Source organism: Parasteatoda tepidariorum, chromosome 9 (genome assembly GCF_982258835.1).
Source record: "Parasteatoda tepidariorum strain Cologne lab strain chromosome 9, Ptep-v5.0, whole genome shotgun sequence".
Lineage (NCBI taxonomy): Eukaryota > Metazoa > Arthropoda > Arachnida > Araneae > Theridiidae > Parasteatoda > Parasteatoda tepidariorum.
The window spans coordinates 91,416,467-91,560,645 of record NC_141763.1 but is presented as its reverse complement, the minus strand read 5'-3'; the positions used below and the strand labels follow the sequence as shown (position 1 = coordinate 91,560,645).

The 144,179-nt window shown below is 29.9% G+C and overlaps 1 protein-coding gene and 1 long non-coding RNA gene across 2 annotated transcripts; one reads left to right on the top strand and one right to left on the bottom strand.

The window, feature by feature from the left end:
* The first annotated feature begins 52,723 nt into the window (after window positions 1-52,723).
* Window positions 52,724-143,475, top strand: LOC107453597 (fibroblast growth factor 8). Its single transcript, XM_016070474.4, has 5 exons — window positions 52,724-53,155; window positions 106,236-106,284; window positions 122,726-122,894; window positions 131,382-131,497; window positions 140,782-143,475. The coding sequence occupies exons 1-5, from the start codon at window positions 53,142-53,144 to the stop codon at window positions 141,115-141,117; spliced, it is 684 nt and encodes a 227-aa protein (XP_015925960.1). The 5' UTR covers window positions 52,724-53,141; the 3' UTR covers window positions 141,118-143,475.
* LOC147804328 (uncharacterized) lies at window positions 73,701-77,987 on the bottom strand. Its single transcript, XR_015429408.1, has 2 exons — window positions 75,368-77,987; window positions 73,701-75,137 (listed from the first exon to the last, which is right to left on the bottom strand). It is a non-coding gene; the product is annotated as an uncharacterized LOC147804328 (long non-coding RNA).
* Window positions 143,476-144,179: the final 704 nt, after the last annotated feature.

Here is a 144,179-nt window from a genome sequence, read left to right as displayed (position 1 = left end):
ATTATTAATAATAGTTGAATTGAAAAAACCCATATTTCATCAACCAGTATCATAATACAAACACGAAATTACTAATTGTAGTATAAAAGAGTGCTGTGGAGTCAAAATCAAAGAAAACTTTGTAGGAGTCAGAGTCAAAGAAAATTTTGTACGAATGGGAGTCGAAGAAAATTTTGCAAGTGTTGGAGTCTGAGAAATTATTACAGGAATCGCACTCTGGTTTGTTAAACGTTAGGTGTTAAAGCTTAAAAGAAGAAGAATGTTAAAGAAAGATGTTATTAAAATTATATGGACATAAGTAAACAAAAATATTACTAATAAGAATATTATAGCAATAATCTTATAGAAATTATTTAAATTATAACCTGACACAAACTTAACTTCGTTTGATCGAATTAGAGCCTATATATAACAGAGCTATTGGAAAAGAAGGACAAAAAATTGAAATTTTTGAAAAATTTGTATTAATAAAGAAGCTATAAATAATAGTCGAATTTGAAAACCTTATTCAAAATTAAAGCAACATATACTCCTTTTTGAGAAAAATGCATAGTCTCAAAATTGGTGAGGAATGTGTGAGAAAGATGTACATTTGCTTTTGGCGGGATTCGAACCAAGGATTTCCGGGTTCGTAGTAGAATGCTCTGACCATTATAGTTGTACACCCCAGTCCAGTCCGCACAATTCCGTTTGCAATTTAGAGAACATGGTCCCAATAGTTTACTCAAAAGATCGGTGGTGTTCGTTTCAGGAATCTTCTTGCAACTGTGACAGGGTACATTGAAAATCAATATTGCTACCGTTCAAGTTGAATTGCCCCATGGTAAAAATATGCTGCAACCATGACTGAGTACATTAAAGATGAATATTGTTACTATTCTGGTTATTGTTACCTCTGCCTTAATGGATGACGGCAACAGCAACCTTTTGAGAAGAGCCATATTATATATGATTCCCTAATTAAACAATATTGTTTTTATAAACATTGAAAAACAGTACACATATTTTGTATGTGCCCAGCTATACGTTTCACAACTGTCCAGGTTTTTAGGGGGAAAGAGAAATTAAATTGCACAGTTATCTCGAAATTTCACTCATAAAAAAAATCTAAATTTTTTTCCTTCACCTTGCAAAGAGCTATGATGGCTTAGGGAAAAGAACGCTCGCATTCCAATGCGGTGAACCGGGTTCGAATCCCAGCAAAGGCTTGCCGATGCAAATTCCGCATTCGGATCGCACCGACCACAGTACTGACATAAAATAACCTCAGTCGTAGACGAACCATGGGTTAGAGTTCCCTTGCCGTCAGACTAACCATGGGAGGTTTTCCTGGTTATCCTCTCCATGAAACTCAAACGAGGGTTAGTTCCATCAAAAAGTCCTTCACGAAAGCAAATTTCTGTCAGACTATGGATTTCAATGAACAAGGTTCGAGTAAGAGTCAGAGATCACGAGTTCGAAAAACCTCTGAAAGAGGGAGTTCGAACATTTAAAAATAGTTTAAAGACAGAATTTGCATAGTATTAATTTTGAGTGTGTAAGTACCCTCATTATGCAAGTGTTACTTTGTATATATCTATAACAAATCAAGATTGGATTTGGAGTTTTGTTTCTTTTGATTTTCATGACTGTATGTATTGAATTCGTTACCTCATGTTATGGAGAGGATTGTTTCTCCTTTATGATGCTTAAGTTAAGTTATGATTTTTCTTGCTTAATAAAATTTATGATTAGTTAAAAGATGACTTTTTCATTATGCTTGCTGGGCATTTTCCACAACGCACTAAACTCTGCCAGCAATTTCTCCTACTACATGATCAAGGAGTTCCCTTGTCTTCTGGAATGGGTTCAAAATTACAAGGCTACGGAATTGAACATGGGTAGTCTTAAACCCAAAATTGGGTCGTCTGTAGATCGACGGTAATAAAATATTAGCTAAAGAGAAGAGGTAGTTTAGGGAATAGAACGTTCGTCTCCTAACAAGGTGGCTCAATGTCGAATCCCAGCGGAAGCTGGTTGATGCGACCACAATGCTGACGTAAAATATCCTCAGTAGTAAGCACATCATGGGTTAGAATCCCACTGCCGTCGGGATAACCGTAGGAGATACAGTTTTATTGGTTTTTCTCTCTATGTAACGCAAGTGCGGGATAGTGCTCCATGAAGGATAGTCTGTCCCAATGCTTGATCCCGGAATTCACTTCCCTTCTGGGCTCGCTTCTAAATTACAAAGCTACAGAATTGAACAATGGTTGTGGCAAACTCAGAATCAGGTTGTCTGTTCAACGTCTGTTATAATATAAAATATTTGCTAAAAGATTATTAACTTTTCTTTTATTTTTTTTAAAACTTGTTTTAAGCTTAGCTAATTAATTTAACTTAATTTAAAAATTTGCAAAAATGTTGCCTGTTTGTCTCAAATATAAAAGAAGACTTATAAAGATTTCTACACTCTAAAAACTGTACCTCTTAAATAAAAGGCACAAGCTAAATGTACCCTTTATTTTCTCACGTTAGAGGCACATAACTAATGTGCCTTTAAAAATGAGAGGCACCACAAGAAATGAAAGGCACCAAAGCAAACGCGAGTCAATGCGCGGTACGAAAGGATTTTACCGGTTCCCTGTGCCTCTCAAATGGGCTTCCCTTTTTTTTCTTCGGTACGATGTAACGGAGAAGAAGCGCATGCGCACATCAATGAAATATTTTATGACGAAATACAAATAATAAAAGCAGACGATAAAATTAGAACACCAGAAAGTTGTTGATTTTTTAGAATTAGTTTTGTGTGGAATTTGAGTTTTCATATTACCCGTTACGGGTTTATCTAGTTTGTTTTATGATATTTTATCTATCCCGTTACGGGTGAGTTTTCATATATCCCGCTACGGGAACTTTTTCTAGTTCCTTTATAAGATATAACTATCCCGTTACGGGTAGTTTATATTTGTTATTATTTGTTGTGGTGTGAAATAAATGTTTTTATAAAAAAACTGAACAGTTCTTTAATATAGCTTGATACGCTACAGCTATGTATTAATTGGTGGCAGCGGTGGGATCCGTTCCAGAAATGTTTTATTAAGTTTTTGAAAGAATTGGTGACAAATATTATTGTTATTAAGGATTTCCTACTTTAGAAAAAATTAGTGAATGAGATGTTTAAAATTGATGCCAAGAAGTGTGGAATTCGACGGTACTTCGAACTCTTTGAACAGAAAGCGAAGAGATTTAGTGTGAATTTCGATCTTTGGTTTTCGTGTGCTTTACAGCTTATTCCTGCTGAGAGGTCAGAAATTTATGATGATAATTATTATTACTTTAAAGAAAATCTCACTGCCAATTTTCAATATGATCCACAAGCTATTCCGTGTAATAACGATCGCCAGAAAGAACATTTTAATGAGAAATGGAATTCGCCAAGTATTGTGAAGAAATTTAGATCTGAACGTGAATGTTTCTATTGTAGTGAAATAGGACATTTTAAGAAATACTGTTGACATCGAAATTCGGATTATAGAAAAGAGAATTATATCCGATTGTTGTAATCAAGTTTAAGCACGAAAGTAATTTTTATTTTAATAATATTTATAAAACAAATGCATGTTTTGATTGGGGCAAAAATGCAGAATGTCAAGTTTTTTAAAATACAATAAAAAAAAATTCTGAAACAAGCTTTCCAAAAAAATTGCAGAAGGCTTTTCATATATTCTGAGCTCAAATAAAATCATCGATTAAATAATATTAAGTACAGTTAGTTCTAAAAAAATTGAAAGCTAATGTTCCCAAAATGGGAATGATGGCGCTTAACGGGTTAATATGTTTCGCCAAAATCTGGATTTAAAAAAATTCATTTCAATGGAAAGAAATCTTTTATTTTACACTTGTTAAGTCATTTGTTAAAGCATATTTCATGTTATAATAAAATATCCAAGTTGTCAAAATCTGCATCTATCATTTTAAAATATTCTATGTTTTTCCAAATTTGTGCAACTGTATACATCATATTGCAACTGTTACTAAATTATGTAAAATTGTTCTTTATGTGTGAAAATAAAAGGTATTAGATTTCATGATATTTAGTGTTTAATTTTTGATCCTTATAAAACTATTTTATGAAATCTCTAAATATTTAAAAAATATCTAAATTTATAATACATTTCCATTTTGAGGATGCTTTTTGGAAAAGAAAAAAAATCCATGAATTATATTGACTTGGCTTAACAGAAATAAATATTATCTTTTTGTACCTATATCTGATTAGAAAAGCCTCATTGTAGTTGTCGAAGTATCATTAAGCGCTACATAATTCAAGAAATGGTATAAATTTACATATTTTATAATTGTCTATGAAAAAGCCTTAGATGGAATCCCTTGAAATGATCACTTTCAAGTGGCCAATATTCAAAGAATTGAGAAATATTTTTCATTAAAAATTATTATAATTAATATCTTGGTAATAGTGTAAACCAAACAGAAAGTCCCTTTTTATATAAAGTGCTAGCAAATTACAAATAGGTAAAAAAAAAATGTGTTCAAATCTGGTAAATAACAGGTTTTGGTACCACTAAATGCTTGTTTCAATGAGCGGTACATAAAAGCAAAATCTAAGGTACAATGTACCTTCCAAGATAAGAGGTACATCTGATTTTGCCTCTGAAATCAGAGGTGCATTGTGCCTTTCATTTTTAAAGGTACGTTGTGCCCTTAAAATTCAGAGGCACAAACGATCCAAATGTGCCTCTGAAATCAGAGGTACATTGTGCCTTTCATTTTTAAAGGTACGTTGTGCCCTTAAAATTCAGAGGCACAAATGATTCAAATGTGCCTCTGAAATCAGAGGTACAGTTTTTAGAGTGTAATTATTGAGGGTGAAACAACCGCTGCCTCCCACGCCAACGACGTCTATGGGTAGGCTTAAGTTTATTTAACAAAAGTTGTAAAAAATCTTTATTTGTATCTGAAAGTTCTAAATACTCTCAATATCTAGAACTTCGACATCTCGAAACCATTGTTATAAATATTATATTATATTAAAAATATATATTTTTTCCCCCTTGGCATTATATATCCACCTAATGTTTATTTGAATTCCTATGTGAAAGAGTTTTTTCTCAAAACCATGTTGTGTCGAATCTTTTTCGAAATAGAAATTGAATTTTTCGAAAAAATCACAATGTAAAATTATTGTACACTTATTTTTTTCTCCATTTAATGCATAATTATTTCCGTCTTACTTTTAAAAATAAAATTATCATTGTTGTATTTAGACTTATAGTCAACTATCATTGCATACATTTTTAACAGTAGTTTTTCTTATGTTTCATGACTCAACAAAGCGTAATATTTTAGAATAAATTTTTCTACTTTTTAGAACATATTTAGTTCCGAAATTGTTATCTCGAATTTTTTTTAGCATCCCTTTAACTTTGAGATATCAAGAGTATCCTGTATTATAAAAAGAACGAATGGAATGTTATGCTTAGAGTGGTTTATGGAGTTGCCAAAGAGAGAATGGAAATATTATTACTTTTTGCAAAAAATTCACACGGAAGCGGTAGAAATGGAGGGGGTGGGAGCATGAAATGAAATTTATTAAAGTGCAAACGAGGGTGAGGTGGGTTCGACAGCTCTGTAATTAAAGTGCTGCCACCCATTTAACGAAGCAGATGGACAGGGCAGGTGAGGGTTAAAGAGGTCAAATTAAGAGGGGTGAAAGCAATTAATGAATTACTTCACCCAACATAATTTAGGATGATTTCGTGTTCTCTTGCCCAATTTCATTTACTTTAAATGCTATTTCTTTCTCCTTCCCCCCTCCCCAACAACCTTTTTCAGAAACTCTGGAATGGAATGATGGTTAGAGGAAGGGAAATTCTGCAGTAACTTATAATGTTTTTAAAGGGTGTTGTCACCGATTTTTGGTGAAAATTTTCAACTTAAAAAATTTTTTAAAATGACAAATTCACATTTTACGTTGCGATTTAACAACTTATCGCAACAGAATAAATTTTTCATACACCAAAAGACGCCACAAAATCAAAATAAATATTTTTTATGGACGTAGACTATCTCTTTAAAATTGTGGCATGCGATTCAAGAGGCTATGCTCGATGTAAAACTGCGGTTCTTTGAGCTTGAGAATTTGGTAGATTTTGATGAATTCAGCGATAAAGAATGCAGCTTATTATTATTAATAATAATATTTTGCTAAAAATATCATTGAACTTTTATTCATTATTTAACTTCTTTTAACTAAATAGTATAGTTAATAATAATAATTTAAAAATAGCAAAAATATATTTAGTTTCTTATGGAACTAGTGCAATTATACAACCATAATACTAAACAAAAACCAATGAAATTACTTTTTTATTGAACGAATCAATTGTAAAATTACACTATTCATTTATAAATGTAATCAATACGTTTCTTCATATTCGCATTCCATGTTCGAAGGCAGGCTTAAACAAAAAAAAAACATTTAACAGCTATAAACAGCGTGCTTGTAGTTTTGTCTTTCGTAAATCACGCCAACATAACGTTAAGAGTCGTAGCATTTAAAAAAAAAAAAAAAAAGCATGCGCAATTGCTTCAATCTTGCGTGCGGGAGCGCACTGTGGAAAAAAAAATCATTTTTCGCCGTCAAAAATAAAAAAAATGAAGTTATAAGAAAAAAAAATCTCAATATGGTTTTTTGTAGTAAAATGTCCAAGGAATAAGACGGTGTATTTTCTTTTTGGTTTATTAATGGAAATAGCAATTAAATGGAAACAAAGTCGAAATAAAAAAAATTTAATTTTTCAGTTAAATTTTTATTAATATGATAAATCCTTATAGTAAATAAAAATATTAAAATTATGCATCATTTATACATAAATGTATTTCTAAGATATATATGAATTCATTATTTTATATAAATACTATTAAAACCAGAGCCATTTCCCTATTGCTGCCCTGTACAATGAAATTGTAACTTTAGGGTGCTCTATAAAAAAAGCCTTATGTTGCCGAGGTAAAAAAAAAATTTGTGCATTTGTTTGGTATACATACTTAAGAACTAAAAAAAAATTAGCTGCGAATATTTGCGAACATGGCTGATATATCGATTAGTTTGTTTACATTAAATATAAATAAAAGAACGTTGTTTAATAAAAATAATACTTCGTGAATAAAAAAAATAATGAAAATAAACTTGAGATTATTATTTTTGTTATAACATTTTCAAAATTTTTTATATCTAGCAAAATGGATTCATTATTTTTTTAAAATTTGATAATCGAATTTGTAATTAACGATCTTAAATATTTTGATTCAATTTATTTAGTTTAAATTTGTTTTGATCAATATTTGCGATTTTACATCCATTACTTTATTTATTAAAATTATTAACCACAAATTTGTAATCAAAGATCTCAAAAACTACTAGTAAATAATTTTTATTTATTTATTTCCAATTTTTTCAATAATCATCCGCCATTTTGTTTTTGTGAAATTTCGACTTCATATTTGAAATCAGCGACCCAAAAAACCTGAGGTGATCAATTTTTAGAACATTGAAGTTAATTTTCTAATTTTGGCCGCATTTTTCTGATTTTGTCCCAGAGTGGAGCGCACGGAAGCTGACGTAAAAGTGCTAAATCTCCCTATTCTATTAAAAATAACACTTAAGAATGGAATGTAAAAATACACATTGTAAGGAAAAACATTCTATGTTTGTTTGGTCTAAAAAAATATTACTTAAAATTTATGAGTAAAAAAAAAAAGAATCTATAAATAGCGACTTGAAAAGAAAGAAAAAATTTAATGCGAGAAAAAGTACGATTGCGTAAGAGAACATTGTCGATTATGTAAGAAAATATGTATGACAATACCAGAAATAGAAGATATTTTAAAATGAAAAAGTGGCTCAAATATTTGAGAAAAGCATTTTATATTTTTATATACGACAGTGTTAAAAAACAAGGCATCAAAGTAAGTATATTTTTTATATTACTGTCAATTAGGCTAATTACCCTGATAATTACAAAATACAGTAATAAAACTTCACTAGTTTTTCATTTATTTCAAAATTGAACTATAATCCAAAACTTTCGAACTCTTCCGTCTTTTTCTAACATTAAAAATAGTGCTTTCAACGATTTTTGAACAATAAATAAATAAATAAGAAAAAATAGTACTCCTGATACTATGCATCCAAAGTCACTGACAAAGATGAGTAAGCCGCTATATCAAATTTTCTCCTTTCTCTTTCCTATTTGATAAATTTTTATTTAAAAAAAATTTACACAGTCGCTTTTTATTCCAATCGAAAATGATCGATATAGATATTTGCCCTATCGTCTAATTGAGATATTTGCATGGAAGACAGATATATTTTAAGAGAGAAAATTGCGATTATTGTGATCTCTGGTTATATAGTTACCCATTCGCCAAATGTTCTGTTCTGGATCGAGTCATTTCAAGTTTCAGAAATTGCATGAATTGATGTTTGTCTTCTTGTCGTGGCCTGCACTGGTTTTCATTTTCAGCCAGCATACGTTTGAGATGTCACAAAATTCTTTTCATTCTTTAGTATTCGTATTTATATTAAAACGACAGCCAAGACAGTAATTATAAATAAGTTAAGTCATAAAAAGAACATAAATATACTAGCAAAACATTAAAAATGCATGCTAGTGAAAATAAAAAGAAGAAATTCTGTGTGGAAAACAATTTCCAATAAGTTCCAAATTTATCGTCTGCCTTTTTTTTTTTATTTGATCTTGTTATGCTGCTTTTTTATTAATGCTTATGTTAGCCTAAATTTTAAGGCTTACTCAAATCTTGGTTTGCGATTATGATATTTTAAGGAGATATCTGCTAGTGACGTAGTATGGGTATCTCGATCCTGATTGGTTGTTAAAACGTAGCATTTGTTTAAGTTAATAACTGTTCCTTCCGTTCTATTACGAGTATGCTAAGTCCATCAAGATTCAATTCTCTTAAGAATACGTAGTAAGTCTTAAGTACATTCTATATTCTTTCGCAAAGATTTCAATTCTTTCGGTGAAACATTTCTTACTTAACACAAAGACAGGCTCGAAACCATGCAGAACATAAACAAACTTATTATACATCGAAATTGCCAGGTATACGAAATAAAAAAATATCACGGTTACAATAAAATACATAAACAAATAATTAATCTAAGCTAAGTGAAAGACGTAGACAAGAAAGAATTATATTTCAACGTGCGATGCGTCGCTGTATGTAATTAATTTCACATTAATTAACATTCTAACTTATGTGGAGAAACTTAGTTCAACTTCAAAACGCCATTTTGCTAATAAACGATCAGCTGTCGTTGACGTCATAAGCCACATGTGTGGATATCTGTGATCTTCTTCTTGGAGTGCAAGTACCCAATTGATTAGTCAGTTGATAAAGTTGATCTAGTCAAAAAAGGTGTAAACTGATAAACCCGAAAGACACTCATTTTTCCAACAGTAAAAAAACATACAGTTTTAACATACAATAGTAATAACAGGAAAATCCGGAAATCGAAGAAGCCGACATGACAGTAAGGACCTCCAATCCAACAGGAAAAAAGCTGCAACATTACATCTTTTTTAATCGAATATAAAAAAAAGGCTTCTCTTTTTTTCTTACAAATCATATTCATCAAGCAACCATGACATAATTACACATTAGAGGTGTATAATATTACTTTATATCTAACACTTCTAATTTCCTTTCCTGTCAGCAAAGAAATTACAAGCAGAATAATAACGTTCTCTCTAACTTTAATGAGAGATTAATTTTTTTTCTTTTTTTCTGTTTGTTATAAACCGATATCTTAAGTCAACGTACCTGTTACGTGACCATCGCCACATCTTCCATCCTTCAAATTGAAATTTGAATGGAAAATCAATACAAAAGGTCATACCTGAGTTGCAAAAGGGGAAAAAAAAGTAAAACAAGAAGAAAAAAAAAATAATTTGAGAACAAAACACTTCGACAACAGAAAGTGCTACCAGTCTCAGATAATAACGGGGACATAAGGAACAGGTATTAAAAAAATAGCAATTCTAAATGTTGTGGTTATTTTTTTTTTTTTTTCGCAATGCATCTGGAAGTAACTTCTTGTTTATTTAAGTATTTGTGTCAATTCGGAAATTATAGTTGTCGAAACAAAAAAAAAAAATAAATAAATAAATAGAAAATAAACTCCTTGGATTATGACTATTCTTTTATGTTCATAGATAAGAGGAATATAATCTCAAAAACAGCATTTTATGTTGATTATTTTTATATTTACTATTTACTTTTAGGAACTTTGACAGTAAAAATAATTTTAAGTAAAAAAAATTTTTCTTGTTTAAATATTATTTTAAGGAACTCTAAGATATAAGGAGTTTTCATGCATTTTTCCTAAAATAAAACTTAATTTCGAAACCCCTTTACTTTTAGAGTTCAAAATTTTCTATCCTTTATCTATGCCAGTAACAATTTTGATCCGGATTTTACTTTTTGAAAATTGGCCTTATATTTGCGACAGGGGCTTCCGAAGATTAATTGATCATTCATCAATCAATCAAGGGTCTTTCATGATTGAATTACAATATAGTTTCCACGATATCGTCAATATAATCCTTTTTCACCAATCAATATTGGATCAGCTACCTTGAATTTCGTAAATCTAATTTTGCAATCGTAATTAAAAATAGCATTCTAAAGAATAGCATAATAACATAGCGAAAAGCTTGTATAAAATAATTAGGGAAAAACTGGAAATGCTTTTAAAAGTTTTGATTTAGGTTCAATATTAAACATCTGAAATTCGCCTCAACCTGCAAGGTAAGCTCTAACCGCGATTCTGACTTTACTGAAGATCAAAGGTGGAGAAAATTATGCATTGCTATCTAGACACGTGAGGTATTGTTTCCTGCTTATTTGATTATGCTAAATAAAGTGAGACCAAAATGAAATCGATAGTACTTAATAGTTAACTTATACGGATTTTAGTACGTATAATGCATAAATTTATACAGTGTTTAAACGTGTGCCGATTCAGAGCGTGATATTGTTATTAAAATACGTGTTCCTTTCTTTGAAATATATATTTTTATGCTGAAATAATATGACCATAACACTCAATAGAACTATTATCGACGTAATTGCGTGTTAGTAGAGAATAATATAGCCGTCAACTCTTTTATCCTTCAGACTTAAATTTGAGTGGAAAATCAAAACGAGAGATACATTTTTAAAAAAATACAGTATAATCCAAGCAAAAAGAGTATAAATTGAATGTTAAATGAATAGGATCTATCGGTATTGGTCACCGACACATTTTTTTTTAAACATATTATAACCGCCGTTGAACAGCCGATTTAATTTTGAGTTTACGACTGCCAATGTTCAACTCGGTAGCCTTGTAATTTTGAACCCAATCCAGAAGACAATAAAACTCCTGGATCAAGTATTTTGAGAAATTTGTCTTCGTGGAATACTTTTTTGATGGAACAAACCCGCATTCGCGTCGCATGGAGAGGAAAACCGCTAAAACTTGCCACGGTTATCCTGATGACAAAGGGAGGCTAACTCATGATCCGTCTACCATGTGAGAACATTTTATGACAACACTGTGGTCGGTGCGAGCCTACTGCGGAATTCATATCGACCAGTCATCGCTGGGATTCGAACCTAAGTCACCTTAGTGACCACCCTATTCCCTGAGTCACCACCCTATCCCTTGAACCACCACGGCTCGACTCATTAGGTTTAAGAAAAGTGGCTACAAATTTATTAGTCAACCGTCCACTGGCTATTAGCTGAAAGTTTGAATTTTCTGGTCTACCTCCCATATTTTGTGGGTCAAGAATCCAAATCCATCGATAAAGTTATGCATGTCTATTCAGAGATGCTTCAGTGTCCGATTTCGTTACTTAAAATATTGTCTTCTCAAATTGAATATGATTTTTAAAGTCCACGAACTATTAAGATAGCACTGGATCAAAGGTTATTATGGTTTTCTGTTTTTTATTTATAATTTTTTTTTTAATTTGCACTATTTACATTTAAAATAGAATGAAAAATATTTCCAAAAAATATTATTTGCACTCAAATTTAGAAGTGGCAAAAATTAGTATCTGTGTCACTGAGTCGCATACAATTTGCCATGGGACAGCTCGTCGCAGAGGCAATTCGTCATGAGCACCATTCATCACGGTGAAAATTCATCGTGAGCACCATTCATCGCGGTGACTCAAGGCACAATTCATTAAGGACAATAAATTTTCAAAAAACTATTATTTTCAAAAAAAATATTATTTGCACTCAAATTTAGTTGTGGCAAAAATTAGTATCTGTGTCACTGAGTCGCATACAATTTGCCATGGGACAGCTCATCGCGGAGGCAATTCGTCATGAGCACCACTCATCACGGTGAAAATTCATCGTGAGCACCATTCATCGCGGTGACTCAAGGCACAATTCATTGAGGACAATATTTTCAAAAAATTATTATTTGCACTCAAATTTAGTTGTGGCAAAAATTAGTATCTGTGTGACTGAGTCGCATACAATTTGCCATGGGACAGCTCATCGCAGAGGCAATTCGTCATGAGCACCATTCATCCCGGTGAAAATTCATCGTGAGCACCATTCATCGCTGTGACTCAAGGCACAATTCATTAAGGACAATATTTTCAAAAAATTATTATTTTCAAAAAAAATATTATTTGCACTCAAATTTAGCTGTGGCAAAAATTAGTATCTGTGTCACTGAGTCGCATACAATTTGCCATGGGACAGCTCGTCGCAGAGGCAATTCGTCATGAGCACCACTCATCACGGTGAAAATTCATCGTGAGCACCATTCATCGCTGTGACTCAAGGCACAATTCATTAAGGACAATATTTTCAAAAATTATTATTTTCAAAAAAAATATTATTTGCACTCAAATTTAGCTGTGGCAAAAATTAGTATCTGTGTCACTGAGTCGCATACAATTTGCCATGGGACAGCTCATCGCGGAGGCAATTCGTCATGAGCACCACTCATCACGGTGAAAATTCATCGTGAGCACCATTCATCGCGGTGACTCAAGGCACAATTCATTGAGGACAATATTTTCAAAAAATTATTATTTGCACTCAAATTTAGTTGTGGCAAAAATTAGTATCTGTGTGACTGAGTCGCATACAATTTGCCATGGGACAGCTCATCGCAGAGGCAATTCGTCATGAGCACCATTCATCCCGGTGAAAATTCATCGTGAGCACCATTCATCGCTGTGACTCAAGGCACAATTCATTAAGGACAATATTTTCAAAAAATTATTATTTTCAAAAAAAATATTATTTGCACTCAAATTTAGCTGTGGCAAAAATTAGTATCTGTGTCACTGAGTCGCATACAATTTGCCATGGGACAGCTCATCGCAGAGGCAATTCGTCATGAGCACCATTCATCCCGGTGAAAATTCATCGTGAGCACCATTCATCGCTGTGACTCAAGGCACAATTCATTAAGGACAATATTTTCAAAAAATTATTATTTTCAAAAAAAATATTATTTGCACTCAAATTTAGCTGTGGCAAAAATTAGTATCTGTGTCACTGAGTCGCATACAATTTGCCATGGGACAGCTCATCGCGGAGGCAATTCGTCATGAGCACCACTCATCACGGTGAAAATTCATCGTGAGCACCATTCATCGCGGTGACTCAAGGCACAATTCATTGAGGACAATATTTTCAAAAAATTATTATTTGCACTCAAATTTAGTTGTGGCAAAAATTAGTATCTGTGTGACTGAGTCGCATACAATTTGCCATGGGACAGCTCATCGCAGAGGCAATTCGTCATGAGCACCATTCATCCCGGTGAAAATTCATCGTGAGCACCATTCATCGCTGTGACTCAAGGCACAATTCATTAAGGACAATATTTTCAAAAAATTATTATTTTCAAAAAAAATATTATTTGCACTCAAATTTAGCTGTGGCAAAAATTAGTATCTGTGTCACTGAGTCGCATACAATTTGCCATGGGACAGCTCGTCGCAGAGGCAATTCGTCATGAGCACCATTCATCACGGTGAAAATTCATCGTGAGCACCATTCATCGCGGTGACACAAGGCACAATTCATTAAGGACAATATTTTCAAAAAATTATTATTTTCAAAAAAAATATTATTTGCACTCAAATTTAGCTGTGGCAAAAATTAGTATCTGTGTCACTGAGTCGCATACAATTTGCCATGGGACAGCTCGTCGCAGAGGCAATTCGTCATGAGCACCATTCATCACGGTGAAAATTCATCGTGAGCACCATTCATCGCGGTGACACAAGGCACAATTCATTAAGGACAATATTTTCAAAAAATTATTATTTTCAAAAAAAATATTATTTGCACTCAAATTTAGCTGTGGCAAAAATTAGTATCTGAGTCACTGAGTCGCATACAATTTGCCATGGGACAGCTCGTCGCAGAGGCAATTCGTCATGAGCACCATTCATCACGGTGAAAATTCATCGTGAGCACCATTCATCGCGGTGACACAAGGCACAATTCATTAAGGACAATATTTTCAAAAAATTATTATTTTCAAAAAAAATATTATTTGCACTCAAATTTAGCTGTGGCAAAAATTAGTATCTGTGTCACTGAGTCGCATACAATTTGCCATGGGACAGCTCGTCGCAGAGGCAATTCGTCATGAGCACCATTCATCACGGTGAAAATTCATCGTGAGCACCATTCATCGCGGTGACACAAGGCACAATTCATTAAGGACAATATTTTCAAAAAATTATTATTTTCAAAAAAAATATTATTTGCACTCAAATTTAGCTGTGGCAAAAATTAGTATCTGTGTCACTGAGTCGCATACAATTTGCCATGGGACAGCTCGTCGCAGAGGCAATTCGTCATGAGCACCATTCATCACGGTGAAAATTCATCGTGAGCACCATTCATCGCGGTGACACAAGGCACAATTCATTAAGGACAATAAATTTTCAAAAAACTATTATTTTCAAAAAAATATTATTTGCACTCAAATTTGAGTAGTTGCGAAAATTGGATTCTGTGTCAATGAGTGGCACACAATTTTTCATGGAACAACTCGTCACTCGTCATCATTCATCGCGTTGATAATTCGTCATGAGCACCATTCATCTCGGTGACAATTCGTCGTTGGCACAATTCATCGTAGACACAATTTAAAACGAAAACAAATTGTCATGGGCGTAATAAGTTGCGCAACGACGAACTGTCGCTCCGACAAATCGTGCGCGATTAATTTTCCATCAATGAATTGACGCCACATCCAAAAATCATTTATAGAAGATGATCAAACTGTGTGGAAACGGTCTGACATCTCGTTTTAAATATTTTAAAATACACGAGTTGTACATTTTTGTATGCTACCTTTTCAAATTCATCTCCCAATCTCAGTATGACTGAGTTCGGTGAAGGCAACTTCAAAATCTTAAATGGGAACACCCATGTCCTTAAAATAACGAGGTTAATCCTTTGCGATGAAAATGAGTTTGAAAAAAAAAAAATAACCTTTGACAAGCACAAATAGTAAATCGACATCAATTATCCAAAAAAGAAAGAAAAATATTATATATATATATGAACAATTTTTAATCAACAAAAACAATTTCATTCACTGAAAAAAGTATTATCCACACAAACAATTATTATTCCACAGTAATTATTTTATCAACTGAAATTTTATACACGTAAACAACTATTAATTATTAATAACAGTTTCAAAGCACGTAAAAAAATTATATTTTCGGGAAACAAAAAATGCTTTAAAAATATGAATGGCACTTTTAGCATTGTGCTAGTAAAATACCATCCTATTCCATTCATTCACATAAAAGTTTGCTTTTGTTTTAATGTTTCCCCCACAAATAAGCTATAAATTGAATTTTGAAATGTTTTGAGTAAAGATTGTCAACAATGTCATGAATTGACGATTGTTTAGAACAAAATTTGATTTACAACGACAAAAAAACAAATTTAAAAAATAATTTTATAACTGTATTGTAAAGAGTAAAAGGGGAGAAAAACACTGAAGGTGAAAATATATTGAATGAAATCGAACCTTGAAACAAAACAATACAGTAATTGAAACTCAAACGATATTTTTTATAAATGTATTGGAACGATATAAGTTTTCCGCTTCTATGGCTCTCATGATTGTTATTGATCTCTCTGAGATTTTCTACATACAGAAATATTTTAAATAATAGAAAGTATAGCTCACTAAAGGTTTTCGAGGACAATTACTTCAGGCTATAGATCATTAAACACAGGTTTTCATTTGTCGTGCTGAAAGTTGAGTTTAGTTAGTAATTGTTTTGGCAGTGGGGAAACTAGTTATAAACTCATTATTATAGTGAGAAGTGCGTTGAAAGTTATACAATGCCTATTTCGAAATTAATCACTAATTATAAAAGGAAAAGTTCGAGAATATGTGCCTTTGTGTTGTGAATCTAAAAATTGGAACAAAGGAAAATTTTAGACCCCGATCCTAGGAAATCGTTCTAAAATTTCAATTAGGGAAGGTCTTGAAACATTATCAGAAAAAAGAATTTCTCTTATTGTACACGAAGAAAAATATTCTGGTAAAATTACCGTACTGTACAGTAATGACAATTCTGGTTTAAAAAAGAAAAAGGAAGAAGTTGTGATCGCCTTATTATGATAACTGTTTACCCATTGGTGGAATGGTTTTTCTTTCTGGATTGACTCCGTTAAACGCCACAATATTTCAAATCATGGGTTGCCAAAACTGACTCAATGGATGTTTGTCATCGTATTGGTTTTCAAATCCTACCTATGTACGTGTTTCATGATGTCACAAAATACTTTTCCTTCCTCAGTATTCGTGTTTATATTGAAATCACTGTCAAGCCAGTAATTATAAGTTAATAATAAAAAGAATTAATAAGTAGGGGAGAGTGGGGTCAATTGTAACATTTTTTACTTAACTATTTTTAACTAACAAAAAATCCAATATATTATCAGTATCAATTGACAGACGAGTAAAGTAGACTATTCTCTACTAGAAAAAAAAAGTAAATACCTCATTTTAAATGTTATTATATTAGTAATTAACAATTTTCGACAGTCGTGCACTTGTTACAATTGTCCCCACTTACGGGGTCAATTGTAACAGTTCATAAATTCAACTGAAACATAGTTAATTATACATATTATCATAGTTGTGATATATTTTTTTATTGATCAAAATAGTAGTGATATTTTAGGAGTAAAAATAATAATGAGCAGAGACCTAAAGGGTTAAACTTTTAACTTTAAGGGGTTAAAAATTTTAATTTATGCTGTGAAAGGTGACAAATAAAATAATGCACATGCAGCATAATATAAATGATATAGGAAACTATTGGTGGTTCTTAAAGAATTAAGTAATTGTTTGTAAGCATAAGATTATTTATTTTCAACTGTTACTATCGTCCCTTTACTTATTGTTACAATGGTCCCCAAGACGCCATTTCAGCTTCATTTGTTAAAAACAATGCTAGTTAATTAACTAAACTAATCTTTTTTTTTCTGAAATGTTAATTAAGGTGTCCACTTACATATTCGGTTAATAATTTTTATTTATTTAAACAAAATTACTTTGTTACAATATAATATTCTAATACCAAAAAAAGTACTTACGTAGCGTGAAAATATCTTTTGTGACGTAACTCTTTCAAAAGTACCTAGAAATGGTTGCCAGCAGGGGTGTACATGTAGATTTATTAAATACACCTTGTGCGCCACCTAAGAGCCAAATCTAAAACCCGACACTCGAAATTTTTGCTCTGTTACAATCGTACCCTGTTACAATTGACCCCCCTCTCCTCTACTTTCAATTATCAATACGTAAATACATTAACAATCCCTGCTAGTAAAAAGAAAAAGAAAAACAGCAGCGGTCACCATAGCAGCGCATGCGCACTGTTTACTATTACTCTCGAACGCAGTTGAAAAGTGTGATTACGATCAAATAATTTGCGCACTTTATCAAACCCAAAACAAGACCCATTTTGCCAAAGAGTAAGAAAAAGAAGAAAAAAATAATAATTCTGGTATGGTATTTATATAACTCAGTTGTTTCATTCATATGGTATCAGTTTACCGATAATTCTGTTTTCAAAATTACAGTTCTTATTACCACACATTTAGTAAAAAATACAAAACCGAAAAATAAATATAACCGAATAAATGGTTCTTATAGCATGCTTTGAGATGTGAATTATCAAATTTTACCTCATTCACTAAATTTTATCACACATTATAAAACCATATCTTATTGTTAATTTTACCAAAATCATTACCGATGCACTTCGGTAAAAATTACCGAGCTCTTTTGTGTTTCCATAGAGCCAAAAACACGCTAAAATTTACCATTTTCTGGTTAGTTTTAACCATTTTCTCATATGTAATCCTTCTACGTTGATGTCAATTTAAATTGATACAAAAGAATGATGATGATGTTGATTTTGCTGTTTTCATTAACCAAGGAGCCAAATGATTCTGATACGCAGTAAAAAATAAAAGATAGTGTATCTCATCGCTACAGAGGTATAGTTTGTCTACGGTAAGAACTTCCCCAGCCACAAAGTCTGAGGACGCTTGTTGCTATGGAAATAAGAATAGCGCATTTCAGGAAGGGTAGCTTCTCTTCACTCTAGGGCTAACACAGTTGACCTAAGAAAAACATTCCTTTTCCCCGGCTGACCCGAGGAAAATCATGTCCTAAACGATGACCCCACACCCCTACTTGAGATAGTTATACCTCGTTACCATAGTCACCGAAACGGGCCCAGATGAATGGCTAGGGGAGTTCTTACTTTAGACAAACTAAACACAACTACTTTACTCAGAAGTTGGTGTAATGAAACACTACAAATAATAAATCTTGGTGTGTGATCAAGTACGAAAGACAGTTCTTGGTTCCTTTTCACTACCAAAATCGCTAACGAAATTTGAGAGCATTATTGAGGAAAGTGGAAGTATAGCAGTCAAAACCTGTTTGATCACTTCAAAGGTGTAACTAACAACCGTCTCTAAACCTCCTTTTGTTCCCTCGCGCAATCAAACAGATTTTTACTTTTTTTAAATTCCGCCTTTCTCAATAGTGGTTCGAAAAATTTCGGTAACGTTCAAGTTTAAACAATCAATTTGTGATTCCTAATGTGAAATATTATTTTGATTTTATTTTCTTGTTATTTTTTACAGTGGCGCCATCTAGGGCCAAAAATATGACTTAAGCCACACATACGGCACAGTCCGTATCACGTACACGAAGGATCCAATCATACTCCATTCATCCACATATCATAATTTTGACCTGAACCAGAGAGCGATCAATCATCTCCAGTCCAGCACCCACAGGAGGTATTGATTTGTTAAGGAAACTTGGTGACCTTTGTGACCTTGACAAATTTAACATGCACCAATCCCCATTTAATACACAGAGATACTTCGGCCGGCGGGATTCGAACTCACGTTCTCACGAACACGAGCCCAACGTCTTACTAATCAGGCTACGTCAATACGTAATTGGATTTACCTTCTTTGTCCAGATTGGTTTTTAATTACAATGAAAAATTATGTAAGAAAGGTAATGAATTTGATTCAAGTATACTTTCGGACAGTTTTATGGTATATAAATACCTTATTGAGTATATCTTATTGAGTATACTTTATCATTATACTTTATTAGTTCCATATCCAAAATAATCCCACCTTAAAAATATCCTACAAGATTTTAAAAAAAATGCAGCATTTCAAATTTATCTTTTTTATATATTTATTAACAAAACTAAAAAAATTTGTTAGTTAAGTTTAATTTCATCAAATGTTTTTAAATACTTTGTCGCATTTAGGAGTGAACTTTCTTTAAGATACTTATTTCTAAGTATATACGCATTTTCCATCATCATTTAAAGCTCAGGTCTTAGGAAGTTTAGGGAAATTGATAGATAATACCCCGTATAGTTTCAAATTCGATAACGTTTTTAAATATTTTTCTAGTTAAGGATTTTAAACAAGCTGAAGAAAAGTTTAGGTTTAATTTTCAACGACATGGTTTAATGTGTACATTTTATAGAGTATAGCATACTATACACTCATAGACGAATCATTGAACCATTTATATTAAAAACAAAAATATCTTATCTCTATTCTTAATTACTAGAGCCCGGATTTTGATGACCTAAAAAATCTCAATTAATGCCCTAAAAAAGTGCAAAAAATGCCCTTAGGAACTGCAAAAAATGCCCTTAAAAGTGCAAAAAATGCCCTTAAAATGCGAAAATTGCGCTAAAAATGCCTTATGACATGACTTAAATAGAAGTAAAAATATTGAACTAAAACAATGTTTTACTCTTTAAAATTATTATGAGTCGTTTCAAAAAATATAAAGCAATGCAATACTTGTTCTACGCTCATTTAAAGTTTGACAAACATGTTTTATATCCAAAAATAACAAAAAAAAGGAAAATATATTGACTCCAAAACATTTTCATTTTGTATAGAAACTTAAATGAATATAACAACTTCCAACTCATAATATTACTAAATATCAGAATTACAGTGGATTATTAATTTTTTTTTAATATTTTGAAATGTAAACGAGCGTCTCTTGTCTGAAAGCAAATTTTTATACCAGGAGAAGCTTCTTTCAACGTCTACTGATGTTATTGGTGCGTACTTGAAAAGGACGGTCACACTTACTGACAGTTCTTCTTCAATTTGAAAAGATGTTGCTTCACCTGTTAATATCCTAGAAATTTTCTTCATTGTTTGGAAGCCAGTGTAATAATAAAAAACTATAAAAAATAATGAAAATTAGAAAAATTTAATAAAAAATTTAAAAAATCCTTTAAAGTGCAAAATACGCCCCAAACTTTTAAAGAAAATGCCCTATAAATCTCAAAAAATGCTCTAAAGGACAAAAAATGTCCAAAAATGCAAAAAATGCAAAAAAATGCAAATGTCATCAAAATCCGGGTCTTATTAATCACTAAACATTCGAAATAATTAATACAAAATAATAATGCATTAAAATAACTGATCTTACCTTTAAATTAAACAGAAATTAAAAATAGATCTACACGTAAAACAATAGTCAACGCATGCGACAAAGGCAGTCTTTTGAAATTTAAAACTTATATAATTATTACCAAAGACAGGTAAATTTCTGCAAAATACCTGTTAGAATACGTATGCTTTCACATTCCGATCTGGAAATTCCAGAGCGAAATTCCCTGCGAGTTTTCTATTCTCTGCGAACGAGAACCGAAGTTACTATTTCTCGATTGTGTTCTGCAATCTCATCCCACTAGATGAAAATTTAAATTAGCTATCAAGATCATATTGATAGAATAAAATGGTTTAGGAAACTGATAAATTCTTTAACTAATAATGGACTATTGATTAGGAAGATTTGGTTAGAGGAAAAGTAATTAAACTCGTGAAATTAGATGATGTTCGCTTAGATATTTAACGTATTTTATAGCAAAATACCAGTTTTAATTTCTTAAAATAGTTTTTAAACGACCGTTAACTCTTTGAAAACATTTCCAATATGCGAGGAGTTCCAATTTATGTAAAACATTGATTATTTTTTATATGAAATATAAGTATTTTATAGAATATGTTCAAAATTACATGTGAAATAAATGCTAGTTAATACTTATATTTAAATAATTCAAAGAAAATAGAATCTGCATCCAATGATTCGAACTTTGTGTAACCATTTCTCTGTTTATAATTTTATAAAATGAGTTTTAATTGATCGAACACGATTTATTTGAAAAAACCTGTTTTATTAAGTGATAATAACACTAAGGCAAAAAAAAAAACAATTCTCTATTTATTTATTTATTTTTATTTTATTTAAAATACTATAATAATTTATCTCTGAGAAGTATGCAATAATTTTTTTCTACAATTTTATTATAATAATTTTAATAATTTTATTATAATAATTTTAATAATATTATTATAATAATTTTATTCCACCAATTTCGTTCACACTTTAAATTTTATAATTTAAAATTACTTAGATTAAATTAGTATAAAATTTTGTATATGACCTTACTATATTCAAATTTGTTTACTGTTATTAAAATAAATAATTAAAACTAACAAACTTTTTATTTTATTTCTAATGGCACATTAAAAGACAATTGAATATCAAAAGGATAACAAATCCATAAATGAAAGCGAGCAATCCAGTAGAGTTGCCAGATTGATGTCAGAGGAAGAGCAGGACATCTAAACAGGTGAGACAAGTCCATCTCTTCGTGGAGATCGAAGAACAAAAAGGACCAAGAGCCAAGTTCATGTTTATTCGGACAATCGTGTCCAGATATCAGACGAAACGTGGCGACAGATTTCATCCTAGGCCTCTGAGTGTCATGGAGAATCTGTTGAAGACATGGTTTATTGAAATTACGGGTTTTGTCATCGTCATATCGCACCCCGGCAAGAACAATGTCATAACTCCAAAATGCACAGCATTTGAGAAGAAAAAAAAACTTAAAGAATACTCTAACACTTATAGCACAGTCTAGAGATAAGACACTTTTTGAGCTTGATGGGGCACTTATGGCATGCATATTTTTTATTGACATAACTTAAAAAAGTGCCGTTTTTTGACTTGTGTCACTTTTTCGCAGGGGTGTGATATGAAATGATGCTTTTTGCGAATAATATGGCATTTTTGCAACTGACGGGAGTTTGAAACTGTTCCTCATGAATATTGGGTCAAGTTTAGCCTATCTAAGGACAGCGCTATTTTGCCTACGCTTATTTTGAAATTGGCGCAAAACGTCAATATGGAGAAAAGTAAAAAGCGCTTGTGGCCTAATTTTTTAACATTAAAAAACTTACTCAAATGCTGCATTACCTGGGCTCATAAAAATTTGCAAAAACAGAGAATAAGGCAGTGATTTGATAATAATCATCTAGACGAAAAAATGTTACCGAATTGGCGATTTTTGAAAAATTTTAATAACTTTTAAAAGAATTTGTCTGTTCTAAAGCCCAGATAATTCTTTACGGCAAGATTATATACATAGTTTAAAATCACCGCATTGCTTCAAGTGCAAGGCACTTAAACTATGGCTTTTTTATTTACCTTGGCGACACAGCTTCAAAAAACAGCATTAAGAGGAAGTCTGGAATGAGATTTTTCGAGACAGAGGAAATTTTTTACCGGGAAATCGACCACCTCATTTTCCTGGATTCCACAGTGTGGAGGGGGTTCATTGGAGAACTACTCTATTAGTATGACTGGCAATAGTTACGGAGATTTAATCAATTATCGCTAATAAACTAAGCAATAAACTAATAAACAATAACAAAAAATAATTTTTGCATGTAATTATTTTGAATAAACACGTTAATAATAGAGTGTAAGAAAGTTTTGACTCTTATTAGTTCCGGAGATGAGACGAAATACGCAAAAAGTGCAATTAGTATAAGGGGTCAAACATTCTATTGCTCTTCTGCTTAAACTATGGGGACTCCATTCTCCAGATCCCCCAATATTTTAAGGGACAAGACCATTTGCCTGTACACTATCTACAAGACAGGTCATGCCATTTTAAGAAATACTTGTTTATTCAGAGAAAATACGTTTTTGCGTATGATTTCGCAATTTAAAATATCGTCTGTACGAACATTTCAGCCTATTTTCATCTTAGTTAGGGAAAATCCAATTATAAGAGATAAAGTTGTTAAAATTTTCTTTTTTATTTTGCTCTTGGAAAGGCTCTACCAACGCTTATGACATTATTTTGGCCAATGAAGATTGCCTGTTATTAAAACCAATTATTTTAGTGGAATAACAAAAACCGCAAATACATTAGTCGAGTCTAATGCGCAGAAGTCAATACACGTTTTATAAACCACAACTATTTTAACAAGGTGTGAATCGTGACAGGGAATAAAATTATTGGGAAATAATAATTACAAAATATTGGCGCCGCTTGAAAAAATATATATATTTATATTGAGCAGTCTTAAAGATTTCTGTAATTAGAAGAGAGCAGTTTCCAACTTGTAAGCAGTAGCTGCTGTAGATTATAACTCTGATATTAATTACAGCAGCCATGTACTCAAGAAGCTAAAAGGCGCTGAGCGTGATGGTGATTGAGTGATTTTTGTTTAACCAACACCATTTGTGTCTATCATACTAAAAAAAAAGGGTGATTCCATCTTTCAAAAAAGAAAAATTTGGTAAACTGTAAAATAATCTGGGTCTAATTACGGTGAAAAATGAAAGCTCTCAGGGTGGCGGTACATTTTACTGAAAGATCCATTTGTACCATAAAATTTTAAGGGAAAATAATCGTATACATCGTACTTTTTATACAGTAATATTAACTGTAAAAGCAGTGAATCGCTGTAATTATATATAAATATTACTGAAAAAATTGCGGTATAAAATTTTACGGTGAAAATAGATTTTACAGTAAAATGAATTTTATGGATGATGCACCCTGGGTGCTAGTCCTTTTTACCGTAATTTGATCCCGAAATTTTTACAGTGTATTTTATTTTAGGATTTATTTTCCAAGAACATCTGTTTCTGTTGTCCATAATATGGTGAGCTATAGATCTAGTCTATGTCGGGGTACCTTTCCATAGATGAAGGTTGACATAGTCGATAACTCTCCCCACATTGGTGACCCGGACGTGATGCGAACTTGCCTTCCTTGGCAGTAACGCCCACTTCGGTATGAATACGCCTACATCGACGGTAGCGCATACTTCATTGGATGGTCCACATTGAATTGTTGACTTGCTACTTGTGACTGCGACATTATCCACCTCCTCGCACTGTTGCTACTCAGTCTCGTCTCGATCACGCACAACGTCGGCTTGCATACTTGAGACTACTCGACTGCTAACGGCAACAGAGGAGCGACTACGACCGTGAAGTTAATACACCTCTCACATGCAGCACTCAAAAAATACGGTGATCTTAATACAGCTCTCCCGGCTTCTCGCAAAACAGCAATGAATCAACTAGTGGTATTCGTTCATCGAATTCTATCATAGATATAATTCTAGTGGGGGAGTACTGTAGCGTATCTACCACTACAAAATTACAACTACAATTCACTAGTATATAAGACATGTTAACTCGACTCTATGTCGGGGTACCTTTTCATAGATGAAGGTTGACATGGTCTGTAACTCTATAACTACTATCACCACACATAATATTTTAATAATAAAGATATTAATATTTGAATAGCTAGTATAAGTACAAAGTGTTTGGAAAGCGAAAATGCACATTTTAAGATAATGTTTATATAAAATGAACATTAGCCGTGGAAAATTAGCCGAGACTATGGAAACACAATTTTTATGAGATACATAAGATAGTTTATTTATTACACTTTCGTGCAAACCCATGCAAAAGTTTTTGTTTTTTAATTTTTTAAAAAATATTTTTTTTTAAATGTTTGTCTTAGAATTTATTACGTTTTTGAAAAAAAAAATGTCACTTGTTTTTTACACAGACACACTTATTAAAAGTTCAACTATACGCAAAATAAACAAGTAGTTTCAGATAACTTAGGGAACGTTAATTCGGTGACATACCGCCAATCCACTAGCCACTCATGTTGATGATTGAACTTGGAAAAAATAATTAAACCTTTCCACTTCGAGTACTTTAAAATGATGATTGAACAAATGTAAGCACTAAATCATTTAAAACGCACAATGCTGTACTTTTTACATAATTTTTAAAATTCCTAAATTACTGTGATTGCTAATTATTAGGGCATAAAAGTTTTTAATTTGACAGTGGCGGCACCTCAGAGGCGACATCGAACTGCAAAGGGTTAAACGTTAAAGAACGTGTTCTAAAATCTTAAACAGAATCATTTACAATTTTATTTATAACAATGGCTAATGTTAAACTAACGTGAAAAATATCATTTTACAACCATTTCTCAACGAAAAAAAATATAAAAATTCCAATTTATCAACGAAATAAAAAAAAAAAAAAATTCAAACGATTTTTCCGATCGGGGCTAAAATTGTTCCTGGAAGTCAATGTCTAAATTTCGAAACCATAGCACCAACCGTTTCTGGAGTTATAAGAGATTCAAAATGGCTTTCCGCAACTAGAACAGACAAAATACTGAGAAAACACAAAAGAAAAGCTGAAAAAGAAACAGGTCCCAATACATAAAAATTTGCGTATATGAGAAGTTGAGTGGTGGGGACAATGCCAAACATTCCGCGGTAAGGCAAAGAAAGCTGGCGTGTGGTATATAACACAACTGACCATAGGAGACATTTGAGAAAGCAGACCGCTGTGGTTGATATGTGGTAGAAAGGAAGAAAAGGAAAACAAAGAGAAAAAAAGAACGGTATATGTGAAGCGTGAAGAAATATATCGTCTGCGTAAAAGCGTATTCCGATCAGGCGGAAACAAGACACAGAAGTGCCATTATGAAAAGGTACAAAAGACACTAATAATAATGGAAAGATAACCTGGGTGGTGGGAACACCAAGGAAGGGACATGCTTCAGAGATATCTTTGGAGACTTGATTCCTTTTGCTGTAAATTCCCAACCAAATAAAAAAGAAAGAAAATTCTAGAAAACTATTGGCATAAAGATGAAACTTTCATTTTACAAGATTATTTAAAGTATTTTTAAAAGGTCTGGAGTATTTTCTGGTGGATAAAAAAAAAGTTATTCGGATATATGATTATTTCATTTCTAATATTTAGAAACCCAACCAACCAACCCCTATTTAGAATTCAACGGATTCTTGAGAAATTTTCTCTAGAATGGTTTAATAAATTACATCACATTTCTTATTTCAGTAAATTTTCAAAATTAAGGTTTAATTTTATTTTTGAAATTTATTGAAATATTTATCTAATATTCCTCCTTTATTGAATGGCCGTATTCTGCTTTTCAAGTTTTATTGAATTTTTTTCGCACCTTCTTTATCGTAATTAATCAACCATATTCTGTCGATTGAGTTTTATTGAATTACCTCTTTGATGCTCATTATCGCAAATAACAACCATGTTCTGCTCTATTGATCCATTAAATTATCTTTTTGATACTCATCCTCTATCGGACATAATCAACTATATTTTGCCTCTAAAGTTTTATTAAATTACCTCTTTGATGCTCCTTCTTTGTCGCAAATAACAACCATGTTCAGTTATATTGATCCATTGAATTATCTTTTTGATACACCTCCTCTATCGGACATAATCAACTATATTTTTCCTCTAAAGTTTTATTGAATTACCTCTTTGATGTTCCTTCATTATCGCAAATAACAACCATGTTCAGTTCTATTGATTCATTGAATTATCTTTTTGATACTTCTTCTTTATCGGACATAATCAACCATATTTTGCGTTAACAGTTTTATTAAACTACCTCTTTGATGCCTCTTCTTTATCGCAAATAACAACCATATTCTGTTCTATTGATCCATTGAATTATCTTTTTGATACTTCTTCTTCATCGGACATAATCAACTATATTTTGTCTGAACAGTTTTATTGAACTACCTCTTTGATGCCTCTTCTTTATCGCAAATAACAACCATATTCTGTTCTATTGATCCATTCAATTATCTTTTTGATATTCCCTCTCTATCGGACATAATCAATTATATTTTGCCTCTAAAGTTTTATTGAACTACCTCTTTGATGCCTCTTCTTTATCGCAAATAACAACCATGTTCTGTTCTATTGATCCATTCAATTATCTTTTTGATACTCCCTCTCTATCGGACATAATCAATTATATTTTGCCTCTAAAGTTTTATTGAACTACCTCTTTGATGCCTCTTCTTTATCGCAAATAACAACCATATTCTGTTCTATTGATCCATTCAATTATCTTTTTGATACTCCCTCTCTATCGGACATAATCAATTATATTTTGCCTCTAAAGTTTTATTGAACTACCTCTTTGATGCCTCTTCTTTATCGCAAATAACAACCATGTTCTGTTCTATTGATCCATTGAATTATCTTTTTGATACTCCTTCTCTATCGGACATAATCAACTATATTTTGCCTCTAAAGTTTTATTGAAATACCTCTTTGATGCCTCTTCTTTATCGCAAATAACAACCATGTTCTGTTCTATTGAATTATCTTTTTGATACTCGTTCTCTATAGACCTAATCAACTATATTTTGTCTGAACAGTTTTATTGAATTACCATTTTTATCATACACAGTCACTCAAATTTAATCATTTAAATTTTCAGCATTTTAATATTACATTGAAGTAAAAAAAAAATGTCCTTGCTTATTTCACTTCATTCTAGAATTAATTTGATTTTATCCCTGTAATTCACTACATCTTAATCAAAATTCAGTTCTTTAAAATCATAATAATAAATGAATAAGTGACTGAATAATATAAATATCCTCTAAACAAATCTATTATTCTAAATTCCAGACAAAAAAAGAATGCCTTGAAAGAACAAAAATAACTTATTATGGCACAGTTTCTTCCTTATAGAAATGGAATAGTAAAAAATTACAAGTTCAACACACTGTGAGGCCCATTATGAATGAAAATTCTCTTTTCAAGCACAGAAATCTGAAAAAGAATTTCTAAATGTTTATCTAATAGTTCCAGACATTCTGACATCGCTATTTTTTGTTCTCTGTGATAGCCGAGACTCATATAATAACTTTACCCGCAATCTACATATCACTCACTGTTCCATTCTTTTGCAGGAACTCAATTCCTTCGTCGCCTGCTTGGCGAAATAAAACGATTCCCTACGCCGCCAGCCGACGCCTTTATTTGAGTGTTTTGTCATCCTACACATCTTTATGAATATACGATCATTTTTTTTCTTCTTCATTTATAGGGCGCATAAGGGCGCCGAGTGACCATTATGCCATGCAACAATATGATGGATTCGATACGGAGAAGTTTTAAATGCCAAGCATTATAGATGAATTTTTTTTAATTAAAAAGAATGCTTAGAATTGTAGCCTCCAAACTGAAAAAAAATTTTTTTTTTGAGATTTCTGTTATGAGTATAGCCATCTGAGAATCTTGCTTTGATTCAACGGTTCCCAAATGGTGTTCTGCAGAACCCTAGGGTTCCAGTTTTTTTCCTTCCTTTTTTTAGATTTCTGCTATTAGTATAGCTTTCTGAGAACCTTGCTTCAAATCAGGGGTTCCCAAATGGTGTTCCGAAGCAGCCAAGAGTTCCGGAGTTTTTTTTAGTTTAAAGTTTATGCGTTTGCATTAGGAAACAAAGATTATGCCTCGCCATTTTATTCGCAAACTTCTATATATTCGCCATTTTTTTATTCACAAATCTACGAAATCTTTAAATCCCAAACAATCTATTTAAGGATATTTTTCGAAGGCTCCGTCCTAATATGAATTGATGCTTTTTTGCGAATAATATACTATTTTTATAACTGCTGTGAGCAAGAGCGCCTGCAGAATAATAAAAAAGGGGGTGCAACCCTCTAACAAACTACTCCCCACCCCCCAAAAAATTACAAATATTCTGTTATCACATTTTGATTTGTTATTATATATACTTCCATCTGTTAATTTTTTTCAAGATACATTTCTTCATTGTCAACAAGACATTTTAAAAAAAGTACGAATTTACGTGGTACGAAATGTGGAGGAATAGAGAAAATTTTTATGAATCCCTCATCGATTTAGTTATTGAGGCCACACCGTTTTATCTAGCTATAACGGAGGCAATCAAAATTCGCTTAACTCTTCCATCTACTACGTGCCTTATTGAAAGCACTTTTAGTACAATACGACGCATCAAAATATGGAATCGGTCTACAATGCCTCACGAGAGGTTAAGTAGTTTGTGCTTGCTCAGTGTGCATAAGAAAAGAATCAAAGATGACTCAGAATTCATTGAAAAAGTTATAAATAGATTTGGACAGCTAACAAAATGATTACAATCCTTGTTTGATTAAACAGTTTTTTAATTGTTATGTATCAATAATTACTTAATTATTTGTTTTCGAATAAAAATATTTTTAATAAAAAAATGCTATACTCTTTAATTGTTTAAAAAAAAGCCAGGGGGGGCAAGTGGACCCCCTTGCACCCGGCTGCAGGCGCCCTTGTCTGTGAGTCATGACTGTTCGATCATGTTTAGCCAGCCAGCATATATTTTGAAAATGGTGCAAAACGTCACTATGGAGAAAAGCCACACTTTTGTGAAAATAAGAAGCATTAGTGGTCTAATTTTTTAATATTTAAAGACTTACTCCAATGCTGCATTACTTGGTCTCACAAAAATTTTCAAAAACTGAGAATAGGCAATCATGTTGGTAATTTTCATATAGGTAAGAAAATGTCGCCAAATTGGCGATTTTTCAAAAAGTTTGATAACTTTTAAAATATTAGTTATTTGTCCGTTCTAAAGCCCAGATAATTTTTCACTGCATGATTATGTATATAGTTTAAAATTATCGCATTGCTTCAAGTGTAAGGCTAAGTGTAACTATGGCTTTTCTTTTTTATTTTCCTCGGTGATAGAGCTTCAAAAAACAGCGTTAAACTGTTCGCATCATGCAATGTGGTTCCCAATCTTAACAGTTTTAATTTTCTGCCAATGTATTTCGTCAGCTGTTTGTTGTCAAACACGCCCTTGGAGCCTTCTTCTACACCAAAAACACTCTAAGACCATCACGGAAGCTTTCATCCACTTAAATCTCAGAAATTTTAAAATTTGGTAAAATTATTCTACTTGATCAGTTGAGTAAGACTAGATTTATTCTAGTGAAAGAAGATTAGGTCTTTCCCCGTAAATCTCAATTTTTTATAATTGTCACATTGAAATTTATTCACTAAACTTTTAAATTTTGAGCTTCCAAACATATTGAAAAAAATTTTCTTATTCCTCTCATATTTGTATCGTGTGCATGTGTTTTTAACTACTCAACAGGACAGGGTGTTATGTAAGGACTAACTCCCTTTATACCTATATGCCACTAACAAATATGTGTGTTTCAGTTTAAAATTTAAAAATTTAATTATTTGTGCAATTCAAATTTTCTTGCAGCTGGTGTATGTTCGTGGTTTAATGGTTAAGCTGTATTGCCTCTTACCAGTTGGTTTGGGATTCGAATCCCAGCAGGGATTTTTGAATTTTACTTCTAAATTTCTGCTCTAAAAAGATGGATAACTATTTAGTATGTATTATTCAATTTATAAATTATTATTTTAAAAAATTAAAATAATTTTTTTAAGAAATTTCAATTTAAAAAAAAATTAATAGATATTTACTATATTTTTGATATTTAAATAAAATATTATTGATACTAAATAAAATAAGTATTTTAAAAAATTTTTGTTATTTAAATTTTTTAATAAACTAACTTTATTTTATATTTATTTTGTAATAAGTAATTTAGGTTTTAATTTAACTTAATTACGAAAATGTAAGCAAAATTATATTATTATACCTGTTAAGGAAAGATATAATGAAGCAATAAATTGAAAAAAAAAAAAAAAAAACTATTTATTACTTAAATACAAAATAATTTCATCAAAAATACAAATTTAGTTGGTAATACATTACAATTAAAAAAACAAGTAAAAGAGAGAGAGAGAGAGAGAAAAGATGAATGTACAAAAGGTTTAGCAATCTACAAAATTTGTAATGCAAGTGTACATGGTAAAAATGAAAAATACAATAAATGTATAAAATAATGTAAAAAATAATATGAGACGAATATATAAAAACACAAATTTAAAACGAATAGATAAAAAGAATAAAATGAAACAAATCTGTACAATTATTCAAAATATTTAATTTGAACTCTGTTTCTCTTTTTTTAAATCTTCTTTGAACTCCTCAATCAATTTAACTAATCAATATTAATCATTTTATTTATTTATTTACACTTAATATATTTTCCAAGTTTTCTATATTTAAGGCGAAATAAGATATTAACTAATAAATGTTTATTAGAAATACAAAATAATTAAATTAAATAAAATAAAAATTAAATTTTTATTGAATTCAGCTTGACCAGTCACCAATTTCTAAAATTTTTTATTAAATAATGAAGATTGAAGTTAAATAAATAACATGAAAGGAATGTATATACAAGAAATAAAATAAAATAAATATACAAAAAGGCTAAAAGAAAATAAATATGTATAAAAAAAAATTGCGTTTTTATTACCCAAGTATTACAATAATAAAATAAAAAAATCTAATAAAATGCATAAAAGCAGAAAAAAGATATTTAAAAATTTTATTAATAGTTTTTTGTTTAATTTCATTCAATAAAAAATGCTATTTTTTATTAAAAAAAGAAATAATTGAAGTGAAAATTTAAAATTAAATAGATTTTAAAAGTTACGGAAAATGTTTTCTTATTTTTGAAACAATTCTTTTTTATTTTAGTGAGACTTTGAAAGTAGTCGGTTCTCTTCTTAATTTATTATTTTAATGATGCTCACATTTAGCAGACGACAGTATAAATAAAACATTTAAAACAATTAAACATCACTTTGTAGTAAAAATTCTTTTTAAAAATAAATTCTAAAAAGGAGTATGTCAAGAGAATTCCGTCTAAGCTTTATGTCAACGGGTTTTATATTAAATTTAGACTGCGTAGTTGCATTTCTGCAGGTAGCAGTTTTAATATAAATTTGACGTCAAGATTTTTTCTACAAGTTCAACTGATAAGAATTCTAGAATTAATTATCGAATGTTTTTTTAATGTTTTTTCTTTTTTATTTCCTCGAAGCACTCTGCTCATTTTTCTGCCCCCATCATAATTTCAAGTATTCGAGTCTTATGGTTATTACTCAGCAAAACAAAATGTAACGTAAAGAGAGAAAAAATTGCGAAAAAAGCATTTCAAATTACGATAACTTTCGAACAAATTGAAAGTTTGAAAAATAAAAACAAAAATTAGAAAAATTACAAAATAATAATAGTTAAAAATTACAAAAAAAAAAAAATATGCGGTCGCCATAGCAACGCATGCAATGACGACACATGCGCACTGTTTACTATTGCTCTTGAACACAGTTAAAAAGTGTGATGACGTCCAAATAAGGTGCGAACGCCATCAAACCCAAAACAACACCCATTTTGCCAATGGGTAATAAATAAGGAAAAAACTTACGTTTAGTTTATTAAAAAAACAGCCCTTTCAGCACGTCTAAATTCAAATCTGTACATGCCATTCTACTGTCTTTATTACTCTCCAATTAGTATTTTTCACAGCAAGTTTACCAATTAATAATTTTCTGAATTAATCATTGAATGTTATTTTCTCATTTCATCGTACACTCTATACATTTTTCTAATAGTTTTTATAATTTTTATAGTTTAATAGTTTTTCTAATACAAAATAACGTGTGACGCAAAGTTAAACACTCAAAACAACAGCGGTGCTTAAGATCTTTTTGCATATATACATATAAAAAAAATATATAACACTGGACTGTAAAAAAAATTATTAATAAATTAAAAAGTCGGTTACATTTATGACGAATAAATAATTTTTAACAAGAGCAGTTAGTTCTAGTAAGCATAAAATAAAAATATTTTTGGACGCGCTGAAATGTTTTGTAAGCTCTTAAATGAATAGTTAAAAACCATCTAGACGTCCAAGTCTTATAAAATATTAATATTGTATATATTTATTTCATCCACATTATAAACGCCCGGCCTTGGCTGTACAGCCGCACCCCTCTATACAATGCAGGAAGTTAAAAAGAGATGCTGTAAAAATTGATGGGATCAGTCGGAAAAAAGATGGCAAAAGTCAACAAAACAAAATGCCCTGTCTCACAACTTGAAATAAATAAAAAAAGAACAGGAAATAATCGCCGACTCAGACGGAAAAAGTTTGATGCAAAAAAAAAAAAAATCTTCATACCCCTTTTTTAAGTAATGCATAAAAAGAAAAAGTCTGATATGATGCATATTATTGGGTCATCGCGTCAAGTGCTTGCCCATTATTAAACCAATGACTCATTGGGTGTTCGTTTCGTCTTTTCAAAATAAAAAAGAACTCCCATCTGATATAACTGCCCGTCATCCTTATTCAATCTTGGCGAGAAAGAATGATCCAATTCTGGCGGATGGCGCTTAATTTTTGATAGGTAATATTTAGTCAGCGAAAAATGAATCTGTCAGAGATATTTCAAGGATTTTTGAAACTTGGTCAACGTCATTCTGTCCGAAGAAGTGACCCAGACGTCTGCGAATGAAAAGTGTGCAAGAAAGTATTTTCTGCATTCCTAAATGATTAATAGAAGGTTTTATTTTTCACCCTTTCTAATTTTGGTAGTAAATCTAAAGTTTTTAATGCTCTTTCATATTTGTTTTATTTTTAAGCAGAATTATCTTTAGTAATAGTTTGAAAGTTTATGACTAGCAAAGTTGCCAATAATCCAAAAAAGGTCGAGAACCTTTGTTCTCTATAAGCTAATAATGGCGCACAATGTAAGCCATGGTCTAGTAGAGCAGTTCCCAATTTTTTTCGACTACGGAACCTTATATGATGGACCTCCTTTTGGCGAAAACTTGACTTGAAATTATCGATTATATCGGCAAAAAGAAGCCAATTTCTCTAGCCATCATCGTGAAATATAGTTTTATTTTATAACCGTCGTTGAATAGCCGACCCATTTTTTGGGTTTACGACTACAAATGTTCGGCATCTTTGTACTTTTGAACCCAATCCAGAAGACAACTGAACTGCTGGATCAAGTATTGGGAGAAATTTGTCTTCGTGGAAGACTTTATGATGGAACTAACCCTCATTTGCGTTACATGCAGAGGAAGACCACGAGAACCTCCCACGGTTAGCCTGACGGCAAAGGGTCTCTAACCCATGATCTGTCTACCACTGAGGATATTTCACGTCAGCACTGTGGTCAGTGCAGGATTCATATCGACCATCCAACCGACCTGGGATATCGACCTGGGATTCGAACCCGGTTCACCTCATTGGAAGGCGAACTCTCTATCCCTTGAGCCATCGCGGTTTGGACAATATAGCTCTAACATGAATCATGAATTTATGAGTCATGGTGGCCAGAGGATAGAACACTGGCCTCCCATTGAGGTGAATAGGGTTCGAATCCTGGCAAGGGCTGGTTTATTCGAATTCCGCACCCGCCTCGTACGAATCCCAGTGCTGACGTAAAATATCCTCTGTGATAGACAGATCATGGGTTAGAGTCCCCTTGCCATCAGGCTAACCGTGGAAGGATTTTATGGTTTTTCTTCTCCACGTGACACAAATGCGGGTTAGTTCCATCAAAATATCCTTCACGAAGGAAATTTCTCCCAATACTTGAACCAGGAGCTCCCTCGTCTTCTGGATTGGGTTCAAAACTACAAGGCTACGGAGTTGAACATTTGTAGTCGTTAACTCAAAAAACTGGGTCGGCTGTTCAACGATGATCATAAAATAAAATAAAATCATGGAGTTATAAATTAGTTGTTTAACAAAATAGAAACACCTTTTTTCATACTTTCTTTGAGCCAACTACATATTTTAATAAATCTTTTTGAAATCATGTGCAATTTATCAGCTTGACCTATCCTGTTTCTTAACAGGAATGATGTTCCTATTGCTCTTATTTATTTATTTAATTTTTTATAAGATTTTGCATATCGCAAGCAAGTTCTAAGTTATGGAAGACTAGGAGCTGTTGGATAATATGTAAGTCACAGTATAGTGAAAATAAAAAGTGAGGTTTAATTTTCGAATGTTTCAGAAGTATCTATAACGCTGCGTTGCGCACAAATAAAAAAAAATATATATATATATATATATATATATATATATACAGTCAAATCCCGTTTTAGCGAATTCCTAGGGTCTGAAGCAATCGCTACGCAATAACGAAAATTCGTTATACCGATATTGCGAATTTCTACGTTAACCAAAATTATTTTGTAGCATTGGAATTTTTCCAAAAAAAAAATAAATCAATATTGCATTTAATTACAGTTTTGTATTAATTGTACTCTGCATTTGGAAAATACCAAATCAATATTTTAAAAGCTCGCAAAAACAATTAAATTGAAAAGAGCAATGGATATATTATCACTTACCTATTAGAAATTAATTAAACTGTAATTTTTTTCAGTACAAATGAATAAAAACCAGTAGAAATTGCAAACTTCTCCAAATTATGCATATTTTCTTATTTTTCCTCTTTTATTAAACTTTTTATTTTGAAGATGCACAAAAATATTTGAATTCTGTGATCATTGTGTACTTTTGAAGAATGGAAAAGTGTTTTAAATCACGAGAGAAAATGAGAATTAATACTTATTTTTCCCTTCGTTAAATCGGATTACCAGTTTCGAAATATCGGTACTTTTAATTCCTCGTTTCTATGGAGATTCATTTGGGGTTTTGGAAAATATTCGTTACATTAAAAGTTTCGATATTTCGGATTTCGCTAAAGCGAGATTCGAAAATTATTAATTAACAAAAGAAGGAAAGCTAAATATTAACTTTCAAACAGAAATAAAAGCTAATCATTAAAGTAAGCTATGCAATTAATAGTTATAAAAGCAAATTAACAAAGGATAACTAACAAAAAAATAACTAACAATTAATAATTAGCAAAAAACTAGTTAACAAGAAATCATAAAAAAATAACATTTAATAACTATGGAAAACAAGCTAACAATTAATAACTAGCACAAAATAACTGTTAATAACTAATAAAAATTAATCGAAAGAAATAATTAATTTCTTAATAAACGTGCTTTTGTAGTACATATTATTTTTTTTCACATTCAAAATTATTATCACTAACTATTTAACACAGAGTATTATAGATAAGTAAACAACTTTTAAACTAATTTTTTTCATTGTGTGCCGTCAAATTTCGAAATCGTTAAAAGTGTGCCGCCACAAAGAAAAGGCTGAGAAACACTGCTTTAGACAGTTCACGACAAAAAAAAAATAATAATAATAATCTTAATATTTGATTCTAGTGGTTTTGTTCCATGACCAAAATGTAAAGAAATACACTATATAAGTATCCAATAATTTATAAAAAAAAAGCTAAATATTAAAAAATATCCTCTTTTACGCAAAAATTAAAAAGGATTAAAGATAATTATTAATTTCAATTAATGGAATATTTTAATCTCATTGATGGGAGTTTACTTAGTTCAAAACTGTACTTTTCCACGTACAAATTACATTTTCTGCAATTCAACCTCGGGTTCTAGGCTCTTAAATGGTATAAAATTAACTATTTCGAGGTATTAAAGTTATATCTGATTTATTTTCCTAGGCAAAAGAATCACGAATAAAATCTTAAAAATTGTACTACAAAAAAAGCTTTCTTTAATTGAAAATTTTTTTTACTGATGTTGTATTTTTTTAATTAATATATTAAGGAATTAATATATTTAAGGAATTATTCCCTCTATGTTATAAGTAAGGCCCGGATTTTGATGACATTTGCATTTTTTTGCATTTTTGGACATTTTTTGTCCTTTAGAGCATTTTTTGAGATTTATAGGGCATTTTCTTTAAAATTTTGGGGCGTATTTTGCATTTTAAAGCATTTTTTAAATTTTTTGTTAAATTTTTCTAATTTTTATTATTTTTTATAATTTTTTATTATTACACTGGCTTCCAAACAATGAAGAAAATTTCTAGGATATTAACAGGTGAAGCAACATCTTTTCAAATTGAAGAAGAACTGTCAGTAAGTGTGACCGTCCTTTTCAAGTACGCACCAATAACATCAGTAGACGTTGAAAGAAGCTTCTCCTGGTATAAAAATTTGCTTTCAGACAAGAGACGCTCGTTTACATTTCAAAATATTAAAAAAAAATTAATAATCCACTGTAATTCTGATATTTAGTAATATTATGAGATGGAAGTTGTTATATTCATTTAAGTTTCTATACAAAATGAAAATGTTTTGAACTCAATATATTTTCCTTTTTTTTGTTGTTATTTTTGGATATAAAACATATTTGTTAAACTTTAATGAACGTAGAACAAGTATTGCATTACTTTATATTTTTTGAAACGACTCATAATAATTTTAAAGAGTAAAACATTGTTTTAGTTCAATATTTTTACTTCTATTTAAGTCATGTCATAAGGCATTTTTAGCGCAATTTTCGCATTTTAAGGGCATTTTTTGCACTTTTAAGGGCATTTTTTGCAGTTCATAAGGGCATTTTTTGCACTTTTCAAGGGCATTAATTGAGATTTTTTAGGTCATCAAAATCCGGGCTCTAGTTATAAGCATTCATATTATTTATCGATACGAGATATCGATCGAATATCGAGTATTATTTATCGATTCGGGTGATAAGCGATTCAACCAATCCCGGCAGCTGAATAATCCTTTCTTTATGCATCACAAAAATTATAAAGATATGATTCTTGGAAAATGAACCAAATTTGGTACAATGCTATCCATAGGGTGGTCCGTATAATTTCCTTGAATCCAGGCTCCTCGAGCCGAAACATGCTTAATACATCCGTCTCTCAATTCTTTCGATTCGTCGCGTCGAGTCTTGAATCGACCACCAGAGATGGGATTTTCGGCACACTTGAGTCAGACGCCAGAAGTCAAACTTGTACAGCTAATTTTTGACAAGAAGCATTGACTGCAACAATTAGACCACCGTGACCATTCTCAAATGACCACTCCAAGATAAACCAAGGTGAATTTTTGAAACAAAATTTGTCTGCTGAATCTTGTCTGAACTCGAATTTTCTACATGAGGGGTGGTGAACTTCTAAGAACGCTCTTACTTTTGAAGTCCGCAAAGCATTCAACTTGGTGTTTAGGGAAGATTTTTTGGAATCGCGGTCTGTAAAAAATTTTAGTGTATAGTTGCCGCCATTTTTGTGGTGAGATATACTAAAAATTTTTACAATGCAAGCAGTCACTTTTTTTTGTTTACTTTTTCATTGTTATTTATTTATTTGTTTTTGTTTGTTTTCTGACAACACGTATTTTCATGCGCATTAAAATCAATTTGATGGATTCATAACAAAAACATTTCGTTTACAAAAAAAAAGCACATTTTTATTAATATATTCTCACTAAATCTTTCATACAATTGCTATTTTGTCAATTTTATCTATTTGTTTACGCAAATACAGTTCTGTACTTAAAATTGATAGTATGACTATATTTAATTAACCGTAACGCCAATATTTTTTGCAGTGAAAAAAGTAAAAGTGCGAAAAAGAAAGAAAAGAAAAGACGGAATACCAGTCTGAATAACTTTTGATCAATTGATCGGATTTTTATGTGTGAAGAGTCAATCTTAATAGTTCGAGAAGAGCAGTGGTGGCTCAGGAGATAGAGTGTTCGCCTCCCACTGAGGTGAACCGGGTTCGAATCCCAGCGATGGCTGGTGGATACAAATTCCGCACCCAGCTCGGACCGACCACAGTGATGATCGAAAGTATCCTCAGTGGTAGACGGATCGTGGATTAAGATTCCCCCTGCCGTCAGTCTAATCGTGAGAAAGTTTTCGAGGTTTTTCTCTGGATGTAACGCAAATCAGGATTAGCTCCTTCGAAAAATCTTCCACGAAGGCAAAATTTCTCCTAATACTTGATCCAGGAGTTCTCTTGTCTTCTGGATTGGGTTCTAAATTACAAGGCTACGGAGTTGAACGTTGGTAGTCGTAAACTCAAAATTGGGTCGGTTGTTCAACGACTGTCATAAAATAAAAAATATAAAAGAATATAATAGTTCGAGAGCCACAAACTAAATATGCCAATTAATAGAACAGGCGATAATTCAAGTAACGAAATCTGGGTAACAAGCACTTGATCTTACCTAATTGGAATTTTCAATTTTGAAATTTTTTGTTCGGAAAGCAACAGATTTTTTTCTCAAAATGCTATTTTTTTTTAGTTTATTATTTCTGTCTGAATGTACAAGGTTAACAAAGAACGTGTGCATTTATATCTATACATATACACTTGTCTGCTCTTTTGAAATTAACACTTAAGACCAAAAAAAAGACCTTAACGTATCGTATTAGAATTTGAAATGCATTATTGCCTTCCTCCTACTACTGCTTACGTAGCAGAGAAGTGGGGACAATTAGTATTCTCCTGAAGGAATTTTTAAAAAATTCTGGTTTTTAATATGTCATTGAATTACATAAAAACTGTTGCTTGTTGAAAGAAATTTATTGCAGATTTGAAATCAGCCATGCGAAGATCCGCTCAAAAATTTAACCATCAGAAAAGAAAATTTGTTCTATAGAGTATTTTTCGAATGCTGCTGCGTTGACTTTAATTTTATTAAATAATTTTTTCAATTCTATATTTTTAAGAGGTAAACAAGGATTTGTACAAACAAAAAATTTTATGTTGAATTGATGTTTTCATGTATTGTTCTGATTCAAAATTTTAATATACTTTTTCTATAAGTTTTGTTTGTCCTGTTTTCTGCATTGAGTTAACCGTACTTTTACATTTTGGCTCTTCGAAACAATTTTTAATTTTCTTTGCTTTCCTTTTACGTAATTCTGATTAAAAGTATATTATCAGAAAATATTATCATTAGAATTTTTAAAAGAATATGAAAAATCGAAGTTTTACATTGCTTAACTTTATATTTAGTGTAATTATTATTAATATTTCAATCTGTTATAAAGTATAAAAAAAGAAGCATTCAATTAGTTTACTTTTAATGACTGAGATTAATTTTTTTTATTAATTTCAACCATTAATTTATCTTTTAATATATTTCGTTTAACGTTATCGATTCTTAGTGGTTTTATTTTATTTTACCATAATAATTATAGTAATTAATTCACCAATTAACTACTATAATTAACTCACTAATTTGCTGTAACAAAAATTTTAATAAATTAGTGATTTAATCTTTAGTAATTTAATATCTAGTAGTTCAAGAGTTATTAAGTTCTATTTCGTAATCTGAGCAATATACTAAAAGTTATGAAAGATCGGAAAGTAAATTCTAAATTTGTATTTTTTGACGGAAAAAGAGGAAGTAATATTATTTACTAACATAATTTTGTGTTTGTGAAATAAAAATGCGTGTCTCTTTATCGCATGCAGGTATTGTGAATTTGTGATACGAATCTTACTTTGAAGTAGGTCTTTTCAATAACACGGATCTCTTTAGTTACTTTCATCCTATACTATCGATTCATAAGTGCTTCTGTTATGCTTCAATTATCTAAATAATCATCATTTACTTATTGATTTTCGTTTCTCTCCACTCTATTTTGGTGTATTTACTTCTTTCTATAGATAAGCATTACTTTTCACGATGCTTTGGATTATCAATGGATTGTGTTAATGTAAAAATAGCGAGGATAATATTTTACCACCATTATTTGTTTTTTTCTCTCGATCTTTTACAATTGAATATCAGCTTCAAAATTACTAATCCATTTTAACTTTTGTAATTATCATCATGGCGAAGTAAACTACTATACTAAGATAATCGATTTTAATTTACCTCTTATTTTACAACCGTCGTTGAAAAGCCGAGCCAATTTTATAGGTTTACGACTACTAATGTTCAACTCCGTAGTCTTGCAATTTTGAACCCAATACAGAAGACAATGGAACTCCTGGATCGAGTATTGAGAGAAATTTGCCTTCGTGGAGGACTTTTTGATGGAGCTAACCCGCATTTGCGTTTCATGGAGAGGAGGACTACGAGATCCTCCCACGGTTAGCCACACAGAAAGGGGACGCTAATCCATGATTTGTCTACCACTGAGGATATTTCACTTCAGCACAGTGGTCGGTGCAAGCCGGATGCGGAATGCGTATCGACTGGGATTCGAACCCGGTTCGCCTCATTGGACAGCGAACGCTCTATCCCCTGAGCCATCGCGGCTCTTGATAATTGATTAGGAAAGGGGCAACAAGAATAGTCATAGGTTTCTGAAAAAAATAAGTTTTTTATCTACCATGACCATTATTTTAGTTCTCGTGGGAAGTGAAAGTGGCATTGCGCGCAATACTACCTTTACTTCCCATGCAAGCTGGCACCCATCCATCTAAAACTGGGAAAATTTCAAGCAGCCACTGAGGATCGAACCCCTGTCCTTCAGGATATCTGCTCACTGCAAATAATCATTCAAAACTCGTGGCTCACTCATGCTATAACTTAATTTCAAATTATAAGTCCAGCATTGGACTGACTGATCGTAAGAACTCGGTTCCCAATAGAACACCGAAGTCAAGCATCGCTGGCTGCAATGAGTAAGCGGTTGGATCAACCTGCATAGGGACCGAGGATGCGCGTTATCGGCCCTATGGTTCTCGATAAACCTAGTTGGACAGGGCCGAGGTAGCCTGGTTTGTAGGGCACTGGGACCATGTCCAAGAGGTCGTGGGTTCGATCCCCGCCGACCGAAGACTCTCTGTGTAGTAAATGGTGAGTGGTGCACGTTAAATCTGTCGAGTCTCAAAGTACTCCATGTTCCCATAACAAATTATACCTCTGAGGGTACTGATTTAGGAGTTTCCTTGTCTTCTGGATTGCATTCAAAATAACAAGGCTACGGAGTCGAACATTAGTAGTCGTGAACCCAAAATTGGGTCAGCTGTTCAACGACTGTTAAAAAATAGAATAAAACCTAGTTGGACTTGATGGTAAAGGTTGTTGCTGTTATTAAAAACTTACACTGCTATCTGGGTTGATACAGTTAGCTCCGCTTAAAGGAATACCATTCGTTCCTGGCCAACTGCATTTAAATAAGTGGGTTATTCAATTATTAACAGTTTATTAAAAAAATCTTAATTGCTATTTTTACTAATAGTCCTGAAAATGAACCACTCGCCACGTGGCGAGTCAACAGAGAAGGGGACGACTTAAATTAAATATACAACGGTCGCTTTTTTTCATTTTTATAAAAACGTTTTATGATAGAAATAGAAGAATGCAGAAAGGCTCAGAAAAACAGAATTTTCTTTAAAATATTTAGTGTTTCCATTCAAAATTTTGATCCTTCAGAATCTACCAATTTCTAATGGAAAGATTCATGTAGAAAGAGAGTTCTTAAACAATTCACTTATTTCAAAGCTGCAATGTATATGTGACAGAGATAGGTGGTTTTTGACAATTACATAGTCGTTTTGATAAATGTCCGGATATATATAAGGTCTAGTTAAGTGCCACAGCCCGATATACATTTGCCCGGTATGCCCTACATTAATGTTATTTTAAGGTCAAGTGCCACTGCCCAGTATGCATTTGCCCGGTACTTCGAACACTGATGTTTCTCTCAATCTATCCTCAGCAGATATTAAAATATCGAATAAATATAATAATATTAAAGAAATTAATATCAAATCAGATATAATAACAAATATTTCAGACATTCACCAAAGCAACTATGTGCTTGTTGATATTATTACCGGTGAAAGTCGACATTCTCTTGTTTTTGGGCATTCACGACAACATATAGAGTAAATATTGTCCCCTCAAATATTTTTTTAAATAAAGTTCTTTAAAGTCTGTGTAGTCTTAACTGTATTTCGACACAATTTTATATTATTTTACAATTATTGCACTTTCTTATTATACTCTTAATAATTATATTCACAATATATTTAGCAATAGATTATTTGTAACAATGATTTTTTTTTTTAATATTATTTCATCAAAGCAAAATAAAAAGTTTTCAAAAGTGGTTATTAAATAAAAAGTACCGATGAATATCAGTCACCGACTTCCCTTAGGTTTGAGGAAAAAGTGGCTTCTAAGTTATTTGAGTCAACCGGCTACTATCTTTTTTTTTTATAGCTAGTAACTGGAAATTTTCTTCAGATCCCTGTACCAGGGTACCGACCACAGAATTTTCGATTCCACAGATTTTACAAGCATGTAATCGGCGCGCTGAGGATCGAACAACGGCACCGAGAGTCCGATTTTCTAATTACTGAGCCACCACGGCCCAATAAATAAATAAATAAAATAATATAAAAATTTTTCTTCTTTAAATGAAATAAAGCAAGGACTGGCGACCATTAGAAATAGTTAAAAAAAGGAAATTTAACGTTGATTTCATGCAAGATAAATTGGTTCTCTTATATTTTATTCACGCAATCCGATTTACAACTTTAATTATTATTATTAATTAATTTAATTATTATTTAATTTAATTATCCGTCTTGCACATAAGTGAGAACGACTGTTCTAAAATCAGAATAAATCAATATATTTCGAAAAGAGAAATAAAAAATGTTTCTGGAATCTAACTTTGCTTTTTAAGCACCCTAAACACTAAACGCGTCTATCTCACAACTTTTTTCCCACGAATTTTATTTTCGCTTTAAAAATAAATAGCAATAAACGAAAGGAAGCTCTTTTTTTTTTTTTAACATTTTTGTTTTGTTGACTTGTCAACTGCTCGTGAATCATGCTGTGGTTCGTGGTTATTTACAAACAAAAAAGAACTAGCAGCTGCGAACAACACTTATTAAGAGATGCTTTCTTTCTCGCTAGCAGCCCCAATTACAGCGCCAAATGTCAATCCTAATTTGTTGGTATCTGAATGATGAACAGCCATTGATAAAATAAGCTTCAAAGGTTGATGACTTTATCTCTTTTTCGGCTGACGATGCCGAGAGATTGCTTGGGAACACACATAAACATACCTATGGGTCCGAAAATTCAATTAGAAAAGTTAACTTTAGTACTCAAGTTTTTAAGATATGTGTCGGAGAATCAAAGACGAAAAGGTCTAATAGTCTATCGTATTGCATTTTAATGAAGTATGCTGAAGCTCTTCCAAACCTTTTAACTATTTAAAATAATTTTATGAGCTTCGAATTACAGTTTTGCGTTAGGCCGAAAATTGCGTTTGAATAATCATCCATAAATCAACAAGCCTAAAACTTCAATTAGAAAAAAATTACAGTTTAGTTTTGTGTTATGCCAAGAGATTGCGTTTGAACAATCATCCATAAATCTATAGGTCTAAAACTTCAATTAGAAAAAAATTAAAGTTTAGTTTTGTGTTACGCCAAGAGAGCGTTTGAACAATCATCCAAAATCTATAGGTCTAAAACTTCAATTAGAAAAATATTAAAGTTTACTTTAGTTTTGAATTATGCCAAGAGATTGCGTTTAAACAATCACCTATAAATCAATAGGTCTAAAACTTCAATTAGAAAAAAGAAAAAAGTTTACTTTAGTTTTGTGTTATGCCAAGAGATTGCGTTTGAACAATCACCTATAAATCAATAGGTCTAAAATTTCAATTAGAAAAAAATAAAAAAGTTTACTTTAGTTTTGTGTTATGCCAAAAGATTGCGTTTGAACAATCATCCATAAATCTATAGTTCTAAAACTTCAATTAGAAAAATTAAAGTTTACTTTAGTTTTGTATTATGCCAAGAGATTGCGTTTGAGCAATCATCCATAAATCTATAGGTCTAAAACTTCAATTAGAAAAATTAAAGTTTACTTTAGTTTTGTATTATGCCAAGAGATTGCGTTTGAACAATCATCCATAAATCTATAGGTCTAAAACTTCAATTAGAAAAATTAAAGTTTACTTTAGTTATGTATTATGCCATGAGATTGCGTTTGAACAATCATCCATAAATCTATAGGTCTAAAACTTCAATTAAAAGAAAATTAAAGTTTAGTTTTGTGTTATACCAAGAGATTGCGTTTGAACAATCATCCGTAAATCTATAGGTCTAACTTCAATTTGAAAAATTAAAGTTTAGTTTTGTATTATGACTAGAGATTGCGTTTGAAAAATCATCCATAAAACTATACGTCTAAAACTTCAATTAAATTAAAGTTTTCTTTAGTTTTGTATTATACCAAGAGATTGCGTTTGAACAATCATCCATAAATCAATAGGTCTAACTTCAATTAGAAAAAAATTAATGTTAACATTAGTTGTTGAGCTTTAACGATGTATGTCAGCAAATCAAAGACGAAAAGTCTATCATATTGCATTTTAATGTAGTACTCTGAAGCTCTTTCAAAACTTTTCAACTGAAGTCAGTTTTCAGCAATTCAAAATAAATTTATTAGCTCCAAATTATGGTTACGTGTTCTACAGAAAAATTGGATTTGAACAATCATCCATAGGCATATAGGACTTAAATACTTACATTAAAAGCAACAAATATATTTGTATACATTTTTAATAATCATTCTTTTACTTTAAAATATACTTCATCAGTATATTTTCATTAAAAAATATTATCTCATAAATGATGAAAAAAAATCATTTATTGAAAGGAGAAACTTATTTTAGATGAACATTTCAATACAGTTTTCAATTCAATTTGATATCAATTAAATTAGATATATAAATCTTAAAAATAATTAACAATTCTGTGGGTTGTTAGTTCCTTATCACCTCACTGGTTTAAAGAGATATCGCCTTTGGAAATATAGCAGATATGAAATTATATCACCAATCGAATTAACTATAACAACCCATTTTTGTGAATAATCATTATTAAGATATGCAGGAAGGCAGTTCCGGATTCTAAATATTTGCAGGTTTCGGGTACCTTTATCGTTTTCTTATTCCAGGTACCCCACAACAAATCGATGACCCTTATTTCCTGGTATTTAAAAGACAAAAAATCAATTCCTTATGCCCTAATATGAGATAACTTTTTCTGTAAAAAACATGGTATTAATTTAATTTTTAGAGAAATTGTTATAAATTGTTTTTTAATATTAAAAATTCATAAACGCCTCTGCTGCTCTTTTTAATGTTTAACTTTATATTCCATTTTGACGTAATAATGACCTTCAAGCTGCTTTGTTATCCATACAAATGCAACTAAAGAGTTGAAATTTAATATGCTGATAGGGTCATTTTTATATTATTTATGAATTAAATTTGTTTGAAAGTTATTGCAAATAGAAGTACTTTTTTCCGTGATTTTTTTAATATGACTTCATTTATCCAGTCTTTCATTAGAAACTTTTTTAATTATCTTCCTCGAGATGCTTATTTTACATGCTCATGTTTGAGTTAATCTTAAAAGCAAAATAAATAAATGATTAAAAATAAATAAATAAAAGTAAAAATGAAATAAAAAATGAAATGGAGATTAGATGTTGCGAGAGATGTCTACTTTTTTATTCAAAATCGAGTTCTCAGGAACTATTCGACCGATTTCACGAAAATTTCGTATTTAGTCACGTAAAATTACATTCTTGAAAATTATATCACTTACAATGCAAAATTTTTTCTACTAACAATAAATAAAATGACAACTATTTATTTAAAATTATTTTTTGCATAGAATTATCTTTGGATAAATGAATTTTATAATTGTGTGCAAAAACTTATAAATTCACTTAAAAATTTCTCGAGATTTCTTTTCTACGTAAAACGTAAAATTAACATCACGGGGGTCCAAACTTTAGACCGCTCTCCAGATAAAACTATGGGAACCATACTGCCCAGATTGCGGCTCCTTATATTTTAGGGTTCAAAAATCAGGAGAATAGGATAATCAGGAAAAAAAAGGAATGCTCCTTTTTCATTCATTTTACCTTTTTGAGCCTGAATTCGTAACTTAAAATTTCGTCTGTACTAAGGAATCAGCATACTTGTGGTCGTCCTTTAGAACCTTCAAGATTGAGTCCCTGAAAGTGAAGATCCGGTCATTCGATCAAAAGTTATTCTGGATGGTCCTTTTTTTTTATTTATTAAGCACACTGTGCATTGCTGCTTTGTAGATGAAATCAGAACCACCTAGGCCGTTTAAATATCATTTTTTGTGACTTCACAAATTCCTAAATTAAAGAGCTAATCTTTAATTTCAAATAATATATTTGACAATTATCAAAATTTAAAGTTTAACTTATAAAAATGTCTATAATCCATTTTAGAAACTAAACACGATTTTTGATTTATATTAAAATACTTATAATTTTTCTTTAAAAAATATACGAAATTTGAATTAGTTTATATTTAAAAAAAAAACTGAATAATATTTTTTTGTTTCTTTTATAACCATCGTTGAACAGCAGACCCAAATTTTGTTTTACGACTACTAATGTTCAACTCCAAAGAGCTGTAATTTTGAACCCAATTCAGAAGACAAGGAACTTCTGGATCAGGTATAGGGTGAAATTTGCCTTCATACAGCACTTTTTAATGGAATGGAACTAAAACGAATTTACGTTACATGGAGAGGCAAACTATGAAAACCTCCCACAGCAAGCCTGACTGACTCTAACCCATGATCTGTCTACCACTGAGGATATTTTCCGTCAGCACTGTGGATATCCGAGTGCGGAATTTGCTACAGCATGCCATCGTTTGGATTCGAACCCGGTTCCCCGTATTGGAAGGCGAACGTTTAATCCCCTGAGTCATCAAGGCTTACAATAATTATTGTACCTACACTTAATATTTTAATTCCAAGAATGGATGTTTTTAATCTTAGTTTAATTTTACAATTTGATTCTAATGACAAATGCGCCGTCGTATTTCTGTCAAATTCTGCCAATGGCATGACGTTTAATAGAATAAATTATCTTAGCGTTGTTCGAAATTAGTTTTCAATCATAATACTGTGGAACAAATTTTTCGTTGGATTTATAAAAGTACTTGATATTACCTAATTCGGGTGTTTGAATTTCAAATTTGAAATCAGTTTTGCTCCTAAACTAGATTTTTTTTTTCAAAATTGCATTTTATTTTTGTTTATTTTTTGTATGAATGTTCAAGTTCATAAAGAACGTATAGGTACATAAATATACACTTGTCTGCTCCTCTGAAAATAACTCTTAAGACAAAAAACATATAAACTAAAAGTGTCGCTTCATAAACATAAATGTATTATCACCTTCTTCCTACCACGCCCTACGTAGAAGAGAAGTGGAGTGGATTCACTCGAGTGAATTTAAAAAAATCCTCGTTAGGAATATATTATCACTTGCATAAAAAACATCGTGTTTTTTTCACTTGAAATTAAAAAATTCATATATTTCTCAAACTTTGGATATAAAATTTTTGTAAATTATGTGTTTCAATTACATAAATTACTGTGATTAAAATTGTTTTTTCTCTAATTCCCAAATGCAACATAAAAACAAACATTAAAAAATCCCGGATCAAATTAAGATTAAAAGAACTGGCACCCTGAATGCAATATCTAAAAAATATATTTTACCGTATATTTTACCATTTTTACAGTATTTTTTTAGTTATATTTATTAAATTACTAAATTTCAGCACTTTAACAGTAAATACAATTGTAAAAATTACGATATGTCAGGTTTTTTGTTCCAGAAAATTTTATATTGAAAGGCACTGGTACCATAAGTGCCCATACTTTTTACTTTAATTTGAATAATTTACTGTGCATCTTCTAATAAAAATATAAATTATGCCTTTTTTAAACGCAACATTTTACTGTACTCTATTAAAAACCTGAAAATGCAAATTGCTAAGTTATCTTTTTAATGTTATTACTTCAAATATTATGATAACTAAAGTTAAAATCATTATGATAAACAACATTGAAATAAGTCAAATGTCTTCAATGTAAATATTTATAAATGATTTCATGTGCACAGAAATAGCTTTAAAACCATTTTGTAAAAGAAATAATTAATTTACCGTGAATAAAATTTTATTAAAAGTTCTGTATAGTTATAGTTTTTAGATCTAGCAGCATAATAATTTTTAGAAACATCTGACTGCGAAAACAGCATGATAATTTTAATCAATCATTGAGAAAAACTCAATTTTGCATATAATTGCCTCTGATCTTTAAAATAATAATAAATAATTAATTAATTAAATGGAAAAAAACATTCCGCAATTAAGTATTAAAGGATGTTACCACAACCATTCAACAACAAACCACAACTTTACCACAACTAACTCGATCCTGTCATCTCAATCAAAATGATGACACGAAGAGCTGTCATTGCTTAAAATGACCATATGATTTATGTATTCTTTAGATAGAACTAAGGCGACCACCAAAGCCTCCTAGAGCTTTGCGACCACCCCCACACAAAAGTGACTGTGAGTTAGCTTGTTTCAGCATGCTACTGCCTGATACTATTTCTTTGAAAAACCTTATTTTTCTGGAATCCTTAAAAGGCATGAAATTCGTCCAAAAAGTTATTGTTATTTTATTTATTTTGTATTATTGTAATTACTTTGTATTGATAGATTACAATATTTCGTTACATAATGCAATACTTAGTTACTTAATACAATATTTAGTCATATAATACAATACTTATTTACTTAATACAATATTTAGTTACATAATACGATAGTTTTTGTATTTTTGTATTTTTTTGCATTATTGTATTGTTATTGCATTATTGTTGTTGTATAGTTATTGTTATGAGTATTGATAAAAAAAAACTAGGCTTTTGGCAAGCTATATAAGCCCCAGACTTTGTAAATAGGCAAAAAAAAAAAAAAAAAAAAAAAAAAAAAAAAAAAAAAAAAAAATTCTAAATTCGAATATTGGAGTATATAATACAACTATAATATTTGTTTATCTAACGATAATTCTACGCGAAAAGTAAATTTTTGTAGATTTTAATATTTATTATTATTTTTTTATGATATATTGTCCAATGTCTCCTTTCAAAAGTTTGATCTTCAGAATCCATCAATTTATGATGGGGGGGGGGAGATTTATGCGGAAGAAAAGTTCTTTAACAAGTTCTTTTCGCATATTTCAGAGTTGTAATGTATACATTAAATTATTTTGCCGGTTCAAATATGTATTAATAAAATTCTTCAAAGGCAGTACGTTAAACTACTTACTTACGTTATTTTTATTGCTGAATTATTCTAATATGATTTTTTTTTTTGAAGTATTTTAATCCAAGCAAAGAAAAAAAATGTTTGCAAAAAGTTGTTATTAAAATAAAGGGAACTGTCGATATCAGTCACAGATTAATTAGATTTGAGGAAAAAGTGGTAAGTAAATTATTTGAGTCTACCAGCCACTGGCTTCTATCTGAATATCTACATTTTCAGGTCTATTTCATTCTAACGATGGATTCATATTATCAAAAACTTTTTTCATCACTTACCGAAAAGATAAAACAATATTTTTAATATTATCTGTAAATTAGCTGAAAATTCCTAGTAGTTGTAATCATTGTAATATTATTTCATGAACAAAAAAAAAGAAAAGAAAAGAAACTATTTTAACAAAACAAGCGTATAAAATAAATAAAGAAATAAATTTTTTTTTTTAAATTATGCGTGTCCGTTGCCATTAAGGACCATGAAAGTAAGAATAATGAGTTATGAACTAAAAAAAACTATTAACTATGATAACTATAATAACTAAACCATATAAGCTAACATAACTAAACTATAATTAATAATTATAAGTAATAGTTTTGATATGAACTTTAAGAAAAACTATTACTATAACTATTAACTAAACTATAAACAATCAGCTATAAAAAATCCTTATAAATCTTAACAGGTAAAAATAAAATCCTAATAGGATTTTTTATAAAACAGAACAAATAAAAGAACAGAAAAATATAAATAGAACAAGAATAAAACTCATGAAATAAAACAAAAATAAAATTTATGATCAGTGTCAATATCAGCTTATAATCATAATATATAAGAGGAAAATCTTAATATTTAAAATAATGTGTATTATATCAAATATGTTTTTTATAACCCTAGAATAATATATGTACACAAAAAAAGCTAAAGTTAAAAAATTTATGAAAAAATATAAAAGTTTTCGCTTATATCATTGTTTCATCATAATTGGAAGAAAAAAAATTGTTTATCCTAAAAAGAAGAAAACAAAAAAGAAAAAGCAATGATGTTTCTAAATGAGGAATCTTTTTTTTAAAAAAAGCTAATTATATATCAGAATAAATACCTAATATAATCCTAATAGAGTATAAGACAAAATAAATGCATTAATTAAAATAAAAATCCATTCCCAGTGTCAATATTAGCTTATAAATCCTAATATATATTAGAACCAAAATCTAATATGTATGATATAATATCTATTATATCACAGATAGTAATGTCAATTATGTATGACAATGTCTAATGTTTATATTATGATGTTTATTATAATTCTAAGGGGGGAAATATATTGGTAAAAAAAAAAAAGAAGCATATGAGTTAAAGCAGAAATTAAATCAAGTTCTCTTGGAATAATTATGCGCGACGCAATATAATTCTTAGATCGCCAGTAAAAAAACAGTTTGATCAGCATGCTGTAATACATGAAGAAAACTAAAAAAAAAAAATCTCACAAATTCTAATAATAAGGCAAAAAGATAAAGAGTAATTCTCCCATTATAAATAATTATTCGCGTCAATGTCAATACCAAAACAACAAAACATTTCCCATCATTTAGAAAAGAAAAAAAAAAGAAGGAAACAATTAGCACTAAAAATAAGCGAGTCATACATTTCTATAAATAGGTGGTACAATATTTATTTAAAGAGCAGATGAACTGATGGATTTCAATAATTCTCAAGTTATAGTAATTACCGCTTCTATTTTTCCGCTAGCTTTCGCGCAACCGCTAACTAGACAGAGAAGCGTGCGTGAAAAGAGAAAAACGGAACATCTAGCGCCAAACACTCGGTACTCACCTCCGATTGGCAAACAGTACGAGACCACGTGACACGAAAGCGAATAAAAACAAGCATAGCCGGCGAGAAATAGTGATTATTTCAGACTTCAACTAACATAAGCGGGAATCGTGAACACACAGTGAATCTCCTTTCATATTTCATCTCTTCGCTCTCCGCGCTGCGGCTAAAAAGGAGCGCTTTTGTTGGAATAAGTTCGAAATAATATAAAGAAAATAGTGGTATGCAGGAATAATAATTTTTTTATTTATTTGTTTATCAAACTGATAAAAGTCAAGAGAGATTTTATAGAGAAATAAAAGACCTGTGGATTGAAGATAATTTTGTGTTTTTCGTCAAATTGTGTACTTTATTGGATGTATGTGGATTCTAGTATTCTCTGCGTGCAAACAGGAGGATTGTTCACGTGAATTCGATTTATAAATTTTCAATGCGTGCCAGAGGTTCCATGAGGAGACTTGTGTCTCCATGGTTACTTTTTAATGCCACATGTTAATATTCAGGTAAGTTTTTTTTAATTATTTATTTGCAATCTCTGTCATTATTTTGCATCCAAAAATGAAGTATTGCATCCTACATCAAAGAATTTATAAAAAGACATTGAAATTAATATTTTAATCATTCTAATTCTTTAATTTATCGAGAAAGTTCCTTTATATTTATAAATTAGAAGATATCATAAAAGATATAGATTGGTATTTAAATTAAATTTATATGTCTTTAAACATTCAAGCAATACAAGTGACGATAAACGTAAGATTAATATATGATAGTCGATAAAAAAAATGCAATAGTGTTTTATCTCTTGCAATAAGTAGTAAGCTTTTTACTTTTAAATAAGATTATTTAAGAAATATATTTTGTTGAATATTAAATATTACTTAAAATAAAATTTTTAATTTATTAAAATAAAATGAAATATTCAGCATACAATTGACAATAAAAAATAAATATGTTGAGTAATTAATAAAAATTAAATATTTTATTTTACTTAAAAAACTCTTTTATTTTATTTATTATAAAATGATAAAGCAGAAATAATTTGATAAAATTAATAATATATAAATAAACATTTAAGTATACAATAGTCAATAAATAAAAATATCAATATGTCGTAATTAATAAAGTTTAATGAATCTTTATTTTTATTGGGAAAGTTTCTATTTATATGTTATTTAATTTAAGATGTATAAATAAGTTGTAAATTTTGATTTATATAAAATTAATCATTTAAGTATACAATTCACAAGAGATAAACAATTAACACATTCTAATTAATGAAAATATTTTTAAAATTGTATTCATTGCAAATATTTGATTTATTGAAATAATTGATTTTTTATGTAACTAAATTCTTTAACTTAAATTGTATAAATTTAGCCTTAATTAATAGAAAATTTATATATGATAATGAATCGAAATATTATGATTTTAATTTTTTTATTAGTTTATTTTTTTACTTCAAAAATTGAGGTAATACAGTTTTCTGCTTTAGTAAATTAAGTGATTTACATAGAAAATTAAGCGAATAATCTGCATTGAAAAGTTATGTAACATAAAATTTCAGCATAAAATATAATTGGTAAATAGTTTAATAATCCTTTTACATGTCCTTTTAATCAATTCTTTGTTTTGAATGCTTATTTTTAAAAATTCCTTTTGATTTTAACTTGTGTATTGTGTTATTTGTAGAGGTAAAAATTAATTTTTAATTTTTGAGTGTATAAAAAATACTAAAGCTTAAATTGGTTAGTGGTATTAGTTAAAAAGAAATTGAGTTGCTGGTTATATTTTTATTCTAAAAAAATTTTTTTGTTTTGGATTTTTACGTATTATTATTTTGAAAGAATTAAATTTATTTATTTAAATTATATTAACTACTTTTTTTCCAAAAATAACTTTTACCATTATCAAAAAGAATACTGAAATTTAAATATAAATTTTAATGTAATAAATTAATAATAAAATACGTTATGAATTTGTATATATTTCGACATAAATATCAAACGTTAACAGAAGAACGTATGACTATTGTAATGGTTGAAATAAAATTGAACTGTAAGCTTTATAAATTTATTATTTAAAAAAATATATTATGAATTTGTATACGTTTGGACAAAAATATCAAACGCTTATGAGGAGCGTATAGCTATTATAAAAAATAAAATATACTTAAATTGTGAATTTTATAAATTTATTACTTAAAAAAGTATATTATCAATTAGTACATATTTCGATAATAAATGTGCAATATTTATAGAGGTGCGTATGGCTATCCTAAAAAATGAAATATACGCAGATCGTGAATTTTATAAATTTATTATTTAAAAAAAATATATTATGAATTATGAAAAATTTCGACATTAATATCAAACGTGCATAGATGATAGCTTTATCAGTGAACACTGTAACACTTAAAACTATTGCTTCTTTATTTAATCTCTTAAATAGTTAAGCTTAAACTGTCGCCATTCAGACGGTATACGAAATGCTAAAAAAATGAGCTTTTTCAACGTATCCATCATGTTGGAAAATGCTGAGTAAGCTAGAAAATCACACGTGCGGGAATGGGAGGGGAAGGGGGTATTCGAAATGAGGAGGAAAGCCGAAATACCTGAGAATCAACCGCAAAGTGTCGATAAACCGCGAAGGATAAACAAGCTTGCGTTTCGTCGTCTATCAAACAGATGTAGGAAAGAAAAACCGAATTATGTTATTCATAAACCACCTGTTTCATTAATGCTACATATTGATACTTATATTTAAGTCTACTTAACTAATTCGCCGGTCTAAGTTGAATTCGAAGAATTAGGTGTCATTTTTCTTCAACAGAATTCCACGGAATCGTTTTAGTTTTTTTTTTTTTATGAATGGTCTATTGCACAAATCAGACTTTAAAAATAGTTTTAAAATCCAATAAGAGAAATAATGTAGTATATATATATACGTATTTATATATTTCTAGCTACTATTAAATGTGTTATTCTTTTAATAAGTGTTGTACAATTAGTCAATGTACTGTTTATTCATATTTCATTTTATCAAAGTAGCCAATTGTTATGAATATGCGCAAATATGTGGAGTTTTAAAAAATTACAAAAAAATTTAACACTTGTATTCTTTTAAATAGGTTTTAAAAACAATAATCAAATTTAGCCTATGATTTAAGTGTTATGGCTAAAAGCTTCTTAAGGTAACCGTAATAATAAATAAATAGATAAAGGTTTGATTCTCGCATTATAATTTTTATATACCTGCAAACATTCATAATATTAATTTACTAAATCTATAGTTTTAGGAGTTATTGTAATAGTTATATTGCCCACAGTAATGAGTTATTGTAATAGTTATATTGCCCACAATAATGACAAGTTGTTAGGAGTTATATTGCCCACAGTAATGAAATATAAGATATATTTTAGCTGTTGCCACTAAAAATTATTTAGTATAAAATTTTTTAACTAAGTTTTTTAATTTTTGTTCTTTTTTTATGTTAGTATTCGATGCTATATAGTGCAAAGTTTTAAATGCTATCTCTAAAAATTATTCAACACTTAAAACGTTGAGCGAAAGTTTCAGAGCCGATATTTAAATCATCCATTGACTTGGACGTAATGCCTAAAATTAATTTTAAAAAAATTATTTTTAATTGACTTTTCATGAGCAATTTCTAAATATTCACACATTAATTTAAATATATAATAAGAAGTTGTCTTTTTTTTTAGTAATAATTGAATTCGTATTTTAATTACCTATCTTTAAAACGTGCAATTTTTAACATTTATTTAAACAAACTTTTTTACAGAAAACACCAAATAATTGTTCTAAAGGGGAAGGGGGGTTGAGAGTCGAAGATAAATGTGACCTGATCGTTTTCAAAGAGACTTCATTTAGTTTTTCTGGAAACTCAGCCAAGCGAGTAGGGATGTTTCGGTTTTTGAATTCTATTTAAGAAAACATCTTCATTTTCTTTTCTCGTGCACCCCTTCTTGTCATCAATACCTGTCTGTATTAGTTGTGATGGGGACACCTGACCACATTGTGGTTCCTTGAAACTTCATCTCTTAATGATAGTCGATTACATAGCTGAACCTCGTCCCCCGTCGACTTCGGTGACAATTCTATTGGGGGAATGAGTGTGAATTCCATGTTATACACTTCATTCTTTTTGAAAATTATGTGCCTATCTGTGAATGTCACACCTTTGTATTTCAAGGGCGGGGTTTGAAACAGTGGCTGGACTACCATGTTATTCCCATCCTTACGCGAAATACTTATTTACATTCGTTCTTTGGAATTATAAATCTGGTATTTTTTAATTAAATCTCTTTAGACTAAGGTGGGCAGGCGTCCTCAAATTTTGAGGACAGAGCCCGGATTTTAAATGACTGTTCTAAAAAATTTTTAAATTCTTGGAGGACGGAAAATGTTTTTAAATTTTATCACATGTCCTCAAATATTCTTGAATTTCTCCGAAAAATGTTATCTTTATTTGCTGTAAAATATTAAATAAAATTATAAATAAAAAATAAGTGCGCATGGAATTATAAATCTGGTATTGTTTAGTTAAATCTCATTATACTGAGGTGACCAGGCGTCCTCAAATCTTGAGGACAGCCCACGAATTTCATTGATTGTCCTCAAAAACTTTAAAAATTCTTTGAGAACAGACAATGTTCTTAAATTTTATCACATGTCCTCAACTATTCTCGAATTTCTCCGATAAATGTAATCTTTATTTGCAGTAAAATATCAAAAAAACATAATAATAATAAATAAAAATCACAAGTGCCCATGAAATTGTAAATCTGTTATTGTTTAATTTAATCCTATTATGCTTAGGTGACCCGGCGTTCTCAAATCTTCTTAAGGACAGTCCTCGAATTTCTTTGATTGTCTGCAAAAACTTTTAAATTCTTTGAGGAAGAACTCCAATTTTTATCCCATATGACTCAAATATCCTCGAATTTCTCTGAAATCGTGTAATCTTCTTTATATTTTTTAATTGCACTATAAAAATAAATAAATAAATAAAAAGCAACAAAATCTGAAGTGCGCATGTTTTTTTTTTCCTTGAAAAAAAAAACAAGATAGTTTTGTCTTACTACGAATACAAACAAAAGGCGAAAAAGCATCCTGCTAAAGCTGAAATTAAATGAAAACGACGACATCCTAGCTGATACCATATCGATAGCTGTAAATTTAGCTGTATACTCTACGCCATTTAACAACATTATAACTGTGTCAATGGTATTTTGTGGCATAAAACGATTAATCATTCAGATGTAAAGACAGTAGGGGGCATACATTCTCGTGTAGGAAAGAAAATCTCAGATCAAAATAAAACACGTTTGTTAGCAGGATTGAAAAAATGAATGTAAAAATCGTCAGCGTGCCCTCACGTCGGGGAAGGTCGGTTCTCCTGTCGGTAAATGTCGTGATCTCTCTACGAATAGCCTCACTAAACATTCTCTTTTTTTTGCTATTGTAAAATTTTCAATCATCAGCATAATTTTATTCTTGGGCTCTGTTAAACTTTCATAATTTAGTAACGATAATTAAATATCTCATTTTTAATTGAGCAACCTGGAGCAGATAATGCGATTTTTACGTAGAAATACGCTGTTTTGAAAAAAGTAAATACATTTTTTTTTTAAATTAGATATGAAAAAAATATTTTAATATTTAGTTGTTAAATATTAAAAATATTTTTATTATTAAATATTATGTTTAATTATTAAATAATGTTTTTAATTTTTAAATATTGCTTTTAATGACTAAATAATGTTTTTAATTTTTAAATATTGCTTTTAATGACTAAATATTTTTTTAATTATTAAATATTGAAAATATTTTTATTATTAAATACTTTTTAATTATCAAATATTTAAAAAATTTTTGAAAAAAAAATTAAATAAATTAAACTTTATCTTTTTAGTTTTTTTTAATTATTACATTAAATACACTTTATTTTAACTTTTTTTGGGGAGTACTGTATTACTAGTTTGGTACTGTGTCCTTGGTATAATTCACTAGACTCGAATAAGATATTTATATGCCGTACCATAAGATTACTTGAAATTAATGTGCTACCCTTTTTTATAAATTTTCATTGTCATAAAAATTCTCATCAGCGTTGTGGGTTAACCCAATTACATTTTTATGTATACATTTAGGAAAAAAACCCTTTAAATAGTATTTTTTAAGTGATAAAATCGTACCAATATATTGAACCCTGCACGGAGAAAAAAAAGTCTCATAAATTTACCGTATGTATGGTAATGACATTTCTGAAAAATAAATAAATATATAAAAATAAAAAATATAATTCTGGTTAATAAAACCAAAATATATAGTGTTTAAATCATTCATTTTTAATTTTTTCGATCATAAGGTACCGGTTTACTGATAATTCTAGTTTTCAAAATTATAGTTCTTTTTACCACAGATTTAGTGCACCACAGATTACAAAATGAAAGGTAACTTTAATCGAATAAATAGCTCTTATGCCATACTGTAAGTTAACATGTTAGTTAAAATTACCAATTTTTATCACAGATTGTAAAACAAAATTTCATTCATTTAGCCTAGCCCCTTCGGCAAAAATTATCGAGCTTTTTGGTGTGGCAATAGAGCCAAAAACACGGTAAATTTTACCATATTCTGGTAGTTTTAATTATATATTTTTTCTCAGTGTGGGCATCAAGAAGATGATGCCTCTTGTCAGCCTATATCACAAATTCTAAATTCCCGACGGTTTGCGAATTCTGTATTTTATTATCTATTCATCAGAAATGAGACTACTTGAAACATGTGAGCATTTAAATAAATAGCTTCAAGTGTTTTCTCCAGACTATGGTTAAAGAAAAATAAAGCAGAGCTCTGTGTGGTGAAGGATTTGCACTTTATGTTTATTGTTGTCCAAGTTTTATGAGTTGGTTTTAAGAACCCTAACGCCCTAAAGCATAAGGTGGGCCATCAGTCTATTGTTCAGGGGTGGAAAAAAAAAGTGTTGCATTCCATTGACTTTGGAGGGAGCTTGAATAAATATGGCCATAGAAATGACAAGTGGGACTTCTTTTCAGGGTCTTAACTGCATTTGGTCGTAAAGTAGCGTATAATGTGAAAATGGGCAGTTTAAATGCTTAATTGGTCGGATCTTTCAACTTGTTTTTATCGTATTTAAGATGCGTAAATTTCGTTTATTGTAAATCCTTTCCCTGCTAAATTTCACCCTTTCTAAATTTATCCTATTCAGAGAATTTCGTGCCTTTTTGCAGAATTCGTTTACGTATATATATATATATATATATATATATATATATATATATATATATATATATATATATATATCAGGGTTGGCAAGATTTTGCCGCAGGTGGAAAAAACCATGGTAAATACCGGTAAAAACCGTCCCGGCAAAAACAGGTTTTTGCCAAGCGAAGTGGCAAAAAGCGGCAAAAACCTATATTTTCCCAGATGAGAGGACAAAAACACATTTTTGATACAAAATTATTCCTAAAATTGAAATATATACTATGAATATAAATAATTATAAAAAAATTAACAAAACTATTATTCCATAATTAAATGATAATGTATCATTTTAGTAGTTTAAAACATTATTGATTGGAAAATTTGTGATTATTCTCTTTTTTCCAGTGAAATGAACTTGTTTTAAATTAATACAAATATAATTTAAAGCATAAAATATCTATCAACATGTGTAGTTAATTATTGTACAAATAATAATTTTTTATAATAAATAATAGTATTATACAAATAATAATATTTATTTGTAAAAAAACATTTATTTTAGAATTCTAAAATGAAAAGAGATCAAAAACTTTCAATCTTTTAAAAATTATTACCCTTAGGTATATTAATTATTAATATGTTAAAAATAATTTTTTCATGTAATGTATCTAAATTATTATTCCTTATGATTGATTTAAATTTGTTTCAAGTATTTTGTAATAATATTTAATCAGCAATTTAGATCATCTGGTTTTTGCCGGTTTTTACCAGTTTTTGCCGGTTTTTACCAGGTTTTTGCCACTGTCCTGGCAAAAACCCCTTTTTGCCGGCAAAAACTCCAACCCTGATATATATATATATATATATATATATGTGTGTATACAATGTCTCTCCCAAAGAGTTTAGAATTAAATTCAAATGTCTTGTATGAAAATTCCGCCCGTTATAATTTTTACCGATGGTAGATGAATTTACGCTATGAATTATAGAGCTTCCATCTATTAATAGACATAAGCTGTTTTAATTTTTTTTAACATCGTTACAAGTTGATGTATGTGATCATCTAGCTCAATGGATATTAAGTACTTGATAAACGTTATATTATTACGTTGTAAAATAGAATTTTAATTGTTAGAATTTCTATTGAAATATTTAATTTTTTTCATTTATTTATTATTATTTTTTTTTTTTGAATTAGGACCCTTAAATATCTTGATTGAATACAATGTTTTCTATCTTTCGTTATTACTGTCTTTTTTTTTTCTTCCTTTTTTTTCCAACTCTAATCCTACAAATTCCTAAGACGTACAAGTCGCCATACATCTATCCATCTAGCTCAATAGACTTGTCGCATGCCTTAAATTCTAGAAATATTCGCCGACTATTTTCTAATCCTTTCTTGAGATTTTTTTTTTAAAGAACTCTCTTTTCACTTTTTCTGAATACAATTGATATCTATCAGAACTCTTTGATGCTTCAAATAGATTATGCTTTTAAACGATTCTCTCTATAACGCTTATCACCTCTTAACGAAAGATTAGTTTCTTTTTAACGTGATGCGCATTCTTCTCACACTTTTGTCCCATGTTTCCATGTTGTCGCCAAGTGAAAGGATTTCAATTTAGGGATAAAAATAATTTTCTTTCACCTGCCGCAAAATTAAGCACTGAAGCAATTTAGGCATTGAAATTAATGGGGTGCTAATCTTGAATTAAAAACATTATTACGAGATGTTGCATTTTAATTTGTGACTTCAGAAATTAGCTTTTGACAAGACAGGCATGGTTGAAATCGTCAAAAACTGTTAGAAACCTAAGACGATAGTCACAAAAGAAAAATTCATGCGAATTTTATTTATATTATGTTTAAAAATTAAACAAATAAATAACTATGCACCAATCGTCGCAGATGAATGTTATAAGCTAAAAATAAAACTGCTTTTAATTTTTAAACTGAAGATTTCATTTTATTACCTTCTTATTCTATATTACTTTCTCATTTAGTATTAGGTAATGATAGCATAGATAACTATTAAAACTTTATATAAAGTAATGATATAATTTTGAAGTTCTAGAAATTTTTTTTAGTACTTCATCAGTTTATATTTCACGGTATATTACTGTGGTTAGACTCTTTTTTAAAAAAATTTCTTATCAACATATGTTTTATTACGTCAGAAAAAAACAGTTAACTATTTAATCTTTATCAAAACTTTCAATGTACTATATTAAATTTAATAATAATATTTTCATCAAGAACCGATACTATATACCAAAAACTTGCCAACCTTATTTTATTGTATTTTGGATATAAAAAATTTAAAAAATATGAGCAAATTAAAATTTTTGCTTTTTTTTATACAGCTAACTATGAAGGTCAAAATGTAATATATTATGTAATTTAACATGTTCTTTCACTAAAATACTAAACGAAAAAATTAAAATTAGAAATAAATATTTATTTATATTTTTGAATTGGGATCATAACTTTTGTTTCTCTGACTAAATTTGATATCTTGGTCGAGTTTGATTATTGAATTTTGAATCAGGAGAAATAATTAAATTTTTTTGGTTTAATTTAATACATTGGTCCTATATAGTGATATCGAGTATTTCTTTTCTTATCACTGGTCCATTTGACGTAAAACTCCTAAAAAGAAAAAAATCAGAAAACGCAAGAAAGATTAAATTTTGTTTCCACTTATTTTACGATCGCGGTCGTGAAATGGGGGGAGAGAAGGAGAATTCTAGAATCCTAATTCACTCAAGACCATTACCAGATGGAAAGGTACATTAACGTCAATAAAATTCTCCCATAAGATTGACGTTCGCAACCCCCTGAAATATTTTTAAGACATTCCATAAAAAAAGAATACAATTCGACTTTTGTTTCCGTTGAAAACGTTCGAAAACTCGAACGACCACCTAAATAACGTCGGAATTTAGTGTGTATAGCCTACTTTAGGAAATCAGTCGCCAAAAAATAAAAAATAAAAGAATATCTACCTTGTTAAATCAACGAACATTAAAAGGTTTTATTTCGAAGATTTATCAGCGAAAGAATGAATTTTTATATCGGTTTCGAAAGTACGAATTTTTTCCGGATGCTCATAGATTTAATTGGGTTTACGTTTTACACCTCCTTATTGGATAAGGCAGTGCAATTTATTACATGGTTACGGATGCAGTGTGAACGGCGTGTTAAAGAGAGAGCGATAAATCGACCTCTGGTATGTGACGCAATGTTTAAAAAAACTTAGTGAAATATTTTCTTTGCGAAGTGCGATCGAGATAATATGGATTATGTTCATGAAATGCGATAAAAAAGCAATTAGTTCCCTCCTAGAAAATCATAATTTGGTTCCAAATCTTCTGCAAAGACGTTAATCTGGCATCAAGAAGGAATTTCCCGGCGATAGACTTTGGCGAAATTTTTATTTTATGTAAGTGTTTTAAATCTTAATAGTTAAATATGATTTTTAATTTAATTACAGATTAAGCACTTTGAAATTTGTTCTTTAAATTTCCCGTAAATATATCATTTACGAGGACATTAATATATAATTTATTTATTTGAAGCTAATGTCAAACTTTGACATCGGAAAAGAGTCGATAATTTTTTTTTATAGTTTTAGTGGTACACGATACTTCCACTCAAATGTATTGACTAGTATCAGTACCTTTGTTCGATAAATTATGTTTTGTTTTATAAATATGTATTTTAGAATCGCTGCGATGCCCCTGTGATTTAGGTATTGAATGATTATTCGAAAGCGCTAAGGTTTGGTCCCTGGAGTTGGCTTGTGGAACCTTACCACATAATTGACTGTTGGGGAATTGCTTTTCTTTATTTTTTTTATCATAAAATTATTATTCTATTCACCTATGCTTTTCCTCTTATAGATATTTATTCAAATAAAGCAAAATTATATAATATATATTTATTCAAATAAATCAAAACATGTTTGGAATTTGTAAAAATGAAACCACAATAGAGAGTGCATTAGGTAGAAAGGTATATATATGAAGCCTTGATTTTTTAATTACTCTAATATTTTTACTCGTTGCTTCCATGCATGAAATTTTCCCAATTCTCATCTATTTTTATCATCAATAATTAACGAACGCAATCATTATTATATGATAACCGGAAAAGAAAAGAATGTTGAAACAAGCCTTGTAGATCATTCCAAGTCAGACAATGACAGATTCCGTTTAAACTGAACAAACTAAGTGGTTCAGAAAGTGGCAAGGATATAAAGAGGCGTGCCTCAGACATTCCTTGTCTACATGAGAAGCTTCGCAGTGAAGACAAGAGATCAGCTATCAAGTACGAGAATCTGTCCGCCTCAACATTAAATTCGTTGCTTCTAGTAATTGGCGGCATATCATTTTTAAGCCTTTCAAAAAAGTTCTTTTTTTTTTCTTCACGTCTTGTAGTTATTATTCTGGGCGAATTCACAGGACCTGCTAATGATTTTTGACTTTTGGCGCGAAGAAGACGACTTTTTTGGAAGAAAATGAACTGATTCGATTGCTTCTAGAATTTGATTTTCATTACATTGCGTCATTCAGTCAAAATAAATTGTATTAATTTAGAAAGCAATTTTTTTTCGATCAATAAACTTCAAATGTTGGAATACTATAACGTTTATTAATTTTATAAATATGAGATCTTTTCTTTAATTTGTTAGTTTCTACGTATAAATCAGGGTGGAAGTAAAGCTCCTGAAAATATGAATCTCAGATTCCTTAGACTAGCCACTTGACCGTTATAAACAGTTTTGCCAAGTCAAGATGCTACCGTAACTCTAACATACTCAATAACTACAACCGTAACTATTTGTCACATGTGCCTACCCATATTTTATGCAAAATATAAAAGTTTTAATAATTGTTATATGCTTTTTATTTACCATATTTTTGTTTATTTATTTATTACAATTTTATTTCTTTATTTATTATGTTTCCTTATGAAAGTTAATAATATAAAAATTTTAGTATTAATTTTTATTTAATTTTTTTAATTTATATTGGAACAGTTATTTCTTTTTCTCTAAACTTTTTCAGCAAGTTTCTTATTTTAAGTTAGCATTTATTAAGAGGGTTCTTGTGTTAAAAGTAAAAAATGTGACACTTCGTTTGCTTGGTAATTTTGTCTGTGATCAGTATTGAGCTTCACGATGTGCATTGAATATTGAGAGGCATTGTTGTGAAGCTGCAGCAAAAAGAATTGTTGACAAAACCATGGCAATGTTAAAAAGGTTGCACACTATTAAGAATATATTAGAGATCGCTGCTACATCCGCTTGTCTTTAAAAAATGAAAACGATTTTTAAACACAAGCGCGATTGCTAAAGCAATCGATAATATATTCTGAACCGTCTGCATCCTTCAAAATATTGCCATGTTTTTGTCAACCACTTTTTCAAATGCTCCATAAGTCATGTTCCCAATATTTTAATCTAGAACAAATCAGAATTAATACAAAGTCAATTTTTTTTAAAGTCAAACGATTATTAATGTATTCAAAATCGTCTGCGTCCTTAATATATTGTCATGATTTTGTTAACCAATCTTTTTAGTTGCTTCGTAACAGACATTTTCCCAAAATTTTTAATGATGTTGATGAAATTAAAACGATTACAATCGCAAGTGAATTTTTAAATTATCATCTTAAGAACCTGAAGGTAGTTAGATTCCCCCCCCCCTTTTTTTTTTCCTTCCAAATTGTGTGTTAAGTGCCGCCATATGGTGAGCATCCAACCACATTCCTATTTTATCAGCTACATGTTAATCAATTTTTGGAACATCGTGACTTGAAAAATCTCTCCTAGTGTTACATTTGGTAGCTTGTTTAGATAAGGAGATTTTCTGTGTTATAAAAATTATAGATATCAATGAACTTTTGAAGACATAATTGTGTAAGTTGACGAGGTGTAAAATCACGAATTCTCCTCCCCCTTGGAACACCATTCCTGTCATTATTTTAAATAGCGGATGTGAGCCCGGAACAAGCAGGGGTCTTGTTTTCCGATTCCGACATTATTTTTAACATTTTTCCACCCCTCAAAGAGGGTATTCTTTTTTTTTTTTGTTCTTATCACAACTTTCAAATTTTGGGTAACGAAATCTGACAAGTCCAAAGATAATAAATAATGCTAATAATTAATATATAAAATAAAAAATGAAATGAGTTTGACATATAAATGTACGCTAGACTAAGAAAGTCCTTGCGTGAAGATGTTTCGAGATTTTATCGAATCATTTGAGGATATCATTGGGTACCAAAACCTGCCAATTCCAAAAATTATAATGAATAAAATAAAAAAAAACGAGAGGTAAAAAAAATAAAAGGTTTTCTGGAAAGTCGATTAATTGTAATTATGAAAAGCGTTTTGGATTTTCTCAAAACAGTTTTATCATTAGTTATCGAGACCTGTCGATTGCGAAAAACCATTTTGAGAAAATAAATATACAAACAAAATGAAATATAAATCGTTGGAACTTTTTCAACGTCCTTCGCATGTTTATGTGAAAATGCGTCGCAATTTTTCTTAAAACGCGTTCAGTGTTAAATTATGCCCGTTCAAATAATGAAAATTAATAATTAAAGTCATTATTATTGAATTAAAATAAAAATTTTGAAGCAACGTTTTTTAATTGTTCTGAAAAGAATAAAGTAAATCTATTTTTGTCAGACCTAAAATGCAATGGGACATCACTTTCAAATATAAAACGGGGATAACTTTCGGTGGTGATAGAACATTATTAGCAAAGGGGATGAGCCTTCGTTTTTGGTCAGGGGAAAAAAACAAATTTTTTTTTCCTTTTAGTACAATTGAAGAATGTAGTTTATTTCATTATTTTTTTTTTATCTGTTACTTTGTAATAGATAGTTCCAAACTTCGTTTGTCGATAAAAGTTTTTTTTTAAAAAACTTCTATTTTTTTACGAAACAGCCTAATTCAATGGCCTTTAAAAAAATTTCTCTGGTGAAATTACCGTACAGGAATAACATTTCTGTCAAATAAAAGAAAGAAAAAAAAAGCATTATTCTGGTTAATAAAACCAAAATATTTGGTATTTAAAACATTCATTTATTAAATTTTTCTTTCTTATTATCTTTCTTTTCCATTCATATGGTAACAGTTTTCCGGAAATTCTGGTTTTCAAGATTATAGTTCTTATTATAACACACTTAGTAAAGAATACAAAATCGGAAAGAAAATTTATCCGAATAAATGGTTTTGATGCCATGCTTTAAGATATGATGATAAAATTATCAACTTTTATCGCATATTATAAAACCTTCTTTTATTGTTAATTTGATTGTTTTTCTTCCTTATTATCTTTCTTTCCCATTTATATGGTTACGGAAATTCTGGTTTCCAAAATTATAGTCCTTATTACTACACATTTAGAAAAGAATACAAAATTAGGAAGCGAATTTAACGAAATAAATGGTTTTTATGCCATGTCGATAAAATTACCAACTTTTATCACATATTATAAAACCATATTTTATTGTTAATTTTACAAAAATCAAAATCAATCTTTAGCAAAAATTACAGAGCTTTTAAAGTGTCAGAAATACCATAATCTGTTAGTTTTGGCCATACTTTTTTTCCTCGTTGTAGGAAATGAATAATGAGGTTACCTGTTATTTCAATGTCTTGTTTTTTCTGCTTTTAAAGAGCACGTGGACTTCTACTTTAATTCTTTTTCTCAAAATATTCGTTGGTATTATTTACGAAAAAAAAAGAAGTATTTATCTTTTCGATCATATTGGTTCTTCTAATTAGAACGATATTTCAAGTTAGCGAATTGGAAAGGGAAAAATAATTAATTACTGAGGACGCTGAAACGCTGTGAAGTTGGTCTGTCAAGCGATTTGTCGACCAGATAAAGACACATGGTCACCTAGAAAACTTTGTTCCTGTCAGTTGCGTAAACTAAAATAAGGTCATTTGTTTTTTTTTGCATCCATCCTTTTTACATTCAACGTCAAAAATTATATTAAGTAATCTTATTGATACGATCTGAAACAGTTGCAGAAATTGTTTCTGTTATTAACTTCTGTGTCCAACTTAATTCTGCCTGTTGATTAATTATATTCATTATTAATTGTTATACTGTACACTTAGTTATTGCCTGTTGTATTATACTATTATTAAACTGGTGCAAAACATACTTCGGTATGTTTTACTTATGATTACTTTTGTAAAACATAAAGTATGTTTAGTCTTTTAGGGTCGTAGAATTATTATATTTTGAGTCTATCTTAATTCTGTGATAATGATTGGTTTAAGTACAATATTTACAACCCATATTAATATTGATAGTTCTTTAATTTGAAAGTTCACTTTTTGTAGTTTTGTTTTTTAAGTTTTAATTTTCTCGCTTGATCGCATCAAAACTTTTGAAAGTTTTCAGTTTATAATTTTTTTTTGTTTTATTTAAACCATTTGAGGTATTTTGAATTATGCAAATATTTCAATGCGCATAGTCTTCCCGTTTTCATAATTCTTAAATTTTAATACTAATATTTATTTTATTTTAACAATTTAAGTTATTTTGAATTATGTAAAACAATTTACGTGCATAATTTTTTTTATGACTCATAAGTTTCTAAACATTATATTTTATTTTTTAATGGTAAGCTTTTTTAAGAACTTTATTTACTGAATGCGCCTTCAATTTTCAAAAAAAAAAAATGTAACGGCGTAATTTTTTTTAAAATTAATATTAATTAACATACAAAAGGAACTCTATTTTCATAAAAAAATCACCAAGTTGATAATTTTTTTTTAAATATGTAAGTTCGAAATGGCATTTACTAGCACGTCGTTAATTGTATAAATAAATAAATTATTGAAAATATAGGCTCTTGATCAGAAAAGCCTGAAAATTGATAAACAAAGCTCTGATTATAAGTTAAAAATTTACTGACATGATAATCTTCTTTGATTTCGTTTGAATTAGATTTTTTTAATGGCACTTTAAAATTTGTTTTTGACAGTAGATGTCGCAATTGATTTATTTTCAAAACTCGTGTGTTAAAAACCTGGCAATGTTTGCCGTGTCGTTTGTTGTAGAATTTTTCTTCCTCTACGGGAATCCTTTACTTTTTTCGTCATTCTTTTTCCCCCTACACCCTCTCCGTATCTTTCTTGAGTATATTTTATTCATTTTTTTCTTGTCTCTAAGAAAGATGAACGTACAGGTAAATATTCAAAACTGGCAAGTTGTGAGATATTCTTTTACGAATTCCTTTTGAAGTCGGAATAGTTCAAACGGATAGCTCTGCGAAATAAAAGGATTGTTTCTCTTGCATTAAAATTTAAACAATTGTGATCATTCTGTTGTACCAGTTCTTTTGTGTTCTCAATCGATTATAATAATCAGAAAGCGTTTCGGGATGTTCTAAATTCTTAATCGATTATAATAATCAGAAAAAGTTTCGGGATGTTCTAAATTGTTAATCGATTATAATAAGCAAGAAAAGTTTCCGAATGATCTAAATTCTTAATCGATTATAATAATCAGAAAGCTTTTCGGAATGTTCTAAATTCTTAGTCGATTATAATAATCAGAAAAGGTCTCGGAATGTTCTAAATTCTTAATCGATTATAATAATCAGAAAAAGTTTCGGAATGTTCCAAATTTATAAAGATTATAAATCAGTAGTTGATAATAAAATATTGTTTTTTTTTTTTTGTTTTGTTTTTTTCAAACTTTGAAATTTTTCGGACTATTGTTAAATATTGCATTCCACATAGCATTTATAAAATATTAAACATCTTTTTCACGAAATACGAAAATTTTTCGAAGGAATAATTTATTTGCGCTTGAATGTGTTAAAACCTGATACCTGTATTGGCTTTATGTCAGAGATCCATTAATGGATGGAATAACCATAGAATTATTTATATAGTGTCCAAATAACGAAGCACCATTCTTCATTTCTGAAAGATTTTTATTATTTGGCGCCTTTTTTTTCTTCATATTTCATTGAATTTATTAGGATCTGATACATGCATTAAATTTTACGGCACATTTTATGTTCGAAATGCATCGATAGATAACTGTATGAAATAACCGATCTCCCTTGGCACTTATAGAATGCCTGATCAATCTAGCATGCGTGGATACCATTTTGTTCATTGTCTTCCGGTTTAGTTTTTAGAGATATAAAGCCGTAACATATGTAACACCGCTTAAACAAAAATCATCACTGCTACACAAGTTTGAACAACAAGGTATCTTAATAATTTAGTTACCTGATTTTGACGTAAAGGTAAATGTTAAAATCCCCGCAACATTTTAACAATACATTATAACATTATAAAAAAAACAACGCCGTTGTTTTTTATATATGCTGTTATAAAGTTTAGTAGGAATGGACGCGTCTCTGCGCAATTAAAGACAGTCAACTGAATGACAAGATATCGCACTTGCGCTAGCGAATGCACCACGCTGTCGTGTTGCACAATGAACCATTACTTCATCTGAGCTGAACTTCAGACGACACTGACCAAAATGGAGCAACGCGTGTTGGGTGTCCTGCCGGTTAAAGTATTACAAAACCGCCAAGTGGGTGTCCTGACAGTTACGGATTAAAACCGTCAGGTATTTATGGCTTGCTCTGTACATATAAATGAAAAAAAGAAAAAAAAAAGTCTACTGGCGTATAAAATGTTCGTTTTTCTCAAAGTATTCATAAAATGTCGAAATATGAAGCACCATCCTTCATTTTCGAATGATTTTTTTTATTTATGTCTAGCGTTTGTGTATTAAAACTGTTGGATTGCAGATCAATGCACGCATTGGATTTTAACGCTCAATAAAATAGTTTTAACGCCAATAAAAACTAGAGTTTTCCATGTAGCCTACAACCATAAAAGAAAATGGTTGGTTGCTCTTCTTACTCATCTGATGGCATCTTGACGTCAAGAAGAATATTTAGAATTTCTGAGAGAGCTCAACTCATCTCATTTGAAAGTATGACAAATTTATAGAGCTTTGTTCACCCCTTTTTGCCAACGTTTTATTGAATACTTATTTATTCTTTCTGTTTTACAATCACTCTTTTAAATGCTTCTGTCTTGAGTTTTAAAAAGAAAGTCCAGAGGAATGGCTCGGAGAAAATGATTTCGACAAAGTAAAATATTTGAAACCTTTACTATTTTTTTAAAAAGTTTATATTTTCTTTTAGTGAAGAATTCCTTTTCATTTAACTTAAACGTAAAATTGATTTAGTGACGTAGCAATTTAATACAGCCACGTGATTTTACAGCATTTTTGCTGTATTTAATATTATTGGAGAAATGATTTCAATTTTGCGTGCTAATTCATTAATGTAATTTTTATTCTAATTGTGTAGCATGTCGTCTGCTTAGTATTTCAAATTTTTGATTTTATATAAAAAATGCATTGAAAAAAAAAAACTATCAAATTCTGTTGAAATGACTAAAGCTTTAAAGAAATTTTTAGCTCTTTTTTTCCATTTTATTAACGAAATTTTCTAACTAGGGAAAAAAAGAGAGCACCATTTCTTTCAGTAAACGATGCTATCAATTTATTGTTGGTATCGTTTTCAAAGTTTCATTTTTAAGCCTACATCTCTTCTTCCTTTAAAATATGTTTTACGAAATTTTTTTAGGTCAGAAAACGTAGTACTTTTATATTTTGTCAACAAATTTCAGGATATTTCTTACAGATAGGAAATGTTATGTTTTTCTTTAATTATTTTTTACCGTACTACGCACAGAAAAACATCGTTTTATTTAGTTCTCTCTTGTTATTATACCACTCTACATTGGCAAACGATTTAAAAAAGAGATTTCCAGAAATTTTCTCGTTTGCGAAATCGGCTTAAGGTAAATATTGGAAAGCAAGTCTTAAACCATTAGAATTTATTTTGTCTACGCAATAAAATTATCTCATGCTTTTTCTAACTCTTTTTTTTTTCTTTTCGTCTTAGTTGTATAAAATACTTTCTTCTTTATGATTAGCAGCTTGGTTCTGGTAGCGTCTATTGCAAGCTAACTTGGTAATTTAAATATAGTGAACAGTATTAGAAATGATGCAAGGTCAAGACAGACGAAAGTGAAAACAACTTTAAAACCATTATTTTCAGTTTCTATTTCGTCCCAGATTAAAGAAAGGCTACCGGTTAAATTAGGTGTGTCGCTTACCTGGGGAAAGGTACCGGCTTCGGCAACCAGAAATGCCGCCCTTTCACAAAACGCCCCCCTTTTTTTATTCGATTTGACTCGGTTGACAGCTTAAGTGGAATAGGGATTTTTTTTTTTTTGTACGGATTTAGATTACGGTTTTTTTTTTACTTCTTTTATTGAAAAAGAATATGCTACTTCGTGTTATACCAGCCATTTACAGGAAACTTTGTGGCTTAAGTACATAAAAAAATTAATTTGGAAGTTTACATTTGAAGAAATCCATTAGATTGGGTAAATTGCATGGAATAATGACATCATCATTTGGCTTTAATCGGAAGAAAAATTACTGCTGGGGAAGCTTAAAAAAAGGTACTTTTTGAAAAGATTAAACTAAGCATTTACAGAAAAGCCAAAACAAGGAAACATGTCTCTCATTTTATATTGCTTGTTTCTTGTATTCTTACAAGAATTTAAATGAATTATAGCATCAAATGCAATAACCTCTTTCTTTCTTTCATAAATAATTATATTTGCACTCCATTACAGAAAATATGTAATAAAATAGGTCATTATGAAAAACCACTGTTAGTCGAAGCAATGTTTCAATTTTAAACTTATTAATACTATCTGGCTGGGGAAAAAAAATTGACTGGGCTTTAAAATGGACAAATGTTAAAAAAAAAGTTATTAATTTTTTAAAAAAGTTCTAATTTGCTTAGAAAAATTGTCAATTCGCTGAGATTTTTATGCCAAGATAATAGTCATTAAAATAAATTTTGCTTATTTTTTATGAACCCAAACAATGCGACGTTGATCTTTCAACGGTTTATTTAATATTTTAGGACTGTATCAATAGTGACCTAAACACATTGAAAATGAGTAGACGTTAAACAAAGCCGGAAATAGGATCACGTGATATCAAATTCGGAAGAAGGCCAGGGCCCATCCAAAGCTGTTGCGTCATTGAGAAAGATTAGAATCAATGTATCATTAAGTAACTTATGAAATGTTAACTAAAAAAAATCGTCACAAATGTTTCTCTTTTTAACCTTAAATGTGTACTTACATTTCCTTTTTGGTTCCTTTTTTCCAGACGTTGAAATCTCGCCTATCTTTTTTTTCGACATCTTAGGAATTTATTATTCATTGTAGGATAAGGTGGAGGTAATAATATATCCTCTTCCTTTATTTGAGTACGATCCCTTAAGTTGGTTCTACAATTAGCAACGAGCATAATAGCATAATATATAACTACCCATCCTTTATTATAAATGTCGCCAATATATTTTTGAAAAAAAGACTTTTTCACCAGAAATACGCCGTAAATGCGGGGTAAAAAAGTGACACCCCGATACAGTGTACCAGAATCGTCATTTGTAGAAAAATACAATGGAATTTTGCACTTATCAAAAAATAATTCGATTTCTAAATTTCCTCGTTCTTCCAAAAGAAGGGTGGGAGGGTTGAAAGAAAAAAAAAAGAATGAAAGAAAAAGGTTGTGACACAGAAGACACAAGTTGGATGGATTAAATGGACTTTCAAAGGATGAAGACGTTTCTTTCCCTTTTATCAATCTTTATTCTTTGAGTGGCATGTTGAAGTCTTAATCCTTCCTCGAAATGGGGAGAGAGAAAATTATTCTTTTTTTTTTTTTTTTTTGGAGGGGAATGTAGCAGTCTTGTTATCGACTCAACTTGTAGGCACTTAATATTTTGCAGATTCCTTAAAAATCGGCATTTATTGGGCTGCACCCCTTTCCCCAGTTCTTTGTGGAAAAAGTATCACCGCAGAAAAATGTATAAGGAAGGGAGTCAAGCATTTTCTCAGAAAAAGAAGTTAAAGAAAGCCAACTTTTAAGGAATAGTTAAAATTTTCATTCAATTTTTCTTTTTGATATTTTTTACAATAAATTAACTGTAATAAACTATTTATTTATCTTCAATCCATCAGGTAGATTGAATAATGCAATTGTCCTTATTTTTGAGTAGTTTTTAATCATTGTTAGGGCACTAAATTTTAAAATGAAATTCAAAACCGAATTTAAAAAAATAAAAACAGCCTCATTTTTTTTTTTTTTAAATTTAGGCGCAGATAGTTAAAACTATGAATCAAAAATTACTGAAAAATAAGAATTTCCTGCATATTTTGCTGTTAATATCAGAAAAAAAATATTTATAAATTCGTATAGCCGAACTAAATTAGCTATGAATAATAACAATTCACGATTGATGTTTTGCTAATTGATGTGAAAATTAAAATTTAATTGTTATGCAATTGAGTTATTTCAATCGTTGCTATGAAGAATTTTAATGCACTTTTCTCCGAACGCTTTCAACTATTGCTCGGCAGGATCTGGATTGAATTCTAACTCTCAATTATTTCTGTAGATAAAAGTGATACAAATTTCATTAAGAGATTTTAATACAGTTTTTCTCTTTTAATTCTCTTAACTATTGCTACAAAGATTCTTGATACAGCTTTCTTTAGGGAATCTCAGTTATCACGATTAAAAATATTGATGCAGCTTTCTTTTAAAACTCTTTTAATTAGAAGATCTTGATACTGCTTTCTTTGGGTATTCTTAGTTATTACGATTGAAAACATTGATACAGTTTTCTCCCAAGATGATTTTAATTAAAAGATCTTGGCAACTTTCTTTTTGTATTTTCAGTTAGTATTATGATTGAAAACATTGATGCTGCTTTCTTTTCAGACGCTTTTAATTAAAAGATCTTAATTCAGCTTTCTTTTAGTCATTCTCAGCTATTACGATTGAAAACATTGATACTGCTTTCTTTTCAGACGCTTTTAATTTGAAGATCTAGATTCAACTTTCTATAGATATTCTTAGTTGTTACGATTGAAAACATTGATACGGCTTTCTCTTTAGACGCTTTTAATTGGAAGATCTTGATGCAGCTTCTTTTAGTCATACGATTGAAAACATTGGTACGGCTTTCTCTCTTGACGCTTTTAATTGGAAGATCTTGATGAAGCTTTTTTTAGTCATACGATTGAAAACATTGGTACGGCTTTCTCTCTTGACGCTTTTAATTGGAAGATCTTGATGCAACTTTTTTTAGTCATACGATTGAAAACATTGGTACGGTTTTCTCTCTTGACGCTTTTAATTGGAAGATCTTGATGCAGCTTCTTTTAGTCATACGATTGAAAACATTGGTACGGCTTTCTCTCTTGACGCTTTTAGTTGGAAGATCTTGATGCAGCTTTTTTTAGTCATACGATTGAAAACATTGGTACGGTTTTCTCTCTTGACGCTTTTAATTGGAAGATCTTGATGCAACTTTTTGTTAGTCATTCTCAGTTATCACGATTGAAAACATCGATACATCTTTCCCTCAAGAGGCTTTTAATTAGAGGACATTGCTTGAACCTCTTCTCAGGGCCTCTCAATTATAAGATCTTGTTAACATTTTCTTTGACGCTTCCACTTATTGCTAAATAAGATCTTAATACGATTTTCACTGGACGCTGTAAATTATCAATGTGAAAAAATTGAAACACCCTTTTTTCCCGAACACTTTCAATTAGATGATCTTGAACTTCTAATACAGAATCTTGATGTAACTTTTTGGGGATGCTCACTATTATTTAAAAGATGTTGATACAGCTTTCTCCGGACGTTCTCCTTTATTACAATAGAGCATCTTGGTACAAGCGTTCCCAGAACGCAAAACGAAATAAAGATCTTTCAGAAAGAAACCTGACAGCGCTTCCCTCTCAAATATTTATTCAATTCTGCTAGTTCTCCTTTCAGAATCAAGAATGTTCTTTCACTTTCTTAAGAAAAGACATACAACACTCCAACACACAAAACTCTTCATCAACATTACTGTTGAAATGCACTCCACATGCGACAAGAAGGGGGGTGGAAGGTGGAATCCCTCACGTAAGCCATCCCTCCCTCCCCTTTTCAATCCAACAATACGACCTTACGTGACAAATCCTTCAAATATACAGTAACCTGGTATTTAGCGTCCAGGTCCTCAAGGGCCTTAGGCCTCTTGAAATCTCGCCAACGCCTCATTCAAAACCTGTACAAAAGGGGTACGTTTTCCCTGTAAATGATGGATCGAGTAAGCAGAAATGCCACAAAAACCGTAAATTTCGTGGTAGCCTCTCACCTTCATGAAAAGGGGAAGCACAAAAGAAAAGAACCCGCCTTTCATGTCGCCGACGCGGAAGGTATGATTCCAGACATCACCCAAGTAGCTGTTCTCTGATAGTGAAACAACATTTCAGCGATTCGCATCTTCTAATAAGATTTCTCTGTAAAGAATAAAATATGGTGCTCTCAGAAGACCTAAATCCTGCTCAAATGAAGACATCAGTTATGGCGATGGGATAAGATATATATTTTTGTGAAATAAGATGTTCAGATTAAACGAAATCAAGATGTCAGTAGGCGTGTTTGGAGTAACAACATGTCCTGATGTGGAACACTTAATTTTCTCCTCTTTTGGACAGTGACACCTTAAGCGCATTCACGCGAATAATTATGACATGAACAAAGTTTCGATAATATGATTATTTTGGCAAACAAGAAAAATGTGTTTAATAGAAGTTTATATGCCTGCTTGTTGAAGCCTCTGTTGTTGCATGAAATAAAGTTTTTTTTCCTCCGAAATAACATGCTACTTTATTAATTGATGTGAGTTAGCAGTAATTCATGACTCTTATGTCCATGTTTAGATTATCGTTAGCCACTGATCTCTATGCTAACTCTGAAAATGTAGCCAGTGCTGTCTATGGTAACTCTGAAAATACAGCCTATGGCTAACTCTGAAAATACAGCCAGCACTCTCTTTGCTAGTTCTGAAAATGTAGTCAGCGCTGTTCAAGCTAAATCTGAAAATGTGGCCAATGTTCTCTATGCTATCTCTAAAAATATAGCCAGCTCTCTCTGTGCTAACTTTGAGTATGTAGCCAGTGATCTCTATGCTAATTCTGAAAATGGCTCAAAACATTAATATAAAGGAAAGCCACAGTTACATAAAAACAATAAAGTGCTTGTGATTTTTTTTTTAAAAAGCTAATTTATTAATATTTGAAAAGTCACTCTATCCTGCATTATCTGGTCTCGTGAAAATTAGCAAAAGTTGAGAATTATTCGTTGATTTTAAAAGTTATTTAAGAGAAAAAATCTCGCCACAGTTGAAATTTTAAAAATTTTTTATAACTTATTAAATATCTAAGTTATTTGTCCGTTCTGAAGCCTAGACAATTGTTTTTGTCAAGATGGGGTACATAGTTTAGAACTTTAGGCTTTATTTCAAGTTTAAGGCACTTAAACTGTAGCTTATTTATTTTTCTTTGCGAAAGAGTTTCGAAAAACTGTTAAGAATTATTAAGCTCATTTAAAAATTGCCAATTTGACAAGATTTTTCGTCTAAAAAGTAACTAAATAAACTAATTTTTATAGGAAATTATTAATAACAATCTTCAATTAAATTTAATTGTATTATGAATGATTTTCAATCAAAAGTTGGTGAGCTATTTTGAAAGCGATTAATGATAAAATGGATTGTTGTACTAATAATATTCACGGTAATAATCTTCTACTGAATTAATAATAAGCTTTTTTTTAATAATAATATATTGGTAAAAAAAAAAATTTCGTTTATTTTTTGCTTATAAAATAAATGTATGCCAATCGTTTTCACGCCGACAATCTTCCGAAGAATTGGGAATGATTTTAATTTAAAAATTCAATTAAAAAGCTATTTTTAATAGCAATCTGCCATAAAATAAATTAATGCTAATCATATTCTCGTTTGCAATCTTCAGCTGAATGATAATTAATTTACTACTAAAGTATTTTTTATAACAATTCACTATAAAACGAATTAATGCCTATTTTGTTTCATAACGATTCCCTATAAAACTAATGAATGCCTATTTTGTTTCTTAACGATTCCCTATAAATAATGCCTATTTTGTTTATAGCGATTCACTATAAAACTAATTAATGCCTATTTTGTTTCATAACGATTCACTATAAAACTAATTAATGCCTATTTTGTTTATAGCGATTCACTATATAAGTAATTAATGCCTATTTTGTTTTATAACGATTCATAATAAAACTAATTAATGCCTATTTTGTTTTATAACGATTCCCTATAAAACGATTTAATGCCTATTTTATTTTAAGAAATTTTACAAAATGAATGTAAAAATAATTTTAAGTTATAAACTGTTAATAGTTTAGTTATAACTTATGGACTCGGGATGTTTCTTTCAGTTTAATTGTGCATTATTAGTTTGGCGATGCTTTTTGCGGTGGCGGTTACTCGCCATTCCCTTTTCTGGATTGACCTAAAAAGACAGGAATTAAAAATATCTATGATATGCAACTTGCATCATTTCTCGCCAGCACATCCACAAATTTAGCATTCTTCCAGACATTCTGGCGTCTGGACGGGCTACTGTCGCCACGGGACAGAAATAAATAAAGCACTATCCACGGACATGAATCCAGTACGTGCGACAACTGTATCTTATGGTGGGAATAAAAAAAGAGAAAGAAAAAAAAAAGAATTAAACAATAAGAGGCGAGTATGAATATCGCTATTTTGTGAAAGAAGAGAATAAAAATTCTTATCCGAAAACTTCAGATAAGGCAAATGTGAAGGATGCTGCAGAGGAAAGGGAGGAAAAAAAAAGTTCCTGAATTATATCCGTGAATTTAATCTTGTGTTTAGTTTCTGGAGGAGGGGTGCTCGTACGGAATTGTTCCTTTGAAGTAGAGTATTCTGTTTTTATCACAAAAGAACGTACAAGCAGTTACATTCCTCATTTTTCTGTTCCTGATCTTGGAAAACAAATAGAATCCGGGTATTCTTTGATAGGTTGGTTATGATTTGATTTGTGTACATCTTCTTTGGATTTTCCGTAGGATAGAATCCGGAATGGATTGGTTTTCAACTCTAGCTTCTAATCTCAGAGTATTAAATTGATTCTCCCTTAATACAATTGGTTATAATGGTCCACTATATGATAGAAATTTGCAATGGATTGAATTTAAACTCTAGCTTCTAATCGAAAAAAATTAATTAAATTTTGCTCACTTGCCGTAATTGATTATGATTGTCCAGGTTATGATAGATATCTGGGATGGATTAGATTTAAACTTTCACTTCTAATCGCTGAATATTAGATTAATTCTGCTCCCTTGGAATATGATAGAAATCTGGAATGGATTAGATTTAAACTTTCCCTTCTAATCGCTGAATATTAGATTAATTCTGCTTCCTTGGAATATGATAGAAATCTGGAATGGATTAGATTTAAACTTTACCTTCTAATCGCTGAATATTAGATTAATTCTGCTCCCTTGGAATATGATAGAAATCTGGAATGGATTAGATTTAAACTTTACCTTCTAATCGCTGAATATTAGATTAATTCTTCTCTTTTGTTGCAATTAGATGTAATTGTCCAGGATATGATAGAAATCTGGAATGGATTAGTTTTCAAAATTTAATTTTCTATATGAATTAGTATTTTCCCCCCCTCTAAACATAACATAACACAATTAACGAGTAATCTTTTAAAATTTTGAAGAGGATAGTATACGTTTCTAAAATCATAAAATTATTTTGAAATACTAAGCAATTTCTGTTCTTTTGAAAATAGAACGTCGTCATTTAAAGTGCATTATCATTATCATAACCTACGTTATTTAAAAGCATAGTTTATGCCTTTTATTAGTAATTCCATTAAGAAATATTTTAACTATTTATTAAAAAATTTATTTTTCGAACCCTGGTATTATCAAACTATTTCTAAAATAATAACATAATGATAATAGCATTATATTCTTTCGTGGAATGACTTTGAATTTTATAAAATTTATTTATAGTTTAACTGTCGTCAAATATATTTTTATAAATTATTTTAAGTCTATTTTTTGCCTTGGTATTTTTAAAATATTTAACTATTTTATAGTTGCCTTAGTTTTAATGATAGCTCTGGTAATATAATTTAGTTTATTTTTAATGAGTAAACATTTTCCAAACATTTCCTATATCAATGGATTATAATTTTAGATTAGAATCTTTCTAACAGTTATGAATGAAGAATATCATTAACTTTTTGTTAAAGCTATTGAAATTTTGTTTAAGAATTTGTTCTGATCTCCGTTTATGATTATCACTGCATTAATGATATATTTTTGTATAACCTCAACTTATGAAATTAAAAAAGAATAAATTATTTTCGTTAAGGCTAAGCGAATAGATCATTCACTCGAAAACTTGTTGTAATTTTAGATTTACAATTTAATAATTACTATTTGTATTGCTGAGATATTTAATAAACGGCTTAAAATTTTAAAATTGCATGTTTTTTAAAACTCTAATTCAATTTATACCAAGAGATAATTCTATTTTTCAAAACTATTTTAAGGAATTGTTTGTTTATATTTTTTTCTCAATATTGTATGATCATAAAATCTTTATAATGACAGAGTTTAAACTATTGTTCGCTTAGAATTGATGTTTAATGGGAATAGAGTAACGTTAGAGAGATCTTTAATTTAAAATTATTTATATTAAAAAAATTTGATTTTTTTAAAAAAATCTTTTCCTCAAAATATTTGTGAAATGATTTATTTTTTAATGTAAATTTTTGTTTTTACTTTAAAGATACATTATTAGCAAAATAAATAAACCAAACTTTGAAAATAGCAATTTTATGCATAAAATAGATAATAGAAGTATATCAAATTTTACTAGGTTGAATATATAGTTGAATGAAATATTATGTAATTAAATAAAATATATAATTAAGTAAAATAAAAAAAATGGCAAATTTATGAGATAAAATTAATAATTCAACTAAATAGGAGAATAGCAACTTATTCCAAATAAACAATTAAATAAAATATATAAAAGAATATCATTGCATAGTACGAATAATTAAATATAGAAAAAACAGCAATTGTACTAGACAAACAGAAAATTGAATGAAATAGAAAAACTACAAAATCTAATACGAATTAATTTTTAAATTAATTAAATATACGAATACTAATACGAATTAATTAAATCTTCCGAATTAATTTTTGAATTATGCTTAATATCTAGTTAATTAAAATAGAAAATAGTAAAGTTATGAAATTAAGTCAATTAAAGTTATGAAATTCAATTAAATAAAGTAGCAATTTCATTTGCTAAAACAAATAATTAAATAAAATATGTAATAAAATAAAATGGAAAAATAGCAAGTTTGAGATAATGTTAATAAATCAATAAAATAAAACAGCAAGTTCCTTTGCTAAAATAAATAATTAAGTAAAATATATAATTGAATTAAAACGAAAAATAACAAATTTATGAGATAAAATTAATAATTCAATAAAACGGTAAAATAACAATTTATTCAAAATAAATAATGAAATAAAATATATATAAAAAAAATTGTCATTGTTTAGTAATAAATATAGAAAAAAAACAGCAAATATACTAGACAAACAAAAAATGAAATGAAATAGAAATACAGCAAAATCTAATACAAATATCTTCCAAATTAATGTTTAAATAATGCCTGAATAAGGAAATTGATTTTAATCTCTTCCAATTGTTTCCAAACTCGGGGCATGAACCTCATATTTCACGCCGCAGCACTGAAGTTTGTTCAGCTTTTTCCTGAAACTAAATTGGAAAGTTAAACTATTAACACAAAAGAACAATTTTTATCTCAAAACCTTGAACTGCGGTGATTGTCTGTTGTAAAAATGTTTCGCCTGAAAGTGTAAACACAGCTGTTTTTTCCAAAACAAACTATGAGTCCTACTTTGTAGCCATCATCATCAGATACCGATGACTACTCATCGTTGATGGACATTTTTCTAATAAAATTACACTCACTTGGCGAGATTTTATGAATGATTTGAGGAACCGATGTTTTCTAATCGATCGATATCGCGCGTATTTCACGGAGCTCTTTACTTTTAATGTGGGAAAAAAGTATAAAGGAAATCAAGAGCTTATTAAATGATTAAGATAAACGTTGAACATCGTCGATGTTAGTTTTTTTTATGACTTTCTCATGCCTGTTAAAAATATTCGGTTGAACTTTTGTACTATTGAACCAGCAACAATCTTGATACAACATTTTTCGGTGGCAACGAAAACGAAATAAGTTTAAAAAATTAATTAATTCAGCAGTCTATAAATAAAGAGAAACTTCGAAATAAAAATATGTTTTCTATATGGGCTCCTGATATCATCTATTCCTTAAAGTCACTTAACATTTTATTCTGAAACGAATTTTTAAAAAATTCTGAAATTGTAATTGATGGATTTGATATTTTGAAAAGTTTTCAGTCAAATTTTTATTCGAATATAAATGATACAATTTTGAATAACTAAATTACAATTCAGAAATTATTCCAAATAGAGTGCGGCCGATGAGCAGTGCTGACCACATTGTTACCATCATGCCGTATGTACTAGCATTGTACGGTTTTGATTAGAAAACTTTCAGTTCCAAAACTGCAATTATCAGATTTAATTTTATTTTACTATATTTATACAAAATAAGTTATGGTATTTAATCTCTATCTCTATCTTACCATATTTACAAAAATTTTGGATATTTAACATATTTTTTAATAAAATTTTTATTTATTAAAAAATAACCTCTACCACAAAATATTTCAATTTGAATAATCTAACTTCGAAATTGATATTATCGTGATTTATATGACCATAATCATAGAAATTCATGTTATTTAAGATAAATTTCAGTCGAACTTGTATTCATGTACGAGACTTGTATGAGAGAATACTATAATTTCGATTAGCTATTTTACAATTCTGAAATTAAATCGCGATGTTCAGATTTATTTTTTCCAACCATATTCACGAAAAGTTAACGGATATTTATATAAATTTCAGAAAAATCGTTAAGTACGAGACTTGTATAAGAAAAAAATACACTCTCGATTAACTGACTTTTGTAAATTGAAATTATAGGGTTTTATTTTTTCGTGCTTCTGTAATTTTCAGTCAAAACTTTATTTGAGTACAAGAGAATAAATATATAATCCCGATTAGCTAACTTACTAGAGCAACAAGATGTAGGTCAATATACGAACCCAAGTGTTGCTGTTGCAAAGATAAAACTTATGTTTACTTTAAGTTAGAGGGAGAAAGTTTTAAGATACCGTCTGCAAACAATAATAATACCTGAATAAAAATTTCTTTTGACATTCTTTTCTACATCAAGTCTGCTAGATGATAGAAAAATATTATTTCTGAAACAAGAAGATAAAATAAAAAAATTTTACTTGATAAAATATTTCGCACGAATAGAGTCTATTGTTTTACCTTTGCCTCGTCTGTATGAAGTTGGCAGTCTGTATGCATTATTTCTATTCAAATACAACCATCTCGATTCTTTCTGTAGTAAAAAAGTTAAGTGTAGAGAACTATCAAGGCTAAATCATGTTGCATAATGGAGCTTAAATGTTTTTTTCTTGTTAACTAAGCGTGATATGTTAAAAGTACATGATTTAAAACTGTTTATTCTTTTATGCATGGAATTTCTTAATAGAATGAAAAATATTCTTTAAAGTATGTTCTGCGTTTGGATAATCTAACGTGTTCAAAATATAAGAATTTTTTTTAAAAATTTGGGTCATACTAAAAATTTTTAATTGTGTTAGAGTTAGAACGATATTTTAGGTTCGAATTTCAACGATATAGTATTTCAATGTAAATCAAATTTTACATTGAATAATAATATCGTTAATATGATTTAAAATTTTTATTACTTTAAACCCTAAATTATTGTTGAACTTGAACTAAATTTATAGGATTTAGAACGGTATTGCAATATTTTTTTTTTTAATTAACGTAATTCAAGTTTTTAGCAATTGAAAAGATTATTTTAAGTAAACAATATTATGGATCGACTTAATGCCAATTTAAAATATAATAAATAAGCGGTATTATGAGTCAAGGCATATTTTAAATTTAAACGATAAATGAACTAACCATACAATGAATAGATTAATTAAAATACTTAATTTAAATAAGAGAATTATAAATCAATGATATTGCGAGTTCATTTGTTACAATTTTTTGAACAAATTAAGAGACAAATGTCAAAATGTTAATCGTAATATCGTTATAATAAATAAACAATATTATGAGTCAACTCATTGCAATTTTAAAAAATTTAAATGATACATGAATGAAATATTTGATATCCACTCAATCCAATTTTTTAACAACTAAAAATATATGTTAACTATAAATGAACAATATGAGTCAAATCAATACAATTATTTAACAATTTAAATGGTAAGTGAAGTATAAATGAACGATATTTTAAAGCACTTCGATACAATATTTTAACAATTGAGCTATATTATGAATCAATGTTCACCAAATTTTTAACTAGCAATGTAACGAATAGTGATTTGTCCGAATGTTCAGCTGTCGAATTATCTATTAAAATATCTGAATTATATATTATAATAATATCAGACCGAGCATTCGGCAAAAGGGCCGAATATTCGTTACATCACCATTTTTAACCATTTAAACGAAATATAAATGTATTTATTTATTTAAAGATAAAACATTTGAAGACGTGAAAGTCAAAAAGGAGTTCTATCTTCTAAGAACTGCGACATAATTGTTATTTTAATTGATTAGACGTAATTGTGTTCAATATTTAAGACGTTTATGCAATATATGGTAACCGCTCCTGCAGGCTTTCCTCCCATACGATTGCCCCTATTGTCAACCGCAATCGACCGCACCTCGCCACATACCTTATAATCTGATTATACTGCTGTAGCTTTAGGCGCCCTAAACACTATAAATATATAGAAACTACAATTACACAGATTAACAACTTATCAATATATCGATCAAGTTTAGAGGGACCATAACCTATTTATTTCCTTTCTCTTTTTACTTCCCTCTAAATTTCAATATTTAAACGAATTGCTGAGACTGTTTTTCCGTCGTAATATGAAATGATGCTGTTTTGCGAATATGCTATTTTTATAACTGCTGTAACTTTGCAACTGTTACTCTGGACTGTTAGGTCAAGTAAAGACAGCGAAATAAAGCCAATCTTTTGAAATTCGATTCTCTCTAAGCTTCTTTTGAAAATGGCGCTAAACGTCAGTATGGAGAAAAGCCACAATTTTGTGAAAATGTAAAGCGTTTGTGGTTTAATTTTTAAATATTTAAAAACTTACTCCAATGCTACATTACTTGGAGTCATAAAAATTTGCAAAAACTGAAAATTAGGCAGTGATTTTGATACTTTTCTTCTGGGGGGGGGGAATATCGCCAAATTGGCGAATTTTTAAAAAAATGTATAATAACTTTTAAAATATTTACATTATTTGTCTGTTTTAAAGTCCAGATAATTCTTCCCAGCAGGATTATATATATAGTTTAAAATCATCTCATTGTTTCAAGTGTAAGGCCCTTAAACTGTGGCTTTTTTTATTTTACTTGGTGACGGAGCTTATATATTTAATTCCGTGCTTACAAAGTAAAAATGATGTTTTGTACATTGCAATATCTATCCCTTTATTCAAAATACTTTCCCGAATACATTTGTTTCTCGTTTGATTCCTAGATTATTATTACTTTTTTTTTAATATAGTTATATAGTATAGAGTTTAGAGAAATATCGTTATTTTATTAATATTGCCGTAATGACAAATTACAGCAATGTGATCAGTGCGAACCGGGAGCAGAATTTGTATCAACCAGCTACCGCTAGGATTCGAACCTATGTCCCGCATTTGATGGCAAATGCTCTATCCCTTGAGCCACTGCGACTCATTGTAAAAATATTGTGAATTATGAAAATTGGAGAAATATTACAATCTATTTCAGTATTGTATATTTCAAAAACAACAGTAGTTTCTATTACTTTTAATACTGATTTCTTCTAACTAAAAAGAAGAAGAAAAAAAAAACATTTATACTTTTTCATGAAACTGTTTTAAATACATCGAATTATTTATAAAGAAATTAAAAAAATAAGGCAAGCAGCACTCAACAACTAAATACGACCGAAAACTTAAGTTCCTCTTTAGTTTAGCCTCCCCCAACAATTAGAGAAGTGCGCGCAGACGAAAATGAAATAAAAAAGAATAAAAGATGATTCTAATAGAGCAAAAGAAATCAACAAATAAAACAAAAAGGGTATCCCACCTTTTTAGCCTGAGTTAAAACGGCGCGCGTAGTAATTACTGCATCGCTTTTATGTATCCGATGCAACTTGTTTTCCTCTCTGATAGATATCTATCTAGTCAGATAACCCGCATCCAGAAGCACCCGATTCCTCTTCCTCCATCGCCCAAATACATTTCCACATTTTAAGTCAATTAATAATTATACAATTCGTTTTCCGAGAATCTCAAGTCCGGGTTCGTTTTGTTTGGACGGTTTTTATTATTTTATAGAGATGGGTGACATGGTGCGTAAATCTTATTTTTAAAGTTGTAGTGTTTTTAAGAGCTTATGAAGGAAAGAAAAATGTGTGCTCATGGAGTTAATGGTGTACTATTGTATAAATTATTTGTTGTTAAGAGTTAATTTACGATCTGTTAACCGTTTTTGATGTTTGAAAAATTCATAACGAAAATAATAAATTTCGAAATAAGTGTTGAAAAGTAAATAAAATGTTTTATGGTTATATTTTATTGGTAATATTTTTGTTATCGAAGTTTTAAATTTTTTTTGACGTGTTTTTCTTATAGAAACAAAACAGATATTAGTATTAAGGAAAAAACTTATAGGGAGCATCTATAGTTCGTTAACAGATTTGTAGAAGAAGAAAAAAAAAACATTTTAGGGTTTATTATTTAGGGGTTTATTAGATTTTTATTTTACTTTAATTTTTATTAGTTTTTATTTTATTTTAATGTTTAGGTTTTTCTCTTGGTAATTTCGTAATTTATTAAGATTTTTGCAGAATTTTTGTATAAATACACTGTTAAAAACTAGGTATCGCATCGCATCATAACGTGGTTCAACTTTAGAGAAAATATGGTTCAATTTAAAACATTAATTATGGTTGTAGTAAATTTAAACCGAACTCGTATTTTGATTCCATGTATAGATATTCTGATTCAAATTTGAATCTCTTTTTCGAAGAGAGTATAACAGCACTGTTATATTCATTAAATATTATCAATCATTACAATTTTGATGATAAAACAGCTATAAACAACTATCAGATTATCCAAAAAGTGCTGAAATACTGATTCAATAAAAAGGCAAATGTTTAAAACACAGTTAAGAATTTAATGATTCGGGCGTCAATTTCTTCTCTAAAAATTTAAAAAAAATAAAATAATTCTTTTATTTGAGAAGTTATTTATAAATGAATTCAAGATTTCATTTATTTTTACTTCATATAAGAAAGTAAATAAATAAACTCTTATCATTCTTGTATTTCACAATAGATTCATAAATTAGATATAAATTCAAAACGTGATAGCTTTTTTTTTCTTTACTTAAATAAAAAGCAAATTAAAAAAATATATATAATAATAAATTACAGGAGCTGCGTCTCTATCTTACACTCGAGCCAATCATACTTGTGAAACAAGGACGTACATATTGTTGCCGCATATGCGATGCTAATGCAACAAACCTAAACCGTTATTAAGAGCAATAAGTGTCAATGCCTGACACAAAACTCATTAATAACTTGCATCTTTCCTTTCCCGCGTCAAGTGTAGGACAAAGCGTGTCGTTGTTTCCGCTGTAATATTGACAGAGAAGATCTTATAGCTTTTGCTACTCTTTAACGTTAAAATAAATTCCAGTATAATTAGTCAACAATTACAGTGTCATGTTACCGGCGCGTGCCACATGTTAAACACCCCCCCCCCCTGCCAGGTATATCAGAATAATATTCATTTAATAGCTCTAACCACGGGTATGATATTCTCGAAACAATTAAGTCGGGATGCACGCAGTTATGCTGTAAATCTCCCTTCAACTTGCGTTTTTATTGTGAGTTTTTATCTGGCGGGCAATTTGGCGTCATAAAGTTTTTCCTCTTATTTAGATGAAATAATTATTTACATAATGATGAAATGAAATTTATGCACTTGGCGATAGCTTTGAATAATTTTGTTTCACATTATGCAATGTGTTTGTTTAAGCTTTGTTAACTTTTTTTATTTATTCTTTTTCGTTGGAGATGTGTTTAATTTAATTGTTGAGAATTTGCTTTTTCTGTATTGGTTAGCAATCTTCAGATTAATTGAATGTTATTGTTTTCTTTAAAATTGGCCTTAGCTTGAATGGGGATTAAAATTTAAGAGGTATCTATGTATGAAAAAAAGTGTTAAATTGACTGTCTCAAGCCTTTCTTGAGACGTGGTTTAAATATTCATTTATTCAATGGAATCCTCTTGTCCTTGGTAGTAAGTAATGAAATAAAATTTTAACGTTTACGATTTCATTTATATTCGTTATAAAAAATTTAGCTTCTTTTATTTTTATACCTCTGTACATTTTTATACTCTTTATATATTTTTACTTGGCAATTAAATTTGAAGTGAACGATGTTATTGGTTAACAAGCTTCAAAATTATTCTAATCCTATAAAAAAATGTTAAAAAAAATTTCTTCTTATTGTTCGAAAGGAGCTTCGTTCCTTGGAAAAATAAATGGAGTATGACAGATATCAGTAAAAGTAATAACAACACTAAGTTTATAATCAATCAGTTTCACAGCAGGGCTATTTTCTCTTTTTTTTTCGATTGGTGTTAAGTGATGCTCGATGACGTTGATTTCTTGCAACTCATATGAAATACCTGGAAAATAGATCACTTGTTGCATCTATCAATGCATTGGAGTTTGTTTAGTTTTGGAGACCTTAAACGAACAGTTTTTAAAGCCATGCGTGGGCTACTTACTTATTATATCTTTCTCAAAAATCTAATTTTTTTTTTGTTCTTAATTATTATTTTAAGAGATAGAATTGTGGACCCTTTGAAAATCTAATCAGATTTACGAAATAATGTTTCATTAATTGGGTGGCGGTTATTTTTTTATTGTACAAACTCATAAATACATCTAACGAATATATTTTTATAAAGAGATTGTGAAAATTAATTTGTATTTAATTACTAAACAAGGCTCTTAAATTTTTGTACCTGATACTGTTGAATTGAACTTTGGTTTCAAAGACTTAAAAAATTTATTTGTACAGGTGCAAATTTTTACACGGAGGCGGATTAATATAGCATTTTCTTTATTTTTTTATGCGAACTAATAAATCTTTAAATTTTTTTCACTGTAAAAAATTCCGTATCAAATTACGATAAAAAGTACCGGAGCCGTAGTTGCTCAATGGGGTGAGTGCCCGCCTTCCGATGAGATGAACGGGGTTCGAATCCTAACGATGGCTGGTCGATACGAATTCACTCCCTTCGACTCGCACCGACCACAGTGCTGACGAAAAATTCTCTCAGTGGTAGACGGATCATAGGTTAGAGTGCCATTGCCATCAAGCAAACCGAATGAGGTTTTCATGGTTTTCAACTCCATGTAACGCAAATGCGGGTTGAATCCATGCTTCGTGAGGATTATTTCATGAAACTAACCCGCATTTGCGTTACATGCAAAGAAAAACTATGAATTCTCACGGTTAGTCTGACAGCAAGAGGACTCTAGCCCTTGGTCCGTCTACCTCTGGATATATTTTACGTCAGCATTATGGTCGATGCGAGCCAGGTTCAGAATTCATATGCACCAGCTATCGCTGGATTTCGAATCTATTTTACCTCCACTTATTCTATCTAAAAACAAATTATATCAAAATTTTATAATATATGTCATTAAATATTATTAATAATGTAATATAATTATATTATTATATATTAAATATTATATCAAAATATTATAAATTTATTTGAGGAAGATACAAACCCTCATTACTTCAGATATTAGCCGGGTGCTGGGTAGTGATACCATTCCCAAACCACGTAGCAAATCTGATTAATGGGTTAAAAGCTATTAAAAAAAGCGAATTATTTTTACACCTTTCATCAAATTAAGATAATAACGAATTAAATTGCAATCTTTTATTTAGCTTATCTATTTAATAAAATACCCTATAAAGATTTCGAAGAAGAAGAAGAAGAAAAAAAGTTTGTGGTGACGAAATCCATTGCCAAAACAAGAGGAGTATTTAAACGCTAAAATGTGGTTTTCAACAATATTAAATGATAAATATTTATTTTCAATTTAACCCTTGTAAAATAGAGAAGTGAGAGATGATAAATAAAGCGAGTATATTTACAATTTTGTCAACTGTAATCTCTATCAGAAGAAGAGATAAGAAGAAGCTCTTTTGAAGCGATCTGTTGTTGACAATCATTATCACTTTTTTTTGCTCTGGAAAGACCCTTTTTGCATTACATAATAATAATCGAAACCTTTTCCCTGACCATTCATTCATTCGATGAAGCAATCGATTATTGTTGAAGAGAATAGAACACAATAGATTCGGAAATCTTCGCTGCAGGGGGTACATATTTTGTTATCCAGGAAAACTTTTAAAAGCAACATGTTGATTTTTGTTACCTCTTCTTTTTCATTATTAGGTTTTGTTAATAATTGTATTTTTTTTTTCTTTTGCTTTGTTCTATTGAAAAGATAGCAACAAGTATATCGATTGCCTTGATCAATTTTTCTTCTTTTTCCGTATTGACTCAATTTGGGATACTTGCGCTAATACCATGTGTGTTTTATTTTATTTCATAACCATCGTTGAACAGCCAACCCAATTTTGGGTTTAGGACTACTAACGTAGCCTTGTCATTTTGAACCCGATCCAGAAGACAAGGGAACTCCTGGATCAAGTATGGGTAGAAATTTGCCTCCGTGGAGGACTTTTTAATGGAATTAACCCGCATTTCCGTTATATGGAGAGGAAAACCCTGAAACTTCTGACGGCAAGGGGACTCTAACCCATGATTTGTCTACCACTGAGGATATTTTTACGTCAGCACTGTGATCGGTGTGAGCCGGGTGCGGAATTCGTATTGACCAGCCATCGCTGGGATTCGAACCTTGTTCGTCTCATTGGACGGCGAACTCTCTTTTCCCTGAGCCACAACGGCTCAATACCGTGTGTTTATTATTTGCTTCTGTTCTACTTAGCGTTTTAATATATCCTGTAATAAGTAACTGAGGCGTGGTAGCTCAGGGGATAGAGCGTTGACTTTCCAATCAGGTGAGCCGGGTTCGAATATTCCAAGTGATCAATCTATGTCTTTCTTCTTTTTTCCCTTTGTTTGATTTTTCGAAAGGATAAACGTAGCATTTATTTTTGCATGAAATTTGAAAAAAAAAATCTTAAGTTATGAAAACGCTGCTTCAAAATCATTTTATAAAATTTGATTTAAAAAAATTTTGTGCAATGGAGAAAAAAAAATATATTTGTGTTCCTAAAGTTCAAGTTGTAAAATTCCTAGCGTGTTGACAACATAATTTAATGACTCGAAATCAATTGATATGTCATTAAGATATGTTTTAGGCACGCTTACTAATTTGTGTGTGTATTTTTTTAAATTATTTAAATTACTCAGTAGTATATATAACATATTTTTCCCTCCAAAACAAAGAGAAAGTCGATTTTCACCGGTCAAATGTTAATAATCACATAATAGCTTTGGTTAATGTTCGAAATATTTGTCATATCTGATTTGATATTATTTTTTCGTTGATATTGTTATATTTATTCGATATTTTTATATCTGCTGAGGATATATTAGGAGAAACATCAGTGTTTGGAGTACTGTTTGAATGCATACTAGGCAGTTGCACTTGACCTTAAAGAAACTTTGATGTAGGGCATACCGGGCAATGACACTTAACTAGACCTAGTATATATTTACTAAACCGACTATGCGATTGTCAACATTCACCAGTAAGAAGTCAACAACCACCCATTTCTGTCGGTCATTCACAGTAACATACATTTTTAGAAAAAGTCGTATTTTTTATATTTTATGAGTGCGCAAAAGTTTGATAAGGCTTAATATAAAATTTTCCTACCAATTGATCCAAGTGCAGCAAATTTATTCATATTATCTTTGCGGTTTTTTTTATTAAGCAAAACATTAAAAAAAAAGGAGTTTTATCTAACATACATAAAAAAAGTAGCTTTTTATATCTATCTTTTATTGATATTCTCAACGATGAAATCTCCAAAATGATAATTGTGAGAAAAATGTTTATTTTCATTTCTCTTTTGCTTTATATTATTTCTAGTTTTTTTTTTCTTTCGTTCGTAGTTTAATAGTTGTTGATCGTATTCAGAATGAATCTAGTTTTGTTTTCCTTGAAAATGGTCAGTTTTTTTCACTGGAAGAATGTGGATGGAGTCAAAATAAATAGCTGGCGAATCACAATTAAGTTTCCGATGATGTATAAGCCAAACAAATGCGGAAATTTCACGCAATTAATACCAGCTGAAAATAGAATTTCTCGGAAATATACATGTTATATATATTTTTTTAAATATTGTTTTAGTATTTTCCAATCAATTAGGCGTTACACTGTTAGAATTTTCATTCTAAAAAAATATTCGGCAGCAGTCTGCCGATCCAAAGCTTACGGTAAAGAACATTTTTTACCGTTACGGTTCTGAGAGTGTTTTCTAAAAACCATGAATACAAAATTTATGTGTTTTTTTTAAACCATTTACAACTAGCATGGTTTCCATACTGTAAAAAAGGAATTCAACTGATGAGCCCTAAATCCCTAGAAGTTTGACACCACATATACGCGAGTCCTTTTCATATATAACATTTATAAGCTTATTAAATATCTATCTATCTATATATATATATATATATATATATATATATATATATATATATATATATATATATATATATATATATATATATATATATATATATATATATATATATATTAAAAAATCCTTAGCTTTAGGAGTAAAACCATTTTCAGAGTTGGAATTCCTACTTCCTACGACCAAATTAAGCACGATCAAGTATTTTCATAAAAACAACAAAAAATTTATTCCCCATTGTTATTTGTCATAATAATTTTCATTTGCTTATTTTTGCTGATTTGACTAATGTTTTATTCGAATTTTTTTTTTTATTGAATTGTAATTGACACAAAAACGAAATAAAAACTGAAAACATTTTATGTATGGGGGGGGGGGTGATAATTCATGGGTAGTAATTTTTCCCATCGACTACCGGACACTGGCGATCAATAGAAAACTCTCAATCGGACGAAATAATTTTCCTGGCCCTAATATTCAGGTAAAAATACAACTCCTTCCTGAGCTTCCTTCGCCTTCGCTTAGAGTCTAAGGCTTAAACCATCTAATTCCGGCAGTGACCATTTAACAAACACAGATGGCGCCTCATTGAATGATGACGTCAGAATTCCTTTTTCCGATAAGACATGATAGGGATAAAAATGGAAAGAAAAGAGAAAATAATTCCTGACGTCATCATCTGTACTCCTTTTTTTAATACAAATATAGATTCACCAGAGCTTTTTATAGCTCTGTCGCGTTCATTTATGTTTTTCAAACTCTTCCTTAAGTAAACTAATACCCAGGAACTTTTCAAAAAAAAAGGACCCCCTTTATCGTACCTCAACAACAATTGAATTTATAGAGGTCATTCTTTTCGAAGTTCTTCTTCTGTTCCATTAGGTTTTATCACATTTTAAGAGCATTAAGTTCTTTTTATGAAATAAATCAAAATTGCTCGTAAATTCATAAAAATGCTTTATTTAATCTAAATGTAAACTTTTTTTTCTTCGAAATTTTAAGCTGTTAAGAATAAAAATTGTGACGCCTAAACGGTGATCTAACGGTCCACTAATTTTATACGCGTAATTTCTATCAAAATTTTATTGTAAGAACATAACTATTATTTACAATGAAGAACACTTGATGTTGAAAAGTAATTATTTTAAGTTTATTTTCAATAAATGAGAATTTAAAAAAACTAAATTATAAACTAATAATATTTAAAACTTAAAATTTCTATTATATTTATATCTTTAAATTTTATTTAGAATGATATCTGTTCCTAAAACTAAAATTAAAGTTAAAGTTAATTTGTTAAATAGTCTAAAAATTAAATATTTTATCAGTTTTCCAAAATTTTCTCTACAAAATACCTTAAGCTTTATGTTAATTATTACAATTTAAAAGAATTATTGCCACAAAAAACAGTGTACTCAGTATTAGTGTAGTGTTATTATTACAGATTTAAAAGAACTATTACAATATAGAGTTATATGCTGGGCTTTAAATTTCTAATTTATGTTTGTAAAATTTTAGATTTTTTAAGGGGGAGGTAACTTTATTTAAATTTGTTATTTCAATTTAAATTCTTTCAAATTTTATATTGTGCTAAATAATTTGCTTGCTTCAAAATATTGAATTTACTTCAAACTTTCTCCTTTCCAAACAAACTGAAAAGTTTTGTCGGTTTTCGCCTTCACAGAAAAGTGGAGATAACTTTTCCTTCTCTGATTGTTATAAATAAACGATTTTGTGTAGAATTTAAATGTTTTGAAAACAAACTTTTCTTTTTAATACAAAATATTTTCCAACGCTGCAGCGGCAGTATTTATTCTCACTTTATCATAAAAATTCTATTTAAAAATTGAGAATTTGATTGATGCATTTAAAAATAGAACGATCAAACAGCATGCAATAGGGATGTTTCCTAAGTTTGAAAAAATCGTGAATTGTATTTTATTATCCTTTCAAGTTTTTATTTTAGTTTAATTTTCTGAAAGAAATATCTAAAATGTTGATTGGTATTATTAATTGTTAATTAAATCAATCGAAGAATTAACCGTTAAACGATTAATAACCGTTAACCGTCAAACGATAAACTTCTCAAGAGTAGGCCCGTGTGGTGAAACTTTCTGGATAGTTACCATTTACTAGTTATCATAACTACTTATGGAGCGATTCAAGTTTAATTTACTTAAGGTGATTAATTATTACATTTTTCTAAGTAAAGAATTGTTTTCGTTAAAACGTTAAAAATTAATCCCAGCAATGGCTGGTCGATACGAATTCCGCTTCCGGCTTGCAATGACCACAGTGCTGACGTAAAATATCCTCAGTGGTAGACGGATAATTGGTTAGAATCCACTTGCCGTCAGGCTAACCGTGGGAGGCTTTCGTGGTTTTTCTTTCCACGTAACGCGAATGCGGGTTAATGCCACCAAAAGATCCGCCACAAAGGCAAAATACCTCCAAGGAGTTCCCTTGTCTTCTGGATTGGATTCAAAATTACAAGGCTACGGAATTGAACATTAGTAGTCGTAAACCCAAAAATAATTGGGTAGGCTTTTGGACGTCGGTTACAGTAAGAAGTTGTTTTATTTTTAGAAAAATTTAAATTTTGATTATTTATATTGTTACAACTAGACAATTTATTGTATATGATATACAAATATAATTAACTATATTACTTGTCTATATAGACATACATTTTATTTATTTGCATGCATATATCTATAAAGGCAGTGGCAGAGATAGATGAATAAAAAATAACAATCTGCGGAAGGGGCGCAGTCTGTCGGCGCCATTGCAAAGAAAGGAATCATCCCCTCCTCCCCTTTTGTTTTGTTTATACTTTAATCCTTCTTCGCCCACGCTTCTTTTATTTATAACTTTTTTTTCTTCTTCTTTTTCTCTTTTGTGTGACGTCTTTGTAGATGTCTTTTTCATTATTGTTTGTTATTAAATATTCTTTTTTTTCTTTCTTTCCGACATTGGCTTCTTTTCCGGAGATCGAAGAATGTCACGAGCGCTGAGCGTGAGTTTGTAGTCGAGATGAGTACATCTTTCATGTCCGCCGGTTTCAATCTTCCTTGAGATATGTTTTTAAATTTTATGAATGAAGTAAATGCATTTTGTGAATTACTCTTGCTCAGTTAGCGTTCGTGACTCTTACATTTACGACAAATATTTAAATGCGCATCACTTTTTTCTTTTATCGCTTTTTTTTAAAAAATTTCGTTAATGAATATTGCTAAATTAAAATAACAATTCTTTTCATGAAGTTTATTATAAAAAAGTTGTTTTCTGAAGTTTATTTTATAACCGTCGTTGAAGAACCGACCTAATTTTTGGATTTACGACTACTAATGTTCAACTCCGTGGCCTTCTAATTTTGAACCCAATCCAGAAGACAAGGGAACTCCTGGATCAAGTATCGGGACAAATTTTGCCTCCATGGAGGACTTTTTGATGGAACTAACCCGTATTTACTTTACATGGAAAGGAAGACCACGAAACCTCCCACGGTTACCCTGACGGCAAAGGGACTCTACCCCATGATCCGTCTACCATTGAGGATATTTCACATCGACACTGTGGTCGGTGCAAGCTGGATGTGGCTTTGTTTCGACTAGCTATCTCTGGATTCGAACCCGGTTCACCTCATTGGAAGGCGAACGCTCTATCCCCTGACCATCGCGGCTCTTTTCTTTAGTTTAGAAATTATTACATAATGTTTTTTTTTTTTTTTTAAATTTTGTACTTGAAACACCCTGGAAAAACTCCGTATCAAATGACGATAAAAAGAGCCGACTTTTTTTTATCGTATTTTCCCTACCGTACTTTTTCCCAATAAAATTTATTATGATATATTTTTTGTGATTTAATATGTTATAAAAAGAAAATTGACTTTTATGACATAATTATATTGATATAAATGACTTTTGAAACTGAAGATATGTTTCATGTATTGTTTCTCTTTCATGTATTAAGAAATATTTTTAACAAAGTTTTTATTCTAATTTTTTAAGGGGTTAATATATTATATTAACCTTTTAACTTATTGATATAGATACTTGTTTTAATAAAAGTTTATTTTCATTGAATTTTTTCTAAAAGAAATAATTTTTTTCCGTTTCACGCATTTTAAAAGAAGTTCATATTTTTAAGATAAAGCTTTAAAATGATGGTACTTGTTCTTATTACTAACTAACATTTAAGACTAATATTATTCATATTGTAGGTCCATAGACTTGGCCCTCTATTATAACTGCTGCATTTTGCATACTTTTTTTTTCGCGTGCATTTTTAAAGTACGAAAAATAAATTTAATCTATGACAATTTACAAAATGTTAAGTTAATGCTTGTAATACCTATTTCTATTAGCTTAAAACTCAGAATAGGATACCTGCAAGTGACGTAGTCTGGGTATCTTGATCCTGATTGGTTGTTGAAACGTGGCATTTGTTTACGTTAGCAACTGTTCTTTCCATTCTATTTCGAGTGAGCCAAGCCCGTCAAGTATCCTTTCTCTTAAGTGACACATTCTTTATTCTTTCACAAAAATTCTTTCTTAATGATTTTAATTCTTTCACTCTATATTTACACAGAGACATGTGGAATATAAACAAACTAATTATACATCGAAGTAATTATACATTATACACTGTATTTAATTAGCTTATCGTTAATTATCATTCTACCTTAGGTAGAGAAACTTAGCTCAACTTTAATACGCCATTTTGTTGATTAACATTAGCTGGCTCTGTCGTCATGGGTCACATGTGTTGGTATGGGAGGTCTTGAAATACAAATACCCAATTCTATTTTCTTTTGCTTAGAAATGTAGCAGTTTGAAACTTTCAAGTCCTAAAGTTGCGAAATTATAAATTAAAGTTCTAACATTTACGCATGGAAGTTCTTTAAATTTAAGACTGAATTGGATTTCAATGGATCGAATAACTTGCATCATTCTGTACCCAAAAAGTGTCTTTCGTTGATTTAGTCATAACACTGAAAAATAAAAATTCGAGTCTAATCCATCAATTCTGGAAAGCTTCCGTTTTTCGTCGTACTCGTCGAATAACTCATCCGTCTTCAGAAGCAAACCAACTCTCTTCTCCCATGGGTTTTTTATTATTTTTTTGTCGTTATTCATTGTTGCGTTTTTCCTTTTTTTTTTTCCTTCTCGCCCATAGGTTATTAAACAGGCGACGAATGTGAGAGATATTGGCGCCAGGCATGATTCTGCCTCACAAATGTCCCCGTCAGAATTATGTTGGCTAACGATATCGTTATTAATAAAACGGCACCAAAGTTATTTATGCGAGTTTTTGGTGTTTTTTTATTTATTTATTTCGTCGGGTTCTATGGGTGTGGTCCACTCCGGAGGTTAGACAAAGAAGTCATCTTCTTCGGTCTCGTCTGCCAAATAACCGAAGAGTTACGCGAGGGTTTTGAATTGACAGGTTGTTCCTTTTTTTTTCCACCACGAATTCCTCGGGAGATGAGAATTGTTCTTTTCTCGCCCTATTTACGAGCGTTAACATTTAAATTTTCACTGCTTGTATTTTTCATAAGCCCTGCGCAATTTGTTACAAATGCCTGTAATATTTGAAGTTTAAAAAATATATAATTACAGTCGAACCTCGATTTCACGAATTTTTCGATATCTCGAAGGAAAAAAAATTCCCTTCAAATTTCCTATACACTCAATGTTAAAAGAAACTTGATTTCTCGAAATTTTTTTTCTAATCCCTCGATAACTTATATCCCATAAATAGTGTAGATTTTTTTTTTTCTGAAAATAAAAAAATATTCCGAAAATCAATTCTCATAATCATAACCAATTCTCAAACAAGCATTTTCTGCAGTAGACACTGTAAGGAGATTTACTGAGAGGCAGCCGAATATGTCAGAGGAGACATTTAAAGCTATAGTCCACTTAGAAAGTGTTATAGACAAACTTTCTTACGCATCTCTAAAGCAAACAACAATTGAATCTTTTCAAGTGTAAAAATTGTTTTTAGAATAAATATGGAATAGTAAATCAGGTATGTAAAGAGCATTTTTCTTTATTCTACCATCGATTACACGCGAATTTTCGAATTCGAATTTTGGGTATATCGAATTTTTTCACCTCTCCCTTCAAGTTCGAGATATCGAGGATTGACTGTATTTTTAATGGCCTAACTTTCTGAAACTTTCAATTTCCAAACATTTTAACTACGGAAAAATGGCTCTTTTGATGCGAAAAACCCAACTATTTGGATTCCGAATCAAATTGCGGTAAAAAAATACCGGTATTTTTTTACCGCAAAATCCAGTTGGTCCCGGAAACATGGTTACGAGACGAAAATTCTGATATATTATAATTTTTACAGTAATAATTACCGTAAAATCACCGAATCAGTCTAATTCATTAAACATTACTGTAAAATTTACGGTATAAGATTTTAAGGTAAAGTGGAATTAGCGGATTTTTTTTAATCAAAATAAATATAAATTTTCCATCGTAATTGTTTATAATTTTTACAGTAATAATTACCGTAAAATCACCGAATCAGTCTAATTCATTAAACATTACTGTAAAATTTACGGTATAAGATTTTACGGTAAAGTGGAATTAACGGATTTTTTTTAATCGAAATAAATATAACTTTTCGATCGTAATTGTTGATCGTGACTAATTATTTTTTAATGATCTAGAAATAATTTCTAGATTAATTCTTAGTACGATAATTTCTAGAAATAATTTCTAAAGGTACCCTATAATTTCTAGCATCTAGAAATAATTTCTTAATACACATAATAAATTAACAACAAAGCCCTTCGTTTTGAATAATATTAAAAATCACAAACATAGTAATAACAAAATAATTTTGAAGCAAAAAATAAGTTTTCTATTGAATGATTCAAGTGATTCTAATATCAGAAATGCCAATTAAATACTCTACTGAAATTTTCAACATAAATATTAGTAAAGGTAATAAAAAAATATTGAATCGGTCATATTATTTTTAACGATATGACTTTGAATATAAGGATAAATTTCATATGAATATTCGATGGATTACCTGCATTTGCCCTGGGCAGTTCTATAGGAGGAATTTTATCTTTTTTAACCATTAAAAACTGAAACCGGTTTCAAAAGTATTCTTAATTCAGTTTTAAAAATTTAAAAACAGTAAAAAAATATCACAGAATTTTAATTTTAAAGCTTTTTTAATTGAATTAGTTTCAAATAAGATAAATTACTAATTAATTCGCCATTAAAATCCGTTATTTACGTGGACAGTTAATTTATTTGAAACAAATGCAAATATGTTAATATTTGTGTTGTAGTTCTTACCAAATACTTTTTTAGCACTATTTAAATGCTTTCGTCCATTTATTTTAGCTTAATTTGATCTAACTAATACTATTAAATCGTAAGTATGCGATTAAACAGAATTAATATACCGATATCCTTTTTGAATATTATTAGCATTAACTAATTAGACAGAAATTATTATTTGCAAAATCTTTTGACAAAATAATGGGTTATACAACATGCATCGACTAACAACGAAATAATATCTTTCGCTGAAGAAGTAATATATACAACTGCGAACAACCTACATTCTTTAAGTCTGAAAATGAATGAATAAAATATCGTTTTCATCTTTAAATATGAATGAAGCTGTCGAATGCCGCTTCCAGTCTTAAAACATTACAGTTGCAGTGAAATAACTGTATGAGTAAATCGGGAGGCGCGACAGATAATTTATTCCTCTATAATAACTTCATTCATTTTGGCAGCAGCTGACAAATATTGTTGGCGGGAAACAGGTGTAAGTGCTTTAATGTTTACTCTAGTGATAGATCAAGGTTAATCTCGTTAATGTTGGGAGGAAAATTCGCTATAATTTTTCATATTGGCAGGTCTTGAGGCATGATCCTAAGAAATTATTAACGATCTCTATCACGCCGTTTCTGTAGCATGAGAAGATTTTTTTTACTGATATATTTTTAATTAGAAAATTGTTCCATTTCTGTACAAAAAGTTGACAAAAATTTATTTGATAGTTTAGGTGAAAATTAAAGAATTTTCGCTCTAGAGCGATGGAATAAATAGATATGGATTTTTATATAGAACAGGAGAACCATAAATATTACATCGTTCTGATTAATTCATTTATTTTAGACAGCTCGTTTAATGAAACTAAAAAAAATCTGATTCGTTCATTAGTTTTTGACAGCTCGTTTTATAAAACTCAAAAATTCTGATTAATTCATTTACTTCAAACGGTTCATTTCATGAAATTAAAAATTCTGGATTAATTCATTCATTTGTGACGGCTTATTTAATAATATTCACAGTTATTGGTTAATTTATTAAAATTGTTATCTATTTATATTTTTCACACTCTTCGTTTATAACGTCGACTATTTTCGCAACTTAAATCAAATTTTAAAGATTTAACAATAAATTAGGATGAATTACGGATGGTATTTATTTTTCTGTGTTCCTTTTTTTCAACTTACATTAATTATTTTAATTACTTGCGAAAATAGAAATAAGTATATTTGTGCATTAACCGTAAATGGCATTAAGAACATGAAAAATATAGCTTAAAATATATAAATGATTAAATGCAGCCTTTTAAGTTTTGTGTCTGTGTTAAATAGTGACGCGTTATGTTTTCATGCTTTAAGGTGCTAATTCGTGGTTTTGTGTTCTTTTATGTGTTCTTGTTGGTTTCTCTATGGTTTTCCTGTGCATTATTATGCGTTAGTTCTTTCATTTTTTTTTCTTAATTTGTTTTTGTTGATTTTTTCATGCTTCTTTTCCCTTTAATATATAGGTTCTTGTTGAGTTCCTTCATGGTTTTCTTGCTTCCCCCCCCCCCGGTTTCTTTTACGGTTTTCTTGCGTTTTTTGTGTGTTATCGTTAATTTTTTTCGTGATTTTCTTGCGTTTTTGTGTGTTCTCGTTGAGTCTTTTTTACGGTTTTCTTGTGCTTTTTGGTGTGTTCTTGTATTTTTTCTGCGTGGTTTTCTTTGCTTGTTTTTATCTGGTTTCTGCATGGTTTTCCTTCGTTTTTTTTTTTTTTTTTGTGTTCTGATTTTTTTTTTTCTGCATTATTTTCTTACGTTTTTTGTGTGCGTTTTAATAAGGGTTATTTCATAATTTGCTTGCATATTTTTGTATATATTTGCTAGTTCTTTAAAAGTGTTTTATTTTTTAATTGTTCCAGTTGATTCCCTCTTTTTTTAGGGGGAGGACTTTTTATTAGTTTACTTTGTGTTCTTGGGGGTCCTTTCATGATCTTCTTGTTCTCGTTGGTTCGTCCTTCCAAAAATAAAACGTCACTTGTTGATTAGAACGAAACTAAGCAACATACCTTAGCTATCTTATTTCTCTAAGGTGACATCACGCGTCAAAGTTTGACAGGTTTTTCCCATTCGTCCCGCATAATGAAGTGGCCGAATGAGCTCTTATAAATCTTAAGTTTCGATATCATTCGCATTGCAATGTTCTCTGGCAAACTTTATTTCCTCAGTCAGTTAACTTTACGTAAACAACCTTTAACACAATGTTCATTGACATCTCTTCCTTATCGCTTGACATCTTTCTACCTCAAAAGATGAGTGGCGAAAATGCTCTTAAAAAAAAATTCCTTCCTTCATCTTTCTATCTGAGTCGGGGGTTGGCGGCAGCAGAGAAGTAGTACAGGTAGGAGAAAAAGGAAGATAACTACCTGTAGGAAATAATTGAGCTTGTTCTAAATCATCAGGCGGTAGATTGCAGTCAATTAAAGGACTGCTGAACTTGCCTATTAAAAAGTTGGAACCAATGATAAAAGACCCCGAGAGTTATAAATCATTCCTGAGAGGTTGTCTCTTATTTCACAAGTCCTTTTCAAGCCTTTATTGATAAAAGAAGATGATAAAAACTGAGAGGCTATTAAAAATACTTCATTATTATTAAAAGAATCTTTAGATCAGCGGTTTCTAATTTTTTCTTCCGTCTTCGGAACCCTAAATAATCGACCTTCTTCCGGCGGAACCCAGACTTAAGAAATAAAGTTTATTAAGGCAAATGTGAACATTAATACCTATAAAAGACTACTTTTAAAATATTTTTCATTGTTTTATCATTAATAACCTTCAATTAGGTTTTATGTCTGCTAGTTTAATTTGCAGTCTTTGTGCTGTAGTCTAGTATGAATTTGTTTTAGGTGTATATATGTTACTGTGAATGACCGAAATTGGGGGTTGCTGACTTCTGACACATAGTCGCTTTGGTTGACAATTACATAGTCGCTTTGGTAAATGTCCGAAATATATACTAATGAAGTTCCACTGTCCGGCATATCCTACACTGAGGTTTTTTAAGGTTCAGTGCCACTACTCGGAATATATTTGTCCAGTATACCCTACATTGATGTTTTTTAAGGTTCAGTGCCACTACCCGGTATACATTTGCCCAGTATACCCTACACTGATGTTTATTAAGGTTCAGAGCCACTACTCGGAATATATTTGTCCAGTATACCCTACATTGATGTTTTTTAAGGTTCAGTGCCACTACCCGGTAAACATTTGATCGGTGCTCCGGACACAAATGTTTCTCCTAATCTATCATCAGCAAATATTAAAATATCGAATAAATATAATAATATAAGCGAATAAATTAATATCAAATCAGATATTACAAATATTTCGGACATTCACCGAAGCGATTAGTGAGTGATTGTCGATATTCACCGGGGAAAGTCGACATTCTTTTGATTTCAATCATTCAAGGTAACATGTACATGAGATAGAAATATGTATGAATAAAATTATCCGAATTATGGCTGATTTCAAAATTGAAACTTAAAACAACGGCTATAGATGTTGCAAATGGTTATTAGGAAAACATATTTATTAAAGAATTTAATTATTTTATTTTGATTTAAGAAGCGTGATAGGAAATATAATAATGCAATATTTCATTAATGCTTGTATTTTATTTTTTTTTTCCTAATACATTTTCTCCTACTTCTACGCCAAAGAATTTCTAGTTCACGCATAAAACCTGCTTTAGAAATATACAATTTACATAAGAAAGCTTTTTTTTACCAATAACTAATTAAGAACTAATCGTTGCGCGAGTGTTTAAATAGATAAACGTAATAGAAATTTCTTTTACAATCATAAACTTGTTGTTCAGAAATTAACTTCTTTAAATATAGGAAATTTTATTAAAAATAATAAAAATAAATCATTATATTAATTCAGATTTTCTGGCAACTCTCTGTGCTACGGATGATTGCCCAACAACATCGCGCCGTAATTCCCCTTCTCCGCAAGTACGGTTTCTAAGCAGAGAAAACACTTATACAGTATTTACAGTAATGCTTTTCTAATCTTTTCGCTTCGACCATTAAAACTCAGTAGGGTAATAATAATAAGCATAATAATAACGTAGTAATAATAAACCGTGCAAAATAATTTTCCTTCTGAAATATATTTACTTTCAACGTTTCTTAACAAATAAACATTTTTCTATTATTATAAGGATGCATATTTAATTTATTCTTTTAAGAAAAGGGACAAAATTGTAACAAATCGTGAAATTAATTTCTGGATTAAAAAGTAAATAAAGCGAATGTTAACTCCACAAAAAGACAAAAAATGACCCCAAGTTTGCCAAGTTTTAGGGGTGCAATACACGTTATGTGTAAAAAAAAAGGATCAAAGTTAACCGTTTTCGTGGGCTTTTAGTGGGGTGTTATTTTATAAAATTATTTTTAGTTACATTGAATAACAAAATTCACTAAAATATCGTAACGAATTGTGGTAGTTTAACTTCTGCGCAAGTATTTCCCCCATCCAACTGTTCCTTTTTTTACACAAAACAAAATTAACTTCCCCCCATACACAAATAAAATTTTTAAAAATTTGATCATAAATAAAATAAATAAGCAATTAATTGTTGAATTTCTTTACGCTCGACTTGAAGTTCCAAAATTTCATTTCAAATGGAGTTAGTGAAAATAAACATTTATCACTTTGATAAACTGGCATTATATATTCAATAAGCGTTAGTCAAATTATTCAGAAACGAAATCCTTCAATGCCTATAAACTTGATTTATAAATCATTATACCGTCCTTATAAAAAAAAACGCTGTCTCATTTTAAATCCACGATTTCCAGCCATTCATTTTACTGACGAATTTCTCTTTTATTTTCACTTTTAGGGTATTTTTCTTCTCGATTTATCTTCTTTGTTGGGTGTAATATCTTTTGATACAATGTAACATAATGCTTGGGAAGAAATCTGACACGCGTTAATACTATGAAGAAAAACACTTAGTCTTGCGAAATTAGAAAGTTCGTCAACATCTTATTTTACTGATAAGAAACCTGTGTGGAATATTTTTGCGTCGTATCGTTTGGTTGCTCTTCGGAAATTCAATCTTTTTGTGAAGCTCGATATTCCATAGCCTGCTTGTTTTGATCCATTTTGTGGGAAATTAGTTATTTTATTTTATACTACTAATGTTTAACTCTGTAATTTTGAACCCAATCCAGAAGACAAGGGAACTCCTAGATCAGGAGATATTTGCCTTCGTGGAGGACTTTTTGATAGAACTAACCCCCCTTTGCGTTACATGGAGAGAAAATCATGAATACAAATACAATCGCTGGGATACAAACCCGGGCACTCCATTGGAAGGTGAACGCTTTCTCCCCCACTTCTCCGAAATTAGTTATTGAATATAAAAATCTTAATTAAGTTTTCTTTCTAAGCATTGTTAAACTCATCAAAGGTAAGTAAAAGGAAGTCTTCGGGGGGCCATCCTGCAGATGTATGATTACAAACTTTTACACTAAATCGTCAATACATTGATTCGCGTTCAATTGTTTGCAATTATTCGCAGATTATTTAAATTTGAATAGTTTTGCTTAGTAAGCAAATTTTTTCGTTCTTTGTCTACTCATCATGAAAGAAAAAAAAGGGGAGATAAGTGCTAAATCCTAAGACATCATTATTTGTTTTAATTATCGTAGTAGCGGTATTTTAAAGGTATCCTTACGATTTATCGTATTTACGATAATTATCGTATACTATATTATGATAAGCGTTAATAAATTTCATGTGGGTAAAGGAAATACTGACCTTTATAAAATAAGTTTAATATCTTGGCATAGTCCTGAAGTATCGTTAATTTATGATGTTATTTCGATATCTTAATGATGAGTGTATTATTTTGTGCTATACATTCCTTATAACCATGCGTACAGTAATATTTATATTTTTTGTTCTTTTTTTTTTAGGTTACTACAGATTGCCTCCCTAGCGTACCTGTGTAGTTTTTTTAAAATGGTAAGATATATGTGTTCTTTTTTCGATTCCCATATAAATTATGAAATATATTTTAAATGTATTAAGTATCGTAAGAAAATTATTAAAAAGACAAGAAAAAATTTCCTATTATTTTTTTTTACAATCGTCAATTTATTGTTTTAATTGCCTTACGCAGTCAAGAATTAAGGATCAAATTATGGTATTAAGTACTGACCCCCTGAGGGCCGGTATTCATTACCGGAATGTTTTTAAAGTTAATTTATTTTTAAATAATTTATTTGCTTGAACAAATGCTTAATTAAAAAAAGTTTTAACTTAAAAAAAATTATATGCTTATTTTGTTACTATGTTACTTTTTTATAATTCAATTAGTATAGTTATATTTCAATTGAATATATTTTTTATGCTAAAAAGAAAATTTTTTTCTTAACTTAACAAAGTTTATTTTATATTTATTATTCGATTAGTGTTGCATTGATTGCTTCATTTTTTACTTAAATAATCTAATTTATTTTAATACATTTTTTAAGTTAAGCATTTAAAAAAACATGTTTCTTAACTAATGTTTCCTTTTTATTTATAATTCAGTTAGTATAGTATTGATTACGTTATTTTTTTTAAATTTAATAATTTATTTTAATTGTGTACATTTTTTCGCTACACATTTTACGAAACATAATTTTAATTTAATCATTTTAATAAAAACGTTCAAGATTATGATTGTTTCTAAATTTAAGACGGGGGGGGGGAACATTGTTCAATTATTTGTTGAAACCGTCTTAATTCCGAACTCAGTTTACGAGGCTAAAAGCAATTAAGACACCCTACAACGTCCCATAAAACCATTATTGAATGTCATAAAAAATATAAAACAACTAAATAACGATGTATACAAAGACGAGCAATAAAGAAAGAAAGATTTGAATGAAGTAAAAAAGAACAAAGCATAAAAAAAATGCACATGGATTTCGTCACAATTATATGATATTGCCACTCGTTAAAATAGAAATAAAAGGTGTCGTCTGCATCCCAGGATAGTTATCTGTAACCGAATCAGCTGTTGAGCGATAAGTTTATTATATATTATATAATAAAAAAAATTACGTTCGAAATTATCTGCCTCCGAGAGAATAGTTATTAGGAAGTTTATCAATGACACAGTAGGCGGTTTGTCGCGTATAAAATTATTGGCTACATTGTGAGAAAGAGTGTGTTTATCGTATTGGTGCGTGGAAATTCCATTTGTTCTATTCATTTACGCTAATTATTTTGATACTTTTTTAGAAGTCGTTATTAGTGGGAAAGTGTTTAACACTTGCTTAAGTGCCATTTGCTGCTGAATTTTTTATACACCTTCTTTCGTTATGAAATTATATATAGTTAAAACAATTCAAAGAGTTATAAATTTATGAAAAAAATAAGCTTAGACACAATTTGGTTAAATAAAAACATTTAAAATCAACAGATCTTTTTAAAATTAATGTTATACATTAAAACATTATTATACAGATAAATATTTTTACATTATTTATTTTTATGTTTTTTTTCCATCAAAATAAATACACAGGTGCATAATAATACAAAATTATTATTATTCTCACTAATGTCATTAAATACATAATTAAAACTTGCAAATAAAATTTGAAATATTATCTACACTGTTAGAAAATTTGGTTAAATGACAATTAATTAATTGTTACTTTACTGTATTTACCCAAAACAGTCAAATAATTCATAAGAAAGATGGTGTGCAAACTGTTAACTGTAATAAAAAGTCGTTTATTGACTATTTCCACCTATTACGGTTAAACAACCAGATTTTTATCTGCATCCTACCTTCTGTTCCCTTCAGCAGCTTAGGTGAGGGGGCTAATCTGTCAATCTCATGACAACAGGCTAAATTGGGGGGGGGGTCAGAATCGTTGTGTTGACGCCCCGGTATTTCTTCCATTCCTTGGAACACATGAAGGATTTCCAGTTTCTCACAATAGACGGCACAATAGAAGTAAACTAATTAGTCCACATTTTATAATTCATTTGGCGAAACACAACTCAACCACAACGTAACTCCAACTTCCATTACCTAATGAAAAGTCTGATTCTAATGCCCAGTTAAATTTCATTTTTACGGTTTTAAAACCATGCTAGTTTACAATAATTAAAAGATTGCGTAGTTTTATATTCATGGTTTAAAACTATTATGTTTTAAACGGTTTCTAACATTTCTGACCGTAAACTTAACGGTTTATTGGGTGTATATACTGCTGCCTATCATTTTACCGTAATTTTCGAATGAAAATTTTAACAGTGTATGACATGAGTTTTGTTTTTGAACTGTTAATATAAGTTAGAGTAATTAGAGCGACATGTGAGAAAGGTGTTTGCGTGACATGTGACATTCGAAATATTTTCAACCGTAATAAAGAATAAAATTTATTGAATACACATATGTCTTTTTTTTTTCAGAAGTTTTAATTAAAAGAAAAATTAAAAATAATCAATATATTTACGTGATATAAAATTTCAGTTAGAAATTAGTAGAATATTTGAAAAAAAGTGGATGAAACAGAATTTCAGTTAGTCTATTGGAATTCCAGCCAAAAAATCGCCAATGAATCTAAATCATTCACACACTTTCTTTCATTCTGAGAAGAAAAAAAGAGTATTTTATCATCGTTGTCAAATATCCTTATAGGGAAAAATAGTAATGAAACAAATGATATGCGCATCGTGACCTTGATATGTCAAGTAACTTGACTCTTTTCACTGCTTCGGCATTTCTGGTAAAAAATTTTCCTCTCTTCTCTTGTGACGTTTTTATTTTATTCCTCAACACGCAAGTTGATGGTTAATTGAATTCCATTAATGCTGTTTCAAGTGTTTAATGTATTACAACTATTCTGATAGTAATAAAAAAGAACCGAAACGGGAACAATAATAGATTATACAAAAAGGAACTTTTTAATTTAATCTTTCAGTTCAATATTTGAAGAGAAATTTTAATCAAAATGAAAATAAATATTGTGGAAATTAGAAATTAAAATAAATATTGTCTTAAAATTTTATCTATGTATTTTGAAGTAATTTTATTTATTTTTATTGTTCGATCGTTTGTTCGATCGATATTATTCGATCTTTTATTTTTATTATTATTCGTTCAGCTCTACGACTTGAAGCCTTCGATCACTGACTTAGGCGCTGGTCCGCATTTGATCTTTATTTATTTAATATTTAATACTTGACATTTTATTTATTTAATATTTAATTTCTTAGTATGCTCATAATTTTTGCTTTAGCGCAAATCGTTCTTATCTTTGTTTTATTAAGTCTATCGTGAAGGCAACTTAGTCTCGATATCTGGCTCGAGTTTCTTCCTTTCTTTCATTTCTTCTGTAATTTTTCTTCCATCACTTGAAAATACTGATTTGATACATCAATATATAATTGTATAAGCTTTTCATTATAATTTTACAAGCGTCTTATTATATATAATTTGACTTTTAAGTAAAATTTCTGCTGAAAAAATGAATAATTTAATGAAAGAATTATAAATTCAGAATTAGCTTGGATAATTTCTGCAAAGAAAATTGCCTGAAGACGGAATAATTTTATGATTTCTGAATTAGCCTTTTAAAATAATTTTCTGCTACGAAGTTACCAGAAAATGGAATAATGTCACGAAAGCTTTATAAATTCAAAATTAGCTTTCCAAGATAATTTTCTGCTAAGAAAATTACTCGAAAACGGAGTAATTTTATGAAAGCATTATGGATTTAGAATTGGCTTTTTTAAATAATTTTTTGCTACAAAAATTGCTAGAAAATGAAATAATTTCATGAAAGCGTTATAATTTCAAAATTGGCTTTGTATTATAATTTTCTGCGAAGAAAATTGCATGAAGACGGAATAATTTTATGAACGTATTATGAATTAAGATTTGGCCATTTTATTCTGCGAAAATTACTAGAAAATGGAATAAAGTTATGAAAGCATTATAAATTCATATCTGACTTTATGACATTATTTTCGATTACGATAATTACTAGAAGGCGAAATAATTTCGTGAAAGCTTTATATTGTCACAGTTGGCTTCCTAATATAATTTTCTGCTATGAAAATTACTAAGAAACTAAATAATTTGATGAAGGTATTAAAATTTAGAATTAATCTTCTAAGAAAATTTCCTCTTAAGAAAATTACTTGAAGCGAAACATCTCATAAAAGCAAAAACAGAATAGGCCATCTAATATAATTTTCTGCTACTTAAAAAGGTTTTTTTTTCTTCGTGGATTTCAAAGCAAAAATCATTAAAAATAATATTTTCTTTTTATCGGAAGTTGAAGGGAATTAAAGTGCCAAAAATCTATCAAACTGCAAAATTTAAAAACAATCTAAAATCTATAAAACCACTTCGGAATTGTTCTCTTTCCTATTTAGTCTTTTGTTGTTTCCTTTTTATAATTTAATAAAAATATTTTTTCGAAAATTGTTCCACTAAGAGAATAAAAAAATAAAATATTTCACCCTTTTTAAGAACATGAATGAAATTCCTTAAAAGTAAGTGCGTGATATTGGCGCTGTTTTTTTTAAAGATATATAGTAATTCATACCTTCTTTTAAGGTGAAATTCGGAAATAACCAATCGGATAGATATAAAAAAACGCCTATTTTTTATTCTTTTTCAATCCTTTATTCCTGGCATTCCTCTTGTTTCAATTGTTTCACACCATCATAATTTAATATTTAATACCTTTTGAAACCTCGACCGTTTTAACCATAGCGATTGATATCCCAGGAATAATCGGAGATGATTTTTTTTTTATTGACATTTTTTCAAAATTAACTGTCGTGACTGCAGACAAACAAAAGTGCATTTTTAAGATATCAAAGAGTGCCTGTGTTATTGAGAATACGCTATAAATACTGAAAGGTGAAAATATATCTCGTCAATTTTTATCCCTTTGAAAACAATAGAACCAATTCTCAGTTATCAAAAACAGAATTCTATTTTTCTCTTGTAAGACAATATTTATAACCTTTGTCTTCCAAAAGCTATTTACTATTCTTAACCCTTTGACGTAGACTTTTTATTAAGCATATTTTTCATTATTTCGTAGAAAAATTTAGGCCACTCATTATTTTGTATTAATTTTAAACAAAACAAGTGAAAAATATTATATTTAGCATTTTAATAATTTATGATTATGAAATGCAGCATGAATCGCCTCTGTCACAGATTAAAGACATATCTATTCTTTCCTTTTTTTTTTATAAATTATAAAGATATTTAAAATATTCAAAAAATGTGAGTGCATAATATACAGCTTTAAGGTCCGATGCGGCCCTATTATGGTAAATGTGTGTCCTGCTAGACGAAATGAATAAATAAATTAACTACGTATCTTGCTGACGAAAAATTTGTTATTGTTCCTGAAATAAATTTCAATATTTAAAAAAATATATATATAGATTGAAACTAAAGTAATAAAGAATTCTAAAATGCAGAAGAATCATATATTTTTTGCTATTTTGAAATTTTAAGTCGATGTTTTCTTTACAAAAAAAATGACTATTTATTTTATTGTAGAAATAATAACGTGTGTGAAACTGCAAATTTATTTATTTATTTATTATTTTTTTTATTAGTTTATTGTTTGTTTTTCGTATTTTATTTTATTTATTTATTTTTGAAAATTATTATACATATACCTAAATGCACGTCTTTTCTAGTTTTCGAAATGGGCGCCGCTTGAAACTTATCTTTTTTAACTTCAAGATTTTTGAAGCAAACAAAGTTTTCAAATTATCAAGTATGCCTTTTCAAATTGTATAAAAGCAAACTTTTTTTTTAGTAAGTTGCATAAGAAATCCACTAGATTTTAAGCAATATCTCAAAAAAAGTAATTTTTTTTTTCGTCTTCTGGTCAAATTCTGAAAATTATTACATTGGTCTTAGTTAACGAACTGTTCGTAAGTTAATCTGTCTCTAACCTTCCAAGAAGTAGGGAAAAAAAAAAAAAAAACGCTGCCGTTCTTGGATTTTCCCGCAATTCTTGGAATTGTGACATTCCTAAATCGTATTACTCTGCGTGAGTTTCAATTCAAATTCATCTACAAATTTATAATATCCACAGTCTTATGTATATACCACTTCCTTCATTTTTATAGTTCAAAATGAGGACATCTCTATGCTAAACACGTGTTTTATGATTTGCTGTTATATGCTATAAGGAATGCGCTTTTGATTATTTAAGTAATACATTCCACGCGTTATTTTGAAAAGATTTTTTCCGTAATGAACTGAATTTTTTTTAAAAAGACATGATTTTAAAAGAAATTTTTAATTTCGATACTTGTATTAAATATGTTTTTATATTCTTACACATTATATGTAACCCTAAAGGGTAAAATATTAAAATTTCTAACTTTTTATTTCTTAAACATTTTTTTTTTCCGTGTAAATGTTACTGTGAATTAACCGAAATGGGTAGTTGTTGACTTCCCACGGTGAATGTTGACAATGACATAGTTGCTTTGGTAAATGTCCGAAATATATACTAGGTCTAGTTAAGTGCCACTGCCGGGTATACATTTCCCGGTATACCCTACACTGATGTTTAAGGTTCAGTGCCACTGCCGGGTATATATTTGCCCGGTATAGCCTGCAGTGCCCGGTATACATTTGCCCGATACCTTTTCTCCTAATCTATTCTTACCAGATATTAAAATATTGAATGAACATAATAATATCAAAGAATAAATAAATATCAAACCGGATATAAGAAACATTTCGGACGTTCACCGAAGCGACTATGTGATTGTTGACATTCACCGGTGAAAGTCGACATTCTCTTGATTTGGGCCATTCACGGCAACATATACCCAACAAAAAGGTAAATTTCTCTATTTTTAAGTGAACGTTTCCGGCACTTTTTACTGTTGAATTTTAAAAGTAAGTTGTTTTTTTTTTTTTTCACAATGATTCAAACTGACAAATAAATAAGCTATCTTGAGTAATTAATTATATATAACCTAAAAAAAAATCAGCTTTGAAGTACTGACTTTTCATGACTAAGAAATCAACTATATTAAATAACTGCCTTTAAATGCAGCTTAAACATCTTTACTTTTTATGCAAATAAATAAAATTCAAAATTTTTAATAAAGACAACTTATAAAACAAAATTTAACATTTAAATGAAGTTATATTACAGCTTATTTGAGTTCATACTTCTGAATATATTAACTCCATTTGCCAAATTTTTATTTTTTATCCGGTTGCAGAATTTATTATTTTACATTGAAACATTCATTGTTCTTAAATTTTTACATCGAAACGTTAAAGAGACCAAATCTGATTGCATTTGATGCTTTTCTTATAAATTAGCTATCACTATAAGTAGTATAATAATGAATTATTATTAATAATATCCATATTAATCACTATAGTTAGGGACCAATTATCCTTTTTTCTTGGGCACAGTAGGGGCCTCGTGTACTTGCAAATAATTAAATACGGTGCACTTATCTAATATGACAACTTTAAATGTTAAATTTGGTTTTGTTAAAACTTTTACCGCTACTATAGTTCTTTTAATTCTAAAATATTTGTCCGTATGATTGCTTATATTAGAAGATAAATATTCAAAATCAAAATTTGAATAGTAGACGAGCTCCTCTGCTATGGGAACTCTGTCATGAAATTCCAATCTCTGAGTATCAGTACCTCATCCTTATAAAGTTAGTATTTTTCGTATTGTTATTTTAAAGATTCTTATGTTGTATTTTTCTCACCCTACACACAGACTCTAATCGTAATATGGCAAGATAACTTTTCCAAAAACAGGTAAACAACAGTCATAATTCGCCAAAAGAAGCCAGATTTATGGTTAACCCTCACGTAATAAAAACAAGAACAATAGTATCGGCTCTTCTAAGATGAAGCTGTACGTTGGCGGGGGAAAAAAATCGAATTCGTGGTAAATGCCATTTTAAGTAGTAGAACTTCTGACAAATAAATCACCAAATCACTGCTTAGAAAGGAAAAAGGGTTCGCCAATAATTGCACGGTTAAGGATTTCTATCATACTAGTTTGTTTCTTCGATGGCGAACCAGAAATCAGTTCCACTTCGATGTTTTTTTATGCTATTTAAGTTTCAAATGTCGGCGGAGCGCCGTTTTACTACGAAAAGAAATTAAACTCAAATACGGTTTGTATGAAAGCTTTTTATTTTGTTTTGTGGCTAATTAGGAGGTGTTATGTGCCTTAAAAGTGTGAAATATTTACCATAGAAAGAATAACTGCCCTTTATATATTTCAGAAAGGAGAAGATTATAGTCAAAAAGGCAACGTTCTCAATTTAAAAATTTTAATATTCTTTTTTATATGATCATATGTATGTAGGTAAAATTAGCTGGTAAACCAGTTTAACCTCGGTTTAGTGAGGTTTAAATTGCAAATGTTTTAAATTAGAATATTATATTGTTTTTAGGTTTAAAAAAATGTTCTAAAACTTTTGGTTAAAAAATGTGCCAAAAAGGTATCATGATGCAGTTGTAGGTTCAAATTTCACCACTTGTCGTCAGTATTCAATTAATTTTTTAAAAAAAAAACTGCTTGATAATTAATACAATTTATTCTATTTCAATTTAAAAGAACAATCTGATTGAAATCGTAAAATTCTATGATCAAGACCATTCCCTCTGCAGAGGATCAAAAGTGTGATGAATGTCTCCCGATTATCCTCAGAGATTTTAGCCCAATAGCCCATTATGTATGTCTAGTGAGGCGTAAATAAAGCACCACTATGTATTTCTTATTGTTCTTAATTAGACGTAGACAATCAATAAAATTAACGCTAGAATTCTATGCAAGAAAATTATGAGATTGCTGTTATGGAACAAATTTAGCATAATTCATTTTAAAGTATCCAACTATTACATCGAATCAGTTAATAAAGAAGAGAAAATGTCAAAAGCGAAAGGAGAAAGAATCTTTGTCGTCCAAAAATGTCATTAAAATGTTTTACCCTAGATAGTTGTATTCCTAAGATTATTCGCGATCGCAACGCTCGAGTACGCCGTCTAGCGGGAGCCTGTAAATATCGGACATTAATTTATCACGTTTTCATTTAGTTCCATCAAAGTCATTGACTGAATCAGACGCCATTTTTTAGCAGCAAACAAGAAACAAAATTTCCCTAAGGAAAAGGCCGAAGAACTTGAAAAAAATCTCCAGAATATTAGTAAATCTTTCAGGAACAGAACACGCCAAACATTTGAAGAAAAATTCCTCAATAATTTTTAATTTCTATTATCAACAAACTTGCAACTGATGACTTCCGATTTCGGATACTGTTACAGATGTGTGTATTAAGGTAAAATGCATTTCTTCTGTCTTCAATTCATTACGAATTAAAGTGAAGTCAACATTGCTTTCGTCATTCCAGTGAATAAATATGAATTCAGAACATACAGAATTGTAATAGTTATAGCATATTCTTCTTCGTTATAGAAGAGTATATATTTCTGTATCCATATAATTCGGAAAACAACAATAAAAAATTATCCAAGTTACTTGAAATAGTGCCATTTGTGCTGATTCTTAATTAATTTAAATCGTTTTCTTGGTAAGTTTTTTTTAATTTTGAAAGAATAAGTTCAACTAGAATTCAGCTATTCTGTTTTTAGCTACATATTCAAATTCATATCAATTATAAAATTTTGCTGTGTAGTATGTTATCTAAAAGTAATGAAGGTATAAACTATGTATCTATTATTTGAGAATAAAGTTTTCAAACAAGGAACTTATCATTTTGGAATTCTCCGGGAATCATAAATCAGGTAAGTGCAATGATTTTTACAATAAAAAATTTGCTTGTAAATATTTTTTTTTCATTTGATGATGGTTCTCTACAGAATGGTTTTTTACGTCTGATTAAGAACTATAAGAATAATAAAAAAAGAAACAATATGAAAGTTTTTATTTCAATGTTAATAATTCTTAAAATCGTTTTTTTTATCCTAAGAATTCTTTATTTTCCGTTTTTTAGTTTATAATTTTTTGATAAAAATTGTTCTCAAAATACTTTTGAAAAATTAAATGGTATAACATTATGTGTTTATGTATACTTCTTGTATATTCCAATGTTTGAAATAATATGATTCAGAAAAGTATGGAATAAAAATTCGGTACTTACGACGTATTAACGCCACCGCCGCTACAGATTTGGCGGTTTTTAAGTGCCGCCAATCTACACTTAAAATTTTTGCGACAGTTCATAAAATAAAACACTTTATTTAAAATCAAAATAGTTAATTGGATTTCGGTGGAAAATGAGCCGTTATAGAGTTTAGCATAGATTCAAAACAATCATATCGCCATATGAACTCTGATAAATAAGATTCGAAATGAAATAACATTTCCAAAACGTACGTTTACCAAGATAAAGTTTTATGTTGTGGGAATTGGTACATTTTCGTTTTTTCGGTAAAATATTTCCCTCCTAAAAAAATACAATTGCATCTTGTTTTGTTTTTGGCAAATCCCAAAGACGAATATTCGTAGCACTAAAAATGGCGACAAAAAAGAATTGTTTTTTTTTGTTTTTGTTTCGTCAGCATTCTTTATTTTACGTTTCTTAGTTTCTAAATAATGATTTTTATTGAAACTTGAAATTTTTTGATAAAAATTGTTGTCAAAAAACGTTGTTTACAAAATTCAATTTCATAAAATTATGGGGCTTATGTATACTTTTTGTTCATTTTAATTTTTGAACTAATATGATTCTTAAAACTATAGAATGTAAAGTTTAAATGGGCCTTTCATGTTATATCATTAAATTTAGTAATACTATTTCTCGGGCATTAGGTTTTAACTCTTATAAGAATATACATATTTTTTTCTGTTAATGTACAAATATTTTTCCGATGTGTTTTGGATATTCCTTCTCTAATAAAAAGAGATACCATTTTGTTTTCGGTTGTACAAGAAAGAAGATCAAGCATTTTTCTTTTTTAAATTTAATAAGCCACATTAAAGAAGGAACGTTACAATGCTACATGCTACATTAACGACGTCTCCAGAGTAACTGAATGACGGTTCATATGGAAATCGCAGGTAAGCGTCTCATACAACAACGCCCCCTATAGTTCGTTGCGATCGCGAATACCACCTCATGAGTGAGATAATTAGGGTTTTTATTTTTTACCTTTAAAGCTAGAAGCGGCTTCTTCCAAAAGTTAATCTAAAACGTGTGTTGTAGCATGTCCTTGATCTCGTACAATTCATTTCCTGAAAGCCATTAAGATGTGTTGGTTCTTCAACCAGCAGAAAAGGAGGAGGGCGCTGACAAATAACATGGATTACATTGCATTGACATTATTTTTCGAGAAAAAATCTTTTGTAGAACACTCCCAATGTAAGGGTAAAAAAAAAGGCGACAAGCTGTCCTCCTTGCTTAACTCTGGCCTTGTATGTGAACGATTATTGGTGTGCATAGTTTCCGTGATTACTAACAGAATTTTCTTATCACTTAATTTGCTGTTAACTCTGTCTGCCCTGTTGTCTGTTTAAAACACACCTTTATGGGGAAAATATCGAATAAAGTTTTATATGCAAATGCATTAAGAATCTTTTTTAAATATGCTGTTTAAATACAAAAATGTTTTCTAATAAGTTTTTCTCCCAATAATGTTGCCAAATAAGTTTTTCACTCAATAATGTTTTCAAATAAACTGTTTCACCCAAAAATATTTTCAATTAAGTTTTCTACCCTACAGTGTCTCCAAATAAGCTCTTCACCCAACAATGTTTTCAATTAAGTTTTCTACCCTACAGTGTCTCCAAATAAGCTCTTCACCCAACAATGTTCTCAATTAAGTTTTCTACCCTACAGTGTCTCCAAATAAGCTCTTCACCCAACAATTTTTTCAATTAAGTTTTCTACCCTACAGTGTCTCCAAATAAGCTCTTCACCCAACAATGTTTTCAATTAAGTTTTCTACCCTTCAGTGTCTCCAAATAAGCTCTTCACCCAACAATGTTTTCAATTAAGTTTTCCACCCATCAATAATTCCAAATAAGCTTTTAACCGAACAATGTTTTTAATTTGACTTTTTAACTAACAATGCTTCCGAATAAACTTTCCCCCTTCAATGCTAGCTTACAATTTTGCTTAAAAAGCCTTCTTAAAATTTATAAATTTTAAATCATGCAAGCATGATGTAAGTGTGCTTATTTTTGTTGACTTAGGATCTCTTCTCTAATATTTATGTAAGATCAAGATTTTTTTTTTCCATCGATGTAAGTTGACCACAATATAATTATTTCGGTACTAATTCGAAAAAAAGGAATCTATTGTTTTACGTGAGCAAGGATCATACCTCCTTGTCAGCAAACGTTAGCATATTACAACTCTCGTTCTAAGCTGGATCCTTTGAACTGTTCTTTTATCATCCATCTACTCAGTTTACTTAGAATTGAACCTTAATGTACAAATTCCCTACTACCGGAATATGGAACTAAGTTGAGTCGTATTATCGTACTCTTTGACGCGATCTTTTAGTTCAACTTGTAAAGAAACATGATTCAACTTAACTAAGGTTGTACAATTTTATGCTTTAATGTGGTGCTTGATCATGTTTGTGTGATGTATTAAGGTACTGGCTAGGTGCTTGGCCGTTATGTAATATATTTAAAGTACTTGATACTTGACCATACATAGGTGATGTAATATACTATGAAATACTAGCTAGATACTTGGCACTGTTTAGGTGATGTAAAATGCTTTAAGGTAACGGCTTGTAACTTCGCGAGGTTTAGGTATGTAATATGCTTTAAGGTAATGGTCATTGTTTGGTGATAAGATGTTCTTTAAGGTGCCGATATATTAATGCTCAACTTTGAATGCTTTAGTAAATAAAAACTAAATGCTAAAATACTAAAACATAATTATTCAAATACTAAATGTTTGAATGCAGTTTTAAAAAAATTTTTATCTTATAATTTTAGATTTTTTGTATGTGAATTTCTCTTATTTTTATGTTTTATGTATTTATTTTAAAATATTATATTAACTTTAATTTGATAAAATACTTCCTACCCCCTAACTGCCCCTTAATATGGTGCCGTAAGCATTCGCAAAAAGCTATTTTCCCCCTAAAAAAAAATTAAAAAAAATAAACATTTGTGCTGAAAAAATGTAGTGAAAAAAACATATAAACAATATAACTCTTTATTTCGCCGTCAGTGGCATTCCGCCAAAACGTAAACGCCTACAGTTGACTTCATATTTTAGAGAAAAAAATTGGCTATGTCAAAAAAAAAAAAAAAAAAAAAAAAAAGAGCTATACCGTATAGCGCGGTAGAAGAAATCATTGGTAATAAATTTCTTAGAAATGTATATACATATATCCGTAAATCCTTACAACTTGTTTTTATATCATTATTTCATTTCGACTTGCCCTTTACCATCAAGCTTTGTTTACGGTTGATGTATGGGACTAACAAATCACCCAAAGATAAACGAAAAACTGAAAAAAAAATATACATAAAATAAACTGAAACAAAGCGTTTTTCAAATGTGTTAGATTCCGTTATGCTTGAGGAATTTCCAGAATTTTGGAATTGGTAATAGTCTGTAAGTACGTAAAACTTCCATTTACGCCAACAATCATCGTCTGAGAATGATAAAACGAATTTTTTAGAGTAAAATAAAATCCCTTTTGTAGGTTAAATTTAATATTTTTTAAAAAAGAAAAGGGTTTTATATAATATATATATATTAAATGATATTTTTTAGGAAGAAAAACTCAAAACGGTTTTAATTAATGTTTTGTAAAATAGTCTGCAAGTACGCGAAGCTTATATTTGCAACGATAATCTTTGTCTGAGAATAATGAAAACGATTTTTTTTAAATAAAATAAAATCTCTTTTGTAGATTAAAATTTTATTGAGAAAAGGGTTTTGTTAAATAGATATATTTTTAAGGAAGAAAAAAATGCAAAACAGTTTGATTAATGTTTTGTAAAATAGTCTGTAAGTACGTGAAACTTATATTTTCACCGACAATCTTCGTCTGAGAATAATAAGACGAATTTTTAAGAAGAAAGAAAAACTTCCTTTTGTTGATTAAAATTTATTCTTAAAGAAAAAGGTTAAACAGTTATGATTATTGTTTCTCATTGAATTTTATCATATTTTCCATTTCATGCTAACTAGTTTTTAAACAATTTTAATTGTTAACGTATAATAATAGTGAAACCTCCAGTAAAGACTGTTTATGACCATTTTTGGGAGGCACGGAATTTTTCCATAGACATTGTGTTGAAGAAAATCTTTATTTGTTTTGTTAATATTTTTTGTTTTGATAATTGTTCGTGTTTCCTTATTTGATCTTTACCGCACTTGGTGCGGAGGTTTGTCCAGTCTCTGGGAGAGGTTTTGATGGTCTCTCTTAAGTAGATTCAAATGCATTCACAAATGCTCTTATTTGGAGAGCTCTTTTTTGACGATCTCTGAAAGAAATCTACAACTTTTTGTTGCAGTCAGAGAAGCACTAAAGACGATACTATCATTCATTTATTTTTAAAATTGAATGTTAAATTAGAACGGAAAAAAAAACGGAGCATTTCAAGCAAACAGTCTCACTGTTTAAGGTTAGTTTTTCTGGTATAAAATTAATGCAGACTTAAACCAAAAACACAATTGTTTATTTGTTTATAATAATTCTATCATTCATAATTGGTAAATTTGTTTCTACTCAAAATTAGGGGACAATTTTACTGACGCTTATGTTTTATTCATTAAAATCTTTTGCGAAGAATCATGTACCTTCGATAAGCCCTAAGAACGACACACCTCCATTAACGACCGTTTTAGTGCGGTACAGATAGTGGTCGCTACTGAGAATTTTAAAATTTTTGTAGCTTTATATAAACAGAAATTGCTTTGCACTTAAATACGCAATACGGGTGACTTTTACGCCGACAAAACTTTTAAATAATTAAAAATACTTTTTAAAACAAGCGTTTGAATTCTACCAAAGGTTTCTCAAAAAAAAAAAAAATTCTAGTTATGTAATACATATCCGTAAAACAAGTATATGTTAAAAAAGTCAAATTTATGCGAATAAATTTACATCATAAATTAGATGGAGTCAGAAAATATTATTTTGCCTCTGGTTCATTTCCTTGTAAGCCAGATCAGGATTATAACTCTCCTTAACCTTTAATTCGCTGCATCGTTTAATATCGTTCTACTATTGTCATAAGGTCGAAATAAAGTTTCCAAAAAACAAAATAGAGGAGAGAAAGAAAATTTAGAGATTATCTGTCTTTTCAGCGACCCACGCGGTGAAATCTGGGCGCGAAACAGCCACGCACTCACATCTCCAAATGTCGGATGTCAGATCATTCATTTCAATTCTTATCGGCGGCATTGCATGTCCAATGCAATAGTCTGTACCCCACCACAGCTCCCAAGTCAGCTCCTGAACATTCATCATGTCCGCGTGATCGGAATGGACAAATGACAGAACGGATTCATACTGTGGATACGGTAAACAAATGTGCTACATGTCCATGACATGGGTTTAGAACTTAGCTGGAATAATCAGACGATTCGATTTTTTTTTATTAATGGAAGCATTATTTTGTGACACTGTCTTTTTTCTAGTTAGACAAGTTGTTCCAACTAGTTTTGGTTGTTCTTTTTTTTTTCGTTTGCTTGTTTGTTAAAATCTGCCTTATTAACCTTCGAGATTTGGATTTGATGACAAATTTATTTATTGATATTCTAAAATGCTATACACGCATTTGTTATCAAAATGAACTGCAAAAGGATTTCGAATATTCGATTTATTAACTGTATCATTTTGTGGCTATTTCCTCTCTAATATTCTAACTACATATCCTACCTGAAGAATTCTCAAGTTTTTTCTGGAGATCATCCGAATTTGTATAATACTTTACTCTTTGATCTCTTTGTACGTTTCTCCTTTACGCAACAATAAATTGTATGATATTTATTCCTTTCTGTACGAATTTTGCCCTATGGAATTTATACCCTTAGGAATTTTATTGTTTTTCCCCGCTGTATTTTCCCTTTGATACACTGCGTATTGTTTTTCTATTAATTTCTATGGTATTTTTAACCTTATGCTCATTGAATTTATTTGTTCTCCTTATTATGCAACGCGTTTTCGTCGAATTATGTATTGATTTTTTTTACATATAGACGGCCCAGCATATGAAGCGTAGGGATATAAAAATCAATTAGTTAAAAGACGGGTTACATATAAACAAGTTTATGGCTAACATGGAAAGAGTTTCTCACCAATAACATTTTTCAGCTAACGTTAAAGTGACTTCAATCGTCTTCTTACGGTGGCCGGTCTATATCTTTCTTATTTATGTGTGTGCGGAAATATGAAAATAATATGGTTGTTTTCTTATAGGCATCTTGTCACAGTTTGTCTGTCAGCTTAGAAAAAGAAGCTGAATCGCTTCTACAGAATTCTCAAGACGTTATTCGGACGTATAAGCTTTATAACCAGTGCAGTGGAAGGCACGTACAGATAGTCGACATGGCAGTAAACGCCAGGGGACTCTCCGACAGTATACATGGTAAGTAGCGATCTGTTCATGGGATTTCCCCCTACTCATGGTTTTTTCATAAATTTGATTTTATAACCTTCGTTGAACAGCTGACTCAATATCTTGGGTTTACGACTACCAATGTTCAACTCCGTAGCCATGTAATTATTTGTTACACAACTCAGAAGACAGGGAAACTCCTGGATCAGTACCCACAGAGGTATTGATTTGTTATGGGAACATGGAGGACTTTGTGACTCGACAGATTTAACGTGCATCAGTCACCATTTACTACACGGGGAGTCTTCGGCCGGTGGGGATATTGGGAGAAATTTTGCTTTCTTAGAGGACTTTTTTGGTGGAACTAACCCGCATTTGCGTTACATGGGGAAAACCTCCCACGGTTAGCCTGACAGCAAGGGGACTCTAACCCATGATCTGTCTACCACTGATGATATTTTTACATCAGCACTATGGTCGTTGCAAGCCGTATGCGGAATTCGTATCGACCAGCTATAGCTGGGATTCAAACCTGGTTCACCTCATTGTTGGACGTACGCACTATCTCTTGAGCCATCACAGCTCCTCTACCCATGGTTGCTAAGTAATGAACAATTTTGACTAGAAAATTCCCCTTAACACCGTAGAGTGTTCCTTCGTCAAGTATTACTTCTTAATTGAAGAGCCTAGTGGAATATCATATTTAGAGGGATTTGAAGTTTAAATAAATCTACAACCGAGACTAATGACCAATATCATAAGGACCCAAGCTACTTACAGGATATTTTTTCCCACTAGAAATAATCATATGTAAAAACTGGATATAGTGAAATAATGTTCTAAATATTGAATGTACCAAAATTGAGTGATTTCAAATTGTCATTTCGCCTGCTTTTATAACTAAAATCTTCATTTATAGATTTGTTTATCAATTGTTGTTGACGTTGGCTAATAAAGCACTGGGGATGAGATTGTTCTTGTTTTTTCAGTAACGCTATCTAAGCCAAGAATTCGACTTCTGCCACATCCATACGTCACACCCATTTATAGGACTGACCTATTCATACATCCATATATTTATCCACAGATCGTAATTTTGACCTGAACTAGAGAACGATCCAGTGCCCCTAGAAGTATAATTTCTCATGGGGACACAGAGGGCTATGTGACCTGACATATTTAAAGTGCACCAGTCTCCATTTACTGCATTGGGAGTCTTGAGCCGGCTGGATTCGAACTCTCGTTCTCACGAACGCGAGTCCAGCGCCCTACCAGCCAGGGTATCCCGGCCTTGTTTGTCAATTCCCAAAATTAACTCTATATGACGATGAAGCATGAAAAAATTATATTTTGTGGTTATTTTTTCAAAATTTATTTCCTCTCAGAATTTATAAATTTGAAATAATTGAAAGACAGGTGGAATAATTTGTTTAATGGAATTAATAATTCGAATAAAAAATTTTATAAAACAAAGAAATACTGACTAAAATTTAAAAAAAAACAAAAACTTAGAAACGCAGCTTTAATTAAAGGAATGCTTATTAGTCCCCCATTGAACTGCCGCCTTTTGTTAATTAAATTTTTTTTTCTCAAAATATCGCTATTTATCGCCAATTATTTATCTCCATAAACCTAACGTAACGAAAGTTGAACTCATTCCTGCGCATTTGACGCAAACACCTGTTGCGCATTCCGCTGAGCAGGCAAATTGATTTGAGAGGAATTTAAACATCGTATTTTTTAAGTAAAAGAATGTTAGCGTAATTATAAAATTACAAACAGGCCGCTTTGCTTGCTATATTTACTTCAAAAACAGGTCGCATTTTTACGCGCCTTTTTTTTTGAAATTCAAGCTCAACACATTCCTGATTTCTGACTTGTTCTGATCCAATGATATTTTTATTTCGAGTTATTAATTGTTTATTTTTTCAATCACCAAGCGATAGTTGAAATTCAATTGAAATCTAACCGGTTAAATTTAGATCTAAAGGATCTTAATTTCACTTTGAATAATAATAAATAATGTGTGTTAATAAAAATGTTTGTTGTAATGAAATGTACCCAATTATCATTATCATTGAAGTTGTCTCTTACTATTAAAATATAGGAAGACTTTCGATTATATTTTACGAAAAAAAAAATGCCAAAACAAGTTTTTAAATTTTGCACGACTTTAAAGCATTTTCTTTAGAATAATGTCACTCAGAAACGACGTAAATATATTTTATTTTGTTCTTGGGAAAAAAGTTTAAATTACAAAACGATTCCGAAATACCACCATTTTTTAAAATCGTTTGCTGGAAAAAAAATTCTTTTTTTCTCACTACAGATTAATATTTTGAATAAATAATTATGCAAAACGACACTTTTGTCTCTTATTATTAAAATATTGAAAGACTTTCTATTTATATTTTATGAAGAAAAAAAAAGTGTCAAAACAAATTTTTAAATTTTGCACAACTTTAAAACATTTTCTTTAGAATAATGTCACTCAGAAACGGCGTAAATATATTTTATTTTGTTGCTGCGACAAAAGTTTAAAATTAGAAAACGATTCCGTAATACCACCATTAAATAAGATCGTTTGCTGAAAGAAAAGTGTTCTATTTCGCCCTACAGATTAATATTTTCAATTTAAGGCACATACTTTTAAGTCTATATTAAAACTCGTCATTTGAAATCACGTTAAAAGTAAACTACTTTTAAGGTATGAATAGATTTTTATAGAAAACGTGAATGCGGAATCATTCTAAAAGCTAAAAAATACTACAGCCGTAAAATCCCTAAAAGAAATATGGCAGTAGAAAGCACTAAGTAACTGCTGTACAGTGTTAAATAACACAAATGAATTATGACACAATGCGACGTCACACAAATTGTGGAGGTATTTCACCGATAAGAGTGAAAAATAAAAAGCAAGACTATGTATAGGTGCGCGTGATATGCAAGAAAGCGATGCGGGAGGTAGTGCTGGACTTTGGCACTTTAAAGAGGGCTCTGATAAGCGGGTCCGTGCGATGTTGCTCTCCAGACCGCGTGGGGTCTTCTCACCTTGATTGTCAACCCTCATCCTAATATACAATAGAAAAACGACCTTGCAGAGAATGTGCACCTTTGACCCTTACTTCTCCTATTTTTCTTCCGCGGAAAACAATAACCTGATGTTCTTCTTTTCTAAATGGAATTAAGTTGTTGGACCCCCCTTTCGAAGATTACACATCTTTCTCGTTTTTTTTCCCTGTATGTCAAAATTAACCTCAAATTTCACGCCAAGTTATAATTCAAAGTAATTACATTAGGATATAATTACTGGAGGAAATTAATTTTAAAGGTAATAATCTATTTTAAAGTAATTTACCACCCAAAAGTGTCTTGAGTATGTCTTATTTTATTGATATTGGGAGTATCAATTACTTTGGAGGGATTTTTCGGTAGTAGCTTAATTAATGATCGCTCTTTTGCTTTAATATTGCAACACTGTAGTATTGAGCAATTAAGGGTATACTATCAGATAAATAAGAGGATCTAGTTTCATTTAAAGTAAAGATCTAATTCAATATAAATTATAAATTTGTATAGTACTAAACTATATTTAAGGTCTTGCATTGCTCCATATATATATATATATATATATATATATATATATATATATATATATATATATATATATATATATATATATATATATATATATATATATATATATATATATATATATATATATATATATATATATATGTATATATATGTATATATATATATATATATATATATATATATATATATGTATATATATATATGTATATATATATATATATATATATATATATATATATATATATATATATATATGTATATATATATATATATATATATATATATATATATATATATATATATATATATATATATATATATATATATATATATATATATATATATATATATATATATATATATATATATATATATATATATATATATATATATATATATATATATATATATATATATATATGGAGCATATTATATATATGAATAAATATGAGTTTTTAATACTGTTATTAAAAGAAAAAACTATTTCAGTTAAATCAAACAAAATTATATAATGTTTTGAATTATGTTTTTACCGTTATATATACATGTATATAAATGAAATGTATTGTTCTAAAAAAATAGTTTGTTTGTTACTATGAAATTTTTTAAGCAAAAATCGAACGCTATAATGCAGTGTTTCCCAAAGTGTCGTACGCGTACCCCCTGTGGTACGGGAACAGTTTAGCGGGGGTACGCGTTCTTATGCGAAATATCTTTCAACAAACGAAAATTTCATAAATTTTTATTTAAAAACAAAGCTAGCCATGAAAATTTACGATTACGTGTTTTTCTATTGCCGATTTTTTTCAGAGTTAACAATTAATAACTAAAATATGTTAATAAAAATAAACATATTTTTTTAAAAATACATTCATTTTTTTTTATTAGTGGTGCACAGCGTTACGAAAAATTTAGAAAGGGTACACAAAAGTCATAAGTTTGAAAAACGCTGCTATAATGTAAACATAAAACAATGACCATGTAATTTTTTAAAAGTAAAATTTCGAAGAATTCTCGTGAGCAAACATTGAAATAAAAAGTGCTTATATCTAAATGATGGCTATCTTCCATCGCCATGCTAGCCTTTTTTTCATTTTTTTTTTCAACATCCAACTGAGATTTGAAAGAAAATCTTCTATCTTTCAGATTATCAGTCTGAGTTTATATCACTGGCACGGGCAAAAAGTCACTTCATTTCTGTTAAAGGAAGAAATAAATTCGCACTTTCTCAATAAACCCCCTACCTTATGTGACATTCTTTTTACAAACATTGTAACAAAAAAATCAATATGGTTCCACAATCATAAATCTGAAGATCTAATCTAGAATAAAAAAAAAGAATATATCCCCCCCCCTCCCTCTATCTCTTTTATCTCTAAGACTTCCTTATCTATCTTAGAGCATCTTCTTGTTTCTACTTTTACAAATTTATGATCCTCTTTTTTTCTTCCCTTTTCCTCTTCATTCTCTCTATTTGGCGAGAATTTTGCACTTGTCTTTGTCCCCTTATATTCACACAAGTTTAGTGACTTCGTGTTTCTTCTGTAACAAAGCCAACTATGGCAAAAGATCATCAAACGAAGATGACGACAAAGAGAATATTTTTTGGACTTTTTTTCTGATAAAACGAAAAGAATTGATGACCCCTTTCAAGAAAAAGTAAAAAACTAGTCTGACGAAAAAAAAAATTTTTTTTTTTAAAGTTCGTTCAACTCTAAACAATTTATCAACAACCCAGTACTGGGTTTGAACAATACAATATGTTGTTTTAATGTATTTTACAGTACTTCAAGGATAATTTAATACTATTGGCGTTATTTTAATTTTATTTGTAAAATAATTTAAGTACAAAGAAAATTTAAAAAAGTGTAATAGCAAGCTTTAATGCATAATAACTAAATAAAGATGCACAATGGCTAATTTATTATAGATAACCTAGAAGTTCGTTGTCATCATTCTATCGATTATTTCACCCTATTTGGAAATTGAATTTAGTCTTTTAGATTATGTCGGTTGGATGGTGAAACTAATAACGCTATCAATGACAAGTAAACCAATTACATTTAGTGTTTGCAAATTTAACAAAGTCAGTGACTTAATTCTGAAGTAATTATTGAACTCTAAAACAATCATGGACCGCCGTTTTCTTCAAATAACACTCATCCGAATTCGATTTTTAGATTCTCGGAAAGGATTTTTTTTTCTATCCTGCAAAATTTCGATTTGGATAATCGTAAAATTTCAAAAGTCGTTTCAGTTCGTTTGGAAATTAAACGATTTAATTCTAAAACCACTTATCCGAATTCGATTACCCGAATAATTTTTTCCCCTCTCCTGTAAAATTTCGAAAGTGGATTAAGCTTGTTTTGAAATCAAACGATTCTTTCTAAAAATTACTCATTCGAATTCGATTACCTGAATCACTAAATTTTTTTTTTCTCTCCTGTGAAATGTGGAATTAGAAATAATAAATTTCAAAAGTGGTCGTTTTGAAATCATGATTAATTTCAAATGCCACTTTTCCGAATTCTACTATCGGAATCATGAAATAATGTTTTTTTTTTTCCTCTCCAATAAAATTCGAAAGTGGATTGAGCTCGTTTTAAAATCATACGATTATTTCCAGAAATCCCACATCCGAAATTCGATTCATTGAATTATCGTTAGATTTTTTTATTTTTTTATCCTGTGAAATTTCGAAAGTGGATTGAGCTCGTTTTGAAATCAAACGATTCTTTCTAAAAGTTCCACATCCAAAATTCGATTCCTTGAATCATCATTTATTTTTTTTTTTTTTTCCTCCAGTAAAATGTCTGACATCGAGCGTCTCCTTTCTGGAGGGGAGGAAAAAAAACTATTCTTTGAAACCTAAATGTTAGAATTTCAAATTGCATTACTTTACGAATGGTTTAATTTTCCAGATTATAAACGGAAAAAAAAATCAGCAATGAAGTATGAATGAATGAAAAATTTCCAGACCCTATTATATATACATAAGCCGGAAAACTTCAAACCCACAATAAACAAGCAATACTAAAGATACTACATATATCGGAACTTGATGCATTTTTTTCTTTTTCTTTCAATCTCCATTTCCTGCGCGAGATGTTAAAGAAACAACACTACAAAAATGTTTTCTCTCCACTTGAAGAACTGCATCCCCTGGAGTGTTTGTGGCTCAATTGATATCTGGAATGTATTCTGGAGAACGTAAAAAAAAAAAAAAAATAGGTAGATGGTACTCGTTAACATATAAAAAGATGCAAATGACTCAAGTATATTCCTATTTACAAAGTAGCAAGAACTTAGTTTCCTGTGGCGCAACAGCGTTTTCTAAAAGTATTCACACGTCCTTAACACATAATCAAAGGTAACACGCCTTCCATTTAACCATTCCAGCATTATTTTAAATGACTCATTTGAACTTGGGAAACATTTGTAATCATTTCCTTTTTGTTCGATATCTAATAACATTTATTATTGAGATCGGCTCGCGGTAATTAGTGGCGCTATGTCTATGCACTATTTTAAACTTTATTTAAAATTTTCTACAAAAATTTTTTTTTTTTCTACTGTAAAAAATTTCATAAAATTCCATTGATATTTCTAACCATGTTTTTTAAAATTGAAATAATATTCTGAAGTTATTAAATTTTAGAATAAAATGGCGCAGGAAGAGAATAATAAACACTCTCAGATAGTTCCAAGTTTAACTATGATATCGGTACCTTGAGCAATATATTGTAATTTTTATTAGATATTAAAATGAACCTTAAGTACATTATAAAGTAATGAAGGTAGTTTGCAAACAATCGGATTTTCCAGCATACTTGATCCAGGAGTTCTCTTGTCTTTTGGTTTGGGTTCAAAATTACAAGACTACGGAGTTGAACATCAGTAGTTGTAAAACCAAATATAGGGACTGCTGTTCAACGACGGTTATAAAATAAGCTTATGACATATAAATATATAAATATATATATGAATATCTGTCATTCATATATATATATATATATATATATATATATATATATATATATATATATATATATATATATATATATATATATATATGTATGAATGACAGATCGGAGTAATGGAAAAAGAATAATAACTGAACTTTTTAAAAAAAATATTTATTGATGATGAAATTGATTTGCAAGTAAAATTAATCATTTGTTGTTTCTACAACCACTTATCTACCTTTTTACGAAAACACAATAAATAAATAAAATAAAATTTAACAAATGAAAAAGTAAACTTTCTTTACGTGGTAAGTTTTCCTTGGGATTAAAATTTTCTAGTTGTCAAGGTTCCGCATACAAGAAATACGTAGTTTAGGAAGATAAGAAAAACTAAATGTTAAATGAGGAAGTCTTTACAAAAGAGAGAACGAGAAAAACTAACTTAACGAGAAAGTTTTTTTTTTCTTTATCGCTGTAATTCTGTGTTTTTCATTTCACGATCTAGAAACAGTGATAATGATTTAAGTACGAATTACGATTCTCATGATTATGAATTAATGAGTTATTTTAATGATATGTTGTAAAATTATACATTATATTTGAATGATAATTGACGATTATGTTATGTTATTTATTAGTTTATTATGATTTTCATCGTATAAGTAATTTTAAGAGTTTTATTGAAAATTGAGGAAATGTTTCGATATGAGTATTTAAAAGAATTTTTTTTATGGTCTTTGCGAACGATATTTGCGAATCAATTCGTGTTATCCTTAAGCCATTTACGAATCACAAACAGTAATTAATATTTAATTGCAAATCACGATTCGCCTTTAAAACGCTATTGTCTATTGACTCATTAACCAATAAATGCATGAATTTTCATTTGTTATAAATAATGTTTGTATTAATTTAATCATTTGTATTAATTTCTGTATTTCTATTTTTTTTATAGCAAATATAAGTTTCAAATCCGTCGTCCATGTTCGACATAGTCATGCCATCAATATAAAGGCACAAAACTCTGAACATTATCTGTGTTTTAACAAAAAAGGCAAACTAATAGTCAGAGTAAGTAAAACATTTTAGTACTTTTGATAGTTATTGTTTTCTGAAACTTGTAAAATATGTTAAATATTCTATATTTTCAAAATTCTAATTTATTTTTAAAATTATACTACTACTGAATGTAAGTAAAAGAGATTTGTAACGGTAAAAATGTCCCTACAGAAATTTCCCAATCGAGGTACCTTTTTTTTTGGGCCTCTTTTTTTTTTCAGTGTACTTTCCAAGCATCTTTTAACCGGTACTTTTATTCCGGTATTTTTTTTCTACTGTCTATTGATTTTACTAAACAAAAATGTTTTGAAGTTGTTGTTTAAAAAACCATTATTTTTTTAAAATTAAAATGTGTATAATGTGTAATTTTTTAATTAAAAGTTACAATTATATACTTATATACACAGGGTATTAAATTAACTACAAAAATCTTTAATTCTCCTGTATAAACGAAATTTTACCAACAGCAAATGTTTGAACTTGAACCAATCGATCTACTGCATTGGAATATAATTAATCGAAAGTTTTAAGATAAATATTGGGTAGCAATTTGAGGGCCTCTTACCTATTGGGGTCCGGTTGCACGTGCCCGAATGCCATCCCCTAAATCATGTCCCTGACCCTCAATGGATTAATTTTCACCTACCATTCAAGTTAATCTCTCCCATAGTTTCTACAGAATTGGAATCATATTTCAAATAACCGCTATTAATTTGAAAGAAACTGCGAAAACCACATAAAAAAAATATTAATAACTTAGTATCTCATATTATTCAATATGTCAAAATACCTTTGACCCCTCCTGTCATCCGGGTGACTTCTTTATATCCAGAGAGTCAGCTTTGCTTCTGGTATTTAAAAAATATGGCTTCCCCTAGGGCCGAAAAAAAAAATAACTTTTCAATTCCTGTGATATGTTAACTAAGATCCATTGTGTTCCACTCCAGAAGAAACCCAGGAACTCAGCAGGCGATACAATCATTCAAACATCCCTTTGAGCAAACAGGTCCTGGTTACCTGGTGGTGGCTACATTTATTGTGATGTCCGTGGATAAAGGAAACTTGCTTGTTTTTGCAGTTCCCTCTCCCATTTTTAGCAAATAGCAAGACCCTGGATTTTTTTTTATTCGCTTTTGAGTTTGTGCCGCCAATTCAACGCCTGTGGTATCTCGACGAGTGGTCTGTTTCATCTCGACTTGGCATGGTATTACGAAAATATCCTTTTCAGAGGAAATTTTTGGATTTAATACCTGGGATTGGTTATGAGATTGCATTTTGATTGAAAAGTAGCGCCATTTTGTGGTTATCATCGGCTGGCTATATCATCTATCATTTTGAAAGAATTCATCTCGCTTCGTAGACATTTTGAAACTTTTTTGTGGGGGGAGGGGGTCTAATATTCTAATATAATGAATTCTTTGGTCTTATGTTCTAATGTAATGAAATCTTTATAAGGAGAGAATCCAAACTTTCTGATTTTATAATACTTTATCTGTACAACTGTAACAAGCTAAAAAAAAAATATGATTTTGATCATAGCTGTCTTTGTGTGTAGCTTAAAAAAGATAATTGTTTTTTATTTTTTATTTATTTTCACTGAGCTATCCTCATGAAGGACCGGGGTTCTATCCCAAGTGGTGGCTTGACACCCATTCGGCTTCAGATCGATAAGTGTAGCAGTGCATCTGGGAAGTGATTGCCACCATCGTGTCATTGGCCACGAAGTTGTGACATAATTCCCTTGGTCTTAAACTGCCAAAATTCCCAATTACATAATGAACTATTCGTCACGAAATTATTTAAATTGTTCTTTATTGCATAAATCAAGTTTCATTTATTTATAAGTCATTAATTTTTATCATTCATTGTTTTCCTGTACTGAATATCATTTTTAAAAAAAATTATTATTAAAAAGAATGTCGATAATTTGATCAATCGAAATCATGCAACCTGAATATGGCGGTTGACTATTCATGCACCCAGTATTCTTCGAACTTCACCCAGAAACTCTTCTCTCCACTAATTGACACACATGAATAGCAGAACAGAACGATTGATGTGCTTATAGAAAATCCTTTTTCACAACTTTATGTGTCCAACTGCAAAACCCACTTTTACACATTCCACTTCCAACTGAATAGCGAACGTCAGTAAGATATATAGCAATCTCTCTCTGTGCCAGAAGAAAAATAACTAACTCACACTGACACGACCGCCCCCTTGCTCACTTTTAAAAAACTGGAGGGTCCTCCCGGTTGGAACTGACATCGGTCAGTGTTTGACAACTCACTTACCTAACCCCCCCCCCCAATGGAACAGTAAACAAGAACAAGATGGCATGCCAAACTATTAACATATTTTTGTACTTACCTTCAGGGACCCCAGGTATTGCTTTTATAGACTGGTTATTTACCGATGCCCCCTTTTGTGACAGAAAAAGACATTCCTTTTTTCTTTCTTTTTTTTTTTGGAATTCATGCTTTTTGTGTTAACTCCCTCAGGATAAAAGTGTTCCACTGGTGGTCTCTGGGTTATAACCATTCTCTTTAAAGGTAAGCAAGTAAATATTGACCTTGCCCCCTTAATAACAGGGGAAGCGACTACTTGAGATTTTGTAATTTGAGTACACTTTTAGAACCATTTTTTTTAGGCTAGTTTTTTGCCCATTGAATTCCTAAAGACTTCTCACGATCGAAATTTTCCCTGATAAGCGAAAATATTAATAATTCTTCTACAAATTAATAACTATTAGAAATTATTTTAATACTTCTTTAAAAGGGATGCGAATGTTTTAAAATAAATTTTGTCTAAGCACCTTCCCACGTAGTAGGGAATTTAACGTCCACCTTTTCGTATTTTAAAATTTTTCTGGAAAAAAATTTCTATTTAAAATGGTTTAAATATTTTTCTATTTAATACTTAAATATTGTTCTGATTTAATGGCTTATTGTTCTGTTATAAAACTTTATTTAATACCTAAAATTTTTCTAACAAACCTTTATTTAATATTACCTGATTTAAACTTTCATTCGCTTCAAAAATATAAGAATAGGAAATAACAGTCGACGTGTTTCAAGAGCTTCAAAAATAGGCGCACATTTTCTAGTTTTGCCAGACGTAACTAATCTATTAATTCGAGTTCGTAGGCAACTTAACGTTTTTTCATTTACATTGATATTTCCTGTTCATATAATTTTGAAGTAATGAAGTTTTAAATCAGGTAATATCTAACCGCTGAAGTTTCTTAGGATTATCTATTTAATTTGTTTAATCTCTATTTAATACTTAAAATTGTTCTGATAAAAACTGTTTAATATCTTAGAGTGTTCTGATAAACCTCTATTTAATACTTAAAATTCTTTTGTGTAATTACTCTTTTATTGAAAAGAAGAAAACTTATTCTAGCTCGTCAATTTTTTTTTCTTTTTCTGATAAACCGCTATTTAATACTTAAAATTTTTCTGATAAAAATTTTTTAATATCTTAGACTGTTCTGATTAACCTCTATTTAATACTTAAAATTCTTTTGTGTAATTACTCTTTTATTGAAAAGAAGAAAATTTATTCTAGGTCATCCATTTTTTTTCTTTTGCGTAAGAATCTTCGTGGATTTTATTTTTTAATAATTTTTGTTCGTTGTACATAAAGTTAACTAGCAATTCTATTGTTCCAAGCTTAATAATTTAGAATTATCAATGTTGAACCGTTAACCATTTATTTATTTCTTACTTATTCCGAATCAATTTCGTTTTGCATTTTTTTTCTTCTTTTGTACTTCTGTTTGTTCTGTTTGTTTCGTTGCAGTGTAATCAAATCGAACCGTGCTGTTAAAACTACAGAAAAATAAATAAATAAATAAAAATTAAACGCTTCTAACATAGCACCAGAAGTTTATTACGGGTATAATTTGCTTCTAAAAAATGAAAGAAGAAACTCTAAGTTTTGAGAAGAAACCCTGAGGACCTCAATCTGAGAAACTCTCATTTGCAATGCAGCCATTTATTGAATAACAAACCTAAATTAGCTCCAGTAGTTAGTGGTCCCTCCTCCTTGTTCTCGCCTAATTGGCAGGAATCGAAAATCAGACGCCACAATAATAGACAAATTGCAGGACTCTATCGACCACCCAGACTCTAATATAGACATCACTAAAATGTAGAGATCTTTCCTTTTTCTATATTTGTCTTTTTATGCTTCATTTTATTTACTTTTCTTTCACATTACATCTCAATTCAAAGCAATTTACTCTTCAACTCCTCTCGAAAATGATTGACAGTGCTGCCATCTTTCAACAATAGAGGTATTTATTAGCACTGCTGATCTTCCAAATTATGAGGGAATCGGGGGTTTTTTAGTTCCTTGTTTTGGAAAAACTTCATTCCTACGGATTATTGAAATCATTACATATGAGCCTTGTACGAATGCAATGTGGGTAGAATTCAATCTCCTTAATAATTTCTTGATTCTTTTTTCCTGTCTTTAATAATGTCTTAATTTAAGAAGAAAAAAAAATGAAATCGTTGGCATGTTTTTGATGTGACAGAAGATTTTTATGCTAACGGTGTTTTATGTTTCTCAGCGATTTACAACAGTGTGTACTTGGTTTTATTGATGTGTAGAGATAAATTGTGCTGATAGACTACATGATCAATCTGAGCAACATGATCCCAATAGTTTAGTCAGGAGAACGGTCCAAAGCTTGATGTTAATTTTACAATATCTCGAGAAGTTTTTAACCGAATTGAAAAATTTTTACACTCTCAATTATAAATTCGTTTATCTAAAGTTCATCTATTGCAGGCGTACATTATTCGTTCATTCGCTTTTTATTATTTTATTTAATATTAGTCGAAACAATTTTGAATTTTCAGGTATACGATTTTTAAATCGATGTAAAGAATGTAATTTTATATATATATATATATATATATATATATATATATATATATATATATATATATATATATAAAATTTCCACGAATTCTAAAATCTTTTAAAAGTTACTTCTTCATCTTAAACACCCTGCCAAAGAGAACCCCCTTGCGAATAAATTATATTTACTGCATCTTACTACCGCCCTGCTGACGCGGGGCAACTAAATTAGAACTCAATTTATGTATATCTTTAACATATTTATGTTTTTGACCTGCATGAATGCAGTTTATGTAAAATTTTTAAACAAAAGAAGTGCTAGATAATATTTTAAATTCCATGAAATAAAATTTGTCTGAAATAAATTATGTGTCAACTATAATATAGTTTATAAAATGTCCTGTACAAGGAAAAAGCAAATTTTTTCTTAGTAACATTTGTTTTTTCTAAAACCTTTTATTAAAAAAATATTTTTTCTTCATCTTATCAGGAAATGCGGCAGGTTTTTGACGTTCTCAATTTATTCCAAAATAAAAAGTCATAAGAACATTAATTTTTTTTTCTTTTTGAATAGTGGAGCACGCGCATTATTATTTATCATGTGAATTCTCTTGCTGTACTCGACCCTCTTAACCCCAGCCCTTGACAAGACCTCCCTGTTCAATATAATTCTATTAAATTATATACGAATATAAAAAATAGATAGCTATATTTGGCGATTCTTCGCTCTTTACGAAGACGTTGATTAATTTTCAACTATCACTTTCACCATCATGTATTTACTATAATTATAGAAAATTAATTATCTAAGTATAATTTTCTTTGAAAGAAGAAGAATAATTATTGTAAAATACGGATCAACAATTCTTAATACCTAAATTTTTAATGTAGTAGGGAACCGATTATCCGGAACGATCGGGACATTCGCTATTCCGGATAACTGATTTTTCCGGTTTTCTGAATCGCTACAAAAAGCCGTTTTTTTATTGTTAAACTCAACTAAAAAAAAATATTTGGAAATAATCTTAAAAAGAAAAAATGATGAAGTGATTATTTCCAAAATGATGGTAAGGTAAAAATCTTTCAAAAAAGAAAGAAAAATCCTAAAATCTTATGAGGAAAAAAAATTTTTTTTTTTTAAAAAAATGGCGGAAAAATTTATTAAATTTCGTTCCGGTTTTTTGGTTTTCCGGTTTTCTGATTTCCGGATAACGGGTTCTGTACTGTATTTACGCTTGGTACCAATTATCACTGATTAAAGAAGAAGAAAAATAAAACGTCCTACTATCCTTATGGGGAAAGAACATTTTTATTTTTATTCGCTAAAATGCTAATTGCTAAAATGAAATTCACTATTTCATAAACATAGCTGAAAGTAGATTACGTAAATAATAGATAATCATATAAACTAATATATAATCATAATCTTATTCAATACATTTACATAACCATAATCTTATATAGTAGGTTATGTATAAATATTAAATAGATTTGCTGAAAAGTTTAATATCATATAACCATGGACATACGTACGTAACCATAAGTAAAACATTTCGAAATAAATATTTTATGAGATAATAATAAATATTAATTTCATGAATTAATAATTATTGATTTTTATAAATTTTGCCTACAGAAATTTTTATGAGGTTGAAATGCAAAATTTATGGACAATATTTTTTTTATTAAATAAAAATCTTTAATGATATTATCTTGAAATATTTTGGTATTTCTGGCTATTTTGTCCATTTCATTTTACCCAATGACGTGGCAAAGATGTAATGGTCAAATCAATACTTTTTCATAAATATGTATAGGTGTTGCTAAATTTATCAAAATTTTCTATTGTTTATTATCATCATAGTCTCAAATAATGTATGATTTTGGATTTTTCTGCCCGTGAGTGATATGGACTATGTCATATTAAATTTCAAGTGGATTCCTTTAAAATCTAATTGCATTGGTATGGGACTTTTTTTAAAAAATTAGTTTTCTATGGTTTAATTTCTTTAAAATTCAGATCTATAGAAGATTTTGTGATCAGATTAGTATGGTTGATTCAGTAATAAAAGCAACCTGTTTCATTCTTGTTACTGATAAGGTTTTTTTTTTTTTTTTTTTTCCTTGTCGAAAAGAGTTATTATGTCTCTACTTTTTAGAGTACTATTTTAGAATATATTTTCCTACTTTTTAAAACATACTTAGCTCTGAACTCGTTATCTAGAATTTTTTTTAGCGTCCTTTCAACTTTGAGATATCGAGAGTATGTTGTATAAGGTTAGGGAAAGGTTTATATATATAAAAATATATATATGTATATAAACAAAACATCAGTAATTTCTAGTTGTGTAGTGATTTTCGATTTATTTCTACTGAATGCCCCCACCGGCGTCAGACTTCCAGTCTCCGCCATTTTTCGTTCTTGACTTTTTTTTTTCTTTTCGATTATTGAACTTATATTTACTTTAACAATAGACATGTCGCGTGGGAGTTGGCTGAATCAATGACGAAACGAGGCTGGCTTTATAAGATATTAACTGAAGGTATGAAAAAAGTTTTTGTCCATCCCGGCTACTTTCTTCATCTTCTTATTTCACTCCTTGAAGAATTCAGAATCTTAAAATAAATCATAAGCCACAAAAGCATTAGATTTGTGAGTCAGATTGCTTTGAGGGGGAGGGAGGGGGATCGCCTTATGAATGAAAAGCGTAACAGTTATGAATAGAAAGTTTTAACAATTTTATGGACCATCACAATTCCATTATATCATGATCAAACACTGTTCACTAAAATATATATTTCAATTTTTTTATGTATTGAATAAATTGATTATAGTAATTTTTTGGTTATTCTTAAACTCAATAAAATCAAATCAAATAAAAATCAAATATAGTTTATTATTTAATTTTAAAAATTTTCTCTGCCTGTTAGCTATTAAAACCTTCAGAATCTTAATAAATTAGAATTAATTATTTTCTGCCATTTATTACTTATTACCACCTTTCCACATGAAAATAGAAGTATTCAGAATCTCATGGATTATTAGTTTTTAATTATTGGAATTCAAGACTTAATACCATTTGCTAATTCTTGGCATTCAAGACTTAATACCGTTCGCTAATTCTTGCCATTCAATACTCAATACCGTTCGCTAATTCTTGGAATTCAAGACTCAATACCGTTCGCTAATTCTTGTCATTCAATACTCAATACCGTTCGCTAATTCTTGGCATTCAAGACTTAATACCGTTCGCTAATTCTTGTCATTCAATACTCAATACCGTTCGCTAATTCTTGGCATTCAAGACTTAATACCGTTCGCTAATTCTTGCCATTCAATACTCAATACCGTTCGCTAATTCTTGCCATTCAAGACTTAATACCGTTCGCTAATTCTTGCCATTCAATGCTCAATACCGTTCGCTAATTCTTGGCATTCAAGACTTAATACCGTTCGCTAATTCTTGCCATTCAATACTCAATACCGTTCGCTAATTCTTGGCATTCAAGACTTAATACCGTTCGCTAATTCTTGCCATTCAATACTCAATACCGTTCGCTAATTCTTGGCATTCAAGACTTAATACCGTTTGCTAATTCTTGGCATTCAAGACTTAATACCGTTTGCTAATTATTCACATTCAAGGTTTAATACCATTTGTTTATTCTCGGTATTTTATATTTGATACCATTTATTAATTATTGGCATTTAGTAACTAATACCATTTGTTAGTGATTGGAATTTAATAAGTAATTCCATTTGCTTATTATTATTACCACCTTATTGACGAGTAAAATACTCAGAATCATAAAAAGATTTAGCTTTCTAATCCAGATTGATTTAAATAAAAAGGGAGGATATGTAGCTTTATGTGTGTAACACTAACTGATATTGTTGACTTATACCATTTTTAACTTTCATTATATTTTAATCGAGTATAGCATTGCTTTGAACTACGATTTTTCTTTCGGATATATTCCATTTATATCAATATTTAAGGTATATGGCACTTGTTCAATGGTTTCGTTGAACCAGTTTTGAATCGTTAGATAAATTCATTTTAAAAATTTTCAATTCTACACAGAAACACTAACGTATAAAGATATACCCCGTTGTTAGGGCACCGAACAGTCATTGGTAAGAAACGGGGTTCCATCCCCGGCAGCGACTGGAATACCACCCAAATTCAGATCAATGGGTGCCTATTTTTGGCATGATGCCGTTGGTCTTGAAATTGAGGAGCCATACTCTTTTTCTGTGTTTTTTTTTATGCTATGCTTTCCATGTTTTATGTTCTTTTTATGAAAAAAATATTTTTTATGCTATGTAATACATGTTTTCTTCTATTTTATGAAAAAGTAACTTCATTACGTTAATGTTTTTCATATTTTTTAACATGATTTTTTTTTCTTCTCTATTTTAGTTTAATGGTAAAAAACAGGCTCCACTATTGAGGCGGAAAGTGTGTCTATTCAAAGAAGGATTCAGCGAAGAACATTTTACAGTCATCCGGTCCCTGTATGATCCAACATGGTACGTTGGCTTCAACAGGAAAGGAAAACCACTGAAAGGAAATCTCCATTCCATCAAAAAACACGAAAAATGTTTTAATTTCATTAAAAGAGAGCACGTGTATGGTTTAGACGCAAATCCACCTCCGTCACCCATCCAAATCAAAAACCCGTGGAAACTTAAAGACCTCCTACCTCCCCGACCTTTTGGACAAAGAAAAACAGTGCCAAGAACGCCAATAAGGTGAACATTCGTTTCACCGTCCTTAAAATTGTTAGATTATTGCGATGTTATTTTGGTTGTTATTGCTTCCTTTTTTCCTAAATGCTGCTCAGCATCAAGGCAGGACCTTGAGAGTGTGTTGGCAGAAAAATGCTCGCCAAATATGCTGTCTGCTGTAGGAATCCGTGACCACGCTTAAAATTCTTCGATTGAGGAGAACGAGACGAAAATGCTGGGGACTGGCTTCTATGAATACGAACGAAAGTGCCAATTTTGTGTTCTTAAAAACTCCCAAGACTGAAATAAAACATTCTGCGGACTTTCCTCACCATTCCATGTGGATGTTTAAATGTTCTAAATCCCTTCCCATTAGATTAGAACATTCGTATATACGTAGTTTTTTTTTAAGAAGAAATTTAATGTTATTTATTTCGAACGTAGAAATTATTTATTACTATAGATCTCTCATCATCCAATTGTTCTATTTTCATGTATTAATGTCATAGGTGCTTTCAAACAGTTGAATCTTGTTATCATTACAATGCAAATCTGTTTGTGCATCATGCTATATAAACACTTAGAGTTGGGCAATGAGAATCAAAAAATTTCAATCAGTTCATGTCAATCAGAATACAATCAGTTCAGGATTGGAAAAAAAATTCAAGATAATTGTAAAACGAAATTTTATTCGAATTAACGATTATAACTGAGGGATTCAAGCGAATCAATCTCAGTACAAGTCGTTCGTTATGATCAATTGATTTACATCAGTCCATTTTTATACTAATCACTGATTATACTTGATTGATTCATATCCACAGGTTAGACTCACTTATCGGAGCCAGTATTAAAATCACTCAACATATTTTATTCCAATCAAACGATTTAAAATCACTGTTACCGAGAGACAAGAAATAATTTGGACACATACAATACAAAATTCCAAGTCTCACGTGAATATCACAACCAAACTTTCAAATGACCACAAAAATTTGACCATGAAAATATTACAACCAGGTAACATATTTACTAAAGTGACCACTTCTGTTCTTAATCGTGTAATCGTGTCAGATATTTTTCACTCTCTTTGCACGAGCATTCTTTTAAGAATGACTAAGTCTTATGAGGTTTAGCACTAACTTTTGTCTTCTAGATGGAGCCGACAAAAAAAAATCTTTTGATTTAAGTCTGGTGAATAAGATGGCTGTACTTGTGTTGTAAGGAAGTTTGGAAAATGTGATTTACGCTCTTGTTGAGTGTCTTTAGCTCTGTTGGAACTAAATCTTGCTGGGAGGTCAATTTTTAGTTCTAAAAAACTTTTGTGCCTAACAAAAGTTTACTGTAAAAATATTCGGTTTTAAACTTTGTCCAAATTATTTCTTGTGCCCCCTTAATTGAAAGTTCGTTTGAACATCAATAAATGAAGTAAAAAAATTAATTACTTAATCACGCGGTTTGAATGCTAAGCCTAAATGGAACCAAAAGTGCGTATGGTTACTCTTAGTTTAGCTGATTTTCTTATATGATTTGATGGTTTATCGCGGTAACCGAGAAAATCAAGTAGTACCCATCAATTGAATATTGATATAAATTCAAATTATCAATTGAATTGAATGTTGGTATGAACATCAGAACATCAACTTGAATATTGATGTTTTGAATTGACGAATCGGTGATTCATTACCCAACTCTGAAAACTCACTGCTCTGTGACTTCTAAATATTATTAAGCTAGATATAGAAATGGGTATTCTTACAAATATCAAGTGTCTTTTTATGAGGAAAGTCCGTTTGCATTCGCTAATAGCAGTTTTCTTAACTTCCGAAGTTTTCATTCTATGTCATTTGTCAATATGTGTACAGTACATTTGTTAGTGTGTTGTTCTAATCATGTGCCATCACCCAAACATTGATGGTTGTTCATGTTTTTAAAACCATATTTTTCTCAAATCATTCCAAAGTGTGGCCTGACGCCCAAAACACCAATTCCATTGTTCATTCATTGCTGTTGTAAATATTTATGAAAGTTATAAATTATTTAAGTTTGTGAGGGGTTTAATCGAAAATGTTTTATGTTATCTCTATATAACTATTTTTTAATAAATACTTTTATTAAACTAATCGAAAACTAAATGAACCATTATGTGATTTTTTTATGTGTGAAAAAAAGTCGTTAATAACACGCCAAAAGCATGAATCAGCCAATTGGGTAAGTGGCAGTTTCGTGGTTTTGGCGTGATACCAACGCTGTCTTTATAGAATCCATCAGTATCCTCTTAGCATTGATCTGGCACATCGTAGTATTTGCATGTTTCATTGCCGAAATAAATATCACAATTGACATGTGATCACAACTAAACCGCAAATTAATTCAATTTTTTTTTTTTAAACTTCTCTACTTAAAGTCACTAGTAAAATCTTAATAGCTTGTGACATTTATAGAAGGGCTCCAAACTGCAAATACTACGAAAATTACAATATGATTACTAATTAAGTGTTGAAGAGCTTAGTAGAAAGTTAAATTATATTAAGAATATGTTAAGTTATATTTTAATTTTTCCTATCTTTTTTGTTTAATGAGCAAAACATGTTAAGTTGCATTAAAAAAAAAAAAGAAAAAAAGAAACAAGTCTTCAGGTTAAGAAATTGAACATATGTTAAGTTACATTTAAAAGAAAAAAGAATAAATTTCCAGGTTAATTAACCAAACATGTTAAATTACATTTCCCAAACAATTTCATTTTTGTTTTAAAAAATTAAACATGTTCAGTTTCATTTCTCTGAAACCATCTAATTTTCCTGTTAAAGAACAGAACATTCTAAGTTTTCATTTTCTGTAACCATCTAATTTTCATGTTAAAGAGCAGAATATTCTAAGTTTTCATTTTCTGAAACCATCTAATTTTCGTGTTAAAGAACAGAACATTCTAAGTTTTCATTTTTTGAAACCATCTAATTTTCGTGTTAAAGAACAGAACATTCTAAGTTTTCATTTTCTGAAACCATCTAATTTTCGTGTTAAAGAGCAGAACATTCTAAGTTAAAAAAATGAGATTTTCAATATGGGGAATGGTGAATTTTCTAACAT

Bases quoted from the DNA above. Each gene is read 5' to 3' on its own strand.
- LOC107453597 (XM_016070474.4), top strand. The intron at 122,895-131,381 runs GTAAGTAGCGAT...TTTTTTTTATAG, and splicing joins ACTCTCCGACAGTATACATG to CAAATATAAGTTTCAAATCC. The intron at 131,498-140,781 runs GTAAGTAAAACA...TCTCTATTTTAG, and splicing joins AAGGCAAACTAATAGTCAGA to TTTAATGGTAAAAAACAGGC.